Source organism: Lepus europaeus, chromosome 10 (genome assembly GCF_033115175.1).
Source record: "Lepus europaeus isolate LE1 chromosome 10, mLepTim1.pri, whole genome shotgun sequence".
Classification (NCBI taxonomy): domain Eukaryota; kingdom Metazoa; phylum Chordata; class Mammalia; order Lagomorpha; family Leporidae; genus Lepus; species Lepus europaeus.
In genome coordinates, this window is record NC_084836.1 from 100,146,592 (window position 1) to 100,275,682 (window position 129,091).

At 50.8% G+C, this 129,091-nt stretch overlaps 2 protein-coding genes and 1 long non-coding RNA gene across 4 annotated transcripts; 2 read left to right on the plus strand and 1 right to left on the minus strand.

Moving 5' to 3' along the window:
* Positions 1 to 16,103: 16,103 nt before the first annotated feature.
* Positions 16,104 to 59,455, plus strand: HCK (HCK proto-oncogene, Src family tyrosine kinase). The gene is made up of 13 exons (XM_062204008.1): positions 16,104 to 16,276; positions 30,008 to 30,125; positions 32,513 to 32,555; positions 32,868 to 32,967; positions 33,718 to 33,816; positions 36,577 to 36,680; positions 39,741 to 39,890; positions 40,206 to 40,358; positions 41,525 to 41,704; positions 44,195 to 44,271; positions 51,882 to 52,035; positions 54,107 to 54,238; positions 59,183 to 59,455. The coding sequence occupies exons 2-13, from the start codon at positions 30,009 to 30,011 to the stop codon at positions 59,383 to 59,385; spliced, it is 1,512 nt and encodes a 503-aa protein (XP_062059992.1). The 5' UTR covers positions 16,104 to 16,276; position 30,008; the 3' UTR covers positions 59,386 to 59,455.
* On the minus strand, positions 54,452 to 65,377 carry LOC133768981 (uncharacterized). Its single transcript, XR_009867086.1, has 3 exons — positions 65,287 to 65,377; positions 60,042 to 60,202; positions 54,452 to 59,593 (listed from the first exon to the last, which is right to left on the minus strand). It is a non-coding gene; the product is annotated as an uncharacterized LOC133768981 (long non-coding RNA).
* Positions 65,378 to 65,466: 89 nt separating this feature from the next.
* Positions 65,467 to 117,799, plus strand: TM9SF4 (transmembrane 9 superfamily member 4). Of its 2 annotated transcripts, XM_062204006.1 has the most exons (18): positions 65,467 to 65,712; positions 82,996 to 83,109; positions 84,179 to 84,278; positions 94,633 to 94,801; positions 94,902 to 95,031; positions 96,083 to 96,206; positions 97,486 to 97,604; positions 97,686 to 97,797; positions 99,217 to 99,287; positions 102,985 to 103,117; positions 103,911 to 103,992; positions 104,082 to 104,157; positions 105,398 to 105,481; positions 108,623 to 108,798; positions 109,258 to 109,321; positions 111,596 to 111,715; positions 112,514 to 112,603; positions 115,873 to 117,799. In XM_062204006.1, exons 1-18 carry the CDS (start codon positions 65,698 to 65,700, stop codon positions 116,020 to 116,022), a joined length of 1,929 nt encoding a protein of 642 aa, XP_062059990.1. In that variant the 5' UTR covers positions 65,467 to 65,697; the 3' UTR covers positions 116,023 to 117,799. The 2 variants fall into 2 exon arrangements, with proteins under 2 accessions (XP_062059990.1, XP_062059991.1); XM_062204007.1 differs by lacking the exons at positions 65,467 to 65,712; positions 82,996 to 83,109 and having other exon boundaries at positions 84,190 to 84,278; positions 94,677 to 94,801.
* Positions 117,800 to 129,091: the final 11,292 nt, after the last annotated feature.

Sequence of the window (129,091 nt, forward strand, 5' to 3'; positions counted from 1 at the left end):
AAAGATATTTATTTTGGAGCAAAAGAATTTTGAGATTCATGAATGGCCTTTTGATAATGTGCATTTTCCCTGAACTCTTTGAAGACCTGTCATATGCACAGATTAAAAGAAAATTTTTTTTCACCAAAGTAAACTTAATCTTTTAATTCCATTTTCCAGGTACTTTTTGAAGTTACCCTCATTATAAACTGGGAAACTCAGGTTCAAGAACAGAAGAAGGGACATGAGGGAATCTCAGGATTGCCCTTAGATACTGCCCTAAACTGCCCAGCTAGATGGAGGGTCTTTATAAGGTGCTGGTAGCAGGGTCTCCCCTGGCTGCTGGCAGGAGTTGCATTGTCAGTGTGGAGTAGAGCTTTGCCTCCAGTGGGGCCTGACTCGGGGAGAGTGGGGTCCCCATCTTGGCCCTGAGACTGAGCCAGTTTCCTGTTCAGATCTTGGATATGGAGCCAGGATTTGGGGATTTCAGGTTTGGAGCCAGGCAGGTCCAGGGCTCCTGTCCTCTGGGTGCCTCCTATTTCTTCATGAGTCCAGTGAGGGCAGCCCCACCTGCCACATGGGGTGGACACATGAAGATTGAGACCACGGTGTTCAAGAAATGTTGCTCCCTTCCATGTTGAACACTTTCAGACTCAGTTTACCTGTCCTGCCTGGGAGAAATAGGATGGGAACTCAGGCATTAAGGAGACGGTCAGGGAAGAAGAAACAGTTGTCACAGCCTGGCTCTGCGTCCAGCCCTAAGTGGGAAATCCCCAAGGCCCCACAGCCAGCTGCCCTGGGCCTAGGTAACCAAAGAAATCTGATGACGGGGTTGGAGAGGATGAAGCCAGGGCCAGGACGGCAGCTGCACAGCTGGGAGGGTTAAAGGGACAAGACCCCGGAGGGGGCCAGACACACAGAGGAGACAGGATTCACCTGTAAAGCTGTAAGAGGCTTTCATGGCCAGGGCCTGGTACTGGGCCTGAGGCAGGTCCTGTTCATGTCGATTTTCAAGTAATATTGCAAGAAGAGTTCAGATCCAACGAGTCCCAGGAGTCATTCTCAGACTGTGGCAAATGATCATCCCAGCGTCATTGGTCCATGCAAGGCCCTTCTGATGTTATTTGTTTATTGTATGTCTGAAAGGCAGACAGACAGATGGAGCTCTTCCGTCCACTGGTTCACTCCCCAAATGTCCTCAACAGACAGGGCTGGGCCAGACCAAAGCCAGGAGCCAGAAATTCAGTCTGGGTCTCCCATGTGGGTGGCAGCAACTTGGCTGTCTGAGCCAGCACCCACACATTATCAGGGAGCTGGATCAGAAGTCGAGACTTGAACCCAGGCCCTCTAGTGAGGGCATTCCAAGGGGTATATTTTCTTTAAAAATCTATTAATTTGAAAGATTTACAGAGAAAAGGGGATATATATACACACACATGGGGTGGGGGGAGGGAGAGGGAGAGAGAGAATCTTCCCCAGATGGCCACAACAGCCAGTGCTGTACAGGCCAAAGCCAGGAGCCAGGAGCCTCATCCAAGTCTCCCATACAGGTAGCAGGGGCCCAAGCGCTTGGGCCATCTTCCACTGCTTTCCCAGGCCATAGCAGAGAGCTGGATCAGAAGACGCGCAATCAGGACATGAACTGGCACCTGTATGGGACACTGGTGTCTCAGGCAGTGGCTTTACCCACCACACCACAAAGCCGGCCCCAACCAAGCGGCATCTTGAGTTGAGCGCATGTTGAGTGTCCACCAAATGCCTGCTACTAGTGCTTTGTCTACTGACCCCTCCCGCTCACAGCTTCCTCACGCTCCTTCCCCCATCACCATAAGCACTCACCCCATGTGTGGGTGGCTGTCCCTGCTCATAAAATACACAATGCTGTGTAAGAACTTCATTCATTGCTTTTTCACTCCGTAGTGTTTTTAAGATCTATCCACATCGCTGTGGCAAAATCTAGCTATTGCACCCAACCTAGCAGAATGTTCTGTGTGGGCATCGTCTGCCAGCTCTCTCCATTTCTCCAGTGAAGGACGGCCAGGTTGCCTCCAACTCCCTGTTACCACCGCCAACACTGCGATGGACACCCCTGCTCATGCCCTGTGGCCTATGTGGAAACGCCACTGGGCTCTGTACCCAGGAGTGGGCATATGCATTGTACATTTCACGAAGTCCTTCCAGAATGGCACCTGCAGCCTGTGAAAGAGGCTGTTTCCCCACAGCTTCGTCAGCTTTTGCGTCACCTGACTCTGTAATGTTTGCCCGTCAGTTCTGGTATAAGGTGGCTTCGCAATATTGATTTAACTTACATTTCTCTGTTACTGCTGAGATTTGGTGCTACCTCCTGTACTTAGGCTTCTGGGGTTCCCCTGCTGTGAATTGCTTGTTCTTGTGTTTTGCTCAATTCCTATTGGGTTTCCTGATGAGTAGCTTAAAAAATCTAGATATTAATCCCTTGTGGGTGTTGATGTTCCAAGTATCTTCTCCCAACATGTTGCCCCTTCACTAGTTTACCTACAGAATAGGTTCTCACATGTCAGCCTGCAGCAGAAACTCCTGGAAGGTTTGCTAAAACACAGCTTCCTGAGCCCGCCTCTGGTTTCTGGCTCTGCAGGACAGGAGGGGGTGGGGGTGAGAATTTGCATTTCTAACATGTATCCAGTTGATGCTGATGGTCCAAGGACCACACTCAGAGAACAACCAGTCCGTGGTGGCTTCCGTGGAACAAATCCCTTAATTTTCATGTTGTCCAGCTTGTCGTCATTTTCTAGAGGAGAGAACCTGAGCTCAAGCAGGGGAAGCAGATGAGCCGAGGTCACGCAGGGAGCTGGGATTAGCACTCACACTGCCTAACTCCAGCGCATCTGCATTGTCCTCTCACCCCACCTGGGGATGTAGCGGTCCTAAGTGGAGGCTGTAGGGAGGCTCAGCAAGTTCCCCGAGAAGGGGAAATGGGTTGGGTAGAGGCAGGTGCCAAAGAGCGAGGTCTGGGGGCTGTGCAAGAGAACCAAGCTCAGAAATGGCCCGCGGGCATGGGGACACCGCTGAGAAACACTGAGACGGTTCTTGCCCCACAGCTCTAGGGATGAGGCAATTTCTCTCAGACCGCAAGGAAGTCCCCACCACCCCGGAACTACTGTCTTACCAAGGCCGTGTAACGCCTGGGCTTCTGAGGCCCGAAGTGCTCTGGCTAGGGTGGCCCAGGCACTGAGCTTAGCAATTCTGGCCGCACATCTTCCTGTAGCATCCAGAGACCCTGCCAGGGTCATTTCCCATCACAGTTTAGCTGCTGGCCTAGCAAGATGGGAAAAACCTCTGGGTGTGGGCTGGCACAAGTGTGGGACTTCCTCATCAGCTGGTTCCCCCAGGGACAGGCCTGGCCCAACGGCTGCCCTCTGGGGCTCTCCCAGCTGTCAGCAGGAGCTTCTTAGTGGTCCACTCCAGCTGTGTGCCCAGGAGAGGGGGTCCTGGGGGCCCCTGCCGTGCCATCAGCAAGCATCGCGAGAGCGCCCAGGCTGTGCCCCGTTTTGTGTGGACACTAGGGGGCAACGCAGCACAACCCCTGACTTCCCCGGAGCGGGGGGGGGGGGGGGGGGGGGGGAGGTGCAGGGGGCGGGACGGAGGGAGGGAGGGACCTGGGACAAGCGCGGCACAGCATTCCCAGTTGTAAAATCCAAGAGTCAGGAAGCAGTTCTTTTCTGGGGAATCAAACGGCTTCACAGAGGAAGGACGGGTTTGTGATTAGGCGCTCTGGCCAGGGGGTCCAGGAGTGACTCTGAATCCCAGCTCCATCATCTGCCGGCTGGGTGGGCCGCAGGCGAGCCCCTGATGGTGTGGGCCTGGGTCCTCCCGGGGGTCCTATCAGCATCACCCTCATAGACTCGTGGAATCTGGTGAGGGCTCAACAAGGGGGTCCACACAGCAGTGCATGTAGTGAGCGCGGGAGAGCTCTGAGCATCATCATCCCTGGAGGAGCACCGGTGTGTAGGGTGGGCCAAGGGGCTTGTGCGGGACTTGTAGGGGAGGAAACAGAGAAGGAGCCTGTTGAGGAGACCCTCAAAGGGGCTGCTGGGGAGGAGGCCGAGGAGGGAGCGCGGGAGTCTGGGAACGGCTGGAAGGAGAACCAGATGAGGGGGCGGGGAGCGGGCTCAGAGCGGGAAGAGGAGAGGTCAGGTGGCAAGGGAAGGGAGAGGAAGTTCTCTCCCTCTCAGCTCAGAAATAGCAGCCTCTCCCATCCTTTCATCAGACTCATTCACTCATTCACGTATGCATTCATTCATTCCGCCTAAACCCCAGCCTCTTAGAATTCACATTCTAGGCATTTTCGTTGCTGTTAAATAAGTTTCCTTGGAGCCTCCAGAGGCAGTGAGCGCTCCAGCAGATCTCAGTGGCTGGAAGCCGGAACTCCTGCCGGCTCCTCCCCTCTGGTATTTCCGAAGAGGGATAGAGAGGGGTCTTAGAGGCAGGCCGGCCCGTTTTGCCCACTTTCTATGAGGGAGGGAGTTCACTGACTTCTGTGGCAGCCCCTTCCATCTGGAGTAGGAGCCGACAAGCCCCTCCACCCCTTCCACCGGGGTGGCAGGGACATGGGGGAAGCTTCTGGGACATTAGCAGGAAGCTGGATGGGAAGTGGAGCAGCTGGGACTCGAACTCACCTTCCCACATGGGATGGCAGCATGGCAGGCGGTGGCTTAACCCACGGCACTACAACCCCAGCTCCCTCTCCACCCTCCTCATTCCAGCATCCCCTCCCAGAGTGCTGTGCAGCTCAGCCTCAGCCAACAAGTAGAAAATGGTGCAACCTGCAGAAATGTCTCATTGCTGTCTGAACGCAACCTGCTTACGTGTTAAAAATTGAGGGCCGCCCTGTGGTGTATCAGGTAAAGCTGCCGCCTGCAGTGCCAGCATCCCACATGGGCACTGGTTTGAGTCCCAGTTGCTCCATTTCTGATCCAGCTCTCTGCTATGGCCTGGAAAGGAAGTAGAAGATGGCGCAAGTCCTTGGGCCCCTGCACCCATGTGAGAGACCCAGAAGAAGCTCCTGGCTCCTGGCTTCAGATTGGCACAGCTCAAGCCATTGCAGCCATTTGGGAAGTGAATCATTGGATGGAAGACCTCTCTCTCTCTGTGCCTCTCCTTCTCTCTCTGTGTAACTCTGTCAAGTAAATAAATGATCTTTTTTTAAAAAATTGGTCTTGAAGCTTATTATGCAAAGCAATGGTGCCTTTGGGGGATACTGATGATCTAGAAATAAACAGGAAAGACCCGCAGGCTCATAGGAAAAGAGGCACATTATTTGTAGAGTTCACAGAAGGGAAAATACAAGTGACGGTGACACAGTGACAAGATGTTCAACCCCATTCCCAGCGAGAGGAATGCAAATTCACTCTACTCCTGGAAACCATTATTCAATGGCTAGATTGGCAGAGTTCAGGGAGTCTGCTATCTCACCGTGTGGGTGTAGGTGTGAGAAAACAGGCATCCTCACATATTCCGGTGGGAGAGTGAGTGAGCGTAAATGCCACCGAGCGACGTGTACCAGGATTTTAAATGCATGGACCCTTTGAGGCGACAATTCCCCTGCCAGGAATTCCGCCCACATTCAAACCCACACAAATAACGGTGAATGTACGAGGAGAATCATTGCAACTTTGTCCCTAATAGCACGAGATTAAAAGTGAACCCAAGGCAGGGTGACAGGGGACGGGTTAGCTGATCGCTGGCTTAGGCAAACAGTAGCATACCATCCGCAGCCACAAGTCAGGATGAGGTGGCTCTCTGTGGGCTGAGAGAGAATGATTTCCAGAGCTAGTAAATGAAAACAGAAAGAAAGAGAAGTGAGGTATGTGTCTTTGGATGGTGCTGTCTCTTTGCTTAAAGAGACAGGCAACATCTTTGTGTGTATGGATGGAACAGTTCTAGAAGGAGACACAAGACAAGCCAGGGGTGCCGCCTGCAGCCGAGGGGATGTGTGTCTGTAGCCCAAGGGTGGAAGGAGACTTTTTTCCTGATGTGTCCCAGGGCAGTGCCATGATGATGGATGACAGCAACGCAATCTTTTCCAAGCCGCTCCTCCACTATCATGATATTTACCAAACTCTGAAGACAACATCTGTTTCCATGTCTGTCTGACCCCCTCCACGCCCACTCCCAGCACACACATGCGCAGATCTTGTAGGGAGAGGGCTGGTTGTGACTCTTTCCTGTACTCCCTGCGACTCATCATGGCATCTAGCACCCAGCAGGTGCTGGGAAAATTGGATGAATTTTCACCATGCTCACCCTCTCCAAGAAGGCCCCCAGGTCGTCCCCTCCTGGTACTCATGCGTCTGGGCAGACCCCTCCTACATGGAAGAGGGCAACCTGTGCAGTCACTGTGACGTGTCCCCTTGCCTTCCGAGGGGAACCCAGCCACTGCGTCATAGCACACTCGCGCAGTGCCCTGGGGTTCACCAGGCGAGGAACAGAGGCCTCCTGCCAATGCCCATGCTGTGATCCACCTGGGAACAGATCCTGCAGTCCCAGCCAGGCCTGCAGAAGGCAGTGAACTTGGGAGAGTCTCCCCACCCCCACCAGCCAGAGCCACTGAGCTAAACTCCCTCCCGGTTTGTGAACCACCAAAAGTCTGTGAGCTAATAAATGTTCGCAACATTTTCCATTGCTAACTCTGGGGTAATTTTGTGCACAGCAACGTGTAATTAATATAATCAACACAATTAAGCACTTTCTGTATACCAGTTCTTCGGGGGAATGCCAGAGAAAAGGCCAGGGTCCTTCCCTCAGCGGGGTAAGCCGAGTCCACATTCATTGCCAGACCCATTCATTCCTTTAACCTGTGTTTTCTGAGCACTCGCTGCACACATACCTGGCCCTGTGCTGCGTACTTTTTTTTTTTTTTCTTTTGGACAGGCAGAGTGGACAGTGAGAGAGAGAGACAGAGAGAAAGGTCTTCCTTTTTGCCGTTGGTTCACCCTCCAATGGCCGCTGCGGCCAGCGCATCGCGCTGATCTGAAGGCAGGAGCCAGGTGCTTCTCCTGGTCTCCCATGCAGGTGCAGGGCCCAAAGACTTGGGCCATCCTCCACTGCACTGCCAGGCCATAGCAGAGGGGAAGAGGGGCAACCGGGATAGAATCCGGCGCCCCGACCGGGACTAGAACCTGGTGTGCCGGCGCCGCAAGGCAGAGGATTAGCCTGTTGAGTCACGGCGCAAGCCTCAACTGTGCTGAGTACTGACTCATGGTGTATTGGCAGCCAAACGCACAGTAGGACGAAGGAGGACTCCCTGGAGTATGTGCCCTTCTAGACACTCAGCAAACGAACCTGTGCTCTTGTGGGTTTGCTGCATGGAAATCCCACATGGAAAGAAAAGCACGGTAAACACTGGACTGCAGCTGGGAACATGAGTGCTGAGGTCGCCTGCTTGGTAACACGCGTGCTGAGGTCGCCTGCTTGGTAACACGCGTGCTGAGGTCGCCTGCTTGGAAATGCGTGTATAAAGATGAATTGACAGAGAATTGTTAACGGCAGTGTGTCAGTGGTGAGTATAGCAATTTTGCTGTCAAATTCTTTCAAATGTGCTATATGTTTGAAATTTTTCATGCTAAAATGGAGGAAAAGGACGCTGGATAACCATATACAACCAGTTCCATCTTTTATTATTATTGGAATCACACAAGCAAAAACAAATGCACTGGAGTTAAAAAAGAAAATATAGAAAAACCACCCTTTCCCTCTCTCCCTTATTCTTATGTTCCTTTCCTCTTTTGGGACAAAGTAGCTTCCAGAACTTTCTCTACCCATTTACAAGTACGTGAGTCTAGCTAAATACAAAACTATGATTTGTGTGTTTTTTAAAGGAATATACTCTCTGTACTATTCTGAAGCTCTGTCTCAGGGATCTCTGTTAGTCCCCGCCCATCACCGCAGTCTTACGGTGCTGAGTGAGGCTGTGCTTCTCCACACGTGAGGCTCAAGTGCAGGGGCTCAGCCCAGCCGGCAGGATGCTGATCAAGACTCCCACGTCCTCCACCCAAGTGCCTGGCTCCGGCTCTGGCTCCAGCTCTGGCTCCGGCTCCAGCTTCCTACTAATGCAGACCCCAGGAGGCAGAGTGGTGGTTCAAGTAGTTGGCTTCTTGCCACCCACGTGGAAGGCCTGGATTGAGCTCCCAGCTCCGAGGAGGCAGGGCCTTGTTCAGGAACTGACAGCAGGTGGGAAGCCACCCTCCCAGCCCCAGGCCCGGTGGCCACTGCTGGAGTGCATGGCATCGGGGACTGAAGAGGCCCAAGTGTGACCGCAGCACGGCCCAGGCCCCAGTGCTCCTGGGCCCAGGAGGAAGTCCACACAGCTTCCTCTTCTCTTGGCCTCTGGGGACTCCGGGGGAAGGGAGGGGTGTGTTGTGAAATGGAACAGTTCCCCGACAGCCCTAGTGGGACCATCAGCTGGAGGTGACCACACAGCTGGGGACAGAAAAACAGTTTGCTGGGTTCCCTCGGCATCCCCCAGTCCCACCCGGTCCCTGAACAAGAGGCCAGCCTCCCCCAGGGCTGCCTGGGGTAGGGAGCGTGTGGCCCCATCACCCACAATAGGAAGCCCCAGCTCCCTGTCAGCTGCTGCCAGCCACCTCCTCTGGCTCCAACCCCCCATGCTGTCCAAGCCCAGGACTTCAGGCACCAGTGGCACAGAGACATTTGGGGTTCCTGGGGCGGGCCAGGCTGTTCCCCCTCAAGCCTTTGTCCAACTGCCCCTTCTGTCTGGGATGCCCTTTTCCCTGATCTTCTATCAGCAGCACCATTTAAGCCCCAACCCATGTATCACCTCCCTCAAGAAGTCCTCCTTGATGCATCCCTGGCTGGACACTGCATTCTTCCTCCTTGGTCCTACAGCATCACGCGTCTCTCTCACTTTCTCCCTCTCACTCTATCTGCCCCCACTGCCTCCTCTGTAATTTAATTAATAGCTGAAGTGTTTGCCTCCTAAGTTTTCTTTTAAGATATATTTTGTTTGAAAGGCCAAGTTACAGAGAGAGAGAGAGAGATTGAGAGAGATCTTTCATCCACTGGTGCATTCCCCCAATGGCTGCAATAGCCAGGGCAGGGCCAGGCTGAAGCCAGGATCCAGGAGCTTCAGCCAAGTCTCCCAAGGACTTGGGCCATCTTCCACTGCTTTCCCAGGCGCAACAGCAGGGAGCTGGATTGGACGTGGAGCAGCCAGGACTTGAACCAGTGCCCATATGTGATGCCGGCATTGCAGGCAGCAGCTTTACCCACTACGCCACAGCACCAGCTCTGTTGCCTCCCTAATTGAATGGGAAGTTGTTTGAGAGCCAAGGCTATCTGTCTACTTTTGTGTTCCCAGACTGTGTCAAAAAAATGTACACAACAAACTGTTAACAAATATCAATAGAATCACTCGAAGAACAAAGGGTCTGAATCTCAACACATGCCTCACTGGCTGTCCTTAAGCCTCAAGCTTCATTTCTTCATCTATAAAATGGGCATGGGCAAGGTACTTGCGTGGCACTGGCAAAAAAGCAGAGAAAACAATCAACTGGCTAAACACGAACCCTTGAACGTGCTTGTCCTGCAGCCCCTGGTGGCAACAAGTTCTCTGTGGAGAATGAAGGCAGCACAGAGGCTGGACAAGGGAGCACCCTTCCAGGACGGGACAGCCAGGGACCAGCAGGGGCTGAGGCACAGTCCCGAGGGCTGCTCTTCTTGGGTTCTCATTGGCCTGTCTTGGACAAGGAAGGCAGCACTGGCCTGCCTGGGACCGCAGGGCTGTGATGTGAGCACTGGCTGTTTTGTACATAAAAGGGGAAATGTCTGAACCCTGAAATAATGCTGCTGTGACTCTCCCTTGTCCCCCAACCTGCTTTGAATATGGCCCCCTGGAATCTGCAATCTGATAGGCAAACACCTCCCCCCCACCCCGAAATAGGAAAATGCATTTTGGAGGGTTAGCGTCTAACTCAGTGCCAAGCCAAGCCTCTCATGTCTCCTTGCTCCCAGCCTCCCTCCAGCTCTGAGCCCCGCCCCTCTCTCCTCCTCAGTCCCCACCAGGCCCTTATTCTGTGCGGTGAGGCACTGCGACGTGGGTTTTGAATGCTGGGCGTTACTTATTGCCTCTGTGACCTTGGGCACGTGTCTTTACGACCCATTTATAATCATCTATATCTTTTAATGTTCATCTATTTTCACCTACTTGAAAGGCGAGTGACAGAGAAAGAGGTGGCTTCCATTCACTGGCTCACTCCCCATCCTATTTCATATGACGTAATGTAGGAAGGGCAATGGTAGATACTCTCTTCCACTCTGCAGAGAGGACTCAGCCAAAGTCACCTGGGTGACAGCCATCCACTTACTGAGCCAGCACCTGCTGCCTCCCAGAACTGCATGGGTGGGAAGCTGGAATCCGGAGCCAGAGGCAGGAACTGAGCACACACCCCCTGGCGTGAGAGGCAGCGTCTTAACCAGAGTCATTGTTGCCAGGCCAAACACCTGCCCCACTTGTGGGGTTTTGATAGGGATTGTGTTGGGGCGCAGCAAATAAAGCCACCACCCATGATGCCGGCATCCCATTTAGGTACGGGTTCGAGTCCCGACTGTTCCACTTCTGATCCAGGTCCCTGCTAATACACCTAGGAAAGTAACAGAAGATGGCCTAAGTCCTTGGGCCCCTGCTCCCATGTGAGAGACCCAAAAGAATCTTCTAGCTCCTGACTTTGGCCTGACCCAGCCCTGGTCACTGTGGCCATTTGGGGAGTGAACCAGCAGATGGAAAATCTCTCTCTCTCTGTCTCTGTCTCTCTCTCTCTGTAACTCTGCTTTCAATTAAGTTGATAAATCTTAATATATATATAAAAGAATGTTTCATACATTTCAGAGTATCTTGCACATTTTGTTAAATCAACTATTTTTGATGATATAAGTAGAATAGTTTTCATAACTTCACTTTCAGATCATTCATTGCTAGTATATAGAAACACAATTGATTTGCATATCTTCTTACTCTTTTAAAAATATTTATTCATTTATTCATTCATTCATTCAAGTGGCACAGAGAGAAGGAGAAACAGAGATCGGGGAGAGTCAGAGACAGACAGAGAGCGAGAGACGGGAGGGGAGAGGGAGAGAGAGAAAGAGATATCTTCCATCTGCTTACTCTCCCAAATGCCTGTAACACGCAAGCCTGGCCAAGCAGAAGCCAGGAGCCAGGAACTCCATCTGGGTTTCCCCTGCGGGTAACAGAACCCAGGCACTTGAGCCATCATCTGCTGGTCCCAGGGTGCACACCGGCAGGAGGCTGGATTGGAAGAAGAGGCAGGCTCCACCCCAGGCACTCCAGTATGCCATGTGGCATCCCAATCGTGTCCTTACTGCTGTGCCACAGGCCTGCCCCTCCTTACTCTTTCTTTCTTTTTTTAAATTTATTTTATTTATTTGAAAGACAGAGTTACAGAGAGAGGTAGAGACAGAGAGAGGTCTTCCATCTGCTGGTTCACTCCCCAGATGGCTGCAACGGCCAGAGCTACACCAATCTGAAGCCAGGAGCTTCTTCTGGATCTCCCACGTGGGTGCAGCGACCCAAGCACTTGGCCCATCTTCTACTGCTTTCCCAGGCCACAGCAGAGAGCTGGATCAGCAGAGGAGCAGCCGGGACTAGAACCGGTGCCCATATGGGATGCCGGCACTCCAGGCCAGGGCTTTAACCTGCTGCGTCACAGCACCGGCCTCCCTCCTTACTCTTTCTAACTCTGCTTAATATTCCATTATTGTCTTAATATTTACACTCCCATTCCTTCATTCTTGGGCATTTGGGTTGGTTCCATCTTTCCCTGGTAGATGGTAAACAGCAGTGCCAGAGTGTGAGCTCCGGTTTGACCCCAAAGATGCAGCGTGCAGCACCCCTTCTGTGGTCAGCTCTGTTTCCCATGACAAAAGGCCTGCGACCTCAAGGCCTGGTAAAGCACTTTTTTAGAATAGAATGTGCAGTTGTAGATGTTCTCTCTGATGCACATATAAAAGTTGTTAAATAAAACATGGTAATACCAGGCATGGGCGAGGAAATCAGCCAGCACTGGGGACGTGCAAAGGAGCAAAACCACTCTGAAAGCCAGTGTGGCAGTTCACCGCACAGCTAACCATACACGGACTCCAGTCCCAAGTCTGCACCCAGGAGAAATAAAAACACGTCCACACAGACACCTGTGCATGAATGCCCATAGCAGCTTTACTTACATGGCTGACAACTGAAAGTAACCCACATGGCCATCAACAAGTAGGTGGATGAACAAATACGGGACACGTGTGCAATGGATTAGTACTCAGCAGTGAGAAGGGATGGACCAATGGAACATGTCATAAAAAAAAAAAAATGTAAGAAGACAGCAAAAAAAAAAAAATACTGTATGATTGCACTTACGTGAAATTCCGGAAAATACAAGGCTAATCTGCAATGACAAAAGGACAGCCAGTGGTTACCAAGACCACCTAAGGGCAAAAAGATGAAATGCAAAACACAGAACATAAGGGAATTGGGGGGTGGGGTGATAGAAATATTCTTTGTCTTGATGGGGGTGGCAGCCACACAAGTGTAGGCTCTATTTGCCCAAACTCATCAAGCTGACAATTGTAATGGCGCATTTTGTTTATCAAAGCATTCCACAATGATGTTTGATGCGGCTTTGGGTACACAAGGACTTTATCACAGTGTTACTTCAATAGCAGAAACATTGGTAGAGTAGAGGAGTGCTTCAGCTCTCCAGGTTATCAGAATGGTAAAGTTTTGCAAGGAGAGGGATTGCTACTGCTAATGGCCCTTTTAGGTGCCCTAGGCCTTTACCAAGACATGCATTTCCCTCCTTGGAGGCTCCTGGGTGGCTGGAACAAGTAGAGGGCAGGCCAGAGGTGCAGGAGGATTCACAGCCTCCAGGGCATCCCTCTTCTAACTGGAGGACTTGGCGCACAGACGCCCAGGGGTATGGTGCAGCTGCCTCCATAACCCCGTGGCAGACCTGAACTCCTGTTGCACACCATGGTCACTTGATTGACAATGCTCCCCTCGCCGGCTTCCTTCCCTCCCCCGTGTCATTCACCGGCTTCCCTACCAATGTTGTCTGCATCTCCTAAATGAGCTACTTTCACTGGAATCCATGTCCGTGGGCTGCTTCTGGGGAACTCAAATAACACTGGCAATGATACTGAGTGACAGTAAAGATACAACAAGTGACAGAAGAGAGAGCAGGGTGATGACCATTCTGGAAACACCTGTCATTCTTGGCAAATGAAGTTTTTTTTAAGATTTTATTTATTTATAAGGCAGAGTTACAGACAAGGTTGTCCATCTGCTGGTTCACCCCCCAAATGGCCACAATGGCTGGGGCTGAGTTGATCCAAAGCCAGGAGCCAGGAGCTTCTTCCAGGTCTCCCACGCAGGTGCAGGGGCCCAAGCACTTGGGCCATCTTCTACTGCTTTCCCAGACCAAAGCAGAGAGCTGGATCAGAAGAGGAGCAGCCAGGACTTAAACTGGCACCCATATGGAATGCTGGCGCTGCAGGCAGAGGCTTAGTCCACTACACCACAGAGCCAGCCTCAAGATTTATTTATTTATTTGAAAGTCAGAGTTACGGGGGGGTGAGGGGGCGTCTTCCATACCCTGGTTCACTCCCAAGTGGCTGCACCGGTGATGGCTGAGCTATGCCAAATCAGAGTCAGGAGCTCCATCCAGGTCTCCCGTGTGGGCGGCAGGGGCCCAAGTACTTGGCCATCCTCCACTGCTCTTGTCCCAGGCCATTAGCAGAAAGCTGGATCAGATGTGGAGAAGCCAGGACTCAACCCAGCACCCATGTGGGGTGCCAGGGCCACAGGCAGCAGCCTCACCTGCTACACCACAGCGTCAGGCCTGAAGTCTTTATAACAGCCTCACACAGTCCCTAGGGAAGGTGTGTGAGGATGTCCATTATGGCACTGTCGACAGTGGTGGGAAACTGCAGTCTACATGTCCATGAGCAAGAGAGTGAGAAATTAGATGTGGGGGACACGAAAGATGACCGCACGGCAGTTACCTTCTGCAATCTGGCTACGGTGTCAGATTTCTATACTATAATGAAATACCTGAGGCAGGCTAGCTTTACAAGCAAAAGAGGTTTATCTTCACTCATGGTTCTGGAGGGTCAAGGTCTAGAGTAGACAGGTCCACTGGTTCGCCCTCTGATGATGGTGTCCTTGCTGGTAGGGTCCTGGAGTAGCACATAGTGAGAGACAGGGAGCTCACTTGTCTCCGCATCTCCCCTCCTTGCAAAGCTACCGGCACCCTAATGACCTAATCCAGTCTAATCAGGTCCCTGAGACCTCCAGCTCTGAACGCAATTGGATGAAGTCTCGAACCTCTTGGTGCTGTGCCATTAGTGTGAGACTTTGGCGAGTACACGCCTGAAGCTTCCTTTGTCTCGGTTGGTGGGCGATATTCAAACTATATATGTATTTTTTTTTAAAGATTGATTTATTTAAAAGGCAGAGAGAGAGAGAGACTCTTCCATCCTCTGCTTCACTCCCCAAATGACCACAAAGCCAGGAAGGAGCCTAGAACTCCTTCAGGTCTGCCATGTGGGTAGCAGGGGCCCAAGCACTTGGGCCATCTTCTGCTGCTTTCCCAGGTGCATGAGCAGGGAGCTGGATCAGAAGCAGAGCAGCCAGGACTTGAACTGATGCTGGTTATGGGATGCCGGCATTGCAGCACCACAACACCGCCCCCAGCAGCCAGATTTTTAACAATAGCCATGGAATAAGAAAAAGAAAGTACAACACTGAAATGGTGCCTTTCAAGCTCGTTAAACCCACAGCACACATAGTTGGAACACACCAACTATGGAAGACCAGGTTCATTGTCTTTTTCATTCTTGGTTGCACGTCCCCTCTCATGCCCCGGGGGGCATGGGGCTGTGTCGGGACACAGCTGCAGGTGTCTAGAGGACAGAGCACAGCGATGCTGTCAGACATCCCAAACAGGACAGCCCAGGGCAAGGAACTATGCGGCCGACAGTCCCAGCACAGTGCTCGCTGGGCAAGGGCGAGCGTGGGGTGATGGCGTGAATGAGTGATGGCTGTGCTGAGCCTCAGGATGGGGTGCGGTAGGGGTTTCGCAGAATTTCAGGACAGCCCCTGTGGGTCCCAGGAGCTGGCGTGCCTCGCCCTCACCTGTGCCGTGCTGGCCTCGGTCGCCTCCAGCTCAACTTCTCGCTGCTGCCAGGAAGCCGACCCAGGGCGAGCCAGGGAGATCCCCGTGGGCTAGTGGATTTGCATGGTCAGTCCAGGGGAAACTGCTGACCACGACAGGGCCGAGGAGGTTCAGGACATGGCATGGGGGGATGGGCGGGGCATGGAAGCGGCGTGGGCCAGAAAAGGATCAGACTGGGAGAGAGGGGAGAGAGCCAGGGGACCCTTCCCAGCCTGTTTGGTTACCTGAAGGCGGCATGGATGCCCTGGGGGCCGGGAGTTGGCATTTTTGGCGGCTGCGATTGAAGTCCTCTGGGTTAAAGCGCTTGGAGTGGGGGGATAACCTAGGGGCAATGTGGGAACCCCGGGTTGGGGTTATAAATCTAGGAGTGGGCTCAGGGATAGAACCCTTTGAAGAGGGGTTAAGTTAGGACCCAGCAGGCTAAGCACTGCTGGCAGTTCCAATATCCCATATGGACACCTGTTTGAGCCCTGGCTGCTCCACTTCAGATCCACCTCTCTGCTTGGGCCCCTGCACCCGTCCGGGAGACCTAGAAGAAGCTCCTGGCTCCAGGCTTCGGATCGGCCCAGCTCTTGCCGTTGTGGCCATCTGGGGAGTGAACCAGCAAATGAAACATACCCCCCCCCCCTTTCCAATTCCACCTTTCAAATAAATCAATCTTTTAAAAAAAAGAACGCATGGGGAAGGTGTTGGGGCAGGGGCAGGAGGCACGGCCCCCAGGGACGGTGGATCCTGGGGAGAGCTGGAAGCCTCTGCTGGATGGTGACCGCGTTCAGGATGACTGGGACGGCGTTCGGCCCCTTGGGGGCGGGGTTAGCCTCTCCCGAGCGCGGCCGGGGCGCCCAGGCCGGAGAGCGCCACTGCGCCCCCGGTGCCAGCAGGGGAGCTTGGCAGTGCTTTGCGCCGGAGGAGTCCTCGAAGACCGGCACGCCACCCAGAGGTCCCCCAAGTCCGCCTTCCTCTCTGCGGGCGGGCCCCTGAGGCCCGGGGGCTGCTGAGCTGGGGGGGCGCTCGAGCTGCGAGGATCCGGGCTGCCCGCAAGGCGAGGAGCGGGCGCCTAGGTGAGTGCCGCGGGCGCGTCCTGGGGTCACCTGGCCAGGGAGGTGGAGGAGCTCCGGCTCGTGGGCAGGGCCGGCCGCAGATGGCAGCGAGGGGAGCAGGGGTGGGCAGTAGGTCCCCAGGGGGCGAGCGGGAGTAGGGGGGCCGGAGAAGAACTCGGGCGGCGGAGGGAAGGGAGCGGCGCCCACGGAGACGCTGCTGGGGCTGCGCTTCTCTGCGCCGTCCGGGTTCCCCTTCTGCGGGGGGGAAAAGTTATCACCCCGAGAAGGAAGGGACGCGGCCTCACGGAGCGCGGGAGGGAAAGGCCCTTCGGGTTCCCGGTGCGGGTGTGTGACGGGTCACGCCGGCGGGCAGGGGTCGGCTGGGCGGAGCGTGACGCGCCACACCCAGGCCGGCTGGGCTGGAGCCCGACCTGAGGAGGTCTGGGTCACCACCCGAAGCTCCTGGACAGCGACCAGGGGACGCGTGCCCAGTCCCGCGTGGCAGTCCTGGGGCAAGTCAGCCTCTCCAAAGCAGGGCCACTGAGTCTTCCTTCCCAGGCCGCGCCGCGCCGCTCTGTGAGACGTGACAGGGCAGGGCAGTGCAATGGTTAGGGCCGGTGAGGCTGACTGCCTGCTGGGCCTTGGGGAAGGGTCTGGCCTTCCTGTGCCTGGGTTTCCAGAACCCAGGATGGGGGCACACAGGGGGAATCCTGGAGGAGCAACTTTCACCGAAACACTCAGGATCAGACGGGATTTGGATTTCAGATTTTTTTGTTTAGGAATATTTGTGTTTACATATATGGGACGGAAGGCTGAGCACCAAGTTCATTTATGTTTCATAAATTCATTAAGACAGCCGCCCACTTGGGGCAGGCGTTGGGCACAGTGGTTTCGTCGTCCCTTGGGACACCGTGTCCCACATTCAAGTGTGTGGCTGAGTCTGGGTGCTGCTTCCAATCCAGCTTCCTGATAATGTGGACCCTGGCAGGCAACAGCGATGGCACAAGTCCTTAAGTCCCTGTCACCTCTGCGGGAGACCCGGATGAAGTTCCTGGCTCCCAGCTTTGGCCTGATGCAGGCATTTGAGGGGTGAACCAGCAGATGAAAGATCTCTCTCTCTCTCTCTGCTTCTCAAATAACAACAACAACAAAAAGACTAAACATAACAAATAAAACTGTAGCAACCCCCTTTGTCCTCTCTCTCTCCCTGCCCAGAAGGAACTGCTGTCATGGATTAATCCTTCCAGTCTGTGCCTTTATTTATTTTTTAAAAGATTTATTTATTTATTTGAAAGAGTAACGGACAGAAAAAGAGAGGTCTTCCATCTGTTGGTTCACTCCACAAATGGCCACAACAGCTGGAGCTGGGCCAGTCCAAAGCCAGGAGCCAGGAGCTTCTTCTGGGTCTCCCACATGGGTGGCAGGGGCCCAAGCATTTGGGCCATCTTCCGCTGCTTTCCCAGGAGCATTAGCAGAGAGCTGGAGCAGAAGTTGGGCAGCAAGGACTCAAACCAGCACCCATATGGGATCCCGGCACTGCAGGGGACAGCGTAACACGCTTCACCACAGCGCTGGCCCCCAGTCTGTGCCTTGATACATTTGGTGTACATACATCTATGCATAAGCAATCCAGAGTGATTTCCTGTGTCTTTGAGCTATAGTAGCTCCGCTTTACCCCCGGGAGTGTGTTCTGAGGCCATAGGGGCTGCCTGAGCCTGGTTTTCTCATACCCAGCACTGTACGGCATCTCTCTGGCGTCTCTAGATTGCCAGCGCCATGCACCTGTGCTTGGAGGCCAGTGTTAAATGTGAACATAAGCACTGTGATATCGTAGCAGTGTACCTGATAGCCAAGACAGCTACCGAGTGGCAGGTCCGGTGCACAGCCTGGACACGCTGCACAGGGGTGATTCATATCCCGGGCAAGCTGGTGTGGAACAAGGTAGGATTTCAACACGCTGCTCAGAACAGCTGGCAGCTTGAACCGTAAGACTTTCTTATTTCTAGAATTTTCCCATTTAGTACTTTCAGACCACGACTGACCATGGGTAACTGAAACCAGGCACAGTGAGATCGTGGATAAGGGAGACTGCTGTACGCGCCTTCCCGGTGAGCGCCTCCCACCCACACGCACTTCTCACGGCTACGCTGTCAATGTCTTTCCAGGATGAGCCCCAGAGGTGTCACTCTTCCCCTCAAACCACTGTGGCGCATCCAGCAGGCGGCCAGCCTACACGCTCCGGTCCCTGCAGATGGGCGTTCAGCTCGCTCCCAGGTGTTCCCCACGACAAACAGCATCGCCAGGACTCCCCTGGACAGGGGACTGGCACCCACGTGCAGCTGTTTCCGAGGAAAACACCAGGGCTCGAGGGCTTTCCACCCTTCCCATCATGTGGGAAGACCGAAGGCTCTGACCCAGAGAGCGGAGAGAACCCGGCTCTGCTGGCCTCCCGCTGCCTCTAGACCCGTGGCCATGTGCCTGGCGTTTGGTAGGGACTCAAAAAATGGAAGCATGAGTTTTTTGGTGACAAACGTGTTAGTATGTTTTATGTAGTGTTCTTTCCTATGCACCTTTTATTTAACATATTTAGTATAGTGCTGAATATACCATTTTTATCATCTGCATTTGCTTAGCGTTATATTGGAAGCATTTTTCCCCATCATGAAATATTATTACATTTTAATGACTCTATAATATTCCATTGTTTGAAAGCACCATAATTTGTTTAACCTTTCTAGCAGAGCACTCTTACGTAGTTTGCGATTTTAAAATATCCTAATTGAGCTGAAGTGCACATATCTCTATTAAAATCAACCATTTAGGTGCAGCATGTTAGGCCTCGCTGTGACACTGGCATCTCGTACTGGAGTACTTCCTATTAATGCACCTGGAAAAGCAGCAGAAGGTGGTCCAAGCACTTGGGCCCCTGCACCCACGCGGGAGACCAGGGATGCATTCCTGCCTCCTGGCCTCGGTCAGCTATGCCAGCTATAAGCTGTGAAAAGAGCAGTGTGTGGGTATTGTGGCTTCAAGGACTCCATTTGTAGAGGACAGTTTGGGGGCCGTTGAGCTTGGAGCACCCAGCAGGTTGGCATGGATGTTGCCTCAGCTGGCAACTGGCCCCGTCTCCTGTTCCCATATGAAGGGGGCTACCTCTGCCCAGAGAAGCTTTGTGCCTGCAAGCACGAGCTACTCTGACGGCATCCCTCCCTTAATTTTTTTATTTTTAAAATTTTTTTAAAGATTTACTTTATTTATTTGAAAGAGTTACAGAGAGAGGTAGAGCCAGAGAGAGAGAGAGGTCTTCCATCCTCTGGTTCACTCCCCAATTGGCTGCAACAGCCAGAGCCGAGCTGATCTAAAGCCAGGAGCCAGGAGCTTCTTCCAGGTCTCCCATGCAGGTGCAGGGGCCCAAGGACTTGGGCCATCCTCCACTGCTTTCCTAGGCAACATCAGAGAGCTGGATTGGAAGTGGAGCAGCAGGGACCAGAACTGGTGCCCATACGGCATCCCTCCCTTTAAACACACGCTCTGGGATGTCCAGGAGGCCAAAGGGGACGTCACTGAATTATTCAGCAGAATTTATTGAGCAATTACTGTGTCCTAGTTTTACCCCCACGGACGAATCCGTGAGCAGAACAGAGTCCGTGCCGTCCTGCGTCTTACACCGCAGTGGGGGAGATGAGCCATCAGTCGATGGGGTGACATTCGGTGTGTTAGCTCAGGGCCTTTGAGAAGCAGACTCCCACAGATTAACTGCGCTAGAAATATATCACAGGAAGCCCCTGAGAGAATACGGGGAGAAACCAGGAGAGGCTCGGAGAGCCGTCAGGTGGCAGGGCACAGCTGATGCCTGAAGAAGAAGAGGAAACAGAGAAAACAGGGAAGGAGGGGGAGAAGGAAGAAAGGAGGTGCGGGGAGGGGAGGGGGAGGCACAAGTGTCCCAGGCCACGAGGGAGGTCTAAGGAGAGCCGGCCAGACCCCTCACGCGGGCCCGCCCCAGTGCCCCTGCTGTGCTCAGCCCATGGGACAGTGCTGAGAGAGTCAGAGCGCAGCTGCGGCCTCCATGGGACAGTGCTGAGAGAGTCAGAGCGCAGCTGCGGCCTCGGGTCGGTTATGCTCCCTGCAGTTGACCGTCTGAGCGGTACGGCCCCAGGCAGCCACAGTAAGATGTGGGCAAGAATGCGGGGAGTGAGGGGACAGAAAGTAAGCTGAGGAAAGGCCTCTCTAGGAAACTGAGATCTGCACAGAGATCTGCCGTGAACAAGCGCTTCTGGGTGAAGAACATTCCAGAAGGCAGCACATGCACTGGCCCTGCAGTAGAAGCGTGGTTCGTGCGTTGGGAAAAAGCAAGGAGAGAGGTGTGCGTATGGAGAGGAATGATCTGGAGCGAGCTGGTGGGGACAGGTCTGCGAGGGTCAGCGTTAGTCTGAGCATGGAGGCCTGCCCCACTGGAGAGGGGTCGTGCTCAGGGGCCCAGTGAGGGGTGTGGCCTGGCTGACATCTTTGAAGGTTCACTTATTTGTAGGCAAAGTGTGGCTTCAAACCCAACTCCTTCAGACTTCAAAGTCACATCTCCCCTGTTCCCCAAACTGCCCTGGCCCCCATCTACCCTAGAGAGAAAATTCTCCCCAGGAGGCTCACAGCTGCCCTGGAATTCTGGACTTGACTGGGTGGCCCCAGGGTGACAGTGAGCAGGCTAAGAATTCAATATGTGGTTGCAATCCTGCAGCTCAGGGCCCACCTCCAGCTGAGCCAGGCAAATGGCCAGAGGCCTTGAGTTCATCCTCGGTGTGTTCTCTGTCACTCAGCGCCGTGTGAGCCCGGGCACACCCCTCCCCCTCCCTGGGGCTGTTCCTCTGTGTGTATAATGAAGGCAGTGATCGCCCGACTCTCCTGTTGTAAAATCAAAGTTCTGAGCCCTATCAGAAAGAACGAAGGCCCTGAGAAGGGGAGGGGTGGAGTGGGAGTTCGGCATGAGAGCTAAGATGTTGCTTGGGATATTTGTGTCCCAAATCGGAGTTCCTGGGATTGAGTCCCAGCTCCGCTTCCAATCCAGCCTCCTGCTAACGCACACCCTGGGAGGCAGCAGATGATGGTTCAGGTACTTGGGTTCCTGCCACCCACATGGGAGACCCAGATTCAGTTCTTTTTTTTTTTTAAGATTTATTTATTTATTTGAAAGTCAGAGTTACACAGAGAAGGAAAGAGAGGCAGAGAGAGAGAGAGGTCTTCCATCTGCTGGTTCACTCCCCAGATGGCCGCAACAGCTGGAGCAGCGCCGACCCAAAGCCATGAGCCAAGAGCCAGGAGCTTCTTCTAGGTCTCCCACACAGTACGGGGGCCCAAGGACTTGGCCATCTTCCACTGCTTTCCCAGGCCACAGCAGAGAGTTGGATTGGAAGTGGAGCAGTCAGGTCTCGAATCGGCGCCCATATGGGATGCCGGCACTGCAGGCGGCGGCCTTACCTGCTATGCCACAGCACCAGCCCCCCAGATTTCAGTTCTAACCTCCTGGCTTTGGCCTGGTCCAGGCCTGGCTGTTGTGGGCCTGTGGGGAGTGAACCAGTGGGTATTAGGGACGACAGTCACTGGAGGAGGAGATGTTCCACTCAGAAGAAAGGGGAGCCGAGAAGAGAGCTGCAGGGCTCTGTACCCCAAAAGTGGTCTTCTTGGGGAAGACTTCCCCCCGCACGCCGTGGCTGAGCTGTTCTGAGAAGGGAAATTTCCTGTAACCCGACGGTCGTGAGCTGCAACAGTCTGCCTTCCTGAGCTTCCTGTTCCAGTTCCTCATTCCCCTTCCCCTTCATCACCTGCAGCCTCTGGGGCTGACCCCAGGGCCTGCTGAGAGGCAGGAGAGCCGGGGCCCACTCTGTGCCATGGACCTCCATGTTCCCCTCTGAAAAATGGGATCATAACTCTGGTCTGCTCATTTCAGCCAAGCACGCTGAGGATTCTGGAAGGCAGAACCCAGTGTATTCCCTGCACAGATGTCTGTGGAGGGCCTGTGACGTGCTGGGCACCGTGTAGGCACAGCCACAGGGCCACCGGCTTAACAGAATCCACCCATCCCTGCCTACTAGAATGGCTCCAGTAGCATTTTTTTTTTAAAGACCTGTGCTATTTATTTGAAAGGCAGAGTTACAGAGAAAGAAGGAGAGACAGAGAAAGAGATGCTCCATCTGCTGGTCCACTGCCCAAATGGCCACAACAGCCAGGACTGGGACGATCTGATGCCAGGAGCCAGGTGCTTCTTCCAGGTCTCCCACGTCAGTGCAGGGGCCCAAGCACTTAGGCCATCTTCTGCTGCTGTCCCAGGTGTATTAGTAGGGAATTGGATCAGAAGCAGAACAGCCAGGACTCAAACCAGCACTACAGTATGGGATGCCTGTAGGTATCTCACAACACCACTCCTACACCCATCACCATCTTTTTTTTTTTTTTTTTTGACAGGCAGAGTTAGACAGTGAGAGAGAGAGAGAGAGAGAAAGGTCTTCCTTCCGCTGGTTCACCCCCCAAATGGCTGCCATGGCCGGTGCACTGCGCTGATCCGAAGCCAGGAGCCTGGTGCTTCCTCCTGGTCTCCCATGTGGGTGCAGGGCCCAAACACTTGGGCCATCCTCCACTGCCTTCCCAGGCCACAGCAGAGAGCTGGACTGGAAGAGGAGCAACCGGGACAGAACCGGCACCCCAACCAGGACTAGAACCCAGGGAGCTGGCGCTGCAGGCAGAGGATTAGCCAAGTGAGCCACGGCACTGTCTACCCATCACCATCTTAATCTCTTCTAACAATCGCTGTCGTGGGGTGAGTGTTGCGGTGCAGCAGGTTAAGCCACATCCCTTATCAGAGTGCCTGGTTTGAGTTCTGACTGCTCCACTTCTGATTCACCTTCCTGCTAATGCATCCTGGGAGACAGTGGACGATGGCTCAACTGCTTGGGCCCCTGCCATCCACGTGGGAAACCCAGATAGAGTTCTTGTCTCCTGGCTTCAGCTTGACACAGTCCCAGCCATTGCATGCACTTGGGGAGTGAAACAGCAGATGGAAGAACTCTCTCCCTCTCTCTCCATTCTGCTTTTCAAGTAGATGAAAATAAATAAATAGACATTGTGTTAAACATCTGCCATGAAGGAGGTCTTTGTTATCAGCCGTTTATGCTCAGGTGTGAATTGCAGTCTCTCAGAGGAATCTCCTCTGCATGGGACAGGACTCCTTGATGTTTAAGGGGAAAGAAATCCAACTCAGACTGGCTCCAGCAGAGAGCAAGGTTGTTGGAGAGTCCACGAGAAATCAGTGTCAGCCAGGCTGAGGTCTGGGTCTCTGATTCCCCGGTTCCTGGCTCTGCCTGGCTGCTGCAAGCCTCTTTGCTAGCCAGAGGCCAAGGGCGGAGCCTCATTGGCCAGGACTGAGTCACGTGCTCATCCCTGGTTCCATCACTGCAACCCTGGCTCACCCTACAGCCGGGGGTGCAATCGGCGCTACCCCGACCCGAGAATTGAGCCTGGGGAGGGGGCGTTCCCAAAGGACGACGGCGGCACCGCATCGAGGCAGGAAGAACGGCAGCTGTCCCTTTCAGAGAGCATCTCATCGCACATCCAGCTTCACGTGTGGAGACCCCGGGGCCCCACAGAGCCTGGGACTCGGCTGAGCTCACACAGTGAACTTGTGGCAGAGCGGAGCCCTGGATCCTCTCCCTCGCAGGCCTCGTGGAAGCTCCCAGTGGGCCCACTCCACAGCTGCTCAGGCAGGCCCTGGCCTCTTCCCCTTGGACTTGACTGTGACAGTGCAGGAGGAACCCTGGAGGCCTCCGCGGCCCGCATGGTGACCGTGGGAAGCAGCCAGAGCAGGCAAGCTGACCTTTCTCGTTTCCCTCCCACGCCGTGCCTGCAGAAGCCGGGGAGGCCAAGAAGAAGGTTTCGGGTTCTCAGAATCGCAGTGGCCTGAGGAAGTGTCTTTACCCGCGGTCAGTAGTTCTGAACCCAGCAGCTAGAAGGGCTACTTCTGCCTTGGAGCCTGGTTTTGAACCACACAGGACAAACACGTGTGTGCAGATGATTCAAAAAGTCTTTCACATCCCTTGTTACACAGACCTCGGGCCAGGCCTGAGAAGCGAGCGTCTCCTATCTTACAGGAAAGAAAAGGAGACCCCGAGAGGGGAGGTGACTTGCCCAAGGTCACGTTGCCAGGAGGTGGCAGGACCAGGATCCAAACGAGAGTGTCTGGCTGCCACGTTCAGCCTTCATGCCATTAGTGTGGTGGGTCTCAAATTTTGTGGTGCATAAGAATTTCCTGCCAGACTGTAAGAGGTGAGGATTCCAGGTCCTCACTCGCAGAGCCACTGGTTCATTCAGTCCAGGGTGTGGCTCGGGAATACATAAGAGTCAGTGAAGATGCTTTGGGTGCGAGTGGCAGAAACCCCGTTCAGATTGGCTGGGGCCGAAGTGAGAATGTATTTGCTCGGGAACTGGAAGCAGTCCAGGGGTTTATAAGCTTCAGGCATAGCTGGATCCAGGTGCTCACACATATCTTCGGGAACTGCTTGGTAGGCATGCCGCAGCTCCGGTGTCTTCTCTGGTGGCCTCACTCTACCGCAGCCTCCTGCCTTCAAGATGTCAAGGTGGTGCCCAACAGCTCCAGGTTCCTGAACCTCAATAACGGTTCTAGAAAGAAGCTTTTTCCTAATGTTTCCAGAAAATTCTGAGGGCACAGACTCTGTGTGCCTCAGTGAGGCTCACACCCAGTGCTTCCCTGTAGCTGAAACAATCCTCTGCGACCGGGGGTCGGGGGCCAGGACCCTCAGGTCAGCCAGGCCTGGATCCGGCTGCCAATCCTGCCCAGAAGGCTGGTTCCCCAGAGCTGGCACCAGAGGAGGGAAGGATGCTGAGCAGGCGAGAGCAAGAGGTGTCCGCCAGGCCGTGCCTGAGGCACCTGGAGACCTGGACGTCCCTGCCACCTGTTCCGGATTATTCCTCAGTGCGCTGTACACGGCTGCCAGATCCAGCAGGAGAAACTGTCACCCTGCCCTTCGGCCACCTTTGTATGAGAGCGTCCATGTAATAAACCTCTTCTGAATTTAGTGTTCAAAAATATTTGTTTCTGTCAACAAACTGCCATGTTTCCTGGGATCTTAAGGGGGCCGGTGTTCACGTTTCCATTTTTAACTTTGCTACTGGGAGGCTCAGGGAGATATCTGGTAGCAGTCCCACCCTGGGCTTGTGTTCGGGAATGGCTCCTTTCTTTTTTTTTTTTTATTTTTTTTTATTTTTTTTTTATTTTTGACAGGCAGAGTGGACAGTGAGAGAGAGAGACAGAGAGAAAGGTCTTCCTTTTGCCGTTGGTTCACCCTCCAATGGCCGCCGCGGTAGCGCGCTGCGGCCGGCGCACCGCGCTGTTCCAATGGCAGGAGCCAGGTGCTTCTCCTGGTCTCCCATGGGGTGCAGGGCCCAAGCACTTGGGCCATCCTCCACTGCACTCCCTGGCCACAGCAGAGAGCTGGCCTGGAAGAGGGGCAACCGGGACAGGATCGGTGCCCTGACCGGGACTAGAACCCGGTGTGCCGGCGCCGCAAGGCGGAGGATTAGCCTGTTGAGCCACGGCGCCGGCCGGCTCCTTTCTGATTGGTAGAGTAACCCCTTCTGAGACTTGAAGGGCTCTGTCTGTGGTTGAAGGTTTTAGCTGCTTCAAATCCTTTGTGGAAATCAGATCTTGGAATGTTCTCGGGTCTCCCCCAAATATTTATCTTTATTGGAAGCTCCCTCGTCTTCAAAAACCAACTTCTTATTCTTCTGCTGAATTGTTATAATCAGCAAGTTGCTTTGTCTATGAACATATCAACAAGGATTTCAAGATGTTTTGCACTGAAATTAATCTTTTCATTCCATTTTCCATGAACTTTGCAAGCACCCTCAGAGACACTCATGTGACAAAAATGAGTCGGTAGTCTTCGTGTTTGGCAGTTTGCTTTCTTTTTCACCCACTAAGAATCTCCACAACTGCTGCATGGCCCAACTATCTTTACCGTTCCCTTAGAACTTTCTTTTCAATCTTTTATGGAGCGAAAATCCATAGGACATAAAACTCACTACTGTGGCCACTGCTGAGGCACAGCTCGGGGGAGTAAGTGCACTTATAACGCTGTGTGGCTGTCACCACCACCATCTGTCTCCACAGCTCTCATCTTGTAAAACTGAAGCTCCACCCATTAGACAGTAGCTCCCCATGGCCCCTGCCCCCAGCTCCTGGTGACCGCCATTCTACTTTCTTTTCTTTTTTTAATCTGCTTATTTTATTGAAGGATATATATATATATATATACACACACATATATATATATATATAGAGAGAGAGAGAGAGAGAGAGAGAGATCACTCATCCATTGGTTCACTTCCCAAATGACTGCAATGGCGAGGGCTGATCCAGGCAGAAACCGGGTGCCTGGAACTCCACCCTGGTCCCCCACATGGGTGGCAGGGACTCAAGCACTTGGGCCATCTTCTGATGTTTTCCCCGCATGTTAGCAGGGAGCTGGATCAGAAGTGGAGCAGCTAGGACTCGAACTGGCACTCTGATATTGGGTGCTGGCGTCACAGGTGATCGCTTAGCTCACTGTGCCACAGCTCCGGCCTCTCACCATTCTACTTCCTGCACCTCCTAAGGGCCTCTTTGATTGTGGCTTTGGGAAGTAATTTCGTATGTCCAACCTTCCCTTCTCAACTTGGTCCCTGGAGCACAAACCACATGCTGACATTTTTACTTCCCAGCACGGTGGGAGTGGGCTGGGGGGCATTCACCACCTCTCTGTGCGTGTGCTCCCACTGTGCCCTGGGCCGGCACCAGGGGACATGGCCATGAGCAAAGTAGCCTTTCCTGTGCAGCGATGAGGGAGCCGTCCTGTGTCTGCACTGCCTAATCAGGAGCTTTGAGCCACACACTGCTACCGAGCCTGCTTGGCAAAGCATAACAGCCATGGGCTGTATGTGTAAAATATGCAGTGGGGTTTGAAGACCTGGGACCAAAAAAAAAAAATGCATTGAGACAGGCTTTGGCCTAGCAGTTAGGATGGTTAAGGCTCCTGTGCCCATTTCAGAGTACCTGAGTTCAATTCCCAGCTCCAACTCCTGGCTCCAGATTCCTGCTAATACAGCAGTGATGGCTCAAGTAATGGGATTCCTGCCATCCAGGTGGGACACCCGAATTGAGTTCCCAGCTTCTGGTTCCAGCCTGGCCCAGCTCCAGCCATCGTGGGCATTTTGGGAATAAACCAGTGGATGGGTACGTGCTCTCTCTCTCTTACACTCTGCTTCTCAAATAAACAAATTAATTAATAAGGTAAACAGAAATGGTTGTGGTCAACATTTATGTAGAGTTTTCTGTGTGCTGGGCACTTGGACATTCTGCAGCCCACTTGGTGCCCACCACCCCCTGGGATAGAACCACCGCCACAGGGAACATGTGGCGTGTTCCATATGTGTGGATTGGGAATCCTGTAGCTCACAGCTACAGATCAGTGGCTGCTCAGGGAGTCAGGTGAAGCTGCCCTATATCACACAGCAATGCTCTTCCCAGAACACATTTCCATTGATAATTAGAGAGAGAGAGAGAGATTTATTTTATTTGAAAGGCAGAGTGGGGGCGGGATATGAGAATCTTACATCCATTGGTTTGTTTTCCAAATGGCTGCAATGGTTGGGCCAGGCCAGAACCAGGAGCCAGGAACCCCATCTGGGTCTCCCTTTTGGGTGGCAGGGGTCCAAGCACTTAGGTCATCTCCCACTGCCTTCCCAGCGCATTAGTGAGGATCTGGCTCAGAAACGAGGCAGCCAGGACTTGAGCTGGTGCTCCTACTCATGCCAGCGTCACAGGCTGTGGTTCAACCCTCCGTGCCACAGTGCTGGGGCCTGAGCAAATATATGAAGTGTGATATAATCGTATGTCGTGTAAAACTACACCAGATGGTATTTAATTTTCCCAGAACTGTGATACATATTTCTCACAAATCAAAGAGAGATGTTGGTTTCAGATTCAAACGTACATTATGAAACAGTGGCTCATGGTGATAATGCCCCAGACTAAGGGACAGCACCCAGAAGCCTGAACGTGCTCCTTACTTTATTCACTAAGTGCAAGCGAAGCAAAAGCCACTCAAGTCTTCAGATGGGAAATCATTCCCACTTCCTGCCAGGAAACACAAATCCTGGCAAAGGAAAGGCATCCATTTGCTTTTTCCAAGTAACTCTCCTAAGCCTAGGAACTGGGGATTTTTTTTCTTAAACCATAAACACATGCTTTTTTTAATTTTTAAAACATTTTTAAAACTTTACTTATTTGAAAGGCAGAGCGATAGTGTGCTCACACATGTATGAGAGAGAGATTGATCAATCTTCCATCTACTGGTTCACTCCCCAGATACCCATCGCAGCCAGGGCTTGGCCAGGCCAAAGCCAGGAGCCAGGAACTCCACTGAGGTTTCCCACGTGGGTGTCGGGGGCTCAAATACTTGAATCATCATCCTCTGTCTTCCCAGGTTCGCGTTAGCAGGAAGCTGGATCAGAAGCAGAGGAGCCAGAACCTGAACCAGGCACTCCTACTAGGGACGTGGGCTTCTCAGGCAGTGTAACGCACCGTGCCCTCCTCGGCTTTTCAGAAACAGGATAAGTATAGCTGAGTTGTAGCTGCTTTAGGAGAACATGGCCGTCGTGCCGAGATGAGGGAAGCGGCCACTTCCTTACCTGGGTGCTCAGAACCTGCCTCCCCCGCCGATCCCTGCGCCTATCTGGAGGACAGACATGAAACAGTTCTGCCGCTTTGGCAATGAGCTTTGACTCTCATCGGGCAAATGTGTTTTCCTTACGCATCTGAAGTTAGTGCGACCGCAGTGTCTGAGTTCCACCTGCACAACGTCCCCCAACCCGCCCTCTTCCTGCCTCCTCTCACCGCCTGCACCAGGCCACCATCATCTGATTCCTGGACAGCTGAGACACACACACACACACACACACTGCCGCCACCGCCACTGCTAGGTTCTCTGCCCTGTTCCCTACAGTCTGTCCTTCCCCTGGCTACCAGCGGGATTACTTAAAGTGCAAACTGAACCCTGTCCTTCTCCGGCCAAAACCTCCCCATGCTTTTCCACTATCCTTAGGATAAAATCTACAGGCCAGCATTGTGGTGTAGCAGGTAAAGTCACCACCTGCAACACCGGCATCCCATATGGGTGCAGGTTCGAGTCCCAGCTGCCCCAGTTCCGATCCATCACACTGCTAATACAGGAAGGCAGTGGAGAATAGCCCAAGTGCTTGGGTTCCTGCACCCACTTGGGAGACCCCAAAGAAGCTCCTGACTCCTGGCTTTGGTCTGGCCTAGCCCTGGCCCTTGCAGCCATTTGAGGAGTGAACCAGCGGATGGAAGCCCTCTCTCTCTGTCTCTCCCTCTCTCTGCCCCTGGCTCTTTCCTGGTGTTTCCATCATCCTCATGACTTCTCTGAATAAACTCCCCTTCCCACAGGTCCTCGTACCCATGGCTAGGACGATTTATCAGCTCTGGGCCAGCCCTGGGGCAGGTGTGGACATGGGGAAGCCTGGAGGGAGCCAGGGTACATGGGCTCTGGGTGGGCAGAGTGTGTGTGTGTGTGTGTGTGCGTGCAGGGGGCTGGCAGGGGCAGTCAAGCCAGGGACCTCCAGTGCCAGCCTCACAAGATTCCCGTGCGTGGGGCTCTGGGCAGCCAGGGCTCACTTCCCTTCTGTCTGCCACAGGATGGGGTGCATGAAGTCCAAGTTCCTCCAGGGTGGACGCAAAATCTCAAAAACTGAGCCCAGCACGAACCCGCACAGCACAGTGTATGTGCCGGATCCCACATCCTCCATCAAGCCGGTGAGTAGAGGAGGAGTCTGGCGTCCTCCCCGGCCCTGACACTGCCTCAGCATTGCTCTTACAGCCTCCTGCCCGCCCACGCTGGGCAGGATGAAATGGAGCCAAGTAGCCACCGGCAGAGCCCTCACTCTCCAGGCAACATCTCCAGGATGCTTCCAGGGCCAGGAAGCCACTTCCCCTTGTCCTGCCTGCAGCCCAGGCCTTGGTCCATCTGCCTGGGCTCCACCAACTGGGTCTCAGGGAGCATCGCAGGCCTCCAGCCGGGGCGGTAGCAAAAGCGGTGCTTAGCGTAGGGAGTGGCCAGACAGGCGGAACCCACAGCTGAAATAAGGGCTGTAATGGTAGCATCAGCATCACAGTGAGAACAGCAGCAGCTGCAGTGAGAGCAGTAACGACAGTAAGGAGACGCCATCAGCGGACTACCACACCGTGCACTCTACATCACCTTAGCAGCAGGTGCATGGCAAGAGCAGGAAATGAGACGTAGTGATGTTCGTAGACTCTCTTTGTGTTTTATTTTTTTAAAAGATTTACTGGGGCCAGCTTTGTAGAGTAGTAAATGGGTAAAGCTGCCACCTGCTATGCTCCACTGCCCATCTGGCCCTCTCCTGATGTGCCTGGGGGGCAGCGGAAGATGGCCCAAGTACTTGGGCCCCTGCCACCCATGTAGGAGACCCAGATGGGATTCCTGGCTCTTGGCTTTGGCCTGGCCCAGCCTCAGCCACTGAGGACACTTGGGGAGTGAACCAATGGGTAGAACACCTCTCTCGCTTTCTCTCCTTTTCTTTCTCTCTCCTCTCTCTCTCTCTCTCCTCTCTATCTCTCTGTCACTCTGATTTTTAAATAACTAAAATAATGCCCCCCGCTCCCGTGTCCCCTGTGACCTGGGCTTCTGGCCTCTGTCCTTCCTGCTCTCTCCTAGGTCTGATGGCTAGAACAGGACTAATTCTGGAGGACAAAGGAAAGGGCACCTCCTCCGTCTAACACTGGGCCTCTGGGAAGACAGCCTGAGATTCCTGACCATCCCAGCGGGTGGTGTCCCGAGCGGGCTGCAGACTGGGGACCTGCAGTCACTCTCTCTGCTCCACTACTCACCTCTGCGGCCCTGGGCCCTTTCTGTGGTGGGGACCCCCAGGTTCTCAGAGGTCCCCTGGTTAGTCACCCAGTGGAAGACACAGGGTTTCTTCCCTGTTTCTGGTTGTTTTTTCTGAACATCCGATTGAAGTGATGCAGTTATGTGCTCCTCAGAGAAAGGGATTCCAGACCAAATCCGTTTGAGAGGGGTGAGCTTTTAGCCCAGTGGTTACGACACTAGCTAAGATGCCTGCATCCCACATCAGAGGGCCTGGATTCCACTCCCGCCTCCAGCTCCTGACTCCAGCTCGCTGCTAATCCGGACCCTGGGAGGCAGCGGCTGATGGCTCAATTATTTGGGTCCCTGGCAGTCACATGGGAGATGCAACCTTTCTCCGTAAATTTACACGTGGAAAATACTTAGGGCTGGTGTATGCGTGTTTTATGTAAATGTTCTGAATGTATCATTCTGCATAAGGTGCTTTCTTCACCCAACAGCGAGCCACTGGGGACGGCTGTGACGGCAATGAGCCTCGGCCTCCCCCTTACAGCAGCTGCTTGGAACGCCACCATTGACACGGCCACTCTCATTTGGATGACACTTTGGTTCACGTACATGATGGAGTCTTTAGTCATGGCTCATGTGCATGGACCTACAATTTCTCCAAACACACCTTAAAAACACTGGTCTGGCCCAACCCTCTCAATGTGTGTCGACAGAAAGGGTCCAGCCAGCATCTCCCAGGATGTCCAAGGCCAAAGGCAGAGGCCACTCCTCGAGAAAGCCAGATTCTGGTGGTGGTGGGGTGTTTGGCTTGGGGGTCCAGACACCAGCTAAGAAGCTCACGTTCTGCCTCCAAGTCCTCAGCGCTGGCTCCTGACTCCAGCTTCCTGCTAGTGGGGATCCTGGCAGGCGGTGGTGATGGTCAAGTATCAGAGCTCCTGCCACCCACGTGGGAGCCCTGGCCTGAGTTCCTGGCTCCCAGCTGTTGCAGGCACTTGGGGAGTGAACCCCTGAGTGGGAGTTCTCCTTGTCTCTCTGCCAGGAAGGAAGGGAAGAAGGGGAGAAGGGGGGAGGAGGGAGGAGGGAGAGGGGGAGGGAGGAACGACCACAGTCAGAGCTGCTGTGGGTCTTTGGGCTGGCTCTTTCCTTAACGTGCCAGGCAGCCTCGGGCATGTCCTGGCCCTCTGCGGACCTCCCACCGAGGTGTGCAGGACTGGTGTAAGATGCCCCTGGGCTTCCTAGTCAACAGAGACCTTCCACGGCCTCTTACGTGGCCACGTTCATTCCCTGCCCCCTCTCTTCCCCACAGGGGTCCAGCAGCAGCCATGGCAAACCCCCAGGACTTGCAGAGGGTGAGTATCCAGGCCCCAGGAGCCATGCGGCTGCAGGGCGTTCACTCAAGTTCTTGGTCTGAGACGGAAGCAAACTCCCAGTCACAACCACCCCTGAAGACCCCCTAATTTATCCCTAACATGCTTTGCACAGGCTACTGTGTGCCTATAACACGGTTTAGTCACATGAACAAAACACAGTTAACTCTCAACTCCACCCTCACGCCGAGCACGGGGAAGCCTTCTGTGTCCGTGTACCAGTGGGTCCCGAGCTGGGTGCCAGGGGCTGGGACGCTGTGGGCTCACCATCCTATGTGTGTCCCTTGCCACCAGGTTCTGAGGACATCATCGTGGTTGCCTTGTTTGGCTACGAGGCCATTCACCGTGAAGACCTCAGCTTCCAGAAGGGAGACCAGCTCATGGTCCTGGAGGAGTGAGTCCCACCCCCCACCCCCCATCACCAGGACACAGCCACCTCCAGGGCTCCACTACACTCCCTCTTGCACTTCAGTGGGGAACCTGGTGGACCGGCTGTCTTACTCTGGGTGTTGATGACCAACAAGAACCCAGTGAGACTGCAGGAGGAAAGGTCTGCTGGGTGTGCGTACCAGGGGTGCGTCCAGGCAGGGAGGAAGAGTGAACGCGCATCCCCGGGATGCCTTCCCAAGGGCTCCATGGTCATGCTGCAGGTGTGCCTGCGAGCCGGGCGATATCAAAGTGGCTGTGCAGTCAGACACCCTGGGATCTCTGAGTGTGCCACCTCCAGTCTCCCACAGCCCTCACCATCCTTGGGTTTCGTGTCCAAGAGCACTGGGGCCCAAGAACGGGAGTGGCCATGCCTGGTGAGCCCCCTCACCCCGCTCCTACTCTGGGCCTGAGCTGAACCACAGGTCTCCCACGGGCACAGGGTCCTGCCTTGGTTTGGCTGGTAGGGCCAGAGCTGCAAGTACAGAGGATGGGACTGGGAGATCAGGGCCAGGGCTTGAGCGCAGACCCTCTGGTGTGCAGAGGGGGCTGCTGCTGAGACCCTGCCCCCGGTCGTGGGGCACACTGGGGCTGGGAAAGTCTTGGCCCTGCCCCTCACCTAATGGCTTCCTGGGCATAGGTGGTTTTCTGGGCCCAGGCTATGGAACTGGAGAGGGCCCTTTGGTCCCTGACCCCGTCTCTTCTTCCCATCCCTCAGGTCTGGGGAGTGGTGGAAGGCTCGATCCCTCGCCACCCAGAAAGAGGGCTACATCCCGAGCAACTACGTGGCCCGCATTAACTCTCTGGAGACGGAGGAGTAAGTAGTGCACTTCCTGCCTTCCAGAAGCGTGAGCAAAGCCAGCCTTGTTCCCGCCTCAGGACCTTTGCACACACTGTCTGGGACACTCTTCCTAACCCAACGGGTGGTTCTCACACTGGAGCAGGCGTCAGCATCACTGGAGAGCTGGTCAAGGCGCTGGTTTCCGGTGCTGCTGCCTGCTTGAGAACGTGTGTTTCTAATGAGTCCTCGGGAGAGGCCGCTGGCCCAGGCCCTCATCCTGGCAGTGGCTGACCTAAACACACACGTCAGTCCTCGCGATGCACACACAGCTCCTTGGGTCTGCATCAAGAAGCAGCTAGCAGGCTGGCTTCTGGGGCGGGCAGCTGGGGCCTCGGGGATCAGGGTGGGATGGAATCGCCCTGCCTCCCACCCTAAGAAATAGAAAATACTTCCAAGTGTTCCTAAATAGGAGTGGCATAGAAGGACGTAGGCTGAGGAGCAGAAGTCTTCCTCCCAGCCTGTCCCCAACTGGCCACTTCCCCTCCCCAGAAGCGACCAGTTTCTAGAGCCCCCAAGTGCTGTATACTTGTACAAGAAGTTCAAGTTTGTACACGTGGTGAGCACTGTCCACACTGCCTCGCACCTCTGTGCAGCTCTCCCACGCTGCACCTGTGCTGGTCCTCGCGTCAGCCACTCCTGGTCTTGTGCTCCTTGTGTGCACGTTGTCTCTTCCCTGTGCTAGGCGCATGGGATGATCTATTTCCTAGGGGTGGGATTTCCAGGGGCACAGTTGTTCCTAGCTGAGGGGTCTTCAAAAAGTTTATGGAAAAGGTGTATTCCAGGAAAACTATGCATGGATTTCAAATTTTTTGCACCAAAATAAGTTTATATTTTAATTCCATCTTTCCACAAATTTTTAAATTCAGTTTTTAAATTGTGATTGATTGATTTGAGGGAAATAGAGAGAGAGTGGGCGAGAGTGGGACAGAGAGCAAGCTCCCATCCTCTGGTTAACAGGGCCAGACCAAAGCCAGGTGCGGAGAACTGAACCCAGGTTTCCCACATGGGTGACAGGTACCTGGCTACATACATGAGCCTTCGCCGCTGCCTCCCAGAATCCAATCAGCAGAAAGCTGGAGTCAGGAGCCAGTGCCAGAAGTCAAACCCAGGCACTCGGGTCTGACGTGAACATGGGAGTCTACTGTGCATCTCCACTAGGCCAGAGCAGGCCCATCCACAAACTTCCCGAAGTACTATTGTGTGCCTTTCACACGCGGACTTTACCAGAGCAGGGATCACCTGACAACACGAAACCGAGGGCGGCAGGTGTGCACCACAGCCCCGTGGTTGAGCTTGGGCTCCGAAGTTAGCCTACCTAAACTTGAATCCTCCGACTTCCCAGCTGTGTGGCTCCAAGCAGGTTACTTGTCCTCTCTGTTCTCAGCTCCCTCATCTATACAATGGGAATAACAATGGTGACAATTCCCTATTGTTGAATGGATTAACGAGATCTTGATGGGTAGTAGCTGTGTTTGTCTCCGTTTGATCACAGAGGAAATCAGGCCTCTGGAGAGCAAGCGACTTGCTCAGTCACACAGCAGGCTGACATACATCCAGAAAGAACAAACTAAAGTTTCCAGGAGGGGCTGGCACTATGGTGTAGCAAGTAAAGCCACGATCTACAGCGCTGGCATCCCATATGGGTGCCAGTTCGAGTCCCAGCTGCTCCACTTCCGATCTGGCTCTCTGCCACGGCCTGGGAAAGCAGTGGAGGATGGCCCAAGCCCTTGGGCCCCTGTACCTGCATGGGAGACCTGGAAGAAGCTCCTGGCTCCTGGCTTCAGATCAGCACAGCTCCAGCCATTGCAGCCAATTGGGGAGTGAACCAGCAGATGAAAGGCTTTCTCTCTCTCTCTCTCTCTGCCTCTCTGTAGCTCTGCTTTTTAGATACATAAATAAATCTTTTTTTAAAAAAGGTGTCCAAGCATTAAATTCTTTTTAATTTTTTATTAATTTATTTTAGTTTTATTTGAAGACAGAGAGGCAGGCAGAGAGAGAGAGAGAGAGAGAGAGAGAGAGAGAGAGAGAGACCTTCCATCTGCTGACTCACTCCCCAGATACCTGCAGCAGCCAGGAGCTGAAGAAACCTGGAACTCAGTCCTGGTCTCCCCCATGGGGGGCAGAGACCCAGCTGCTTGAGCCGTCACCTTCTGCCTCCTCCCAGGGCGCACACTGGCCAGAAGCCAGATCGGAAGCGGAGCTGAGATGTGAACCAGGCACTCTGATGCGAGCAACCTAGGCAGTGACCTCACAGCTGCACCAAATGCCCACCACCCTCACTCCCAAGTTTAAATTTCTTTGCAATCTTGCATTTTAGCTGAAATTCATGCCGGCTTTTTCTTTGAGTCTGTGTGTGCAGAAAATCGATTGTGAGGCTAACGGAGCCCAGGCCTGCACTCCCAGGGAACTCCAAGGCCCTGAGATGGAGCCTTCTGGCAGCAAGTTTATGGCCATGTGTTGAGACCTCCATCTCTTCCTGCCTGTCTCCCTACTGCTCAACCTGAGTGGCACCTTGCTGTGCTGTTCGTCTCAAGGAGAGCCCTGCCCCTCAATCTGTGTAGGTTTCAGTCTCAGCCGACTGGATGTGCCTCTGCTACATCTGTTTCGATAGGTAAAGAGTGGCTGTCTTCCCCAGTCACTCGGAGTCAAGTGATGCCTCGGGAAGCCGGGCCCCCAGTGCCCCGTGCAGCTGCCCAGCCCTCGGCACCCCAAGTTAATGCCTGTGCTTGCCCCCAGGTGGTTCTTCAAGGGCATCAGCCGCAAGGATGCAGAGCGCCACCTCCTGGCTGCCGGCAACATGCTGGGCTCCTTCATGATCCGGGACAGCGAGACCACCAAAGGTGACAGCACCCGCCCGCCCCCTCTGCCCCCTCCCACCCCCTCCCACCCGGAGAAGGCTAACAACTCCAGCAGGCTCCTGCCCTCGCCGCCCTGACATTCTGTGCCTGGCATGGTCCTTCCCAGCTCCTGTAGCTGTTCTGGTTAACGGAAGCAGTCCCTGGACTGCTTGTGTTTTTAAAAAAGACCCATCGCCATAGCTCTTTATTTTATTGTATTTATTTATTTTTTTGACAGGCAGAGTGGACAGTGAGAGAGAGAGAGACAGAGAGAAAGGTCTTCCTTTGCCGTTGGTTCACCCTCCAATGGCCGCCGCGGCCGGTGCACCGCGCTGATCCAAAGGCAGGAGCCAGGTGCTTCTCCTGGTCTCCCATGCGGGTGCAGGGCCCAAGCACTTGGGCCATCCTCCACTGCACTCCCTGGCCACAGCAGAGAGCTGGCCTGGAAGAGTAGCAACCGGGACAGAATCCAGCACCCTGACCAGGACTAGAACCTGGTGTGCCGGCGCCATAGGCGGAGGATTAGCCTATTGAGCCACAGCGCCGGCTCATCACCATAGCTCTTGTCCAGCCTCCTGCTTCCTCCCTCCCTCCCTGAGGACACGGGGCGGGGTGAGGCTGCAGGAGGAGACCCACATGGCAGCCGCCTGTGGGACTCTGCCTAAAGCGCTCCTGGGTGGGAGGCTTCTGGAGACTTGGCAGCCAGGGGACGCTTCCTGGAACTCCCAGGTGGCTTCATGCTGAGTGGTTGCACGGGAGGCAAGAGCAGGGCCTGAGAAGAGCACAGTGCACCCGGGTGTCGGCTGAGGCCTGCTGTACCGAGCGGTGGGCATCAGTGGGCTTCTGACCTCACAGGCAGAGCGCCCCTGTGCCGAGATGTTTGGATGCAGACAAAACAGGGACGTTGTACAAAGTCTGACTTCCCGACACCTTGAAGCGCACGGTCTGGGGGAGGTTGACTAAAGGCCTCTTTGGACCCCAGCCGTCCGACCTGGCAAAGCCTGCGTGTGGCCAGGATGATGCTGCTCACAGCGAGTGTCGCAGGTCGGCGAATGCTCAGCCTTTACTTCCTCCCACCCAACAAGCCCCTGGGGAAAAGAAATGCGACAAAAGGGGAAGCCACGCACAGCCCAGCACTGGGGCAGCCTGGACACTGTGATGGAGAAACCAAAGAAACCACTGCAACCCTGCAGGGCGGGAGGGGCCCTGGTCCGCCTCCGTGGCCCTCCGTGGCGGCAGGTGTGGCCGATTTCACAGCACTCGCTGTTGCGTCAGGTCCCTGCATGCCATCCTGCTGCTTCCCAGATTCTGCCTCACCCCCGACCCAGCCTCTCCTGGACCAGGGCTCAGTGGCAAAGGGGGCCCTGGAGCCAGCTGCCTGGGCTACAGGTGAACTACTCACCTCTCTGCCCCTCGGTTCCCTTGTCTAGAAAATGAGGGTAGTGGCCGGCGCCGCGGCTCACTAGGCTAATCCTCCGCCTTGCGGCGCCGGCACACCGGGTTCTAGTCCCGGTCGGGGCACCGATCCTGTCCCGGTTGCCCCCTTCCAGGCCAGCTCTCTGCTGTGGCCAGGGAGTGCAATGGAGGATAGCCCAGGTTCTTGGGTCCTGCACCCCATGGGAGACCAGAAGAAGCACCTGGCTCCTGCCATCGGATCAGCGCGGTGCGCCGGCCGCAGCGCGCCTACCGCGGCAGCCATTGGAGGGTGAACCAACAGAAAAGGAAGACCTTTCTCTCTGTCTCTCTCTCACTGTCCACTCTGCCTGTCAAAAAAAAAAAAAAATGAGAGTAGTTACATTCTAAAGCCTCTACTTCATGAGGCAAGTCATTGTATATAAGCAACCTATTTCCTACAACTATAATTCATTACGGTAAATATTAATACTATTCACTCATTGTTCATTTGTGCAGGGTGCTAGGACCGTGCCTGGCTTTAAACCTCTCCCAAAGCCAGGGACATCTGCTAGTACAGTGGCCGAAACTGAGGGACAGAGGCTAGTAACTCGCCCAAGGACACACGGCTGGCACACAGCAAGGCCGTGGTCCCAGGCGGACAGACCCACGTGCTGCTGGTCTGGGTGGTAGCAAGTGCACTGGGTTGCTGTCGCCACTGGCTCAATGGAGTCAGACGGCCTATGTTTGTGATTTCACAGCGGCAGAGCTCAGCGGCCTGACCTCACAGGCTCAAGTCGAGGAGTCGGCAGGGCTGCTTCCTACTGGAGGCTTCGGGAGAGAATCCATCCCTTGTCTTTGCAGCCCCCAGAGGCCACCTGCACACCTTGGCCTGTGCCCCCTTCCGGTTATTCCCACAACCCTTGTTTCCGGCTTCACATCTGCTATCACTGACTTTGACCTTGCTGCTTCCAATAAAGGTTAGGTTCAGGATAGGCTCCCACCTCCAGATCCTTCATCCCATCTCACAGTCCCCTTGACCATGGGAGCTAACACAGTCTCGGTTCTGTGGGTTAGGGCACGGAACAGTCTTGGAGGACTGTTACGCAGCTGGCCACAGCACGTCCACATTTCAGTAACTGGATTGGATTTGTTGTTGCTTGTGTTTCTATTTGTTTCTGAATAGTCTGACTTTTTACCTAACTTGTGTGGTATCTTGGCTGTCTCTTAGATGATGGTGATAGATGATAGACACATGATGGATCAATAGGTGGTAGATGATGATGTTCATAATAATAATGAAAAAGATGGTGATGACAGCTAACAGTTACCTTGTAGCTATGTCCCAATGACCTTCCATTCTTTTGATTACCTCTTTGATGACCAGGCAGTGTGATGGGTGTGGAGGCGTGATAATACCTACTCCCACGTTACAGCTGAGGAAACTGGGCAGAGAAGGGACGTAGTCACGTGCCCGGAATCTCATAGGTGGACCCAGATGAGAACCCAGGAGCCCAACTCCCCAGCCACTCCTACTTCCTGCGCTCTTGCCTGGGTCCCCAGATGGCGGTGGCCGTAGCCGCCTGGGATGTCGGGGGAGGGTGTTGAGCTCAGGCGAGACGGTGGGCCTCTCAGGTGCCACTATGAAGGGCTTCTCCCGGTCCGCTGCAGGGAGCTACTCCTTGTCCGTGCGAGACTACGACCCGCAGCAAGGGGACACGGTGAAGCACTACAAGATCCGCACCCTGGACAGCGGGGGCTTCTACGTCTCCCCGCGGAGCACCTTCAGCACCCTGCAGGAGCTGGTGGCCCACTACCAGAGTGAGTGCGGCCCAGCCACATCCCCACGCCGTGGGCCTGGCTCTCGGGATCCCGGCGCCCCGTGGCCACGAGGCCTGCTGAGCTCTTCCCAACCCTCCCTGAATGAATGGCTTCCCCGGGAGTGGGGAGGCAGCCAGAGGCAGAGGCCGCCTCCCGTGATGCTCTGCTCTCTTGGAACTGGCCCTGATGGTGGCAATCAGGGAACAGTGACAGATGTGGGGGACCAGACTGGGCAGCTTTGGCCAGGGGTGGTGGGCGGGGGCTCTGTCTGGCTCAGAGCTCGCTGCCCTCAGCTGACCGGGGACTCTGTTGCAGAGGGGAGAGACGGGCTCTGCCAGCAGCTGTCAGTGCCCTGCGTGGCCGCAAAGCCGCAGAAGCCATGGGAGAAAGACGCCTGGGAAATCCCGCGGGACTCCCTCAAGCTGGAGAAGAAGCTTGGAGCTGGGCAGTTTGGGGAGGTCTGGATGGGTAAGGACCCAGGGCCAGAGCGGGAGGGGAGGGAGGGGCTGTGGTGCTGTGGAAGGCTGCGCAGGGCAGAAGGGGCCATCTGAGACTAGCCACGGAGGCATCCGGTAGCAAACCACCTGGTGTAGACTCTGATTGGCCTTTGAGGTCAGCCCGGCTGGCGTCAGAACCTCCTCTGGGAAGCTGGAGTCTCAGATGAGGAATCCTGTCCCGCACACGGCGTTGGAACCGTCCACCTGCTGGGGGTGCAGCTAACCAGAGGCCTCTGGGAATGATGCAAATACAGAGTGGGCAACAGCGGCTTGGAGGCCTCCAGGTGAACTCAATGCTGGCAGCTGGTGGACAAGCTCCTCTGAGCCCCTACCACGGGCCAGCACTGTGCTAGGACATTGTGGGCACCAGGAAGGCACTGTCCACACCCACTCTCTGTCCCCTAATCTCTTAGGAACAGTGGTATCTGCTTCCCAGGGTTGTGGGACAGATACAGTGGCTGGTTTGGGCCTGGGGCTCCCCTCTGGGTTAATACTCCACTGGGCCCATATGGGAATGAAGACATTGCTTCTGGGGACACACAGTTTGGCCTCATAAAGTAAGCTTGAAACTCATGCGTTAACATTTTATCTAATTGAGAGAGAGAGAGTGAGCGAGCTCTCCCATGCATTGGCTCGCTCCTCGAGTGCCTGCAGCAGGTGGGGCTGAGCCAAGCTGCAGCCACCTTGATCTTCATGCTGCTCTTGACATAACGCAAACTCACTGTGCCCCGTAAGGTCCGACAAGACCTGGCTTTGCCCGCTTTTTCACCTCTTCATCTACCTACCTCGCCCTTAAAAAATCAAAGTGAGTGGAGGGCTGACTTAAGCGGTGTTTTGAGGTCATTTTTAGATCTGGCAACAGCCCCTCTCAGGGAGTGCTCATCATCTCCACTACGTAGATAAAGAGCGCAGGGCTCAGAAAGGTGAACTTGCCCAAGTGCACGCAGCTAGGAAGCTGTGAACCAGCCTCTCAACCACATCTGTCCAAGCCAAAGCCCATCCCGCCCTTCCCTCTCTAAGACTGAGGTGGGCAAGGAAGGCTTCCTGGAGGAGGTGGGTCTGCAGCAGGACCTTCCAGGGCTGTGGGAGGAGACCATTGGGCTCTGACCCCCTTTACCTGCTCCCTGCCCCCTCCAGCCACCTACAACAAGCACACCAAGGTGGCAGTGAAGACCATGAAGCCGGGGAGCATGTCGGTGGAGGCCTTCCTGGCAGAGGCCAACCTGATGAAAACTCTGCAGCACGACAAGCTGGTGAAGCTGCACGCGGTGGTCACCCAGGAGCCCATCTACATCATCACGGAGTTCATGGCCAAAGGTGCTGCGGCTGGGGGCTGGGGCTGGGGGCTGGCCCGCTGCAGGCTCAGCGGTGCCTTCGAGATGCCCCCAGCGTGGCCGGAGGCTTTTCTGATGAGGACCCAGTGAGCATTTGACTCTGCTGCATGGAGTGAAACCAGGCCATCGGCCCTGAGGGGCAGGGAGTACTGGGGCCCCCAGGGGAAGGGGCCCCTCTGGACGATGAGGGGAGAGGCCTCCAGGCTCCTCCCGGGGCACGGGCACTTTTGTGGCCAGGGGTGACTCTCTTCCTCCGCAGCCACCATCCCTGGGTGCACCAGTGCTCTGGGAAAGTCGCCAAGGCAGCAGGTCCAGGTCCCCCCTCCCCCATCGCCACAATTCAGCCCAGCCCAGGGATGGTTTTAGGCGCCCCCTCCACGTTCACCACTGTTTTAAACTCCTGCCCATTTTCAGATAAACAGAAATATCTCACACAGCCTCATTCAGTGTGATTTGAAATCTCAAAGCTTTTCTGCACCTTCCAAATGCAGCTGCCCTGTGTTTGAACACCAGGGACACCCCTGTGGGGACCAAAACCCTCAGGGGCTCACATCCCGCACACACAAGGATGTGGGATCCACCTGCTCATGACTCACACACGTCCCTCTGCACACTTGAGCCATCTCTGGATGACCTGTAATACCTAACACAATGGACATGCCATCTAGGTGAGGAGTTGCTACCCCGGGTTGGTTAGGGAATTATGACCGGGAGAAAAGTCTTCACGTGTTCAGTACAGATGCAGCTTTTAAAACAACTTTCTTTTTAAAGATTTATTTTATTTATGTGAAAGTCAGAGTTACAGAGAGAGAGAGAGAGAGAGAGAGAGAGAAGAGAGAAGAGAGAGAGAGAGAGAGTCTTGCATCTGCTGGTTCACTCCCCAGATGACCGCAATGGCCAGATCGGAAGCCAGGAGCCAGGAGCTTCCTCCAGGTCTCCCATGTGGGTGCAGGGGCCCAAGGACTTGAGTCATCTTCTACTGCTTTCCCAGGCCACAGCAGAGAGCTGGATTGAAAATGGAGCAGCTTGGACTAGAACCGGTGCCCATATGGGGTACTGGCACTGCAGGCAGCTTCAAGGGCCACAGCACTGGCCCCTTAAAACTATTTTCCATCTGTGGCTTAGGAGAGCCAACAGTATACAATTTTTTTAAAAGATTTATTTCAAAGTCAGAGTTACACAGAGAGAGAAGGAGAGGCAGAAAGAGAGAGAGAGAGGCCTTCTATCCTCTGGTTCACTCCCCAATTGGCCACCACGGCCAGAGCTGTGCTGATCAGAAGCCAGGAGCCAGGAGCTTCTCCTGGGTCTCCTATGTGAGTGCAGCCATCTTCTACTGCTTTCCTAGGTCACAGCAACCAGGACTCGAACCGGCACCCATATGTGATGCCAGCATTGCAGGCGGTGGCTTTACCCCAACAGTATACAATTTTGTCAGCCTTTTAAGCTATGGCCCCGGTCCTCAGGCTCACAGGCTGTCCAATCAAAGAACCCCTCTGGTGATCAAAAACTCATTTTAAATAAAGACCCTCAAGGGGCTGGGGCTATGGCTCAGCAGGTTAAAGCCCCGGCCTGCAGCACAGGCATCGCATATGGGTGCCAGTTTGTGTCCTGGCTGCTTCACTTCTGGTTCAGCTCCCTGCTAATGCTAATGCACCTGGGAAAGCGGTGGAAGATGGCCCAACTACCTGCACCCACACGGGAGACCTGGAATAAGCTCCTGGCTCCTGGTTTCAAATCGGCCCAGCTCTGGTTGTTGCAGCCATCTGGGAAGTGAACCAGCAGATGGAATCTCTCTCTCTCTCTCTCTCTCTTTCTCTCTCTCAGTTCGGGTCTCCCATGTGGGCAGCCAGGACCCAAGTATTTGAGCCATCACCTTCTGCCTCCCAGCTTGCATGTTAGCAGGAAGCTGGAATGAGGAGCAGAGCTGGGACTCGAACCCACACTCCGATGTAGAATGCAGAAGTCCCAGTCAGGGTTTTAACTGCTGTGCCAAAGGCCAGTCCTAACAGACACTTTCATTAAACCTGTTGCTACGAAAAACTTTAACCACAGACGGAAGCAGTAAGAGCAGGAGTGTGCGCCTGGTGTTGTGATGCAGTGGGCTGAGCTGCTGCTTGTAACATCCCGTATCAGAGGCCTGGATCGAGTCCCAGCTACTCCGTTGCCAGCCCAGCCTCCCGCTGACAGACCCCGGGAGGCAGCAGGTGATGGGGCAAGGAGCTGAGACCCTGTCACCCACAGGGGAAACCCAAGTGGAGTTCCCAGCTCCTGGCTTCAGTGGCTCAGCCCTGGCTGCTGCAGCCATTTGGGGAGTGAACCAACGGGTGAAAGATATTCTCTCTCTCTCTCTCTCTCTCTCTCTCTCTCTCTCTCTCTCTCTCTCCCCTCTCTGTCACTCTACATTTCAAATAAATAAAATCTTTCTTCTTCCTCTTCAAGAAAAAAGTAGTAATCCTCCCCCCTCCCCCTGCAGGAAGCCTGCTGGACTTCCTGAAGAGTGGAGATGGCAGCCAGCAGCCCCTGCCGAAGCTCATTGACTTTGCAGCCCAGGTGAGAGCCGATGAGGAAGTGGGGGGAGGGGCACAGGCCTTCAGCCCCGAAGCCCAGAGGCAGGGCCTGGCCTCGTACTGTAACACTAGCAGTGCTCACGGGGAGCCCAGTGTGAACGCACACCTTTGCACAAACCCTGTAGGCACCAACTTGTTCAATCCTCACTGGAGTGTCCCGGATGACCTGTCACCCTCTGGGTGTCTGTCCACGTAGCCTCTCATCACACAGGTGTCCAACCAAGGGCGGGCAGTCGGCCCAGCAGTTAAGGTGGCCGCATCCGTATCACATGCCGGGGTTCAAGTCCTGGCTCCTTTCCCAATTCCAGCTTCCTGTTGTACGCTCTGGGGGGCAGCACATGATGCCCAAGTAACTGGGTTCCTGACACCCACAGGGGAGGCCCAGGCTGAATTCTGGGCTCCTGGCTTCCATCTAGCCCAGCCTAGGCTGTTGGAGGCACTTGGGAAGTGAACCAGTGAGTGGAAGCGTACAAATAAAATGGGGGAAAGTAGCCTGACCAAACAGACTTTAGAGCAGAGTGATGAGGCTCCAGGAAGAGCGGGCCGAAGTCTCAGCCTGCATCACGCTAGCTGGCGTCCTTTTGGGCAAATCAAGTCACGCGGCCATGCCCAGTCAGATGGCTCATTGCACCCAATATTACAGCCTGGCCATAGCCGGGTAATCATGACCCCATTTTACAGACTAGGAAATTGAGGTATAGAGCTAAGTACAGGTGGGGACACAGGGCTAGTGAGCCTCTAAATTGCTGCACTAATGACGGGGAATACAGCCATGTATGAAGTGGGAAACATTGCTGTCATGGAAGTGACTGTCCTGGTGGACAGACGGGTGTTCAACACCTGAGTCTCTTAGACAGCCAGGACCCAGGCGGCCTGGGCTCAGAGTCAGAAGAGGGGTGGGCATTCTGTGAGGCAGGCCAAGCCGTCACATGGGATTAGCAGGTCAAGTCCCAGTTGCTCTGCTTCCAATCCAAGTTCCTGCTAATGCATCATGGGCGGCAGCAGATGACGGCAGTGCCTGGGCCCCTGCCACCCAAGTGGGAGACCCAGATGGAGTTCTGGGCTTCCGGCTTTGCTCGGGCCCGGGCCCAGCTGTTGCAGGCATGTGGGGAGTAAATCAGTGGACAGAAGACCTCTCTCTCTTTCTCTCTATTTCTCTCTCTCCCTCTGGCTTGCTCACTCTTTCTCTCTCTTTCAAGTAGATGAAAATTTTGTTTTTAAAAGAGCACAGAAACCTCTGAAGAACATAGTACAGAAGTCACAGAAATGCTTCTTTAAAACCCATTTTCTTCCCATTTTCCACTCACTGCCTGCAGCTCCTCTCAGCCTGTTTTCCACTTTTGTCTTCCTCAGTATCTCTCCTATTTGGATGAAAACAGGGAGGACAGGGGTGTTTCTGGGAGTACACAGCTGGAACTTTTTTTTTTTTTTTTTTGACAGGCAGAGTTAGACAGTGAGAGAGAGAGAGAGAGAGAGAGAGAGAGAGAAAGGTCTTCCCTCCGTTGGTTCACCCCACAAATGGCCGCCGCTGCTGGCACACCGTGCCAATCCAAAGCCAGGAGCCAGGGGCTTCTTCCTGGTCTCCCATGCGGGTGCAGGGCCCAAGGACCTGGGCCATCCTCCATTGCCTTCCTGGGCCACAGCAGAGAGCTGGACTGGAAGAGGAGCAACCAGGACAGAACCGACGCCCCAACCGAGACTAGAACCCCGGGTGCTGGTGCTGCAGGAGGATTAGCCTAGTGAGCCGTGTGCCGGCCAACAGCTGGAACTTTTATCCTGGTCCAGGAGCAATCAGAGAAGGCTTCCCAGAAGAGGTAGCCCCTGGGCTGAGCCCTGAAGGCTGAGTAGAATTCGGCAGATGAGGAGGAATGAGAAGGGTGTTCCACGCAGGAGGCACAGCCTGTGCACGCATCCAACAGTCCTGGTCAGCTGGGCCTAGAGGGGGACATGGGTGAAGGGATAACGGTTTGCAGCCTGATGAGAGCAAGGGACACCTGCGGCTGGGGGGGCCTGAGGCTGGGCCTCCAGAGCTGTGGTGGGCAGAGTTCCCTTCAATATGCAAATCCCAGAGGCCCAGAGACTGCTCACAGTGGGTAACGAAAGCTGCTACTTTCAGAGCCTGGCATGCCAGGGACAAGCGGAAACCAAGGCCTGGCATCTCCACTCCAGGGGACCCTGACGTCTGGCCTGGTGCTCTGGCTTGCTTCTGAATTCCAGCCGCTGGTCTAGCAGCAGCCTTGCTGGGCAGGGCTGTGCTCTGGGGCAAGAACCACGCTCCCCATCTCACATATGGGGAGACAAACCTGAGTGGGGAAAGAGGTTCTGGGCCTCGGTACAGCCAGAAGCAGAGGTTGACTGAGCCCAGGGACAGCAAGGAGCTCCCTGGGGACCTGAGTCCCACCTCCAGTCCTAGAGAGGCAGACGAGTGCAGTGGGGGGTGGAAGTGCCCCAGCCCTGTCGCTATTAGACCTGGGACCTATTCTGAGTCTGTCTCCCCATTCATCAAAGGAGGGGACTGGACCACGCCTCAGGTTTCCAAAGTTGAAAACTTTGTTTAGCAACAACTTTGTTGGTCAAAGGAAATTGTATATCGTAGCTAAATGTATAAAAATATAGATCACGGCCGGCGCCGTGGCTCAACAGGCTAATCCTCCGCCTTGCGGCGCCGGCACACTGGGTTCTAGTCCCGGTCGGGGCACCGATCCTGTCCCGGTTGCCCCTCTTCCAGGCCAGCTCTCTGCTGTGGCCAGGGAGTGCAGTGGAGGATGGCCCAAGTGCTTGGGCCCTGCACCCCATGGGAGACCAGGATAAGCACCTGGCTCCTGCCATCGGAACAGCGCGGTGCGCCGGCCGCAGCGCGCTACCGCGGCGGCCATTGGAGGGTGAACCAACGGCAAAAGGAAGACCTTTCTCTCTGTCTCTCTCTCTCACTGTCCACTCTGCCTGTCAAAAATTAAAAAAAAATATATATATATATATATAGATCACAACAGCTGCTCTGATTGAAGAGGACACAGCAGCCTCGTTTGTGGCCTTTCTTTGTCCCTCTACCCCCAAATTTTAAAGATTTATATATTTATCTGAAAGGTATTTACAAAAGAGAAGGAGACACACACACGCACACACACACAGAATCTTCCATCTGCTGGTTCACTCTCCAAATGGCTGCAACAGTCAGGGCTGGGCCAGGCCAGCTGCTTTCCCAGGCGCATTAGCAGCAGGGAGCTGGATGGGAAGTGGAGCAGCCGGGACTTGAACTGGCAGTCCTGTGGGGTGTGGGCATCACTGGCAGTGGGTTGACCCACTGCGCCACAGCGCTGCCCCACCTTGAGGCATCAGTAGTATTCAGTTAGAAAAGCCCTGGCCTGGAATGTCCCTACAAGTCCTTCCAGCTCGGATTCTGCGATGTTCTGACGCTCTTGGAAACAAATCCAAGCTCCAGTGCTTGACCTCCTGGCACCCACGTGGTGGACACCTTATCAACCCCCCATTCGTAGGCCAGTCCTGAGCTCAGTAAACCCGTCCATTATTCATTCACAAACCAAGTCCTTGAGAAGGACTCTCTGCAAGCACATGGACTTAGCAGTCACACAGAGTTTTGGGTTTGATCCCAGCTCTGCCTGTGTAGCATCAAGCAGTAGCTTAGCCTCTCTGTGTGCCACTTTCTCGAACCGGGAGCAGAGAGGCACCACTGACGTGTATGCCATGTCCTTGGTGCAGAGGATTCCTCTTTGCAGGAGCCCAGGGAGGCAGGTGCTACAGTTGTCCCACTTTACAGAGAAGACAAGAGAGGGACAGAGGGGTGCAGTAGCTTGCTTGAGGTCCCAGAGCTATGGGGTTCAAGCTGAGTCAGTCCAACTCCAGAGCCATTTAACCATCACCCTCTACAGCCTCTCAGTCGCACCTCTCCCATGGAGCGCCAGTGGGTGCTAAAAATGAAACCACCTGCATGCCCACACCATAAAAAATGCAAGCCCGGAAGGTCTGATGGAGTAGAAGATAGGTGTGTGGACCCTGAGTAGGGCTGTTGGAGTTCCAGACCCGACCCTGCAACCTACAAGCTGTGCACTCAGGGGTCAACTGTTTGTTTCTTTGATTTCAGTTTTCTCATGTGTGAAATAGGGCTGAGAACTAAGTTACTTCCCCTTAGTGTCACCTCACGATAAGCTGCTGTACCTGCCGTGCACTTAATAACTTTTGATAACTGTTCATCTAAGGACTCCTTGTAATCTTCCCACACTCCTCAGACCAAGACACTGTCTCACCTTCCTCCGCTCCCCCCAGTAGGCTCTCCATTCCCTCTAACCCCCCCAAATAAAATCAGTCTTTGAAGTTTATGTTCAAAAGTCTGGATCTCAGTTCCAATGGCCTTGGGTGCCCCCTGCTGTCCACTCCCTGCAAATGCACCATGCCGCACACCTAGCACCAGCTGCTAAGGTCTGGTCTGATCAGAACCCCGACCCCTCCTAAATCATCCTCAGCTTGAGCCCAGCTACCGTCCTCCGCCGCGAGGGATTCTAGAGGCAGGCATCTAGAGACGGTTCAAGTGTGACATTCAGCATCTTCTTGGTGGTGTGGTCAGAACCAGCGTCCCCTCCTGTGTGAGACCGAGATCTGACAATTTCTGCCTCAGAGGGCCCAGAGGAGTTTGCAGACTCTAAGAAGCGCCTTCTGGGAATCGGAGGGTTCATCTTGAACCTCCTTAGCTCAGACTCATGTAAGTAAAACTGTCTCTAAGACACAAACCCGACTGTTGCCATCAGAGGCCCCCAGGCCCTCGCAGTGGGAACCCACCACGGCAGCAGACGGCTACTCAGTCATCTAACGTGAGGGTGCTCCAAAACCTTAGTGCACAACGGAGTTAAAAAGTAAGTGGCCTTTGGTGCAAGCATTTTGAAATCCACGCATAGTGGTTCATGATACGTATTTTCCACGTACTCGCTGAAGATCCCACATATCTTCTCATTATACTCAAAATAAAATCCAGCTTCCTGTCCCTGCCTACGAGGTTGCTTGTAACTCATGGCCTCCCTCAACCAGCTCTCCCCATCTTCCGCTCAGCCACCCTGGCCTCTGGGCTGTCTCGCGAGCTCCTGGGCTCATTCCTACCCCTGGGCACTGACTCCTGACATCTTCTCTGCCTTTTTATTTTAATATACTTGCTATAATCATCATTCCAAACTTTGCTGAAATTTCATCTTCTTTTTTAAGATTTATTTATTTATTTTTTGCATACATTTCACAAATACAACTTTAAGAACACAGTAATTCTTCCCACTGTACCCACCCTCCCACCCTTCTTCCTCTTCCCTTGCCTATTCCCAGTCTTATTTTTTACTAACATCTATTTTCAAATAACTTTAAAGACTTATTTATTGGCCGGTGCCATGGCTCAATAGGCTAATCCTCCGCCTGTGGCACCGGCACACCGGGTTCTAGTCCCGGTTGGGGCACTGGATTCTGTCCCAGTTGCCCCTCTTCCAGGCCAGCTCTCTGCTGTGGCCCGGGAGTGCAGTGGAGGATGGCCCAAGTGCTTGGGCCCTGCACCCCATGGGAGACCAGGAGAAGCACCTGGCTCCTGGCTTCGGATCAGCGCGGTGCACCAGCCGTAGCAGCCATTGGAGGGTGAACCAACAGTAAAGGAAGACCTTTCTCTCTCTCTCTTTCTCTCTCTCTCTCTGTCCACTCTGCCTGTCAAAAACAAACAAAAAAAAGATTAAAAAAAGACTTATTTATTTATTGGAAAGGCAGAGTTAGAGAGAGAGAGGTCTTCCATCCACTGGTTCACTCCCCAGATGGCTGCAAGGGCAGGCGCTGGGCCTATCCGAAGCCAGGAGCCAGGAGCTTCTTCCAGGTCTCCCACACGGCTGCAGGGGCCCAAGGACTTAGGCCATCTTCAACTGCTTTCCCAGGCCATAGCAGATAGCTGGATCAAAAGTGGAACAGCCGGGTCTCAAACTGGCATCTATATGAGGTGCAGGCAATACAGGCAGCAGCTTTACTCACTATGCCACGGCACCAGCCCCTCAGCTAACTTTATACACAGAAGGTTAACTCTATTCTACATACAAAGTTCAATACTTTGTATGAGAAAGAAAAAGAGAGAAACAAAACTGTTCCTCAACAGTCCAGACAAGGACTGCTCAATGTCATTGCATCTTGAAGTTAATTTTGCTTTTTTTTTTAACAGCATTTTTTTGAGAAATTTAATTATCTTCAAAGAAGAACCCAAGAATGATATATTTTTTGTGAGAATTTAGACATGGCTGGCACCGTGGCTCACAAGGCTAATCCTCTGCCTGCAGCACTGGCACCCCGGGTTCTAGTCCCAGTCGGGGCACCGGATTCTGTCCCGGTTGCTCCTCTTCCAGTCCAGCTCTCTGCTATGGCCCAGGAAGGCAGTGGAGGATGGCCCAAGTGCTTGGGCCCTGCACCCGCATGGGAGACCAGGAGAAGCACCTGGCTCCTGGCTTTGGATTGGCTCAGTGCGCCGCCAATGTCGGCCATTTGTGGGGTGAACCAACAGAGGGAAGACCTTTCTCTCTCTCTCTCTCTCTCACTGTCTAACTCTGTCAAAAAAAAAATAATAATAAGAGTGAGAATACGAGAGGGAGAAGGAAGAGGGGTGGGAGTGTGGGTGGGAGGGCAGGCATGGTGGGAAGAATCACCATGTTCCTAAAGTAGTAATTGTGAAATGTATGAGGTTTGCAACTGTAAAGCAGTATGGTTCTGCATTTATTCCTACGGGCTTACTTCTACAGGTACAGCTTAAAAACTTGCCATGGGACCCCAAATCTCCTTTAGTTGGGTGGTTAAAAATAGCATTTTAAGTGTTATAATGATCATATGGATAGGATTGTGTTAAAGTACTCATACAAATAGGACTAAGTGTCTGGTAATAATCATAGATAGAATTAAAAAGGACTGAAGGCTCTAACATGGGAAGCAGTCCATATAGCAGACTCAGAAAATTTTACCTCCTCAAAGCAGCCCTTCCCTGACCACCCAAATAGCCCTATACACTTTGTGTACTGCCATATGCTCTGTCTTCTCTTTCTGGAACTTACTGCTACCTGTGAGGGCTTTCCCTGGCTCACCACCTGCTCACGGAACACTTCTTGCTTTTGTTGAATGAGTAAACGAATTTTTCCTGCCCAGACTTAAGGATGAAGAAAATGTAAAGAGATACAGTAGAGGATGGCATCAGCCTAGGTTGTCCTGAGAAAGAGGATTGGGAATAACAGCTCTTCACAGCGTGCTGGTGTGGTGCGTGTGTGTGTGTGTGTGTGAGGTTTCTGTTGCTTTTTCCCTGTGTGTGTGTGTGTGTGTGAAGGTTTCTGTTGCTTTTTCCGTGTGTGTGTGTGTGTGAAGGTTTCTGTTGCTTTTTCCCTGTGTGTGTGTGTGTCTTTGAAGGTTTCTGTTGCTCTTTCCCTGAGAACATTTCAAAGTGCCTTCTGGAAGTTCTTGAACTCTTGAGAGGCCCCCAGAGTGATCCAGGCCTTGTGGACCCCCTGACCTAGGTGAGAGACAGAGAAATGCCAGGCTGGGGCTGGGCCAGGTCTGAGGAGGAGGGCGTCTCTGTTTCGGGTGCAGATTGCAGAAGGCATGGCCTACATCGAGCAGAGGAACTACATCCACCGAGACCTCCGAGCTGCCAACATCCTGGTGTCTGCATCACTGGTGTGTAAGATTGCTGACTTCGGCCTGGCACGGGTCATTGAGGACACGGAGTACACGGCTCGGGAAGGTAAGGAACACCACTGGAGGCCTGCACACCCACGGGGGCTGTGAGCGCAGAGAACTGACACCTGCGAGAGGGACTGGGGAAACGGGAAGGTCTGTCCCAGCACCAAGCTTGGCGGAGTCCTGCTGAATGGCACCCAAGACTTCAGAATGAGAGGGAAATCTGAGACCAGGTAGAGAAGGGTCGATTGCTGTAAGACTTAGGCAAGTACCACTGAAATGAAGGTGGAGCAACTTTGTGTGCAACAGGCAAAAACTGGGGGGACTCCAAACGTCCACAAATGGTAAGATGGAGGCAAGCTGTGGCTTGTTCACACAATATCATATCACGCAGCGGCGAGAAAGCACAGCCCAGCACAAGTCTGCACTGAATGGGTGACTCTCACAGACACGATATCCAAATGAAAGAAGCTGGACAGAAAAGCATAGATGTTGAATAGTTCCATTTATTTGGAATTCAAAAACAGACAGAAGCAAGCATCTGGCCTAGCAGTCGAGCCACCCATCAGGACATGCCTGTCCCGCACTGGAGTGCAGGTCTGGGTCCTCACTGCTCCTGTTTCCTGCTCCCTAGTGCATGCCTTGGGAGGCAGCCAGTGGTGGCTCAAGTGGCTGGGCTCCTGCCACTCACAAGAGTGATCTGGGCTGGGCATCTGGCTCCTGGCTTTGACCTGGCCCAGACTTGGGAAGGGAACCAGTGGACGGCAATGCACACACTCTCTCTCTCAAATAATAAATTTTTTAATTTAGAAGCACACAAATATATATAGAAGAAAGTTTATAACAGCATTATTCATGATAGCCTAAAAATGGAAATGACCCACATGTCCATCAACTGATGAACTGAGAAACAAAACGTGGTACAGTGGAATATTTTTCAGCCATAAAACAGAAGGAAGTACTGACCATATCTGATGTGGGTGAGCCTTGAAAATATGTTAAAAGAGAGCCAGATGCAAAGCCCCATGCTGTACAACTCCCTTTTCATGAAAAGGTGGATGGGATGTGGCAAAAAACATTCTGAAGTTCACAACTTTGTGAATACTCTAAAACTCATTGAAATGTACACTCTGTAAGTGGGTGAATTGTTTGGTCAGTGAGTCATATCTCAAAGCTGTTGGAGAAACAGACAAAATTCATTTATAACCATAGAGATGAGAATGGTGGTTGTCTACACGAGGAGGCACCGAGTGAGTGGGAGCAGGAGGGAGCCCTCTCCAGAGCCGAAAATGTCCTCTATCTTGGTCCCACAGCCAGTCCAAGGGCAACTATGTAGCCACAGGTGCATCCAGTTGTACATTAACGATTTGCACACTCTGTTTCATGTTTATGACTCAATGAAAAAATTTAAACTCAAGATTTAAACCACTGAAAGAATAAATGTACAGTGCATAAGAGGAAAAGCAGGAAATAAAGAAAACTCTCTAGAGCCAAAAGAAAGACCGGAAAGAGAAAAACACACATCCACCAAGAATACTTTTAAAACCTGACCTTACAAAGGCCTCAGCAGATGCCAATGAACATATATTCTTGTAGACCTTGTGGGCCAGCCATAATACAGTGACTATAAACACTATCCAAAGGCTAACTAGCACGTGAGGGGAGGGGAGAAGGGAAGCAGAGACCCCCACTCCTCTCAGTGGCCAGGAGCCCAAGTGCCCCCTCCCCCCCTTGCTAGAGTAAGGGGCCAAGACACAAACTGCCAACCTGGACTCCAGGCCCCTGAAGCCCTTCTGATCCAGTCTCTGTGACCTCTCAGGCCCCATTCTCCAGGGCTGGACTTCCCTGGGTATCAGCTGAGTTGGGGTGGGGGTGGTTCCCAGAATGAGCTCCCACACCACAGCCCAGGCCCCTGTGCCCACTCCCCCCCGCAACAGACACCCCAACTTCAGACATCTGTCCTAGGATGGGTGTCCCTTGCTTCTACTAGGAGGCCACAGTCCGGGAAGCTGCAGTTCTGCAGGGGCCAGATGTTGGCAGCTGTGGCCCCTGTCACATTCCCTCACCTGAGTGAGGAAGCAGGCCTGCCTGTTCTCTGACCCCTCACTCCAACTCTGCTCTGTCCAACCACACAGGGGCGAAGTTCCCTATCAAGTGGACGGCTCCCGAAGCCATCAACTTTGGCTCCTTCACCATCAAGTCTGACGTCTGGTCCTTCGGCATCCTGCTGATGGAGATCATCACCTACGGCCGGATCCCTTACCCAGGTAAGGAAGGCAGCACCAGCCTGGGGCCGCTCCCGGAAGCTGCCTGCCGAGGGGTCCAGCTTGTCAGTGTGTCCATTCAAAGGGCACTCCTTTTTTTTTTATCTTTTATTTAATGAATATAAATTTCCAAAGTACAGCTTATGGATTACAATGGCTTCCCCCCCCCATAACTTCCCTCCCACCCGCAACCCTCCCCTTTCCCGCTCTCTCTCCCCTTCCATTCACATCAAGATTCATTTTCAATTCTCTTTATATACATGAAATCAGTTTAGTATATATAAAGTAAAGATTTCAACAGTTTGCCCTCACATAGCAACACAAAGTGAAAAATACTGTTGGAGTACCAGTTATAGCATTAAATCACAGTGTACAGCACATTAAGGACAGAGATTCTACATGATATTTTTTTAAAACTGATTAATTTTCTATGTAATTTCCAATTTAATACCAAGCTTTTTTTTTCCATTTTCAATTATCTTTATATAAGGAGATCGATTCAGTATATACTAAGTAAAGATTTCATCAGTTTGCACCCACACAGAAACACAAAGTGTAAAAATACTGTTTCAGTACTAGCTATAGCATTACTTCACATTGGACAACCCATTAAGGACAGATCCCACATGGGACGTAAGTACACAGTGACTCTTGATGTTGATTTAACAATTTAACACTCTTGTTTATGGCGTCAGTAATCTCCCTAGGCTCTAGTCATGAGTTGTCGAGGCTATGGAAACCTTTAGGGTTCGCCGACTTCGATCTGATTCTGACAGGGTCATAGTCAAAGTGGAAGTTCTCTCCTCCCTTCAGAGAAAGGTACCTCCTACTTTGATGGCCCCTTTTTTTCCACTGGGATCACACTCGCTGAGGTCTTTCATTTAGGTTTCCTTTTTTTTCCCAGAGTGTCTTGGCTTTCCATGCCTAAAATACTCTCCTGGGCTCTTCAGCCAGATCCAAATGCCTCAAGGGCTGATTCTGAGACCAGAATGCTATTTAGGACATCTGCCATTCTATGAGTCTGCTGTGTCTCCCACTTCCCATGTTGGATCGTTCTCTCCAAAGGGCACTCCTGACCATCACCCCAGCCTTCTCTTGTCGCTCCCATCTCCGTTACAGTCGCTGCCACTGCCCAGCAGGCTGCAGGCTTCCCTGGCCCCTCTTCTCCCGCACCCCTTACCACATCCCAGTGGTCACGAGCTTCTAGCTACTCAACTCCACAATGTTTCCCAAGTCTGCGCACTTCCCACTGCACGGCCTCCACCCAGGTCCAGGCCGCTGCTGGTGCTCATGGGGCTGTGCACGGCCTCGGCATCAGCCTCAGTGCTGTCTGCCATCTCTCTCCTGTGGGCTGGTTTCCTAAATTGTGAATCAGGGCTCATCACTTCTCCACTCCTCTTGAGTGATCTCCCATTACAAGCAAGATAGACTCCCAAACTCCTCATCTGGCCCGATGGTGCCAGGCGATCCAGCCCCTGCCTCCAGCTGTAACTCCTGCTGCATCCCCCACCCCATAACCTAAAGCTCCAGGCTCCTGCCCCGTGGTTCTCTTCCCAACAGCCTATCCTGCTTCGTTGGTAGCACTCACCCACTTGACAACTGTGTATTTGCTACCTATTTTCTCCATCAGACTCAGGTTCCAGGGGGCCAGAAATCATGTCTGTATTCCTCACTTGTGGGTCTGCACTGCCCACCTCTGACTTGGCATGTAGTGCGTACTTAACAATTATTTGTTGAGTGGCTGGATGTATCCTTGTGTCCATGAGCAGTACCCTACACTGAGTGGGCCATGTGGATATTCAAAGATGTACCCAGCATATAGATGTACTGGTACTTAGTACATAATGTTGTTCTCTGTTCCTTTTTCCATTGGGTTGTCTCTGGGTATCTATAGTCAGAACACTGGGATATGGCCGGCGCTGTGGTTCAACAGGCTAATCCTCCACCTAGCAGCACTGGCACACCCGGTTCTAGTCCCGGTCGGGGCGCCGGATTCTGTCCCGGTTGCCCCTCTTCCAGGCCAGCTCTCTGCTGTGGCCAGGGAGTGCAGTGGAGGATGGCCCAAGTGCTTGGGCCCTGCACCCCATGGGAGACCAGGATAAGCACCTGGCTCCTGCCATCGGATCAGCACAGTGTGCTGGCCGCAGCGCGCTGGCCGTGGTGGCCATTGGAGGGTGAACCAATGGCAAAGGAAGACCTTTCTCTCTGTCTCTCTCTCTCTCACTATCCACTCTTCCTGTCAAAAATTTAAAAAAATTAAAAAATAAAATAAAAAAAGAACACTGGGATAACACTGATAGAAAGAGCCCCCGGCACCGCGACTCACTTGGCTAATCCTCCGCTGGTGGCACCGGCACACCAGGTTCTAGTCCCAGTTGGGGCACTGGATTCTGTCCCGGTTGCCCCTCTTCCAGTCCAGCTCTCTGCTGTGGCTCAGGAAGGCAGTGGAGGATGGCCCAAGTGCTTGAGCCCTGCACCCGCATGGGAGACCAGGAGGAAGCACCTGGCTCCTGGCTTCAGATCGGCGCAGCACGCCAGTTGTAGTGGCCGTTTGGGGGGTGAACCAACGGCAGGAAGACCTTTCTCTCTCTCTCTCTTTCACTGTCTAACTCTGCCTGTCAAAAAAAAAAAAAAAAAAAAGCCCCTGACTTTCTATATAAATAGTACTGAATTTGAATCCTCTCACCATCAGCTATTAAATTATGATAAATTCACTGCACTCCTCCTGCCCCAGGGTCTTCACCTATAAATACACAGGTAATGATGTCTACCTTCAGTGGTGGTTGTAGGGTTCAGCAATAAAAGAGGTAGACACTGGGTTCCTTCAGGAATATTTACTGAATTCCTACCGTGTGCCAGGCACCGCAGGTTCCATAAGAGACATGATCCCTGCTCATCCAGAGCACCTATCATCAGGAGCCCACATTCTACCCTGAGGAACACACACTGAGCAACCACTGCTGGATGGAGGGAGAGAAAGCAGGGGGTGTGAGAGGGAGCAGTGTGGGCTCCAGCAGACAGACCAACTCTCAGAGCAGGTCATAGCTGAGCCGAGAGCTGAGGACTATCTGGAGAAGGGATTCTGGGCAGATGGCACTGCTGGCTTGTAGGGCCTTTAGGTGTGACTGCATAACAGTAAGGAAGCCAAGTAACCAGAGACAAGGAACGAAAGCAGATGCAGATGATATGGTCAGCAGGGCCCACGGCCACGGTGAAGAGTGGGTGTTGGTCTAACTGTGCAGGAAACCACTGGAGAATTTGAGGCTGGGAAGTAACATCATACAGTTTCCACTTTTTAATTTATTTTGATAGAGATCTTTAAAAATTTATTTGAGGAGCTGGCACTGTGGTGTAGCAAGTAAAGCTGCCGCCTGCAGAGCCAGCATCCCATATGGGCACTGGTTCAAATCCCAGCTGCACCAATTCTGATCGAGCTCCCTGCTAATGTGCCTGGAAAAGCAGCGGAAGATGGCCCAAGTACTTGCACCCACATGGGAGACCCAGAAGAAGAGCCTGACTCCTGGCTTTGGCCTGGCTCAGCCGTGACCATTGCAGCCATTTGGAGAGTGAACCAGCAGAACCAGCAGATGAAAGATCGATCTCTCTCTCTCTCTCTCCCTCTCTCTCTCTCTCTCTGCTTCTGCCTCTCTGTTAATCTGATTTCAAATAAATAAATAAATCTTTTTAAAAATTATTTGAAAGGCAGAGTTACAGAGAGGGAGTGGGAGAGAAAGAGGGGGAGATCTTCCATCCACAATGGCCAGGGCTGGGCCAGGCTGAAGCCAGGAGCTTCTTCCAGGTCTCCCACGTGGGTGAGGGGCCCAAGCACTTGAGCCATACTACACTGCTTTTCCAGGCACATTAGCAGGGAGCTGGATTGAAAGTGGAGCAGCCAGGATACAAACTGGTGCCCGTATGGGATGCCAGCATTGCAGGTGGCGGCCTAACCCACTGCTCTACAATGCTGGCCCCTGCTTTTAAGGGGAGTGTGTGGGAGGGAAGGGGAACAGGGTGGCAGCCTGTGAGGCAGCTGCAGCAATGGCCCAGACAGAGGTGGCGATGGCCAGAACAGAGTGGCTGCACTGGCAGCACAGATGAAGTTGATGAGGTGAAATTATCTTCCAAAGGAGCAAACATATGACTTGCTGCTGCAGAGGTGAAGGAGGGAGAACCAAGGATGATTATCTTGGCTTTAACTGAGCAACAGGTGGGTAAGGGTTTGGGAGCAGAAATTCAAGGTATGTCTGAGTGATTCAGACAGCCAAGCAAGGATGTTTAATGGAGCACTGAAATATGAATTTGGCATTCAAGACCAATCATATAAAATTTGTGATCATAGACATTCAATGACTATTCTGATGGATAATTAATATAAACATATTGAACAAGGAAATGGTACCGCTCATAAGGTGGCACTGAGTACAGTCACCTGGCTGTTTTGTCTCAAGTGTACACCAGTAAAAACCAGGCAGTGGTTTGTATGATGCATTAGGCTGTCAGCAGCAAAACAACACCTGAGGACGCTGGAACAACAGACGAGTTATCCTCCCATCACAGGAAGCCTGGCACTGGGGCTGGTGAGGCAGGGCCCAGCGGCGATCAGGACCCTGGGCTAGCTTCTCTCTGGTGGTCAGATGACTGCTGCACTGCCAGTGCTCTCCTGCCGCAGAGAGTCAGGGGAAGGGAGGGAGGCAGTGCGTGAACTTCCCCAAAGTCCCTCTTCCAATCAGGGAGGAAATCTCCCAGCAGCTCCCATTAGCCAAAACTGGGGCCCATGCCCATGTCCCAGCTGCAAGGGAGGCTGGGAAATGGAATGAATGGCTTTCACAGGCAGAGGAGCGCAGCTTGCAAGAGGAGGTGGGGAGGGACGGCCGTCATGGAAACCACTGTCTACCCTGGGCCCCATTTCCCAAGCCTTCCCTTTCTACCTCCCCGGCTCCTTCTCAGGGATGTCCAACCCCGAGGTGATCCGGGCGCTGGAACACGGGTACCGGATGCCGCGACCAGAGCACTGCCCCGAGGAGCTCTACAGCATCATGATGCGCTGCTGGAAGAACCGCCCGGAGGAGCGGCCCACCTTCGAATATATCCAGAGTGTGCTGGACGACTTCTACACGGCCACAGAGAGCCAGTACCAACAGCAGCCATGACGGGTGGCACCGGGGCAGAGCCACCGCCCCCCAGGGCCCACTCACCTGCCCCGGGCCCACTCTTCCTCGCTCCAGCCAAGTTCTTCACCTGCCAAGTGCAGGGCTGGACTGCACAATGTCTTTTCACTCCAGTGATGCACAGTCTGCCATTCTCAGAGACCCCACATTGATATTTCTATTGCCAGGGGCAGGTGGAGTCCAGTTACAGCTATGGTTGGGATGGGAAAAGGTTGAAAATAAAGAAATAAATATTTAAATAAAAGATATGGGTGGCTGTCCTTGCAGTGCCTGAGTAGCTGTTTGCTTTCTTGCTGTACGAGTCAGAAGAACTCCCCAGCGAGCGACTGCATGAAGAGGCACAGAGTTCCACGCTCAGAGGTTCCTCACTGCCCTGACACAGTCACTACCTGCATTTGTGTGCGGAGGCGGCCGTAACAGACTACCACATAGTTGGCGGCACAGAACAACACACACAGACCACCTTGCGCTTCCGGGGGCCACAAGTGGGAAGCAGCCAGCAGGGTTTTTCCTCCTTCTCTGCTCACCTTTCCCAGCCCCTGCGGCCTGCCCGCCCTCTGCACATGGCTCCACACTCTCCTTGCACCATGGAATCTCTGATCCACCTGTAAGGAACCTGTCCATTACCTTGAACCCACCTGGATAATCCAGAGTCATCTTTCCACCTCGAGAGCCTTGAGCACATTGGCCAAATTCCTCTTTCCACAGCAGATGACATTTTCATGGGTCCTCGGGGTAAGGACAAGTACATCTTGGGGGACGCGTTATTCTTCCAACCATTGCTGTCCAGTTGCCGGGCCTGCCAGGGAGCAAACAAGGACTTCTCATGATCCAAGATTCTCACTCTCCTCCCAGACTATGTTGCTATGAGGGTTGGTTGGTGATTTCCCCCAGGGCTGGGGGCTGCCTGAAGCCTGGCATTTCCCACTGCTAAGCAACCATCACGGTTATTAAGGTGGTCTCCACCATTGCAAGAATGCTGGGGACTGGAGATTTGGCTGCATGGGAAGCTGTCGGTGGAGGGCAAGGGAGAGAGAAGACAAGGAGGGGATGGGCGCGTCCTACATGTTGCCTCAGCAGACAGTGTCTGGTGCTTAGCTTTCGCCACAAGCAACAGGGTAAGAGGTGCACAGTGCCAGGGGGAGCGGGGGAGGAGGATACTTTTACGTAAGAGTGTTACTGTAGCCTCTGAGGCATCTACATCACAGAGCCCACACTGAACTAATTCTGTGTCCCTGAGCAGCACAGAGGTCTCACCTAGTTGCCTACTCGGTAATTTCTCTCTGGATCGTGTCTGAGTACCTGAGAGCAAAGCCTGGCTCCTGTGACAGCAGTTGGCCCTTGTGACTCATGGCACACGGGATGGCTGCTCAGTGATCCACGGGAAAAGCACAAACCCCTGCCACCTTGATGTCGTCTGAGGATATGTGGAACAGGTCAAGACCCAACCAAGGGGCCAGTGCTATGGTGTAGTAGGTTAAGCCTCAGCCTGTGGTGCCGGCATCCCATATGGGCACCAGTTCGAGTCCCAGCTGCTTCACGTCCCATTCAGCTCCCTGTTAATGGCCTGGGGAATCAGCAGAAGATGGCCCAAGTGCTTGGGGCCCTGCACCCACGTAGGAGACCCAGAAGAAGCTCCTTGCTCCTGGCTTCGGATTGGCTCAGCTCTAGCCATTGTGACCATCTGGAGAGTGAACCAGCAGATGGAAGACCTCTCTCTCCCTCTCTCTCTCTGTCTGTAACTTTGCCTCTCAAATAAATAAATAAATCTTAAAAGGGGGGGGGGGACCCAACCTGTAGGTAGAGCTAAACCCAGCTGAGCCCAGCCTAGGTCAGCTGAGTCCCAGCTGACTTGTGAACATATGGAGTTACGTTCTATGGTTATTACACAGAACTATTATAGCAATAGCTAACTGAGACCTTACCTCAGGGGAGTCTATTACTATATGGACAAGGTCAAAAGGCCAATTCCCACTCTCCTGACCCTCTAAACCCCATTACCTAACACCCTACTTTAACCCTCTGGTCCCAGGAAACAGAGATGAAAACATGGAGAAAGAGACAACACCAAAAGCATAATCCATGAAAGAAATAGTTGATAAATTCAGGCTGGCATTGTGGCACAGTGGTCTGAGCCATAGCCTGCAATGCCAGCATCCATAAAAGTGCCAATTTGAGTCCCATCTGCTCCACTTCCAATCCAGCTCCCTGCTTATGCACTTGGGAAAGCAGCAGAAGATAGCCCAAGTGCTTGGTCCCTGTACCCACGTGGGAAACCGGGATGGAGCTCCTGGCTCCTGGCTTCAGGCTGAACCAACTCTGGTTATGTGGCCACTTGGAGAGTGAACCAGCAGATGGAAGATCTCTCTCTCTCTCTCTCTCTCTCTGCATTTCAAATGAATAAATAAATCTTTTTTTAAAGTTAATAAATTGATCTTCATTAAAAATGTACACCTCTGTTCTGCAAAGATGCTGTTAAGATGCTGAGAAGATGAGCCCCAGTTTTGGAGAAAATATTTGCAAAACATACTCAGTTCACCTTTCATATCCATGGGGTCTGCATCTGTGGATTCAACCAACCATGGGTCAAAAATATTTGGAAAAAAAAAACCCTTAGTACTAAACTCACACATTTTTTTCTTGTCATCATTGCCTAAGCAATACAGACTGACTTACTGGCATGACATTCACATTGCACTTAGTGTGGTAAGTAACAGAGATGATGTAGAGCATAGATCCTATGCAAATCTCACACCATTTTACATTAGGGACTGGAGCACCTGCAGATTTTGGTATGCTTGAGGAGGAGGTGTCCTGGAACCAATCTCCTGAGATACCGAGGAGCCATAATCAAGCTAATTCATACATCCATCACCTCACATGATTATAATTTTGTGTGTGTGCTGAGAGAATTCAAGGCCAACTCTCTTGGTAAATTTCAAGCAGAGAGGCCGGCGCCGTGGCTCAACAGGCTAATCCTCCGCCTTGCGGCGCCGGCACACCGGGTTCTAGTCCTGGTCGGGGCACCGATCCTGTCCCGGTTGCCCCTCTTCCAGGCCAGCTCTCTGCTGTGGCCAGGGAGTGCAGTGGAGGATGGCCCAAGTGCTTGGGCCCTGCACCCCATGGGAGACCAGGAGAAGCACCTGGCTCCTGCCATTGGAACAGCGCGGTGCGCCGGCCGCAGCGCACTACCGCGGCGGCCATTGGAGGGTGAACCAACGGCAAAAGGAAGACCTTTCTCTCTGTCTCTCTCTCACTGTCCACTCTGCCTGTAAAAAAAAAAAAATTTCAAGCAGAGAATACAGTGCAGCGGACGACAGTAATTCTGCTGTACAGTTTACTAAATCTCCACAGCTTCCCCATCCCACAGAATTGAACCTTTGTCCTCCTCAGCCAGCACCTTCCACCCTCTCCTCCCCTCCAGCCCCAGAGACCCCCATTCCACTCTGGGATGATGCAGTGTTTGTCTGTGTCTGACTTTACTTCCCTTAGCATAATGCCCTCCAGATCCTGCCATGTTGTGGCAAATCGTAGGATTTTCATATTTTTTAAGTTGAATAACATTCCACTGTGTATAAGAGCTAAGGAATAATGCATTAGAACCCAAACTGCTTAGCTGCAGGATTCTGACTTATGTCAGACAAGAAGACTGGAATATATCACCCAAGCAGACCAGGCAAACATACAAAGCATGAGGACAGGGAAAACAAAAATACTGAGGAATGATCTGCCATTGGTGGAGCTTGGCTCCTCTATAAACAGCAAAACTGGTGGGAAACTTCCAGGACCCAAGCTCCAGGAGAACTGATGGCAAGTCTGGAACTCAGTTCCACCACCTGTGAGAATCTAGCAAACCTTCCGGCTCTCTCAAGTGTTCTCGCCCTTGGTAATAATACCCAATCTGCTCTTGAGCGTAGGAGTGTGGTCACAAGAGCTGAAGGTTGTGTCAGTGATCCACTGACTGACAAGTCACCTGAACTACAAGTCACCCGAACTACAACACCTGGGCCGTTGTTTCCCCACGTGGTGCTGATGAGGTTACTCACAAGGCTACGTTCGGCCGGCAGTTCAGTGAGGGTTAGATTGTCCCCACACAACTGCGCTTACAAGGAAAGTGCTCAGCTGGAGTTTCCAGAACGCCCTGAGGAGTGCCTGGGCCTCCCTCTCTCGGTGTGGCTCTCCAGCAGGGTAATCAAACTTCATTACCTCCAATGGAGTGGAAACAGAAGCTGCTACATCTCTCAACCCATCATGCCCTGAGATTCTAAATAAAGGACACTGTACAAATTTAATTTGGGCAATAAATAAATGACTTATGGTAACTTCGAAATAAATATTATGTCACTGAAATATTCACAAAATTGAAAACCTGGGACTTAATGGGTTAAGGCCCAGACTTAGAACTGAAAGTCAGCTTTCCCACATTCTACTGGTCAAAGCAAGTGATGTGACCAGCCAGTTTCAACAAGAGAAACAGTCTACTTCTACAGAAAAACAACATGTTCATGCAAACACGGGAGTAGTTGTGGGCAGCTATCTTCGCAGAAGATCCACCACAAGGGTGTCCATAGTTGGAGATCAGAGCTCAACTGTCCCCAGCCAAGAGGCAGAATTAGGTAAGACTCTTATGAGGGGGTCGGTGCTGTGCCGTAGCAGGTAAAGCTGCCTTCTGCGGCGCCAGCATCTCATATGAGTGCTGGTTCAAGTCCCGGCTGCTCCACTTCTGATACAGCTCTTTGCTATGGCCTGGGAAAGCAGAAGATGGCCCTGCATCCTGTGGGAGACCCAGAAGCTCCTGTCTCCTGGCTTTGGATCAGCTAGCTTTGGCCGTTGTGGCCACCTTGGGAATGAACCAGAGAGATGGAAGCTCTCTCTCTCTCTCTCTCTCTCTCTCTCCCTCTCTGCCTCTGCATCTTTAATAAATTTTTAGCACAATGCTACATGTTGTAGCACACAGCAAACACTGATTATTAGTAGTAGTAATCATTGTTCCCTTAACAACCTTTCCAAAAAAAGATTTATTTATTTATTTGAAAGTCAGAGTTACACAGAGAAAGAAGGAGAGGCAGAGATAGAGAGGTCTTCCATCCACTGGTTCATTCCTATTTGGCTGCAATGGCCAGAGCTGTGCAGATCCAAAGCCAGGAGCCAGGAGCCAGGAGCTTCTTCCAGATCTCCCACATGGGTGAGGGGCCAAGGTCTTGGGCCATCTTCTACTGCTTTCCTAGGCCATAGCAGAGAGCTGAATAGGAAGTGGAGCAGCCGGGACTTGAACTGGCACCCATATGGGATACCACCACTGCAGGCGGTGGCCCTACCTGCTAGGCCACAGCGCCAGCCTTCCTTAACAACCTTTTGAAACATACTAAGGCAGCTTAGCCTGGTACTGAATCTAGCTTAAAGTAACATACATACAGCAAGTGAACTCTGAAGTCTTCTCATCTTAGTTCTGTGGTTCTTTGGGTCTCTTTCTATATATACTGGAAACTGAGGCTTAGGAAGTTTGAGAGACTTGTCTCCACTCACACACCCAGCTTCCTAGCACAGGATGAAGGCCACATTCAAAGATGTCTCCCTCTACCCGACAAGCAGTTTCCTTCATTGGCTTGATAAACAGTGTCCTATCGGGCACCTACCATATGCGTGGAGTACACAAAAGGATACAGTGACAGTGACTTACTGGATACATCCTATGTCGTTAGACGTACACCCTATGTTATGGGCTCCTCATGGTAAGCCTACACTCAAGTACAAAAACCCCCTTCCCATTATGTAGATAAAAGTGAGGCAGAGCAAGGTTAAATAAAAGCCTACCCTCATAAGAATTAAAGTCCATCAGCTAGTATATAAGATAGTCAAGTAAATAATTAAATACGTAATTACAAATCATTCTCGGAGCGCGGCTGCTTTTGGAGCCCAGGTGCAAACCTCATCCGTCCAAATCGAAGTCGCAGGTAACCCTGGTAACGGGTCTTCCCGCCAATAATAAAGATGGCGCCCACAGAGCCAGCGCGTTTCCACACGCCCCTATGGCCCACAATGCAGTGGGGCTAGGGCGTAGCTTCCGCCAGGAGCTAATATGGTTCCCTTACTTACACAGCCTTCTTTCTTCGCCTAATCAGCCACCTGACTACCCGCATCAGGCTGCCGAGCTGGGCCTAAGCTTACTATGCCACTCCGCTGACCGCGACCACAGAGTGGACTGAAACCTGGAGATCGCCTCACTGAGTTAAATTCCGTAACCCGGGGAGCACCACTTCCGCCGACGTCATCACGGCGACACGTGGATCCAAGATGGCGGCGGCGATGGTGAGTGAAGGAGACTCCGGGAGCCGGAGCTGGAGCAGGGCTTTCCAAAGGGTACCTCGGGACCTTCCGGCGCCCCGTGCCTGGCCCCAAGCCACGCCCGGAACCCCTGGCTCAGGTTACCCCTCCGTGGGGTTGCCTCCTAGAAAATCTCCCTCCCGCGGCTGGGCCCCGCCGTCAGGCTTGTCAAGGCCCCGAGTTTTGGGGGAGGCGCCGTTTGGGAGGGAGTCCTCGTCTACTGCCTCCGCCTGTACCCATTCCTACTTTGGTCCCCGCGCCGGCACCCTCCTGCTCCGACTCCTCCAAAGAACTCCCCATTATCTCCACACTCGCTTCTCCCCCTCTCTTGCAGACCCTGCTCTCCCCGCCTGCCCACCATCCTGACCTGTCGGCGCAAGAATCCGCGCCTCTCACCAGCCTCCCAGCCGGAGCCCTGGCCTCACCTTCGGCCTCATCTGTCCCGACTGCCACTGTCCCAGAGCAAATGCCCTCACCTGTAGCACCCCCGTCTTCCATCCCTCGTTCCTCCCCACCCCTCCTGTCTTTTCCCAGTTAGCTGTTTCTCTCCTAGGGACCTTTCATCCCACTGCTTCCCAAACTTTACTACGCCTACGAATCCCGGGGTGTTGGGGGGGAGGCATGTTATAAACGCAGGCTCCTGAGCCCCACTGCCAGTACCGGTGCTGTGGAGGTGGGTGGTGATGCCCGGGCATCTGCTCTTGCACAAGCGGTTCAGTGAACCTGCGAACGCCTCTGGCACCTGCGGGCTGCCGCTCTCATTCGCTTGTGGAGGGACCAGAACTAAAACTGCAGTTGCTTAGTGCAGAGTGGTTTACTTCCTGGGTGCTCCAGCATGTCGCTTCCACGGCAGATAATTCCATTCTGGGAGGCAATGACAGGGGAGCGTCAGAGGCCAGGAAGTGACATTTGGCTTTAGCAAAGGAAGACTCTTGGTTAAATTCTTGCGAGTTGGTTTGCTCCAAAGCTGTTTCTGGTGACAGGTTTCCCTCCTGTTAACTGACTGGGAACTGGGCTTTCTTGTTCGAGGAAGGATTTCTCATTTACAGCTTCAGAGGTCAGGCTGCTGTGGTCTTAGCTTCCATCGGAACCATGTGTGGGGCAAATCCCCAAAGTGGCGTTTGAAGCCCATTTTTTCTGTGCCACATTCGGAACAAGGATGGGGTAAGAACTTAACAGGAAGTCACACCCTCTCCTGCCGTAGGGAAAAAGTACAATACAGAGAGGTATTTACAGCATTGCACTAGGGAATTTTATGCCCGGTTCAGAGGTTTTAAAGAGGTTATAATTTAGCAATGCATGTTTCATTACACGTTTATTTAATGAACAAATATTTGAATGCCTACTCCATGCCAGGAACTCGGATATAGTGGTGAATTACAGGGTCAAGGCCTTCCCCTTTGGAGCTTTTGTGAGCAAGTGAATACACGAACAGGATGTCAGAGAGCAGTGAGTGCTGTGAGGACAGCAAGGTGAGGGCCAGGGCTCGGGGTGACTGGGTGTTTAGAGAAGTCGTCTTGGGCTGCCGTGAGCAGAGACTTCCCTGAGAGGGTTCCACACAGAGGAGGTGGCAGGTGTGAGGGATGGCGCGGGAGAGATTGGAGGGGTTTGAGGAACACACACAGGAGGCTGGGGAGGGCTGGCAGTAGGAGAAGATAATACCGGATGGAACTGGAGAGCGGCCAGAGCAACTGTTTCTAGAAGCGTGCCTGTAATTGGGGTGGATGTAGTCTGCAATGGCTAGTCTCTGGGCTGCCTTCTGAGCAGACTGCTCTGCCAGGCTGCTTGTCCTAACCACCCCCTCCAGAACAATGCATCAGGGGAGCCAGCTTGTGCTCAGTCTGCAGAGAGGCCGGCAGAGGGGTGTGGAGTTTAGTCTGAGCACAGTGAGTGAGTGAGTGTTATGCCACCTGGGCGTATCCCACTGTGCTTCCATAGTGCAAACAGTAACTGATTTCAAGAAACCATGTAATAGACACAGGGACCCACTGAGGCCAGTGTAGGTGGTGTGCATGAGAAACTTGATGTTTGGTGTAACAGTGAACAAGGGATAGGAGCAGGTTTTGTACGGGTATATATGAGTAACAGGTAAACTAGAGTCACAGGAAGGCCTAACTCATCTGTATCGGGCACTTTGACACTGAGGTTGGAACAGACCCACGTGTGGAAATAGCACGCGTGGGCTGTTTCACAAGCATTGGGCGTGGGGTTGTGTAAATGCAGTCTGGAGTGTATGGGATTCTGAGACAAGTCTTCAAGAGGAACTGAGCTCGTGGCTTCAGTGGCTGTGGGAATTGCCTGGGTTTTTAGTTTGTTTTTCGGTTTTGAAAGGGTTTTGTGTACAAGTTTCAGGTGATGTTCATGGACTCCCTTCCTTCTCTTTCGTTGGAGAATGGCTCTTCTTCCCCAGGGTTAGGCTGCCACCTCCCAGGTCTGGGGGCACAGCGGGTGTTTCTGAACCTGCAGGGCCAGGCTTCTCCCACTGTAGACAGCTGGTGTAGATAACGTTCTCTGCTTTTCCTGCCTGCCTTCCGCTTTGGAGTTAGACGACAGGGACAGGGACAGGGAGGGGCCTCTGAATGGAGAAGCAGGCTCATGGCGCACTTTTATAGAGAATGGCTCTTGGAACTGTTTCGGTGGCACTTGAGGAATGGTCATTGAGTACGTTACAGGCATCTTAACAGTCTGGACACTTCAGTTTAGAGAATAAAGCTCTGTAATTCTCTCACAGGTATCTTCATTCACATTGTTTTGATTTGGATCTGGTCCTTTTTTGTGAACATAATCCATATAGCCTAAAAAACATCCGGTGAAAGCCTATGTTTCAGTATTCGCAGGATTCTGCTGCATTCGCCACTGGCTAGCTCCGCAACATTCCCATCACCCCAGGAAGAAAGACTGGGGGGAGCTCCCCACCTCTCCCTCCCCCAGCCCCTGGCAACCACTGATTGACTTTCTGTCTCAGTCGATTTGCCTCTTTGGGTAATTTTATATAAAGGGAATTTTATAATATGTGGTCTTTTGTGTTTAGCTTTTTTTTTTTTTAAGTGTTTGTTTGCAAGTCAGAGACAGACAAACAGCTCTGTCTGCTAGTTCCCTCCTTGAAGGCCTGCAGTGGCTGGGTCTGGACCATGCTGAAGCCAGGTATTGGGAACTCAGTCCAGGTCTCCCAGGTGAGTGGCAGAGACCATCACCTACTGACTCCCAGGTGTGCATTGGGAAGAAGCTGAAATCCAGAGCAGGGCCAAGAATGCAGTCACAGTGATACGGGTGCAGGCACCCCAGCCAGTGGGTTACCCACTGGGCCACACACCTGCCTCACACTTCTTTTACTTAGCATATTGTTTTCAGAATTCATTCATGTTGCATGTATGAGTACTTCATTCCTTTGTGTTGCCAAATAATATTCCATTGTGTGGATATACCGCAGTTTATTTATCCATGTACCAGCTGATGGACGTTTGAGATTGTTTCCACTCTGGGGCTGTTAAGTACAAGACAGTGCTGATATGAACATTTGTCTTTGTGTGAACATGTTTTCACTTGTCTTGGGTATATGCCCAGGAGGGGACTTGCTGGATCGGTCCATACTGTTTTGAGGTTCCTTGGGTTTTGATCCAGTCCAGAAGCAGAGGGATTGACTGAATGTTATCAGGTCTCCTTTAGGTGATGGAGGCAGTGCTAAGCTGGGGCCCAGCCCTAGTTAGCAGCACAGGAGCTGTTTTTAGTTGGAAATTGGTGCCAGCTTTAGGATAGTTGTATGGTATGGTCCTATAACAGAAGGCAGGACTCTGCCACTTGTCTTAGACTTAGGAAGTTTCTAGCTTCTCTGGTCCTGGTGCGTGTTGAGCATCCTTTATTCAGAGGAGCACTTGGAGCAGGAGTCAACAGCTTGGGCTTGGCCCCAGCACTGGCCTGATTCACTCTAGGCTAGCTCCCATTACTTTGGCTTTGTCGGTGTATTTTCCACATGTGTCATCTGTGAATAAAATTTGGACTTGATGAACTCTAAATTCCAAGCTGAAAACTCTGTGATTTAGAATCCTTTTGCTAGGACCTGTGCTGTGGCACAGCAGGTTAAAGCCCTCGCCTGAAGCACCAGCATTCCATATGGGCACCAGTTCTAATCCCATAATGAAGTTCTTGTGTATTTTATGAACAGGGACAGCCATCAACACATAGGGGTGAGTGCTTATGGTGATGGGGGAAGGCGCATGAGGAAGCTGTGAGCAGGAGGGGTCAGTAGACAAAGCACCAGTAGCAGGCAATTGGGGGACACTCAACATGCACTCAATTCAAGATGCCGCCTGGTTGGGACCGGCTTTGTGGTGTGGTGGGTAAAGCCACTGCCTGAGACACCAGTGTCCCATACAGGTGCCAGTTCATGTCCTGATTGCGCATCTTCCGATCCAGCTCTCTGCTATGGCCTGGAATAGCAGTAGAAGATGGCTCAAGTCCTTAGGCCCCTGCACCCACATGGGAGACCCAGAAGAAGCTCCTGACTCCTGGCTTCGGATCGGCGCAGCTCTGGCTGTTGCGGCCACCTGGGGAGTGAACCAGTGGATGGAAGACCTCTCTCTGTCTCTACCTCTCTCTGTAACTCTGTATTTCAAATAAATAAAATAAATCTTTTTTAAAAAATACTTTTGCTAATATCAGATCATATTTTTTGCCTATCAAATCATATTCTATTTTTTAAAGGATTTATTTTTATTTATTTATTTATCTGAAAGGCAGAGTTACAGAGAGGCAGAGAGAGGTCTTCCATCTGCTGGTTCACTCCCCAAATGGCTGCAATTGCTGGGCCAATCCAAAGCCAAGCACCTGGAGCTTCCTCCGGGTCGCAGGTACAGGCTCAAGAATTTAGGTCGTCTTCCACTGCTCTCCCAGGCAATAGCAGAGATCTGGATCAGAAGTGGAGCAGCTAGGACTCGAACCAGCACCCATATGGGATGCCCGCACTACAGGCAGTGGCTTTACCCACTAGGCCACAGTGCCAGCCCCTAACTATTATTTCTATCATCATAGTCCCTTGTGATCTTCCTAGCTGTTACCTTGGGTTGGATGTATTATCTCTCTGGCCCCTTGAGCGGTCCCACGTGGCACATATTCTGCAGGAGCCACTGGGTCCTTGGAGCTGAGACATGGACACAGGCCTTGATTAGATGTATTTCTCTGAGTCCCACTAAAGGAATGCCCTTAATCCCCTCAGCAAGTAGAAAGTGGGCAGAGACTGCATTAAATTCCTCTTTTACAACTTGGAGAAAAGTTCCTCTTTGATCTTTGCATTAAAGGAACAGGTTGCAGGTATGTTGGAAAAGGTTGAGTGTTGGTCTCTGAATATTGCCATGGTGGTGGGAAGGACCCGGATGAGCAGGGCCATCTGGCCACAGATGAATGATAGGAGCCAAGCCTGTCCAAACTTGCTTTGACCCCTGAACTTTTTGGTTGACACTAGTGTTTCCCAAGTGAGACCTGGATGGGGGTTCCCAGGACTTCTCAGTTCCATTTCAGTTCTCTTCATTGCTTTTTTTTTTTTTTTTTTTTTTTAAGATTTATTTATTTACTTGAGAGGTAGAGTTACAGACACAGAGAGGGGTATTCCATCTGCTGATTCACTCCCCAAATAGCCACAATGGCTGGAGCTGCACCAGTCCGAAGCCAGGAGCTTCTTCTGGGTCTCCCATGAGAGTGCAGGGGCCCAAGCACTTAGGCCAAGCACCCAGGCCATAGCAGATAGTTGGATTGGAAGTAGAGCAGCGGGGACTCGAACTGGCACCCATATAGAATGCCGACACCAAAGGCAGATGCTTAACCTACTGTGCCACAGCAGTGGCTCCTGTTCATTGCTTCTTTCCTTCTTCATTGCCTTCCTAATGTGGTTTCTCACCAGTGCCTGATGCCTTAAACTGCAATTTAGGAATCAAGCCCAAACCTTAATTCACCTATGGCGCATGTGGAAAACAGACCAACAAAGCCAGAGTAACTTGAGCCAGGCCACAGATCAGGCCGCTGACTCCTGTTCCAGGGGCTTCTTCCTGGGTCCGTTGATGTTCACCCATACATGAGGTCCATTAAGCTGCCATAGTTGGACAGACTTCCCAGGCTTTGAAATCCCGTTTTAAGGTTTGGGCTATGAACCTGGGCTAGAATCCCAGTCTGACACTGATTATGTTTGTGACTTTGACCTGGTATAGTGACTTTGGGCAAACTATTTACTTCTTTAAGCCTCACTAATCTTATTTTATACGTATAATAAAATTCACCATTGTAACCATTGTTAAAGGTGCAGTTCAGTGGCACTAAGTGCATTCAGATTCTTGTGCAACCATCACCATCCATCTCCGGAACTTTTTTTATCATCTGTTAGAGAGTCGATTTCCTTACTCTTAAATTGGGGATGCTACTCTTCCTCAGAGGGCTGACGTGGTTAAGTAAATGGATGTGAGACCACAGTGCCCAGCACAGAGGTGGTGCTCTGTCACTTTACGCCAGAGTCTGGAATGTTCCTGAGGTGACCTCCCCAGGCCTGTTGCTTGGCCCAGCGGAGAGTTCTTTAGAAGTACGCAAGAGGAAGAGCGAGGGCGAGTGCGTGCCTGTGCTTGCTGGCCTCAGGATTTCACTTGCTGCAGCCCGGTTGCCTGTGGATGCTAGTTTCACCTGGACCTCACGCTGCCTGTTTTTCCTACTCTCAGATACCAGTTTCTGGGTGTTTTGTGTCTCTGCACAACAGCTCTTCCAGCATCCAGGAGCTCTGAAATTAATACTGCATTTCTCAGTCTGCAGCAAATGATTTGGTCTTGGGCTTTTTCCTCCCCGTCTTGGAGTTCATTAGCTCCACGGGGCTGCTTTAGCTGCCAGTAGCCTTCATTCTGTGCCTGTGTGGCTGAATTCTTAGGGAGCGTTAACTAGTTGGGTAATAGATTTCCGTTAATTGTTGGCAAACTCTGCCCCAAAGCCTTGGTTCTCTGTTCTTTCTCTCTATCCCTCCTTCTTAGTCTGGGGAACAGTTACCGACGGTCTTAAAATGGTGATGGTATCTTTGAGGAAGGAAAAGAAAAATCTAGCTGTCTGTTAAGGAGGTGCTGTTGCCTCAAAGGCATGAACAGGAAGCAAAAGGGCCATTCGGATTGGCCAGGCTGGATCGCCAGCAGGTGCTAGAGCTCCCGAAAATAAACGGTTAACCCTGGTCACAGAGAAATGTGAGTGAATGAAGTAATTTCAGTTGTCAGGGGAAACTTCCTCTTTTTTTAGAGGAAGTTAATTGTTCACACCTTTCAGACTGGGTGGGGCCAGCGTTCCGGGGCAAGGGGTACTTTTTAGTCCTGGCAGCCTGTCACTAGGCGGCTGTTTGGCAGAGCTGCTTTTCTGAATGCGCAGCCCTCAAGAATAAAACACATAGGGAGGGAAAGACCTTGATTCTTGGCTATCTTGAGCCCTATAACTTTCCAGGTCACCTGTCCTTTTCCAGTGATGGAGTGTCAGATGACAGCACACGGGCTTCTAGATTGCCATCAGCTTTTGCTTGACTTGATGCCTTTGCAGTCTTGTGACTTGGAAGCCAGTGGAAACAAAATGATGTCAGATGGGCTGGTACTCATCTCTTAGGACTCCCACTCCTTTTATGGCTCTGAACATGCCAAAGGTGTTTGCTGAACACTTACCTCTCTTTTCATATGGAACCTCATATGGGAGTCCTAAAGTGATCAATTAAAAATTAAAGAGAGGGGGCCGGCAATGTGACGCAGCGGGTTAAAGCCGCGGCCTGCAGCACCGGCGTCTCATATGGGCTCCATTTTGAGTCCCTGCTGCTCAGCTTCCAATCCAGCTCTCTGCTATGGCCTGGCAAAGCAGTAGAAGATGGTCCAAGTCCTTGGGCCCCTGCACCCGCATGGGAGACCCAGAAAAAGCTCCTTTCTCCTGGCTTTGGATCAGCTCAGCTCTGGCTGTTGCGGTCATTGGGGGAGTGAACCAGCGGATGGAAGATTCTCTCTCTCTCTGGCTCTGGCTCTGGCTCTGGCTCTACCTCTGTAACTCTGACTTTCAAATAAATAAAAATAAATCTTTAAAAAAAATTAAAGAGAGATAGGTAGGAATTTTCCAACAAGCAGGTACTTTGTGACTTCCTAGCTTCCTTACAGAAATGAACTCTTTGACAAACATCCTCTGTCATGCTGGCAGGGCTATTGAGGGGGTAATGAAGTCACAAAAGGTTGGATCAGGCATCTGATCAGGGACCCAAGCCCTTTCGGTCTTTGATCCTCCTGGAATCATGTCGCACTCTGTGTACTGGAACTTGTTCCTGGTGTCAGGAAATTCTCAGGGGTTCTGACGGTCTCTCTGACATTAAGAATTGCTGATCTGGGGCCGGTGCTGTAGTGTAGGTTGAGCCTCCATCTGCAGTGCTGGCATCCCATATGGGCGCCAGTTTGAGTCCTGGCTGTTCCGTTTCCAATCCAGCTCCCTGCTAATATGCCTGGGAAGGCAGTGGAAGATGGCCCAAGTACTTAGGCCTCTGTTACCCATGTGGGAAACCCAGAAGAACATCCTGGCTTTGGCCTGACCCAGCCCCAGCTATTGTGGCCATTTTGGGAGTGAACCAGCAGATGGAAGGTATCTCTCCCCCTCCCTTTCTCTCTCTCCCCTCTTTTTCTCCCCTTCCCCTTCTCTCTATCTCTGCCTTTCAAATGAATCTTAAAAAAAAAAGTCATTTCTGATCTGTCTGGTTACCTACAAAACTGGAGCCAGAATCCCTCTGCATCACTCTTGCCTCTCTCTCCCACTTTGTGTATACCTTCAGTGGAAACCATCCACATATTTTCAGAGGCAACTCATTTCTTTCCTGTCTTAAAATATAAATTATTTCATTTGAATAAGTATGATTCATGTACATGGAAAAAAGTATGAACAGCATGTTGTATATATACAGCTTTTGTCCATTTTATTTTATTTATTTTTTAAAGATTCTTTTAAAGATTTATTTTATTATTTGATAGAGTTACAGAGAGAGAGAGAGAGAGGCTTTCCATCTGCTGGTTCACTCTCCAGATGGCTGCAACGGCCAGAGCTGTGCCGATCTGAAGCCAGGAGCTTCTTCTGGGTCTCCCACATGGGTGCAAGGCCCAAGGACTTGGGCCATCTTGTACTGCTGTCTTAAAGATGTATTTATTTATTTATTTATTTGAAAGTCGGAGTTACACAGAGAGAGAAGGAGAGCCAGAGGCAGAGAGAGAGAGGTCTTCCATCCTCTGGTTCACTCCCCAATTGGCTGCAACGGCTGGAGCTGCATCGATCCGAAGCCAGGAGCCAACAGCTTCTTCCGGGTCTCCCACGTGGGTGCAAGGGCCCAAGGGCTTGGGCCATCTTCTACTGCTTTCCCAGGCCACAGCAGAGAACTGGGTTGGAAGTGGAACAACCAGGACAAGAACCGGCGCCCATATGGGATGCCGGCACTGCAGGCGCTGGCTTTACCCACTATGCCATAGTGCTGGCCTTTGTCCATTTAAAAAAGTTACAGAATGATAATGCATTTATCAGAGGTATATAGTCTGTTTTAATATCTCTAACAAATGTTTTATTTATATAAAAAGTCTTTAAAAACTTTTATAAACATTTTCATTGTATACAAAGTAGCAGAAATAGTATAATCCCTATTACCCTCACCCAGCTTCAACAATTACCATTATATTTGCCAAGCTCGTCTCATCTGCACCTTCCCCTAGCTAGTTATTTTTTTCTTCAAACTTGTTAAGGTATAATTTAATACTGTAAAGTCACCCATTGTGATTATACAGTTCAGTGAGTTTGGGGTATGTGTGTACTTACGCAGCCATCCCCACAGTGGCATGAGGTTTTAGAGCATTTGTATTACCCCAACAATTTCCCTTGCAGGCAGAGGATTGATACACTGTTGGTCCCTGTTCCCACAAGCAGCCAACTGCTGAGCTGCTTTCTGTCTCTTTGGAGTTGCCTTTTCTGGATATTTCCTGTAGCTTGAGTCATGCAGTGTATAGACCTTTGCATCTGCCTTCTTTTTCTTATCACAATATGTTTTATTTTACTGAGATTTTCTGTCTTCATTTTCTAAAAACCCCCCAAATGCCTGCAGCAGCCAATGGTAGGCCAGGCTGAAGCCAGGAGCCTAGAATTCCATCTGGTCTGCTACAGCCAATGCTGGGCCAGGTTGAAGCCAGGAGCCTAGAACTCCATCCCGTCTTCCCACGTAGGGGGCGGGGACCCAGTTACTTCAGCTGTCATGACTGCCTCCCAGGGTGCACATTAGCTGGAAGATGGGATGAGGACTCAAACCCAGGTACCCTAATGTGGACCAAGAGCATCCCCACCTGTGTCTTAACCATTCCTGGTGCATAATCAGCATTCAGTAAATGTTTCCTGCTATTTTTATCAGTATCATCATTACATTCTCATCATCCTACAGTGCAGCTCACCTGCCTCAGAAAAGTGTACCTGTTCCTCCACATTCTGGCTGGATGACCATGGACAAGTTGTTCACACCCCTGGCTCTCAGTTTTACTATAGTGGTCATCCGCAAAATGGTGGCAGAAATTTCAAAGTAGCTGTCATTGTGAGGATGGCACAGTCAGTTTGTGTAAGGTGTTCAGCACAAAGCAAGGGACTCTGTAAATAGTAACTGGAAGGAAGGGACTGTGCCCACCAGATCACCTTGTGCTAAGGAGGTGCGAGATAACTCTCTGGCTTATCGCTTTTCTGGAGTTGTTTTCCTGCTAGGATGGGCATTGCCCTATTTCTGTGTCTTGTTTTGGTGTATGAGTCTACCTGCTCCATTGGTTTGAGACTTTGAAACAAAAGTGTTTTGAAGTCTTTCAAGATTTGCTTTTCATTTCCCTGCAACCTGAGCTCGCAGGGAGCCATGAGATCCCCAGGGTGGTGTATCAGCTAAATGTGGAGGATTCTGTTTCAGAAGAAGGTACGACAGAAGTTAACTTCTTAGATTTAATTGGCTTGATAATCAGAGGAGATTGTAATCCTCTGCCCTGGCTTCAAATCTCGTGTCAAGTAGGGCTGGGAGGTCTGGTGCAGGCTTCCTAGAGGAACACGAGTTTTTGATTAGCAAGAAATAATGGTAAATTTACACAGAAGGGTAGTGGCTTACTGATTATTGTTTTCCAGTCTGTGTTTTCTGAAGCCCCCCCTTCTGCCACATGAAGCTGTCCTTATAAATAAGGACACAGGGCCCAGCAAAGTTGATTGCCCAAAGCATACAGCCAAGGAGGGCAGCGCAACCCCCATCCTTACCTTGGGATCCAAGCTCAGTGTTTTCCCCTCTATATGACAGCTGCCTCTCTATTGTCATTGTGTAGGTTTAAACCTGGTCAGAATGAAATACAGACCCAGCACGTTCCTGCTGAGAGGTGTGTTCCACCTAGGGCAGCCTTTTATACCTTGACCCTGACTGCACTTTAGGATCACCTGCAGTGGTGCTTCCTAAACTTTAACGTGTGGAATCTGTAGAAAGATAGGTTCTGATTCACTGCTTCTCATCAAGGCCTGGAATTCTGTAGGGTTTTAGTTTTTTATTATTGTTGGTTTGTTTTCCAGATTTGTTTATTTTCTTTATTTGGTAAGGTTGAGTGGCAAAGCGACCTCTCCCGTCCACTGGCTCATTCTCCCAGTTGGCCATAACAGGCAGAGCTGGGCCAGGCTGAAGCCAGGCGTCCAGAAGGCCGTCTGCTGCTTCCCAGCTGCGTTAGCAGACAGCTGGATGGAAGCTGTGTAGCTGGGATTTGAACTGAAAACTCTGCTGTGGGATGCAGGTGTTCCAAGTGGCTTTGCCTGCTATGCCTAGCGCCTGCTTGGAGAGATTCCGTGTCTCTAACAAGCTTCCAGATAACAGTGACGCTGCTTTCCACAGATCTCACTTTGAGTAGCAAGAATCTAGAAACTTCAAAAATGCTGATTCCCCGGACCGGTCTCTCAGAGATTCTGTCTTTTAGTTGGTCAGGATGACCAGCAATCTGGGACGAAACCTTAGCATTGGTATTTTTTAAAGCTCCTAGGCTGTTATATGTGCATTCATTTAGAGGGTACAGGGTGACAGATGTTCTCAAGGATTCTCAGCCTAGGTCCTTTGTCAGACGGAAAGGTGGGAGGTATCAAGAACTCCTTAAATGTGAGACTTTTTAAAAAAATCAGATTCTTGCCTGGCACCGTGGCTAACTAGGCTAATCCTCCGCCTGTGATGCTGGCACCCCGGGTTCTAGTCCCGGTTGGGGCGCCGGATTCTGTCCTGGTTGTTCCTCTTCCAGTCCAGCTCTCTGCTGTGGCCCAACTGCTTGGCCCTGCACCCACATTGGAGACCAGGAGGAAGCGCCTGGCTTTTGGCTTTGGATCGGCGCAGCGCCCCGCTGTAGCAGCCATCTGGGGGCTGAACCAACAGAAGGAAGACCTGTCTCTCTCTTTCACTGTCTATAACTCTCTCTCTCTCTCTTACTGTCTAACTCTGCCTGGCAAAAAAAAAAAAAAAAAATCAGATTCTTGGGGCCTGCACTGCAGCATAGTGGGTAAAGCCATCATCTACAGTGCCAGCATCCCATATGGGCACATGTTTGTGTCCCGGCAACTCCACTTCCAGTCTGGCTCTCTGCTATGGCCTGGGAAAGCAGTAGAAGATGGCCCAAGAAGATACAGCAAAGTTTAAAAATCATAGTATTGGGGCTGGCATTGTGGTATAGTGTATAAAGCTGCCACCTGCAATGCTGGCATCCCATGTGGGCACCATTTCGAGTCCCAGTTGCTCCACTTCCAATCCAGCTCTCTGCTAATTTGTCTGGGAAAGCAGGAGAGGATGGCCCAAGTACTTGGGCCCCTGCACCCACATGGGAGACCCGGAAGAAATTCTTGGTTATTGGCTTTGGACCAGCCCAGATCCGGCCGTTGCAGCCATTTTGGGGGTGAACCAGAGGATGGAAGGTCTCTCTCTCCTCTTTCCTCTCTCCTCTCTCCTTCTCCCCCACTCTCTCCCTCCCTCTCTCTCTCCCCCTCTCCCTCCCTCCCTCCCTCTCTCTGTAACTCTGCCTTTCAAATAAATAAATAAGTAATTTTTTTTTTTTGACAGGCAGAGTGGACAGTGAGAGAGAGAGAGAGAGACAGAGAGAAAGGTCTTCCTTTGCCGTTTGGTTCACCCTCCAATGGCCGCCGTGGTTGGCGTGCTGCGGCCAGTGCACCGCGCTGATCCGATGGCAGGAGCCAGGTACTTATCCTGGTCTCCCATGGGGTGCAGGGCCCAAGCACTTGGGCCATCCTCCACTGCACTCCCTGGCCACAGCAGAGAGCTGGCCTGGAAGAGGGGCAACCGGGATAGAATCCGGTGCCCCGACCGGGACTAGAACCTGGTGTGCCGGCGCCACAAGGCGGAGGATTAGCCTAGTGAGCCGCAGCACCGGCCAATAAATATATTTTTTAAATAGTTTAAAGGAGTCATAGTGTTACACTCGTGTGTGAAAGTTTTGGATTTTTATTCATCAGAGGTTTGTTGTTTAGTAAGGATTTATTGAGTACCTCTATCAACAAAGCTAAGCGAGTGATTAGTACAGGTGGGAAATAACATAGCAGGTATGTAAACAGCCATAACTCATTATGAAAAGTGCTGTAGTGGGGCCTTAAACAAGTACAGACTAAAGTATTTGTCAGACAATTCAAGCAACAATTTTCAAACATGACAGGTATGAAAGTTCACTTGCGTACTAGATAATGTTTTCATTCACTTGCTTCCAGTATTGTCACTCACTTAGTACCTTGAAAAGGCAGGAGGGAAGAGAATACTTCCCCCTGTGAGCATCCAAGGGCTTCTTGAAGGAAGAAGCGTTGCACCTGGGCCTGGAAAATGTAGGTAGGACTTGCACATGGCAAGGTCAGGTGTCAGAAAACCACCTGAACAAGTCTGCTCACAGGGACCACCTCTGTGTCTCCTCTGAGCTCCTGTTTTTCCTACTTAAATCTAAACTTGAAAACATTCCCACTCAAGAAATATATCATCATTTTTAATGACTAATTAATGAATAAATAAATATGACCTATGCCACTAAAGCTGAGCAGCTTACTGTTAAACAGTGAACTATTTCAGGACTTTAAATAATGCCATTGTGAACACAGTTTCGTGTATATTTTGATATGCTTGCCGTATTTTTCTTAACATGACTACAAGTAGAATGACAGGGTCAAAGACTGCACTTGTAGGAAGGGTCTTATTTTTTTCTTTTAAAAATTTATAAGGGACTTGCCTGGCATAGCAGGAATGCCTGTGACGCCAGCATTCTATATGGGCAGTGGTTTATGTTCTAGCTGTTCTACTTCCAATCTACCTCCCTGCTTAAGTGCCTGGGAAAGCAGCTAAAGACGCAGGTACTTGGACCCCTGCCACTCACGTGGGAGACCCAGACAAAGCTCCTGGCTCTCCTGGTTTTGGCCCAGCTCATCCCTGGCCATTGTAGCCATTTGGGGAGGGAATCAGCGAATGGAAGATCTCCCTTTCTTTCTCCCTCCCGCCTCCCCCCACCCCCCTCCCTCTCTCTCTGTAACTCTGCCTTTCAAATAAATATTTTTTTTTTAAATGTAATTTATTTGAGAGAAGAGAGCTCTCAACCACTGGTTCACTTACCATACCCACAGTGGTCAGGACTAGGGCTAGGCCAGAGGCAGGAACTCAATCCAGATCACACATGTAGGTGGCAGGGACCTAATACTTGAACTATCACTGGCTGCCTCCCAGGCTGTACATTAGCAGGAAGCTGGAATTGGGAGCAGAGCTGGGACTTAAACCCAGGCACTTTGATATCCAACCAGTGTCTGAACCACTCAGCCAAACACTCACCCCTGGGGGGCTTTTTAATTCGCAGACCAACCTGCCTCTCTGAAGTGATTCACTTAAAAATTCTCTAGCCATATGAGAATTACCAAAACAGTGACAATTTAATATCTGAAACTGATAGTCATCTGGACATAGTTATTAATTCCAAGATGAACATCTGAATTACTTTTGGTTGCAAATTTAACTATTATATTCAAAGATTTTAGCATATCATGAATAAGTTGATTGTCATTTTTCATCCCTTGATCCTTCCTCTAAGATAAATTGGTTTGTAATGTGTTGATAGAATTTCATCTAGGTCTCCCACAAGGGTGGCAGGGTCCTAAACACTTGGGCCATCTTCCCCAGCTTTTCCCAGGCCATTAGCAGGGAGCTGGCTCAGAAGTGGAGCAGCTGGGACTCAAGCTTGTACTAATATGGTATGCTGGCATCGCCAGGTAGCAGCTTTACCCACTACACCACAATACTCGCCTCAAGGATTATCTTGTTTTCTAGATTATTTTTCAAAACTTCAGGGTTGATATTTCCCCCCCTAGACTTTTGGAATTGTCATACCAACAATGCAGGATTTGTCTCTTATTTGGAATATCTAGAACATTGGAGTGGAGGAGAATTAGAGGAAAGAAGGGGGCAGGGTTTGTTATTCTCGCGTCAAGCCCTCACAGTCTAGCAGTTGACAGATGAGTGTCAGCAGAGGGTTCCCAGAAGCAGGTCCCGACTCTTGAGATGACTGGTCAAGTGGAGGAAGTTTTCTAACGGAGAGGAAATCAGATGCTGTCACTGAGCACAGTCAAGCTTTCCATTGCTGTCCAAACGAAAGGAGGAAAATCTCCTTGGTGATAGTGTATGGAGGGCCGTCCTGTAGTGTGGAGCCTTCTCTCGGGCATACAGGAACGTCTGAGGAGGGCTTTCCAAGGAAGTGGTCAGAAGCCCTGGAGAGCTGGAGTGGGGAACACTGTTTTTCATTTGCAGTGTTTGAACTATTGACTATATACACTTCATTGTTTCAAAAAATTTTGAGCTGTTGTTTTTTTTAATATTTTATTTTATTTATTTGAAAAGGTTACAGAGAGAGGCAGGTAGAGAGAAATGTCTTCCATCCACCTGTTCACTCCTCAAATGGCTAAAATAGCCGGAGCTGAGCTGATCCGAAGCCAGGAACCAGGAGCTTTTTCCTGGTCTACCACGTGGGTGCAGGGGCCTAAGCACTTGGGCCGTCTTCTTTCCCATATGCATCAGCAGGGAGCTGGATGGGAAGTGGAGCAGCCAGGACTCAAACCGGCACCCATATGAGAAGCCAGTGCTGCAGGCCAGGGCTTTAACCCGTTGCACCACAGCGCCAGACCCAAGCTGGTTATTTTTAAAAAGCCTTACTTGTCCATGGCTATGTAACATGTTAACATTAGGAGAAACTGGGTGAAAGGTATATAGGATTTTGGTTGTATCTTTGCAAGTCTTTTGCAAATCCAGATTCACTTAAAAATACAAAGATTAAATGTAAAAGACTAAAGGAAAAAAATGTCTTCCTGTATGGAATCCTGCCCCGTGAGGCAATTTTCTACCTTCTAATCTTGTCTTCCTCCTTTCTTCCTTTCTTTCTTTCTTTCTCTCTTTCTCTCTTTCTTTCTTTTCTCTCTCTCTTTCTCGCTTTCTCTTTCTCTCTCTTCCTCCTGTCCTTCCTTCCTTTTCTCTTTCTTTCTCTCTCTCTCTCTCTCTCTCTTTTTTTTTTTTTAAGAGACAGAGTTCCCATCTGCCAGTTCACTCCTCAAATGCCCGCAACAACTTGGGCTGGGGCCAGGAGCCAAGAACTCAATTCTGATCTCCTCTCCCACAAGGGTGGCAGGAACCTAATGACTTGAGTTGCCTCCCAGCATCTGCATTAGCAGGACACTGAAGTTAAGAGCCAGAGACAGGAACTGAAGCCAGACACTCCACTGTGGGAGACAGCCCTCTTAGCCACTAGGCCAAATGGCCATTCCAAAGCCAGTATCAGTTTGGAGAAGGCTCATAGGAAAAAGTATTGGTGACACAGGAGCTTCCTGACCATGAGTGTGTTGCTATAAAGAGAAATGGGAGTTAATGCATTACTGTGGAGCTTTATTTTCTCCTAGCGATACACTGTGAAGTGGTTAAAAGAGCAGTGATCCAGAAGGGAGAGGATGTGGCTGCGTATGACAGCCTTCTGTGTTGCCCAGATGTTAATTACTTGACCCATTTTGTGACTCATTTCTGAAAGTGCAGAATTGTTGCCTTGTAGAACTCTTGAGGACACTGGGGAGGCAGCATTGAAAGGTAGCCCAGGCTTCTCAGCTGGGAGTGACACTAGGTCTGTTGAAACAGCAGGTGGTGTGACTTGCTCTACCCCCTACAGGATGTTCATTTCTTCTCCCCGGTTCCAACTGTGGCTCTCTTCTGAGCAGGATTGGTTGCCGTGGTCCCTGCTGCTTCTCTCGCTCATGTGTGAAACAAGCGCCTTCTATGTTCCTGGGGTTGCGCCAATCAACTTCCATCAGAATGATCCTGTAGAAATCAAGGTAAGTGTGCCCTAGGCAGTTGGAGTCTCTGTTAGGCAGCCTGGCTGGAGGACCGTGGTGAGCTGTTTATTCCATCCTGTGGTTGCAGGAAACAGTTGTGCCAGTTACCCTGGGACAAGGAGGGTTCGTTGCACATGTTACAAGCTGAAGTATAGCACTCTTGGGAAACCCAGAGTTCCAGGAACTTGGCCTCTGCTTCTTTATCTATCTGTGCTGCTAGCTGTCTGCACCTCTCCTGTGGGGATGTGTCCTTGCTCCCCGTTCTGGTCCTTTCTGTATATGTGTGCATGTACATCTCCATCTTCTCACTTTTGCTGTCTGCTGTTCTGGGGTGGGTGAGTGGGTGTGTGTGTGCACACGTCCATCTCTTTCTGTTTGTGTCTCTGTCTCGCTCCATTTGCCTCCCTCTTTCATGTACTCCATTCTCCTCTCTGTTACCAGCATTCTCTGCATAACTCATAGCATCTGCTCATATTGTTTGTGTTGTAAGCATCTCTCTTCCTTGGCAGTCAGACATATGAGCTGCGGGAACCATAATTAAAATAGCATTTACTGGAGTTATTTATGTGCCAGGCATTATGCATGGCTTGGCTCAGGATGCCCCCTAAGAATCCTCTAAGGCAAAATCTGCATCTGTGTGTTTTAATGAGGGCTTCTTGTGAATTTAATGGATAAGGGAACTGAGGCCCAGGGAAGTGAACCAAGTTGCCCAAGGTCCCACCCCGAGGAAGACATTGGGTTAGTTCAGAGCCCCATCTCTTTCCTGCCGCAGTGCTTTTCCCTCCATTGCCTCTGCCCAAGCGCCCTACAGAGCCACTTATGGCAGCATATGTCGAATTCGGTGTGCTTTTAAATCTGCAGTGCGTTCTAAAACTAAGGAAATGTGAAGTAACTCAGAACTGTCAGCGGTACATACAAGTGGTGTGCTACAGTTTTATCTGCCACAATTAGTTTGTCTGTTGGGTAGTATTGCCAAGTATGCTAAAACTATGGAGCAACAGCGAACATTATTGAAGTAGTCCCCTTGCTGTGTGCTGGGCTGAGGAATAACCGACTCTCTTTCCACCAGGCTGTGAAGCTTACCAGCTCTCGGACCCAACTCCCTTATGAATACTACTCATTGCCCTTCTGCCAGCCCAGCAAAATAACCTACAAGGCAGAGAATCTGGGTAAGTCCCTCTCTCAAACTGCTTCGGCCTGCCTCAAAGGGGAACCCAGCGTGGTTTTCATCATGATAGCAGTTAACCCTTATCTAGCACCTACTGTGTGCTGTACACATGATTCCCTGTAGTTACATGCCTGCTAACTTACTCAGTCCTCAAGGTCACCCTGGAGAATCATTACTGTGTTGGTTCCCATCTTGCAGTTGAAATGACTTGCCCATAGTTGTACCGTTAGTTAATGGCTGTGCTGGGCTTTGAAGGAACACATGGCTTCTACTCTGGCCTGCTCTTCCTTGATTTCTAAATACCCTCTTCTCTCTTGAGGCTTTTGTTAACCTGCCCTGCTTTTCATTGTAACAGCAGGTGGTCGCTTCTCTTCAAAGCAAGCAGAGACAGCACTGTACTGGTTAAGCTGTACAAGATTTGCCTCAGATGATGTGAGAAGCACCCAGCGTAGTGTCTGGCACAAGTGTTCTGTAAATAGGAGCCATTTTAATTTAGATTCTGCACTTGGCAGAGTTCAGGACAGAAAGGCATCTGAAGGCATCTGTTCGGAACACAGTTATTGATGCTTCTACTCTGCTTCTCTCTGTTAAGTCATGAAGATAGAAGCATGGGAAGAAACCCTCCCTGACCTCAAGAAACGATTCCTCCTCTCTCATACCTGGAGAAGAGAATTGGCTCTTCTGTGTCAGAGGAGGCTAAGATGTTTCTGGAATTCTTAGCCAACAGTTATATCTACTGCCAGATACTAGGGGCACTGGACCAGATGGAGGCAGTCCTTGGAACTGGTTTCACCAAAAGCAGGCAGGTCTGAGTCTTGTCCTGTGGTATTGCACATACAATGGCCTTCGAGCCTGGGCTGGCTCACACTGATAGTCCGGACTCCTCCTCCTGCCTACCATTACCCTTCTTTCCACCCCATGCCGAGCTCCAGCCACTTTGTCTCTGCCTGGGTACCTGACCACTTGGTCCCAGGATCCTGACACCAGGCCCCTCGCCAGCTGCTCCGCTCTTCCTGTGGGACCTGGTGTGGGTTCCTTGCAGCCCCAGGCTCTGCTGTTGGGCACACCTCAGTGTGCTACTGGATGACCTTAACCTCCCTTTACCTCTGTATTCCTGCCTCATGGAAACAGACTTCTGTGTACAGAAGTTACCCTGCCCTGTTTTCCCCTTCTGTCTTTGTGGAGTGCCTCCCTTCATGGCCAGGGGGCCCTTGGGCTGACAGGAGCATGTGAGACATCCCTCGCTCTTCTCAGCTCCTGGCCAACACCTGGCACTTAGAAAGCATCCAGTAAAGGTTAGCGTACCACCTAAGGAAGCAGACACCCAGACTAGAGGCCTTCTGGGTTGCAAGCCTTTTCTCTTCACCGTCACCCTTGCCGTCGCTGTCAATGTGTGGAGGGCTGTGCTTCAACCCTGTGAGCGGAGTCTCTTTATAGATAAGCAAGTGAACCACAGGAGGTGAAGTCGCTTGCCTGAGTCCGTCACTGAGCAGGTGCCAGTGCCCCAGGAACTTTGGCTCCAGGGTCTGTATCCTTCACGCTACATCTGTCACTCTCTTCCTTGATGTTTATAGCAACTCTGCAAGCCTAGTGATTGCCCTTGTTTCAGAGCTGAAGCAACAGCAGCTTCAAAGATTTCAAAGACCTGGTCAGGGGCACGTGACCAGTAGGTGGAGAAAGTGAGGGTTTTACCCAGGTTCTTTGATTCTAAAACCAGAGTTCTTTCTGTTGTCCCAGGCTGACATCTGCGGAAAGGCTCCTTTGGGCTGTGTGCGCATCACTGTCCCATCAGTGGCGATTCTTGAGATGGTATATGTGTCGGAGCAGCTGTGGCAGATGTCCTAGAGGGTTCACCTTCATAGCTCACAGCTTCTTGTGAAAAGGAGTAATTCTGCATTAAAAATGAGCTACTCCGGACCAGAATGTATGTGCCCTCTTCCCTGGTCTAATTTTAACTTCTCAGTATCCAGAAGTGATTGCAGCTTACTTGGTCTGCAGCCTGTTCCTCTGTCCCTGTAGTTCTTTCTGTCCTCAGGCAAGGTCCTTGTTCATCTGGAAGGAAGTGGGCAGTAGGATGTGGTGGAGATAAATGAGCCCCAGGGGTTAGCACTTCAACAGTGCCTTCATGACTGGGGGCAAGTCACTGACCCTCTCTGCTCCTTGGCTTCTAATCTTTAAAGCGCTGATTCACAGTGAGCCATGCAGATGTCCTGTTGATGGCTTTACTGTCTACTCATCAATGCATCAATGCAACCGTGGATTTTGCAGGCTCCCATGCATTTCCGGGCTTCCAAAATGAGGTAGAGTGGGGAGAGGCCTTCATGCAGGCCCCACTTCACCTTCTCCTTCCTGGTGGCCTCTCGTACACCTGAGGCATCACTTGGCAGGGCTGTTACATGGCAGGGTGCAACTCTGGAGTAGTATAGCTTGCCCTTGCCACTTGCCATTTATAAGCCAACATCTCTGTCCTCACATCTCCTCTCAACCTTAACTCTTTTTTTCTTATTAAAGATTTATTTTTATTTTTTGAGTTTTTTTTTTTTTTAAGATATATTATTTTATTTATTTGAAAGGCAGAGTTAGAGACTGAGAGAGAGAGAGATCTTCCCTCTACTAGTTTACTCCTCAGATGGCTGCAACAGCCAGGGCTGGGCCAGGCTGAAGCCAGGAGCCTAGAACTCCATCTAGCTCTTCCACATGGGTGGCAGGGACCCTGGTACTTGGCTGCTGCTTTCCCAGGTGCATTAGCAGGTAGCTGTATCAGAAATGGAGCAACTAGGACTCTAGCCAACCCTGTGCTCATATGGGATGCTGGCATCTCTAACAGCTTACTCAACAGACCCAAACTGAAAATGGCTTCTATCTAGATTTTTTCTTCTGGTTGTTTTCCCACCTAGAACCTGATTCTAGAAACCTCATAATTTTCCTAACATGCACTACTCCTCATGTATCACTAGTATCCAGTGAAGACCAGCTCCCCTAGATTCCACCTCGTCAGTAGCTCCTAGTTCAGGGTGCTGTTCACCTTCCCAAACGCTTGGTTCCAGTCACCACACCACCCACTTGTATCCCTCCGGCCAGTTGCCTGCAGCCTCTGTTTTCTACCAGAACAGCCAGAGTGATGTTTTTCTCTAACCAGAATCAGATAACATCTGCCATCTATGTTAGAAACTCCTTACTGGGTTCTGTCTTTAAAGATAAAGGTCATACAGTGTGTGGCCCACATACCCCCGAGGTCCAGGTCTGGCCCATCTCTAGTTTACCCAGGCACTCTCCTCCAGGCTTTCTGCACTGCAGCCACACAGGTCTCTCAAGTTCATGACACTTCCCCCAGCCCCAAGGGTCCTGTCATGTGTCACTTAATGATGGAATATATTCTGAGAAATGCATCACATGGAAGCTGGTGCTGTGGCGTAGTGCATTAAGTCGCCGTCTGTGGCACTGGCATCCCGTATGGGTGCCAGCCCGAGTCCCAGCTGTTCCGCTTCTGATCCAACTCCCTGCTAATGCACCTGGGAAAGCAGTAGAAGATGGTCCAAGTCCTTGAGCCCCTGCACCCACGTTGGGGACCCAGAAAAAGCTCCTGGCTTCAGATTGGCCCAGTGGCCATTTGGGGAGTGAACCAGCAGATGGAAAATATCTCTCTCTCTCTCTCTCTCTCTCTCTCTCTGTAACTCTACCTTACAAGTAAATACATCGTTTTTTTAAAGGTTTATTTTATTTATTTTTAAATAGTTACAGAGAGAGAGGTCTTCCATCCGCTGGTTAACTCCCCAGATGTACGCTACATCTTCTACTGCTTTCCCAGACCATAGCAGAGAGCTGGATGGGAAGAGGAGCAGCCGGGACCAGAACCGGTGCCAACATGGGATGCCGGCGCTTTAGGCCAGGGCTTTAACCCGCTGCGCCACAGCACCAGCCCCATAAATAAATCTTTAAAAAAAAATGTGTTATGTGGACATCATTGGGTGCCCATACACACACCAAGACGCCTGTGACATCATGAGGCAGTATAATTTTTTTTTTTTTTTTGGACAGGCAGAGTGGATAGTGAGAGAGAGAGAGACAGAGAGAAAGGTCTTCCTTTTTGCCGTTGGTTCACCCTCCAATGGCTGCTGTGGCCGGCGCATCTCGCTGATCCGAAGCCAGGAGCCAGGTGCTTCTCCTGGTCTCCCATGCGGGTGCAGGGCCCAAGCACTTGGGCCATCCTCCACTGCCTTCCTGGGCCATAGCAGAGAGCTGGCCTGGAAGAGGGGCAACCGAGACAGAAGCCGGTGCCCCAACTGGGACTAGAACCCGGTGTGCCGGCGCCGCAAGGCGGAGGATTAGCCTGTTAAGCCACGGCGCTGGCCGAGGCAGTATAATCTAATGGGACCACCATAATATAAGCAGTTCATTGTTGACTGAAATGTTATGTGGCACATTGGCTATACTTTGCTTTTGTCTAGAATCTTCTTCCCTTATCTCTTTGGTTAATTTCTCTCATCCTTTGGAGTTCACTTCAAGCACCACTTCCTCAGGAACACCTTCCTAGACTTACTCCCCCATGTCTACAGCATGTTATACAACATACTCTCCTTGTACTGAGTATTTAATCAAAGTCTTTCTTACCACTAGACCATAGGCTCTGTGAGTGTGCCTGTTCAGCATTGTATCCTCAGGGCCTGGTGTGTAAGCAGTACCTAGTCGTTGTTTATGAATGGACGGATGGCAAGGCAGAGAGAACCTTATCAAGTAGATCCACACTGGTAGGCCAGTGATCTACTAGGCACACTTGTTAGTATCAGTCCTGCCTGTTGGTTGTGTTCAGTCTCCTTCAGCTTGCCCCAGTGTCATATCATCACAGTAGAATTGTTGAATAGCTCAGAATGAAAGCACACTTGGGTTTAGTTGATAGTCCCTAATGGTTTAAACGCTTGTTAGTGTGACATCTGGCAGCAAGGACTCTGAGGAAACATGCACATGGGGTGTGCCAGTTCATTAAGTAAAAAGGTATTTTGGGGCCAGAGTTGTGGTGTAGTGGGTAAAGCCACTGCCTGCAATGCTGGCACCCCATATGGGCGCCAATTTGAGTCTTGGCTGCTCTGCTTCTGATCCAGCTCCCTGCTAATATGACTGGGAAAGCAGCAGAGGATGGCCCAAGTGCTTGGGCCACTGCATCTGTGTGGGAGACCCTGAAGAAGCTCCTGACTCCTGACTTCAGCTGGCCCAGCCTCAGCCATTGTGACCATTTGGGGAGTGAAACAGCAGATGGAAGACCTCTGTCTTCTTCCTCTCTCTATGTTAACAGACTTTCAAGTAAAACATAATTTAAAAAACAAAAACAGGTGTTTTGGTTAAAAAATCTCAGGTGCTAGATTTCGCCTTACTGTCCCCTCCCTGCCTGAATCAGGATGAGAAGAAACAGAGATAAATAGGAAACAGTGTCTGTCATTAAAGAATTCATGGTCAGGGCTAGCACAGTGGCGCAATGAGTTAAGCCATTGCCGGCAATGCTGGCATCCTACATGGGTGCTGGTTCGAGTCCCAGCTACTCCACTTCCAATCCAGCTCCCTGCTAATGTGCCTGGGAAAGCAGCAAAAGATGGCCCAAGCATCTGGGGCCCTGCACTGTGAAGACTGAAGGAAGCTCCTGGTTTCTGGCTTCAGCCTGCACTGTTGCTCTCATTTGGGGAATGAACCAGTGGAATGAAGATATCTATCTCTGTCCCTCTCTCTCTTTCTCTCCCACTCCCTCCCTCTGTCTCTGTAACTCTTTCAAATAAATAAATAAAACTTCAATGATAATTAAAAGAAACCCATTGAAGAGAGAAACTGGTATCCTGCGGTTGCCAGGATTAGAATTCTGTGGGGCAAGACTGGAATATCTGTCCCTCTCTCTGTAACTCTGCCTTTGAAATAAATAAATCTTTTTTTTTTTTTTTTTTTTTTTTTTTTTTTTTTTTTGACAGGCAGAGTGGACAGTGAGAGAGAGAAAGAGAGACAAAGGTCTTCCTTTTCCATTGGTTCACCCCACAATGGCCGCTGTGGCTAGTGCGCTGTGGCCAGCGCACCGCGCTGATCCGAAGCCAGGAGATAGGTGCTTCTCCTGATCTCCCATGTGGGTGCAGGGCCCAAGCACTTGGGCCATCCTCCACTGCCTTCCCGGGCCACAGCAGAGAGCTGGACTGGAAGAGGGGCAACCGGCACAGAATCCGGCGCCCCAACCGGGACTAGAACCCGGTGTGCCGGCACCGCAGGCAGAGGATTAGCCTAGTGAGCCACAGTGCCAGCCGATAAATCTTTTTTAAAAAATATTTTTTTAATTTATTTTTTAAGGAATACAAAGTTGATAAGTACAACTTTAGGAATATAGTTATTCTTCCCACCATGTCAGCCTTCCCACCTACACTCCCACCCCTCCTTCTCCTCCCTCTCCCTTTGCCAGTCCCATTCTCCATTAAGATTTACTTTCAGTTAACTTCGGACACAGAAGACCAACTCTATACTAAGTAAAGATTTCAACAATTTGCACACACACAAAACTGAGAACTAGTTTTGCAGTTAACTCTCAGTACAACTCATTGAGGACAGAGGTCCTGCATGGGGAGTTAGTACACAGTGACTCTTGTTAACTTATCAATTAATACTCTTATGTATGACATCAGTGACCACCTGAGGCTCTTGAAATGAGCCTTTTAAGTCCACAATCTCTGACAGTATTTGGACAAGGCCATAAGCAAAGTTCTCTCTACCCTTTAGAGAAAAGTATATTCTTCTTTAGTGGCCACTTCTTTCCACTGGGATGTCTCTCACAGAGATCCTTCATGTAGAACATTTTTTGCCACAGTGTCTTGGTTTTCCATGCCTGAAACGCTCCCATGGGTTTTTCAGCCAGACCAGGAAGCGTTAAGGGCTGATTCTGAGGTCAGAGTGTTACTTAAAGCGATTGTCATTCTATGAGTCTGCTGTGTGGATATTCTCTCCTTTTTAATTTTATTTATTATTATTACAGCACTTGATGCTATTTATATGATCTCTTTAATGCCTAATCCTATCTATATATTCACTTTAACACTTAATATGATCACTTCAACAATTAAGATGGCATTTTTACCACCAAGTTTAATGGGATTTGGAGTCCCATGACAAGTTTTTCAACTGTACCCTTAGAAGTAAGTCTGAAGGAATGTATGCAGAACTATACAACTTTACAGTTACAAACTTCCTCCTCCCTCTCTTATTCCCATTCTTATTTTTTACTGAGATCTATTTTCAATTGACTTTATACACATGATTAACTCTATGTTAAGTAAAGAATTCAACAAATAGTATGGAGGGAAAAAAAGATGAAAAAAAAAAAAAGAAAACGAAACTGTTCCTTGATAGTCAAGACAAGGGCAGCTCAAGTCATCCCTTGTCGAAGTGTCAATTTCAGTAATCCAGATTTCATTTTAGGTGCTCTATTCTCAGATCAGGGAGAACATATGGTACTTTTCCCTTTAGGACTGGCTTATTTCACTAAGCATGATGTTTTCCAGATGCATCTGTTTTGTTGGAAATGATTTTTTTTTTTACTGCTGTGTAGTATTCCATAATACATATCTCATAATTTCTCTATCCAGTCTTTGGTTGATGAGCATTTAGGTTGATTCCATGTCTTAGCTATTGTGAATTGAGCTGCAATAAACATGGAGGTGCAAATAGCTGTTTGGTTTACTGATTCAATTGCTCTTGGGTAAATTCCCAGGAGTGGGATGGCTGGGTCTTATGGTAGGTCTATATTCAGATTTTTGAGGTATCTAAGCTGTCTTCCATAGTAGCTTTACCAGTTTGCATTCCCACCAACAGTGGATTAGGGTACCTTTCTCCCCACATCCTTGCCAGCATTTGTTTGTTGATTTCTGTATGAAAGCCATTCTAACTGGGATGAGGTAAAAGTTCATTGTGATTTTGATTTGCATTTCCCTGACAGCTAGTGATCCTATACATTTTTTCATGTGTCTGTTGGCCATTTGGATTTCCTCTTTTGAAAAATGCCTGTTTTAAGTCCTTTGCCCATCTCTTAACTGGGTTGTTTGTTTTGTTGCTGTGGAGTTTCTTGATCTCTTTGTAGATTCTGGTTAATCCTTTATCAGTTGCATAGTTTGCAAATAATTTCTCCCATTCTGTTGGTTGCCTCTTCACTTTGCTGAGTGTTTCTTTTGCTGTACAGAAACTTATAAATTTGAAGTATTCCCATTTGTTAATTTTGGCTCTGACTGCCTGTGCCTCTGGGGTCTTTTCTAAGAACTCTTTGCTTATGCTAATGTCTTGTTGGATATCTCTGATGTTCTCTAATAATTTGATGATGTTGGGTCGTAGATTTAGATCTTTAATCCATGTTGAGTGGATTTTTGTGTTAGGTGTAAGGTAGGGGTCTTGCTTCATACTTCTGCACGTGAAAATCCGGTTTTCCCAGCACTATTTGTTGAAGAGACTATCCTTGCTCCAGGAATTGGTTTTAGCTCCTTGGTCAAATGTAAATTGGTTGTAGATGTTTGGATTGATTTCTGGTGTTTCTATTCTGTTCCATTGGTCTGTCCCATCTGTTTTTGTACCAGTACCAGGCTGTTTTGATTATAACTGCCTTGTGGTATGTCTTGAAGTCTGGTATTGTGATGCCTCCAGCTTTGTTTTTGTTGTGTAAGATTGCCTTAGCTATTCGGGGTCTCATGTGGCTCCATATGAATTTCAGCATCATTTTTTCTAGACCTGAGAAGAATGTCTTTGGTATTTTGATTGGTATCACATTGAATCTGTAAATTGCTTTCAGAAGAATGGATATTTTGATGATATTATTCTTCTAATCCAAGAATATGGAAGATTTTTTTCATTATTTTGTATTTTTCTTCTGTTTCTTTCTTTAATGTTTTGTAATTCTCATTGTAGAGATCTTTCACATCCTTGGTTAAATTTATTCCAAGGTAATTGATTTTTTTTTTTTTTTGTAACTATTATGAATGGGATTGATCTTAGAAGTTCTTTCTCAGCTGTGGCATTGTCTGTGTATACAAAGGCTGTTGATTTTTGTGTATCCTGCTACTTTTCCAAACTCTTCTATGAGTTCAGATAGTCTCTTAGTGGAGTCTTTTGGATCCCCTATATATAGAATCATGTCATCTGCAAATAGGGATAGTCTGACTTCCTCCTTCCCAATTTGTATCCCTTTGATGTCTTTTTCTTGCCTAATGGCTCTGGCTAAAACTTCCATGGTCAGATCGAAAGCCAAAAATAGATGAGGGTACTTCAAAAAAATTGTGGAAAATAGAATTAAAAGATAAACTTAGCACTGGGCATTTGGCATTGAGTTAGGATGCCACTGGGGATACTCACACTCCACATCAGAGTGCCCGGGGTTGAATTCTGGCTCCACTCCTATCTCTGTTCCTGTTAACGTGTGTCCCGGGAGGCAGCAGGTAATAGCTCGAGTAGCTGGGTCCCTGCCACCCATGTGGGAGACCAGATTGAGTTCCTGGCTCCTGATGTTGGCCTTGTCCAACCCCAGCTTGTTGGCATTTGGATGGGAGAGGTCTGTTTGTCTTTCAAATAAAAAAGTGGATGAAATTTTTAAAATGAAAGATAAATTTATTTTGATGCAAAAGAATTTTTGAAATGCACACATATATGTCAGCGTATTGTATAAAATAATAACACTGACATGAAAAAGTACAGAGGTGATGCTGGTGACAAAAGTATTTGTTGCCTGCATACTCTGTGCCTGATATTTCACTTGGATGAATTCCTTTATTTCTCATGTAACTCTGTAAAGTGAATACTGTCATCAGCCCATTTTATGGATGAGGAATCGAGGCTCAGTGGGGTTAAGTGATTTTACTGCTTAGTTAATGAGAGGCGGAGGCAGGATGCGATAGTAGGTGGCCTGGTGTCAGAACCCTTTCTCACTGCATGCTGCTGCTCTGTGCAGAAGGAGATCAGTAGGCAGTGGCGAGTTCTGTGCTCCATAGGTCGGGAAGGGCTTCCAGGGAGAGCCAGTGGAAGCTGAGCTTGAAGCCAGGTGTGCGGGATGGGAAGTGGCACTTCCGGTGAAGGAAGCAATGTGAGGCCCAGAGGCAGGTTAGAGTGTGCTATGTTTGGGCTCGGAGGGGTTGGAGGTGCCGGAGCGCAGAGGACGAGGGGAGAGTGACAGGGGAGGTTGGGGAGGGCAAGCCAGGCATGAGTGAACATCTGGGCAGAGTATTAACTGCCGGCCTGAGGCACTGCTGAAGTTCCTGGAAGTCCGTTCACCCTGCTGTCCTGTCCTGCATCTCTGACTCTGCTGACCTCAGCAACCTCAGGGCTGAAGCTCTGAGCTCGATCTGTCTCTCTTACGGCAGGAGAGGTGCTGAGAGGGGACCGGATTGTCAACACCCCTTTCCAGGTTCTCATGAACAGTGAGAAGAAGTGTGAAGTTCTGTGCAGCCAGTCCAACAAGCCAGTGACCCTGACAGTGGAGCAGAGCCGTCTCGTGGCCGAGCGCATCACCGAGGACTACTACGTCCACCTGTAAGTTGTCCTGTGCTCCCTACCAGCCTCCCGTTCTGGAGGGGAGGGCACTGGTGGGCGAGATGGTCCAGAGGAACTGAGCAGGGCCTTGGGTTTCCAGCATTGCTGACAACCTGCCTGTGGCCACCCGGCTGGAGCTCTACTCCAACCGTGACAACGATGACAAGAAGAAGGAAAAAGATGTGCAGTTTGAACATGGTTACCGGCTCGGCTTCACGGATGTCAACAAGGTAGAGTATCTGGCGCACTCACAGGGCAGGTGAGCCACAACTCTTAAGTCACAAGCACTTGGGGCCATGAAGAAGGGGAACCCATTCAACTCTAGGCTTACACCGTATAAAAGATAGGGAGCGTGCTTTTATAAGATTGTTATTTTAAAAAAAAAAACAAAACTGGAACATCATCATATGGGAAAGAAGGCTAAAAAATGACAAAGACCCTGCAAATTCCCGGCTTTGAATCCTGCCTCCACCACTTAGGGTTGTCTGAGTGACCTTGGGCCCGTGTCTTTCCATCAGTAAACAATGTAGAATAATCACACTCGCCTCTGGGGTGATTTGCAGAATAAGTCCAATAACAAGCACTTCACAGCATGGCCCCTGGATAGGCTCTTAGTGGTGATTGTCACTGTGACTGTCTTTTCTTATCTCTCTAATTCTCTAAACCGAACACAGGAATGAAGAAAAAAAAAAAAAAAACATTTCTTTTGAGGCACAGCCCCTGTCCTTAGAGAGCTTCCATCCTAACTGGGAAGAGAACTGGCAGTGTGTGGCCCTGAGTTGAGTCTCGGTTGCCTTCCAGTGGAATTCAGAGAGAGCTCTTTGTGCGTTCAGGTTGTCATGGGGAGGTGGGCCTTGTGAGATAGGTAGACTAGAGCTGAGTGGAGTTGGAAATGGATTCTAGGTGGAGTTGGGGGTGGATTATCAGAGTGAAGCCAAGAACAGAGAGAGATGCAGCATAGGGACTTGATGGGGCAGGGAGGAGTTGGGTGGAGCTAATGTGACTTTGAAGGTGAGGGCCAGATATTTTAGGGTCAGATGACACAAGGCCTTGAAAGCCGGGCTGAGAGAATTGGGCTTGTATCTGATTTAGGTTTTTTCTGATCTCGAAAGCCAGGGAGCCCTTGAAGATTTCTGAGTAGGAGAGTGATAGAGTGGTGCTTTGGGAAGATTGTCTTGGCCAGGCATGGGGGGAGGGAGGGGGACTGGGACCTGTTGTCTGGGGTGGTATCCCTGAGTGATGCTCAGATGATTTCTTGGTGTCTCTATTGTTCCACTTTAGATCTACCTGCACAATCACCTCTCATTCATCCTTTACTACCACCGGGAGGACATGGAAGAGGACCAGGAGCACACGTACCGTGTCGTCCGCTTCGAGGTGATTCCCCAGAGCATCAGGCTGGAGGGTGAGTGGGGAGGTATGACCAGAGGGCAGGGCTGGATGGGCCTGGGCTTCTCACCTTCTCATTCCTGAACTGGCTGATAGGCCCAGCAGCCCCAGCCCAGGTGATGCCACTGTGTTCCCCATAGAAAAGGTGGGGTGAGGGGAGACTCGACATCCTTGTTGTGGGCTGGGCACCTTAGCAGCTTACCAACCCCGGAAGGTGTCTAGTAGTGACTGAGAGGAACCCTACAGGTTCAGAGAGGTTAGTGACTTGGCAGAGACCAAACAGCAAACTGGGGCAACGTTTGGTTTGAGGAATAAGGGGCAGGAGTACAGACAGCTGTTGAGAAACAAATTTTATCTTTGTTTCTCTCTTTTTGTGTGAATAATTGGCAGACTAAAATTTGCCCAGAGCCAATGTTGGTGCAGGAGTTTGAGAGCCCAGCCCAGTCCTGATGGGCCTCCCGGCATCTGGCCCTGTTTCACCTCACCTGCCAGCCCTGCTCACCCAGTGCCCTTCATTTCAGCAGCAGGTCTTTCCTTTTTCCATTTGTGATTTTTCTGGTCTTTAAAAAAAACCCAAAAACTATAGAACCTAGTTTTCAAACAAAATCATATACAGAATTCTCATAGAAAACATAGATTCCATACTTTAAAAGCACGGTGCTGCATCTCCTTCTGTGAGTGTCAGTGTAGTTTTCTGTTGACATATGTGATCATTTGGAGGTCATCCGCTCCCTCACTGGCTTTTTCAGCTTAGAGTCTGTGTCTTCTTTTCCTGCTACCATGATTCCCAGCACCTAGCACAGTGCCTGGCAAACAGTGCTTGTTATGGGGGGGGGAGGGGGGGATAAATGAATGGACAGACAGCAGGACAAGCGAATAAATGAATGGAGAGAGCACCTGAGGATTGGATCACTGCAGTACTGGGGCTTTGGAGGGAGTAAACATGAGTAAGCCATCCTGTTCAACAAACAGAACAAGAAGGAATCGCTGTGGTTTTGTGTGCTGAACAGGCTGAATGAGAAAATAGTTGAGCTGAGTGATGGAGGTTGATTGATCAAAGAGGAACTCAGACCCAGATGCCTTCCATGCCCCCATGCCCACCATGCACATATCTCTCTGCAGCCCTGTAGAATCTAATATTTAAGGAAATCCCTGTTGCCTGCTGTGCCCCTAACCTGCACTCAGACAGACCTGGAGGCAGGGTTCAGCAGCAGGCTGCTTTGGGGGCAACCCTAGAGCAGCCTTAGGGTAGTGGCACTGGGAGCACAGGAACAGACTGAATCTGTCTCTCACAGATCTCAAAGCAGACGAGAAGAGCTCATGCACCCTGCCCGAAGGCACCAACTCTTCACCCCAAGAGATCGATCCCACCAAGGAGAATCAGCTGCACTTCACCTACTCTGTACACTGGGAGGTAAGAGGGGCAGGCAGGGGAGGAGGCTGAGCCGAGACCCCAGTAGGAGGCCTGACTCTAGTGTTCCCTCTCACCTACCAGGAAAGTAACATCAAATGGGCCTCTCGCTGGGACACTTACCTGACCATGAGTGACGTGCAGATCCACTGGTTTTCTATCATCAACTCTGTTGTGGTGGTCTTCTTCCTGTCAGGTGAGAGATCTGGGGGTTGAAAGGTAGAGGACAGGGTGGGGGTTGAGGGACCGAGGCATCATATCACTTACAGGGGGCTTCCAAGGTGTTCTTAGGGCCAAGTGTGGATCAAAGCAGACATCAGGGCTGTGTGCCAGGTTTCTGTGTGCAGGTAAACAAGCTTCAATCTCTCCCCTGAGGAGGTCGCTAGGGGAAGACATCTGTTCATGTACACAGCCATTGATTCAGTCAGCACCGCTCTGTTGTTGCTTATTCCGTGCTGGGCACTGTGCCGGAAGCTGGGGATAGCCTCTGCCCTTGCTGCCCAGTCCTGAAACTAGGGTGAGAGAGACGAAGAAGCAAGTGGTAGTGGTGCTGCAGATTGTTAGTGCCGTGAAGCGGATCCACAGCAGCCGAGCAAGGGCAGAGGAAGGCCTCTGTGAATGAGGGGAGGAGCCACCATTCCGTGACCCAAGGAGAAATTGCTGCAGCCCAGTTCACAGCCTGCTGTGAGACAAGCCTGGCAAGAAGCTGGCAGTCCAGAGGGTGCTAGGCAGAGATGGAATGGCGCGATGGGCTCAGTACCACGTGAGAAGAAAGGTAGTGTGCACTGCTGTGTATTAAACTTCTATCAAGGGACCAGCTGCTGTCCCAGCACTTTACCAACACCTCAATCCTTGAGGCCCCATGAGCTAAGCCTGAAAACATTAGTGAGCTCAGGATCATACAGCCCGTTCTCTTAACCATTGCACTGTTGCTAGAGAGGCAAACAGGCAGAAGTAGGGATGTGCGGCAGGGTCTCTGAGCTGTTTTGGGTGCTGAGAGGTGAATGTACTCAGGGTAAGGGGGTTGCTTTGTTTGTTTTTCAGATGTCTTTATTTGAAAGGCAGAGTGACAGAGAGAGAGGGAGAAACAGAGATATCTTCCATTTGCTGGTTCACTCCCCAAATGGCCATAATGGCTAGGCTAAAGCCAGGAGCCTGGAACTCCATCCTGGTCTCCCACCTGGGTAGCCAGGGCCCAAACACTGGGGCCATTCAGGGTGAGTCTTGAGGCATGAGTAGGAGACGGGACAAAGGCAGTACTGACACAGGATTAGCCTGGGTGACGGCATGGAGGCAAGAAAAAGATGAGACCGTGATCACCTAACTAAAAGCAGCAGGTAACCAGAGGTGGAGAGAGAATGCGCCTGGGAGAGGTTGGGCTGGAGAAGCTGAAGGGATCAGGCCATAGAGGAGTGGGGAGCAGTGACCTACGGCTGTTCCTGCTTACCTAGCAGCCCTTTCATTTTCCTGCCTGGGGAGTGACCCTCTGTGCACCTCTGTCCAGACAAGATCCGAGGTGGCTGCATAGCCAGTTCCTGCTGGGGGAAGGCACAGAGCACAGAAACCTCTGTTAGCACCGCTGTTGACCCCTCCTCCCCATCCCCGTCTGTTTCAGGTATCCTCAGCATGATTATCATTCGGACCCTCCGGAAGGACATCGCCAACTATAACAAGGAGGATGACATTGTACGAGGTCTTGGCTGGGGAGGGATGGACTTGAAGAGGGCAGGAGGGCCCCCACCAGATTGGGGTGGATGTGTGTGATCATAGGGTAAACCTCAAAAATATTGAAGGAGAATTTTTTTTAAAGACTTATTTATTTATTTGAAAGGCAGTTGCAGAGAGAAAGAGGTCATCTGTCTACTGGTTCACTCCTCAGATGGCCATAACAGCCAGGGCTGGGCCCAGCCAAAACCAGGAGCCCAAGTACTTAGGCCATCTTCCGCTGCCTTCCAGATACATTGGCAGGGAGCTGGATTTGAAGTGAAGCATCTGGGACTTGAACTGGTGCTCCAGCATGGGTTACTGGTGTCACAGGCTGCAGCTTGACCTGTTGTGCCCTTTGAGAAAGAATTGAAAAATTTATTATAAAGGAGGGGGTGGGGGGAAGTACTTAGTTATCCAGAATGTTAACTTGAAAAATGTGGTACAGTTGAAAAACTTTGTATAAAATCTTTTAGAAAACCAAAAACAAGGGCCTGGCTATTACAGGGCCTTGAAGCAGGAGAGTGACCAGCAAATGGAAGATCTTGCTATGTCACTCTACCTTAAAGGGAAAAACAGGTATTAGCTTAGCAGTTTAGATGCCAGTAAACAGGGAGCCGGGAGCCAGTGTTATGGCATAGCAGGTAAAGCCTGTGATGCTGGCAAACCATATGGGCACTGGTTTGTGTCCTGGCTGCTCAATTTTCAAATCCAGCTCCCTGATAACAACCTGGGAAAAGCAGTAGAAAATGGTCCAAGTGCTTGGTCCCCTAAACCTATGTGGGAGACCCAGATGAAGCTCCTGGCTTTGGTCTGGGGAATGAACCAGTAGATGAAACATTCTCTCTCTCTCTCTCTCTCTCTCTCTCTCTCTCTCTCCTTCTCTCTGTTTCTCCCTCTCTTTCTTTGTAACTCTGACTTTCAAATAAAAAATTTTACAAAAAAATCAATTAATATGGCCAACTCCAATGAGAGTACCTAATTTCAATTCCCAGTTTTAGCTTCTGACTCCAGGTCCTGGTTAATGCAGACTCTGGCAGGCAACAATGGTGACTTAAGTAACTGGGTTCCAGTCACCCATCTGGGAGACTTGGATTTAGTTCCTGGCTCCCAGCCTCAGCTCAGCCACAGCCCTAAATTTAGCCATTGCAGGCATTTGAGGAGTGAACCAGCAGGTGGGACCTCTGTGGCTTGCTATGCCTCTTGTCTCTCTACCTCTCAAATAAAAAGTCACAGGTAAACTAAAACAAATCAGAAAACATCTAAAGTCTCTAATGAAATGATGAACAGAAAAATTTACAGGCAAGGAACTACATATGGCCAATAAATACTCATTATGAAAAACTGGGGGATAATCCCCAAAAACCCAGATAGACAATCTTAAGACAGTTTGGGAACATGAAGTTTACATGGTTGTATTAACTGTTTGGCAAGATTAACATGAGACAAGTATTTTGGAGGGTTTTAAATTCATCATTTTCAGGAAAGTAATGGTTAATTCATGTCAGGCTCTGTAAAATAGGTAACTTGCTTTGACACGGTAATTCTAGAATTTTCTAAAGGAAAGGATCAAAAACAAATTCTTCAACTAGAAGTATCTATTACAACTTTGAAATTAATTTCAGAGAGGATCTATTGACACGAGGAAATGCTTCTAACAAAGAACATTGTGATCCCAATTTGATTATTTATAGCATACATATACCTAAGTGAGGGTGTTTCAGAAAGTTCATAGGGGGACTGGCATTGTGGTGCAGTGGGTTAAGTTGCCGCCTATGACACCAGTATCCTGGCTGCTCTAATTCTGATCAAGCTTACTCACTCCCTCTCTCTAACTCTGACTTTCAAATACATTAAAAAAAAAAAAAAAAAAAAAAAGTTCATTGAAAATGCACATTATCGAGAATTATCCACTGTTTTATGGCTCAGATTCCTGCAGTGGCCAGGACTGGGCTGTGCTGAAGACAGGAGCCAGGAACACAATCCAGGTCCCCCCCAGCGGTAGCAGGGTCCAGTCACCTGAGATATCGTCTGCTGCCTCCCAGGTTCTACTGTGACAAGAAGCTAGAATTGGGAGCCTGAGCCCAGAGTCAAACCCAGGGCTTAACTAGGCTCAGTGCCCACTCCTGAGTTATCTTTCAGTTCTATTTTCTACAACCTTCTTATTGAAACCCCCTTACATACATGGATGAGTACATATGTAAAAGACTAAAAGAAATAGAGGAAACCATTGGTATCACTGTTTTGTTAATGTATAGACATTATTTAAGCATATGGCTTTTTATTATGTTTTTCTGTTCTGTATTTTCAATTTTTTTCTATACTAAACATTGCTTTTAGTTCTTTTGAATTTCATACCATATGCCAAAATTTTTAAAGATTTTATTTATTTATTTGAGAGATAGAGTTACAGATAGAGAGAGGGAGAGAGGAAGGTTTTCTATCCCCTGGTTCACTCCCCAAATGGCCACAATGGCCAGAGCTGAACCGATTTGGAGCCAGGAACTTCCTCCGGGTCTCCCATGTGGGTGTAGGGGCCCAAGCATTTGACAAGAAAACATCTTCCACTGCTTTCCCAGGCCATAAGCAGAGAGCTGGATTAGAAGAGGAGCAGCCAGGACATGAACAGGCACCCAGATGGAATGCCAGGGCTGTGGGTAGAGGCTTAGGCTATTATAGCACAGTGCTAGCCCCTTTTTTTTAAAGATCTTCCTTCCGCTGGTTCACCCCCCAAATGGCCGCTACAGCCGGTGCGCTGCAGCTAGCGCACTGCGCTGATCCGAAGCCAGGAGCCAGGTGCTCCTCCTGGTCTCCCATACGGGTGCAGGGCCCAAGCACTTGGGCCATCCTCCACTGCCTTCCTGGGCCACAGCAGAGAGCTGGCCTGGAAGAGGAGGAACCGGGACAGAATCCAGCACCCCAACCGGGACTAGAACCCTGGGTGACAGCACCGCAGGCGGAGGATTAGCCTAGTGAGCCACGGCGCCAGCAATGTGCTAGCCCCTTTTTAAACTTTTTATTTCTTTTATAATCAGACTATCCAAGAACTCTTACCATTAACATATTAGTATGTCTGTGTGTTTGTTATTTTTCCACATACTGTGTTTGTGGAATTATCCTATTTTCCTCTTATGCAGCTATAAGCATCATGTTTTGTTTGTTTTTTTTTTTAAATATTTATTTTATTATTTGAAAGGCAGAGAGAGAGGGAGAGACAAAGAGAGAGAATCTTCCTTCTGTTGGTTCACTCCCCTAGGTGGCCACAATAGCCGGGGCCGTGCCAGGTGGAAGCTAGGAGCCTAGAACTCCATCCGTGTCTCCCACATGGGTGGCAGAGGCCCAAACATTTGAGCCACCTGCTACTGCTTTCCCAGGTGCACTAGCAGGGAGCTGGGTTGAAAGCAGATAAGCCTGCACTTGAACCGGTACTCCAGTATGGATTGCTGGCATCACAGGCAGCATCTTAACTTGCTGCGCCACAAGACCAGTACCCGACATCATGTTTTGTAGCCTGTTTTCCCAACATGATGGTTTTCTTATCACTTATACTTCTGTGTCAGAGCAGAGCTGGTTGACACCTGTGGGACTCTCAGCTCTGGTCAGGGAGTCTGGGGCAGTTCCCTGTGGGATTTGTCACTATCCTCAAGAAATAGCCTCACTCTCTGGCTCTTTGCTGCAGGAAGACACCATGGAGGAGTCTGGGTGGAAGCTGGTGCACGGTGATGTCTTCAGGCCTCCCCAGTACCCCATGATCCTCAGCTCCCTGTTGGGCTCAGGCATTCAGCTCTTCTGTATGATCCTCATCGTCATCTGTGAGTGAGCTGGGAGGCCTGCGTGTGGGGTCCTGTCCCCACATGAGCGTGGGCCTTGGTCAGAGGCATGGCTATCTCTTCCATGCGCCTTAAGGAGAAAAGATTGGGTTTCCCTCCTGGAGAAGGGGCCTAGCACTCAGCACTAGGGGGCATGTCAGTGTCTCTGTGCCAGACAGCCACCTGTATCTGCCACAGCCCCAGGCCCGTGGTGCGGTTAGTGTCCTCCTAGCTGCCAGCTCCATTTATGGAGCCCACCTGTCAGTGAACCTGCACAGCAGCACTGGGATGTTGTCCTGCATTCAGAGGCTCGGTGGCTTACAGAGTCAGCACCAAGATTAGGACTAGAATCAAAACTTTTTTCTTAAACAAGGAAAACACTGTTGTAGTTGCAGACAGCTCTGGAGTCAGTCTGCCTTAATTTGTATCTCAGTCTCATGCCTCCAAGCATTATTACCTTGAACAAGCCATTTAACCTTGGTGAGCATCAGTTCCTTATCTGAGAAATGGAGGAGTGGGTGTCCACCTTCCAGAGTTGACAAACGGATTCAATGAGCTGGTATTTGTAATTAGTACTTTCTAGTCTGGAAGCTACAGCTGAGATGTAGCCAGTCAAGGCCCGACAACTGCTACAGCCACCTGGATCCCAGCTAAGACCCTGGCTTCTCCTGTAGAGGGGAAGGGATTATGCTGCTGAGAGGGCCAAGAGAGAAAGGGGCCTATGAGCATGACCAGGGTGGGAGCCAGGGACCTAGCGATCAGCCATCTTGACTCTGCCTCCTGCCTCCCTCCACAGTTGTGGCCATGCTCGGGATGCTGTCACCCTCCAGCCGGGGAGCTCTCATGACCACAGCCTGCTTCCTCTTCATGTTCATGGGGTAGGTGTGTCAGAAGGGGTCCCAGGGGCTGGCACAAGCTCTTCCCTGCACTAACAGTCCCCCTGGTATGGATCTGTATTTCCCCACAGGGTGTTTGGTGGATTTTCTGCCGGCCGTCTCTACCGCACGCTTAAAGGCCATCGGTGGAAGAAGGGAGCCTTTTGTGTAAGTGTCTCTGGCCTCCTGCCAGTTTCTTGGGGATCTGAGGGTCCTCTTCCTGGGCTCCTCAGAAGTATAGCCAGGTCTGGTGAGGAATGTTGGGCTGGAGGCCAAGCAGGAACATGGGGGAGCAGAGCCTCTTGGGGCCGTAGTTGCACTATCTGTAAAATGAGGGGTTTGAATTTAGGTGGCTTTTAGCCTACATTGTCTGATGGCTCAAGCAAGAGAAGAGATAGGGGATCAGAATGACATTTGAGCCCAGCTCCTGGGGGAACAGCCAGCCTTGAGTACAACTTCCCTTCTCTCCTCCAGCCTTACCTGGGCCCTGCCCCTCTCCCTTCCCCTGGCTGGCATCGCCTCATCCCTTAGGTCTTAGCTCCACCATCATCCTGTAGAAGCCTCCTCCCACCATTCGGACCTCCGGGTCCTCCCTGGTGCTCCAGAGGAGCTGGGCAAGGCCTGTGCCTGCACATTCTGCCTTTCTGTATTGCTTTCCGTGTATGTGTCTGTCTTTTTCCCTGAAATTTTTCTTCCTGTTCATACCCCTATGTCTAAGATGGTGCCCAGCCCATAAATTTCAGCCAGGAAGGCAGGTGAGGAATTGCTTGCCATGCAGAGAATAAAGCAGGAACACGCAGGAAGGGAAAAAGTGACACCTGAGGGTCACCTTTCAGGTAGAAGGAAGCAGCCTGCAGAAGGGCCGGACTCTAGAATTGCCTGAATCCCAGTCTGTTCTTTTGGCTTGATCACCTTACACACTCTGAGCCTCAGCGTCCTCATTTCTCCGATGGGGATCGTTGTATCCAGCTTTTAGGGTTGTGTAGATGGAAGGAGACTGAGAGCATGCAGGAGCAGTGGGCGGGGAGGCAGGTGGCGGCAGGCCAGAGATGAAACTGGTAGCAGATGTTGCGCACCGGGTTTCGGAAGGCCTTGGTCATTGAAGCTGTGACTCGCCTGGATGCTTAGGCAGCCACAGCGGTCTCTGGCCTGATTGCTGCAGTGTAGCGAGGAGGAGGCTCAACTCTAGGTCTAGGGCTTGGTTCCCGGTGCCTGTACCCCAGCCCTAAGAGGTTCTGGCTGACTAGACCATTCTGTACTGGAAGAGGCCATGGCATGGGAGTCCTGCCTGTGTCTGCCGTGTGGAAGGAATGATACTTGAGCTGAGTTTTGGAGGAGATGAGTTTGTAACCTTTGGTCTCAGAGCTTCCTGGATGCAGCTCCCCAACCTGGCCTCTCTTGCTCCCAGACAGCAACACTGTACCCTGGCGTGGTGTTTGGCATCTGCTTCATATTGAATTGCTTCATCTGGGGAAAGCACTCATCGGGAGCGGTAAGTGCCCTCCCCCCCCCCCCCGGCACCTCCCACCCCACTCCGCCGAGTCACTTCCTGCTGTTCCCTTCCTACTTCTGACTTCCCAAAATTCTGTTTCCAGGCCTGAGGGCTGAGGACTGGCTGGGCTTTCCCCAGTGCTGCCCGTGCCCTGGCCCTGGCCTTTCTGTGGACTCTGAGACAACTAACCAGAGCTCACTTCTCAAAAGGGAGGTGTCAGCCGGCGCCGCGGCTCACTAGGCTAATCCTCTGCCTTGCGGCGCCGGCACCCAGGGTTCTAGTCCCGGTTGGGGCACCGGATTCTGTCTCGGTTGCCCCTCTTCCAGGCCAGCTCTCTGCTGTGGCCCGGGAGTACAGTGGAGGATGGCCCAAGTGCTTGGGCCCTGCACCCCATGGGAGACCAGGAGAAGCACCTGGCTCCTGGCTTCAGATCAGCGCGGTGCGCCGGCCGCGGCGGCCACTGGAGAGTGAACCAACGGCAAAAGGAAGACCTTTCTCTCTGTCTCTCTCTCTCTCACTGTCCACTCTGCCTGTCAAAAAATTAAAAAAAAAAAAAAAAAGGGAGGTGTCTAGTCCAGCGGCCACGTGGGGAACTTCCCTTTGTCTCGGTTAAGGAGCAGCTGCCTGATGGGAGACTGTTAGGGCAGCAAGCCAAAGCAGGTCTCTCCCAGCATCCCTGCACGCACCACCAGCCCCTGCAGGTGGAAGCAGAGGAAGGGGAGAAGGACGCTGTCTTCTCCTTACAATGGGGGTTCTGCCGGCTCCAGTCTGTTGTGTGGCTAGCAGCTGCCCAGGTTGCACTGGGTAGGATTTTGAACCCTGAGGTCTAAGTAGAGGAGGTGGGATCTTGGGGTGGCAGGGCTGTGGTAGAGGTGGGCGGGCATTGGGCGTCCCAGCCTGAGCAGTGGTGCCACCTTTAAAAAGTTCTCCAGTGAGGCGTGGAGTCCAGGCAGCCGGACGGCTGGGGTCTGCAGCAGCTTGAGACGCTGCCCCCGGGAAAGGGGCGTGCTCTGCCTCTCACTTCCCCTGTCCTGTGTCTGTGTTCCTCCTTCCTTTCAACATTTCCCTCCCATCTGCCAACAGCGCCATCAATGCTCACTGTACAAATTTTGGGAAATTCAGAGAAGTTAAATTAAAAATAACTTACAACCCAACCACCCAGAGATGAAGACTGTATGGATCTTTAATGTGTATCTCTTCAGTCGTCCATTTTATAGACACATCTGAAACAGAATTATGTAATTCTAAAATTAAAAAACCAAACATTTATATGAAGCTAACTTTGTAATAAGCACTGTTCTAAGCATTTTACATACATTAATTTCTTCCTTTTTGCATTATTCGTATGAAAAGTTAGTTCTTTTTTTTTTTTTTTTTTTTTTTTGACAGGCAGAGTGGACAGTGAGAGAGAGACAGAGAGAAAGGTCTTCCTTTGCCGTTGGTTCACCCTCCAATGGCCGCTGCGGTAGGCGTGCTGCAGCCGGCGCACCGCACTGATCCAAAGGCAGGAGCCAGGTGCTTCTCCTGGTCTCCCATGGGGTGCAGGGCCCAAGCAGTTGGGCCATCCTCCACTGCACTCCCTGGCCACAGCAGAGAGCTGGCCTGGAAGAGGGGCAACTGGGACAGAATCGGTGCCCCGACCGGGACTAGAACCCGGTGTGCCGGCACCGCAAGGCGGAGGATTAGCCTAGTGAGCCGCGGCACCGGCTAGAAAAATTAGTTCTTATCCTTATATCTCCCCCAGTGAAGTATTGCTCACTTTTTGGTGTAGGCCTTTCAAGGCACATATATATAAATGTGTTTTTTAAAAAATATTTAGTTATGGCCGGCGCCGTGGCTTAACAGGCTAATCCTCCGCCTTGCGGCGCCGGCACACCGGGTTCTAGTCCCGGTTGGGGCGCCGGATTCTATCCCGGTTGCCCCTCTTCCAGTCCAGCTCTCTGCTGTGGCCCGGGAAGGCAGTGGAGGATGGCCCAAGTCCTTGGGCCCTGCACCCGCATGAGAGACCAGGAGAAGCACCTGGCTCCTGGCTTCGGATCAGCGAGATGCGCTGGCCTCAGCGGCCATTGGAGGGTGAACCAACGGCAAAAAGGAAGACCTTTCTCTCTGTCTCTCTCTCACTATCCACTCTGCCTGTCAAAAAAAAAAAATAGTTATTTATTTGAAAGTCAGAGTTATTTATTTATATTTTTAATATTTTATATTTATATAAATAAATATATAGACTGTGTGTTCATATGTTCATATTTATATTATTTATAATATTCATATATTTATATGAATATAATTTAATATAAATATATAAATATTTGTGTTTATAATTTATGTAATTGTGTAAATTATATAACTTATATTTTATAAATATTTATGTATTTATTTATGTGTTTATTTGAAAGTCAGAGCCCCTCCCTTACCCTCAACACAGAGAGAGAAGGAGAGGCAGAGAGAGAGAGGTCTTCCATCTGCTGGTTCACTCCCCAGTTGGCCACAACGGCTGGAGCTGTGCTGATCCAAAGCCAGAAGCTTCCTCCAGGTCTTCCCATGTAGGCGCAGGGACCTAAGGACTTGGGCCATCTTCCACTGCTTTCCCAGGCCATAGCAGAGAGCTGGATCAGAAGTGGAGCAGCCAGGACTTGAACCAACACCCATATGGGATGCTGGCACTGCAGGCAGCGGCTTTACCTGCTATACCACAACACCAGCCCCAAACTAAAATGGGATCTATGTATACATAAGTTTTCTTCTTTCTTTGCTTAATTATCACATGTAATTTCCATCCTGAACATTTCCTCTCCCCTGCATGTTCTCGGTTCCTTCTTTCCCTATTCTTCCCCGCTTCCTCCCTGGATGCTGGGCTCCTCTGGGATGCTGGAGTTCCTTCTTCACTGGAAGCCCGAATGGCCCCCATCTGTACTCTTTGTCTCCATGGCTGGGATCAGTCCCAAGAGTTTCTGACCAGGAGCACAGTGGTGGCCGGGGTCAGGGCGTGTGTGGTACGTGTGCAGGACTTTCCTACCACGGTAGCCCTGCTGTGCACGTGGACTCTCCTTCCCTGGAGCCCAAAAGGTCCGTCTTGCCCTTGCAGAGCCCCCATCCTGGGCCTCAGGGCTTGTTGAGAGCCTCATGGCACTGGGTCCGCAGGTGCCCTTCCCCACTATGGTGGCTCTGCTGTGCATGTGGTTCGGGATCTCCCTGCCGCTCGTCTACTTGGGCTACTACTTCGGCTTCCGCAAGCAACCATATGACAACCCTGTGCGCACCAACCAGATCCCCCGGCAGATCCCTGAGCAGCGGTGGTACATGAACCGATTTGTGGGGTAAGTCTTCTGGCAGGGGCGAGAGTGGACGAGGCCAGTACTGCCCTGAACCATCTTGTTTGAAGGACGTGGAAGAGGGTCCCCTGTGCCAGGGTGCTGTGACCAGTGTTCAGGCAGCTCTGGTGGCTCTGTAGGCTTCATGAACACTCAGTTTTACTCCAGAGTAAAGAGGACAAGGTTGAGGCCAGACTTGGTATTGGCCAGAGAACAAGGATGGTGGGATGGGTTGAGAGGAAAGTGCTAAATCGGTTAACACTGTTTAACTTGGACCCCACCTCTCTGAACTTCTCATTTTCCCATCTGTGAAATGGGGAGAATGATGCCTACCCTGCCTACTTTTCAAGAGGCAGCAATAGTGTTAGAATGTCATGTGGCCACTCAGTCTCTGGTTCAGGAGGGAGGTGGGGCTTCCTGGGAGCCTGGCCCCAGGGCAGCAGTGACCTTCTTTTTCTGTGGCAGCATCCTCATGGCTGGAATCCTGCCCTTTGGCGCCATGTTCATCGAACTCTTCTTCATCTTCAGTGTGAGTACTGCTACCTGTGCTCTGCCCCTACATGTGCACCCCACCCATACAGGCCTGGGCTTTTCCTCCACTTAGTGCTCTGCTCTCACTGCTGTGAAATGACAGAGCCCCTCCCTCTCCCTCGACTCAGGCAACAGTGCTGCCGACCAGGAGAGCTGGGAAGTGAGGTGAGCTGCGCAGGGTCTGGTGTACGTGTGGTCCAGACCTGGTGCCCAAAAGCTATTCTGTACTACCCAATCATTCGCCATTGTGATTAGCAGTCTTGCTGCATCGGCTTTGATTGCTTTTTTTTTTTTTTAAGATTTGAGAGGCAGAGTTACAGACAGCAGAGAGAGGTCTTCCATTCACTAGTTCACTCCCCAGATGGCCAGGAGCCAGGAGCTTCTTCCAGGTCTCCCACATGGTAACAGAGGCCCAATCACTTGGGCCATCTTCCACTGCTTTCCCAGGTCATTAGCAGGGAACTGGACTGGAAAGAGGAACAACTGGGACTCCAATTGGCACCCATATGGGATGCCAGCACTGCTGGTGGAGGCTTAACTTACTGTACCACAAAGCCCCCAGCTTTGATTTCTGGGTCCTACCTCGTATCTAACAGTCCACGTACTCACAGCTCACAGGAAAGAGATGTCTGTGTGGCTGGGATAAAGTAATACCTGCCAAGGTGCTTGGCATTCAGGAAATGCTATTGCTGCAATGATGACTTCTCCTGCCCAAGAGTGCCAAGATGGGAGTTGACAGGAGGGCTCTTCAGAACCATGCAAGTTTGGCTCGCCCGGCTCAGTGCCCAACACATGTGGTCCCCTGCAGCAAGTCAGCACACAGCAAGTGTCTGCTACTCCAGAGAGCAGGGGGGCCCCTTCCTGCACACTCCCCTGCCCACCCAGGCCTGCCTGGAAGCTGGTCAGAGGGTTGTTGGCTGCCCTTTGCCTGCTGTGCACCGCCCCCCAGGGAGGACCTTCCATGTGTCCCTGTGACTCTGGGCCGGTCGCTAGCCACTCTAAGCCTTCACTTCTCAGCTAGCAAAGGCCAAGTTTTAAACTCGCATGTGGAGAGGAATAAAGTCATGTAGCACAGCGCCTGGCATGTGACAAGCTGCCCATAAGTGGTTGTGGCTCCTGTGTACGGTTAACTTTTGAACACCAGCATGGTCAAAAAATCCACGTAAAGGGACAGCGCTGTAACGTAGCAGGTGAAGCCGCCGCCTGCAGTGCCGGCATCCCACATGGATGCTGGTTCAAGTCCCAGCTGCTCCATTTCCAATCCAGCTCTCTGCTGTAGCCCAGGAAAGCAGCAGATGGCCTAAGTCCTTGGGCCCCTGCACTCGTGGGGGAGACCTGGAAGAAGCTCCTGGCTCCTGGCTTCAGATCAGTGCAGCTCCAGCCGTTGCAGCCATTTGGGGAGTGAACCAGCAGATGGAAGACTCTCTCTCTCTGTCTCTCTGCCTTTCTCTAACTCTGCCTTTCAAATAAATAAGTAAATCTTTAAAAAGAAAAAAAAATGTAAAACTTTTGCCTCCCCAAAACATTGCTAATGGTCTGCATTGACCGAAAACCTCACTGATGAAGTCAGTGAGCACATCTGGGATTTATTGGTATTATACACATGAGCAACATGCGGGAACGGTGCGAGGCCACTTTTTGCTGCAGTTCGCACTTTAGTTGCACAGCGTTTACATGACATGTGGAACCCTTGAGCCCCGCGGAGCCATGGGAAGTGGCTGCCAAGTCACTCCAGTAGCGCAGTGTGCAGTTGTGATTAATACTGTGCTTAGGATTGTTTACACTTCTTCCACCACAAATGTGCCTTGAGCAGGCTGTATGAAAGTTTTGATACACTTAAACTTTTTACAATAAATTTGCACATATTTAATGGGAGTAAATGACAACCCCATGATCTACATATATTATGCATTCATGGCATTCCGTTTTCTCAGTTTTATGATAAAATTCCTAGGCTACACAGTTCATCTGCAAGTTTTTCAAATTATCTCAGATCTTCTCAAAAATCCACATATGAGCGTACCAGTAATTCAAACCCATGTTGTTATGAGTCAGCTGTAATTTTGATTGGAATGAGTTCAGGCTGAGGTACACCCACAGTAGGCTCAGCCTTACCCCAGCCCTTTTCTGAATGTCTCTGTGGTTCATCTGCTACTCTAGGGAAGAGAACTTGTGTGCCAGGCCACAGGCCTGCCCTTGGGACAAGTGATGTGCCATGGGAGGGGCAGCTTGGGGGTGCAGGCTGGCTGATGACTATCTGATGTCTCCACAGGCAATCTGGGAGAATCAGTTCTATTACCTTTTTGGCTTCCTGTTCCTTGTTTTCATCATCCTGGTGGTGTCCTGTTCACAGATCAGCATCGTCATGGTATACTTCCAGCTGTGTGCAGAGGTGAGGATGGTGGAGCGGGGGCAGGGGTAGGGGCAGCTGGATCCAGCATTGGGTCACTGGGGCTATTCAGAGAGGCTGAGGCTCTTTGCCCTTCCCCTTTTCTGGTGACAAGTTCTTGGGCCAGTACGTAACTTCCCCCTCCAACCTCCGTGTACTCAGCCGTCCGTTGAGGTTCAGAAAGCTGCCTGAGCACACTGGGAGTACCCACCATGACCTGAGAAGACAGCAGATCTGTCAGCAGTGTGTCCACTCAGAAGGCGTTTCTTCAGTCTGCTGCAGCTGGTGACCGCCTTCACCCTGGGACCAGGTCGTGCACAGTGGGTGTGCGAGGGCCAGGAGACAAACAGCCTAGGCCGGAATCATGATCCTCTCTTAGCAACTGTGTGTCCTGAGCAAGTTGCTTAGCCTCTGTGCCTTCCCTCCTCAGTGTGACAGGGATACTGACAGGATGCAGCTCAGGTAGCTGCCCAGGAACTAAATGAGCTGATTCACAGGTGCCACCTGAAATGGTGCCTGGCATGTGCTAAGCTTTGCTGAAGAAATGTTAATTATTCACTTTTGTTGGTTTTGGTAAAAAATTAAAGTATAATTTGTGAAGTTTACACTTTGTAGTATACAACTGTATAATTGATAGAAATACATTTAGTTGTGTAACCACCATCACAGCCAAGTGATAAAACATTTCTGTCACCCAAGTATTACTGCTGTCACCCTGAGTCTTCAGCCCCTTGGGCAACTGTGAAATTTGGCAAGAAGTTCTGCCTGAGGCAGCAGTGACTCTTCCTGTTTCCCCCACAGGATTACCGCTGGTGGTGGAGGAATTTCCTGGTCTCCGGGGGATCCGCATTCTACGTTCTGGTCTATGCCATCTTTTATTTTGTAAACAAGGTACTGCCCTCCGTGAGGAAGTCCCCTTGGTCCTCTTTAGGCAGGGTGGTTGTGAGGAGAACGCTGGGAGAAAAGCTTGTGTGTCTGAATTGTACTTCCTGTCCTGAAGGGGGTGGACCAGAGTCATCCATTTCTGCTCTAGAACATGGTATTTTTTTGAGAGCTGGACACCCTTCTTGTATGCTGTCTGCAATGACTGGGTCTAGGTCAAGGCCAAAGCCAGGAAGCTGTAATTCATCTTGGGTGGCAGGAACCCCATTACTGAGCCATCCTTGCTGCCTCCCGGGGTCTACATTGGCAGAAAGCTGGAGTCAGGAACCAGGAGTCAGAACTCAGGTACTCCAGTGGGGGACATGGGCATCTTAACCACAAGGCCAGATGCCTGCCCTGGAACAGTGATCTTTTTAGAAAGGAGAGAATCAGTGTTCTGAATATTTGAGAGACAGAAGCTTTCAGGACAAATGACAATAAGAATCCTGCATGCAAAACCTATGCATGCAGCCAAAGCAGTACCTAAAGTCAGTATATCAGCTTCATTGCTTAGAATAGGAAATAAAAGAGACTGATCAAACAGTATTTACCTCAAGAAACTGGAAAAAAGAAACAGTAGCATCAAAGGATCGAGAAGATGAAAGAATTAATAAAGACGAAAACACAGGAGGCTGAGATACCATCAGAACTAAACCTAGGACCTGAGGCAGGGGTCTCTGTCCCCAGAGGCTTCATCATCTTCTTCACTCCAAGTACTGTTCAGTCCTGCAGAGTCAGAAGAGAGTGGCAAGGCCTCTGCTTGCGTCTCCCAAGTCTTGCTGCGTGAGGCCCCCGGGTCACGTGGGCTCATGACAAGCAGGAGGCTGGCTTGCTGTCCCCAGAGAGTGGCATGAGGAAGAATGCAGCCAGATCCCGTGACAAGTCTGGTAGATGCGTATATGACATGTGAACCAGGTGGGCCAGTGAGAGGAGTCTGGGGGAGCAGTGATGAGCTCCTCATCCCCAAGACTGACACTGGAGACTTGATCTCACCTGTTGTACCTTGGTCTCCAAAGCTCAAGAGCAAGCAGTCATCCTTTTGTAACCAAGGTGTATTTGTATTTGCAAACTGAGTCACAGGTCAGTGGGTTGAAACTTGGCAATGCCCTTTCTGAAACATCCAGTTGGACAGGATCTTTAAGACTGTCTTAGTGCAGTGCTCCATGCCTGCTTCCAGTCTGATCACCATGTCTCACTTCCACAGTCCCGTCCCAGTAAATGATTGGAGGTCAGCAAACTGTGTGGACCAGCAGGCCTGTTTCTGTTAATAAAGTTTTATTGGAACACAGCCATATTCGTTCTTTTCCATAATGGCTGCTTTCACACTGCCTTGGCAGAGATAAGTACTTGCCACAGAGACCATTTGGCATGCAGAACTTAAAATATTTATAATCTAGCCCTTCAAGAAGAGGTTTGCTGACCCATGCCACAGCACAGCAAGTGACAGAGAAGATACTTCTTCCTGACACTTCCATTCTCTCTAGACAGCTCCTGTCATTATCGAGGTCTTTCTTGATTTACACTGCAGTCTGCCTCCCTATAACTTCCATCTTCGGACCTTAGTCTCATTCCTGCATCACTCAGAACAAATGTCTCCCTCCCCTATAGCTCATATTCAAAATTCTTGTGAGTGGCAAGTAACAAAAACCCAGTGCAAACTGGCTTGAGGAAAAACAGTTTGTTGTCTGAATTAACTGAAAGTTTAAGAAATTGGAGTTCTGGCTCCAGACATGGTTAGATCTGGGGTCTCAGAAGATGTTAGGGCTCTGTATCCATGCCTTCATTGTGTGCGTCGTCTTTGGGCTTCATTCTGCAGACAGAATCTTTCCATGACGTAGGAGGTGGACAGTGGCAGCACTGCCACCAAGAGAGTGTCTTTCCTGTACCATTGCATAGCAGTCCCTGGAAGAGCTCACTGGTGTGCTTAGGCTGTACACTGTTGTTCAGGGCTTACCAGGCCCAGCAGGATGGAAAGGTTGGTTTTATACCAGAATTGATGGCCCCAGAAGGACCACACGGTAGCCAGTGTGTTCCTCAAACACCTGGAAGCTGAAAGACAGGAAATAGTGTTGGACAAACAAAAACTAGAGATGATATCTCAGCCTCCTGTCCTCCCTCCCTCCTGCCCAGTCTTCCTTCTCTAAAGATGTCTACACGACGGCCAAGGGCCCCCTGACCTGAGAGCCTTCCTGTCTCTGGCCTTTGCTCATCCCTTTGCTGGTTTGACCACTGCTCTGCCCCTTGTTCTCCATCCCCTCACCCTGTCTCTAGCCACAAGAATGCTCATAAAGAAAGACGAGGTGTTGAGCTTGAAAACGTGGCCTTCGTCCCTTAGGCTCAGGAGAGAGCCTCAGATGGTGACTCATATTGCTTTTTTTATTGTTCGCTTCTGGGCTCCTGGAATTTTGTGACCATGGGTCCCAGTACACTGGTGATTTGAAAGGCAGAGTTACAGAGAAAGAGAAAGGGAGAGACACAGAGACACTGGTTCACTCTGCTACATGGCCACAACAGCTGGAGCTGGGCCAGACCACAGCCAGAAGCCAGAAGCTTCTTTTGAGTCTCCCACATGGGTGAAGGGGCCCAAGCCCTTAGGCCATCTTCCGCTGCTTTCCCAGGCCATTAGCAGCGAGCTGGATTGGAAGTGAAGCAGCCGGACTCAAACCAGCACCTGTATGCAATGCCAGTATCACAGGTGGTGGCTTTACCCGCTGTGCCATAATCCGGGTCCCACACTGGTGATCTTGATTACAGGGTTCCAGATTAGCTCCACTTGTCCCACAAACACCATCACAACAGAGGTCTCTAGCCTTTCTGCCCAGACCTCTGGACCCTGCCCCATCTAGAGTAGGCCATCTAAGACCCTGCAAGATAAGAACCACTGGGAGTTGTTAACAAAGATGATACCCTCCGGGAGGAGGTAGGTTGATGGTGGCTCACTGGACCTTCAAGTAGGAGCCTTGAACGAAACCTTCCTCACCTGCCCACCCCCTTCTGCTGCTCAGGCCACCCAGGAGTGCTGCTGCATTGTTTTGGTTACTGAAAGAAAGTGGTATTCTGGCCCTGGCTCTGATGAGGTCATGAGCATGCAAGGCAACACAGGCCCTGGTCTACTTGTGGAGTAGCCATGGACCTCTACCCACCTGTGAGATCAGTGAGAGGGTGGGGTTCCCAGGTTGGCTGAAATGGACTGGCACTAAGCGTCCGCCCCTCTCTTCTCTCTCTGCTCACTGCCCCAGCTGGACATCGTTGAGTTCATCCCCTCTCTCCTGTACTTTGGATACACGGCCCTCATGGTTCTCTCCTTCTGGCTGCTCACGGGCACCATCGGCTTCTATGCAGCCTACATGTTTGTCCGCAAGATCTACGCTGCCGTGAAGATAGACTGATGGGGTGGACCGTGGCCAGGCCCGCTTCGTCCTTGGACAGGAAGCCACCCTGCGTGGGGAACTGCAGGCACGCAAAATAAAGTAACTCCTGCTCATTTGGAATGTACCTCCTGGCACGGTGTTCCTGGATCCCGGGCTGTGTGGGGGCGGGAGGGCCTGTAGATAAATCTTGCATTTTCTTCATCTTATTCCGGTTCTGTGGGGGATGAGTTTTTTTCTGGGTTGTTTTTTCATCAGTGCTAAGAAAGTTCCCTCCAACAGGAACTCTCTGACCTGTTTATTCAGGTTTATTTTTGGTTTGGGTTTTTTCCCCCTTAGTTTTTTAAACAAATGGATCCAAGATGGATAAATCCACGGAGATAGTGGGTTCTGGTCAGTGTCTCCATCTCAGTTCCTCAGAGATGTTGGCAACTCCGTGACTAACTGGAAGAGGAAACACCTGGCCCTCAGTGAGGGCTCTGAGTCTCTCGCCGCTCATCTTCACCCGTGATGCCACCACCAAGCACAGCTCTAGCCTGGACAGCGCCCCAGTGCCATCCGGCCTCTGCCAGCCCCTCTCGCTCCCGCTTCTCTCCTCCCCAGCCTCCTTCCAGGGCTACCCACGGCCAGGTTCCAGCCAGGCCTCTGGGTCATCTCACCAGGAACATGAGCACGTCTTGGCTGCTACAAGGAAACCCCCGGAAGTACAGGGGCCAGGTTCCCCGGGACAGCAGGAGTCACCTCTGTTCAGAGCAGCTGGAGTTTGCTGGACCAACAAGGACAAAGAGAAGAGACCTGCAGCGAACTGATTGTGTGCCAAGAAACCGGACCTGGGGCCGCATATTTCTAGAGCCAAGTGTCCATGTGGCTATGTCCGGGAAAGTTTGCTCCCCAACCCTTTCCAGTGTACTAGTGGTGGGCCCTCTTCTCCCCCACTTCAGGGCAGAGCATGGAGGCCCAGAGACCTCAGGTCCCCTGCTTTGGGTGGCTGGGCCGAGGCACTCTCTCCCTAACATCTCCCGGCCTCGATGTTCACACTCAGTTCTTTCAGACAGACCCATCCCCTCCACCTGATTTCCTGCCTCCTCTTTTTTGGGATACCCAGAAAACCCCTTGTGAGAAGGAAGGTGGAAGGTAAGTTCTCTCATTCCTTCCCCTGGTCCCGGGAGTGGACAAGAAGCCCAGTGTCCCCAAGTTAGAAAGAAGGGGCTCAGTGGCTGACCTGGCTCCTCCGTACATTCCCGGTCTTCCCATCGCCTGCTCACTCCCTGCACATGGCAGACATTTGTTCTTAAGTTGCAAAATACCAAATCACCCTGGGATTAGGGCCCAGGTCCAGCTGCTCACCCTCGCTCCAGGCCTTGTGGGACTTCCACCAGGAGACAAAGCTCAGAATGCTGGTTACTCTGGGAACACACTTCTGTCCTTCACCCCCCGCACTCCCAGCGGCCTCCCAGGCCTACATCAGTCAAGCCAGTGAACTTCTCATTCTTGCCTCACAGTGACTGCAGCGCCAAGTGGGGGCCCCAGAATCAGGTTGGAGAAACAGGAACCTAAGAGTAGAGAATGATATTGGAATATTTTGTTCATTAAAATTTTTTATTTTTATTTTTTCCCCCTAAGAGATTTCTGTTTTGGGGGTGGGGGCGGGGAGGAATGAACTCTTCCTAAAGGTTTCAAACATCGTCGATTTTTCTGACTTTTTAAATCATCATCATTATTATTTTTAACTAAAAAAAAAAAATGCCTGTATGCCTTTTTTTGGTCCAGTTGTAAATAAAAATGCCATTGTCCTGTTGTTGAATCTCCTGCAGGGACTGGGGTCTGAAGTGAGACCAGCTCCCCCAAATAGGCTGTTGAGTGGTTTCTGTCAAAGCTCGGTCTTCTGTCACTCTGTAGGGCTCAGGTGACACTGTTCCCTGCCAGATACACGTTCCCTTCTGCTCCGCCCCTCCACACCAGCGAGTGCGCGTTGGCCCCTGTGGAGCCACAGGCAGGCAATGGCAGTCAGGTGTGAGCTTTGGTAGCAATGAGACCTGGCTTTGGATTCCCAGCTCCAATATTTTACTGTCAGTTCGCTTCATCCTCTCATGCAGGACTCCTTCCGCTGAAGCAACAGAAACAGTCCAGCTGGCTTAAGTCTGAAAGGGAACGGGTTGATCCAGAAGTCATCAGGACAGTGTTGGCTTCACTTCAGGTCTGTCTGGATCCAGGGGTTCAGAGGATAATGTGGTTTCTAAGAGCGTTAGGTCTCTGCTCTTCCTCACCGTTGCGCTCTCGCCTCGTTCTGTCTCCTCGTCGCCTGTCCGCTTCCCTCGGGGCAGTCGAGGAAGGCCCGTGCAGATCGCTGGGCTTTGATTATCTGGTTTGGTATGCCTTAGAGGAGAAAGCTTTCCTCCTTGTTTCACTGTGTTCAGTACATGTTTATTCAATATAGGTAGACCCCAGGAAAGGCCGCTGGTTGGCCCAACGTGGATTGCTGTTTGCACATCTTGCGTGAATCGTCACGTCCAGGGCATACATGCTGCTGCAGGCCACCGTCCCCAAGGGTATGTCAGCCCCGCCAGAGTCATTTGGTATGGGTGATAAGGAAAGGACAGTTCCCTCACGTTAAGGATGTGAAGCAAACAGGAGCAGCAGTTGCCTGTGAGCCCCACCCGTCTTCCTCAACTTCAGGTCTCCCCACTGTGCAGTGAGAAGAGTGCCGCCCACATTTCCAGAGTGCTTCTGTGTCCCAAACACTGGGCCTGTGGCAGCCATTTCATCCTGGACATGATCCGAGGTGACAGCTTCTCGTCCTCCTCAGGAAACCACTGAGCTGTGTTCTGTCACTGCCTGTCAAGTGACATCTCCCAGAGCTTTGGGTGAATGGACTCAGGCAGGCACTACTTTGTCTTCACTCAACCTACTGAGGTTCATCTGTGGTGGTGGTGTTTTGTTTTGTTTTGTTTTTTTTAACATTGATTGATTGATTTGAAAGGCAGAGTTACAGAGAGGCTGAGATAGAGGTCACACTCCTACATGACCACAACAGCTGGAGCTGGGTCAGTCTGGAGCCAGGAGCCAGGAGCTTCTGGGTCTCCCACGGAGGTGCAGGAGCCCGCGCACTTGGGCCATTTTCCACTGCTTTCCCAGGCCATAGCAGAAACTGGATCTGAAGTGGAGCAGCCAGGACTCTCTTCAGCACCTGTATGGGATGCCGGCACTACAGGTGGTGGCTTTACCTGCTATACCACAGCGCCAGCCCCTCATCTGTGTTTTTTATGTGGATCAATAGTCCATTCCTTTCTTAAATTTCAAGTAGTATTCCTACCAGTATTTGTAGGAATTTTTGTATTTGTCAGCAAGCTGTTTATCTACTTATCATGAGCCCCTTTTACAGAAGAGGTAACTGAGACACTAAGCAGATGAGGTAACACTGAAGGCTCCATGACAAGTGTGTGGCTGCTCCTGTCCTTCCAAGCATGAAGCTATAGCTTCATTTTTAAAATTTATTTACTTATTTATTTGTGTATTGTTTTGTCCATTGAACTTTTATTTGTATGCGTGTGTTACATGCCTAGAAAAAGAATCTCAGGATTTTCCCTCCTTTTTTTTTTTTTTTTTTTTTTTTTAATTTATTTGACAGGTAGAGTTACAGACACTGAGAGGGAGAGACAGAGAAAAAGGTCTTCCATCTGGTTCACTCCCCAAATGGCCGCAATGGTCAGAGCTGCGCCAATCCGAAGCCAGGAGCCAGGTGCTTCTGGTCTCCCACGCAGGTGCAGGGGCCGAAGGACTTGGGCCATCTTCTACTGCTTTCCCAGGCCGCAGCAGAGAGCTGGATCGGAAGTGGAGCAGCTGGGTCTCAAACCGGTGCCCATGTGGGATGCAGGAGCTTCAGGCCAGGGCGATAACCCATTGCGCCACAGCGCTGGCCCCCAGGTACAGCTGCATTTAAAGTCATGTGTTTAACCAGGGGCCTTCAAGAAGTTCATGGAAAACGCATGTTACACCCCCCCCCCAAAAAAAAAAAAAAAAAAGGATTTCAAAATAAACTTTTCCTTTTTAAAAACTTTGAGGGGCCGGTGCTGTGGCACAATAGGTTAATCCTCTGTCTGCAGCGCCAGCATCCCATATGGGCACCGGTTCTAGTCCCGGCTGTTCCTCTTCCCATCCAGCTCTCTGCTATGGCCTGGGAAAGCAGTGAAAGATGGCCCAAGTCCTTGGGCCCCTGCACCCGCGTGGGAGACCAGGAGGAAGCGTCTGGCTCCTGGCTCGGATTGATGCAGCTCCATCCATTGCGACCATCTGGGGGGTGAACCAATGGAAGGAAGACCTTTCTCTCTGTCTCTCCCTCTCACTGTCTGTAACTCTACCTCTCAAATAAATAAAATCTTAAAAAAAAAACTTTATTTGAAAGGCAGAGAGACAGAAAAGATCTATCTACTGATTCACCCCTCAGATTTCCATAGCCGTCAGAACTGGGCCAGGAATCAGGGATTCAGTGGGTGGCAGGGACTCCAGTGCCTGGGCCTGCACCTACTGTCTCCCAGGGTGCATATTAGCAGGAAACTAGAATCGGGGGGGGGGGGGGGGGGGGCGCACACTGTGGTGCAGCGTGTTAAGCCATCATCTGTAACTTCAGCATCCTATATGGGCACCGATTCCAATCCAGCTTCTTGCTAGTGCACCTGGGAAAGCAGCGGAAGATGACCCAAGTGTTTGTGCTCCTGTACTGATGTGGGAATCCCAAAAGAAGCTCCTAGCTCCTGGCTTCAGATTGGCCCAGCTCTGGCCATTGCTGCCATTTGGAGAGTGAGCCAGTGGATGGAAGATTCTCTCTCTGACTTTGAAATAAGTAAATAAATCTTTTACAGAAAGAAAAGCAGTGGAGCCGGGACTTGCCCACGGGCACTCTTAGATGGGATGTGTGTATCCCTAGTGGTATCTTAACCACTGCGCCGAATGCTGCCCCTAAACTAATCTCAATTCCATTTTTCACCACCTGTGAGACTGTCACCAAAAGCAAAATATTGCAAACATACCAAGTTTTCCCTATGCCCCTTTCTAATTCAGGCTTCGAGCTTCTCATCCCCAAGAAACCACTGATCTCTGTGCTGTCACTGCCCCTTAACTGGCATTTCCTAGGGCTTTAGAGGAGTGGACTCATACACTACTTTGTCTTTTTTCATTCAGTGCAGAGAGAGAATATCTGACAAAAAAAATGGAAAAAAGTTACATTTCAGTATTCCTTTAAGTCACCAGTAGTTTAATATTAGTATTATATCCCAAAATCTTGCTAAAGTTCACATTTTAGTTCTAGTAGCTATTTTGTAGATTCTAGGGTTTTCTGCACAGAATATCATTTGTCTATGAATAAAGACAGCTCTACTTCCTTTCCGGTTGCTTGGTTACGCTGGGCACAGCCTCCTGTCCCGTGCTGAATGGTGAGAGTGCACATCCCTGTCTCTGTTCTCTTCTGCCGTCTGAAGGTAGTGACTGAGGTTGTTTACTTTAGGCCCTTCTTTCCCAATACAGGGATGTAGTGCTATGAACTTTTTTTAAAAGATTGATTGATTGATTTACAAGAGCATTGTGACAGAGAAAAAGGGAGGGAATTCAATCTTCCATCCCTTGGTTCATTTCCCAAATTCCCCGTGTTAGACCAGGTCAAAGCCAGGAGCCGGGAGCTCCATCAGGGTCTCCCACACGGTGGCAGAACCCAAGTGCTTGGCCTTGGCCCGTCGTCTGCTGCTCCCAGGAGCGCAGCAGGAGCTGGAAGCAGAGGTGGGTCTCAGTCCGGGCGATGGGAGGTGAACACCCGAAATGGCAGTTTAACCTGCTCTTCCACACCTGACCCTGCCACCGCTGCTTAGTAATTAATAATATTATTAATTGTTTAGATCACTTACATTAATGTAATTATGGATTTGGCTAGATTCGAATCTGCAGTCTTCAGCTTGTTTCTTATCCCATGTGTTGTTTACTTTTTCTGCCTTTTGGATATTGAGTAGACTTCATAATCCCATTTTAATCTCCTTTGTTAGTTTATTAAATTCAGTGTTTTGTCACTTCAGCAGTTGCTTTAGGGTTTATGGTATACTCGTGTATCTTCAGCTAAAAACTGTCTGCCTTCAAGTGATATCATACCACTTTGCATATAGTACATGAGCCTTATAACGGGGCCAGTCTTGTGGCACAGTAGGTAAAGCTGCCATCTGTGATGCTGGCATCCCATATGGGCACCGGTTTGTATCCTGACTGCTCCACTTCCAATCTAGCTCCTGGCTCACAGCCTGGAAAAAAGCAGTGGAAGTGTTTGGGCCCCTGCCACCCACGTGGGAGACCTGCACAAAGCTACCTGGCTTCTGGCTTCAGCCTGGCCCAGCTCTGGCTGTTGCAGCCATCTGGGGACTGAACCAGCAGATGGAAGATCTCTCTCTCTCTCTCTGACTTGCAAATAAATAAGTAAATAAATATTTTTAATAAAAAATGTCTTATAATAGTATACTCCATCTCTGCCCTCCTAGCCTTTATATTACGGTTGTCATACATTTTACTTTTTACCTGGGTGAAAGTTGTCAGATTCCAGATGCAGTCTCCTTTGTTAAACTCCTAGGAAGGAGCCCAGGGAGGCCATGAAGGGAAGTGTCTCGTGTGTGATTTGCCTGATAAGAGGGACTGTTGGAAGGACAGCTAACCACCCTCACGGACACTGCTCTAACATGCTCTCTTGTAAACTCAACCCAGCAGCAAAACCCAGCCTGCTGTGACTTGGAGACTACTTTTCCGTAGTAACAGAGCCACTCAGCAATCAGGTCCTGCCAGCTCGGGCATGAGGCCACACGGGCCAAGGAGCTCTTTGTAACAGCTTAGATAGCTTTGCTCATGCACCAGTAAAACCCAAGGCTTCCCGCTGTTCTCAGACCTTCCAGAGGACACCTGGCCTGGGTGTGTGTCCCAGATGGCAGTCCTATTGCTTTTATTCCCAAAATAAAGCCTTTCCTGCATGGAGACCCACCTTTATTTATCCAACTTCAACACAGGTTACAAACCCCACAGTACATTGTTATTATCTTTACAGTTGTCTCTAAAGAATTTTTAGTAATGAGAAAAACAGCTGTACCCAGGTAATGAGCTTTTCCAGTGGTCTCTAGGCCTTTGATCCAGACTCCCTCCAGTGTCATTTCCCATCTGCCCGAAGTGGCCTTTAACACATCTTTAGGGCCGGCGCTGTGGTGTAGCAGGTAAAGCTGCCACCTGCATTGCCGGCATCCCATGTGGGCGTCAGGTCATGTGCTGGCTGCTGCACTCCTTTCCAGCTGCCTGCTCATGGCCTGGGAAAAACTGCAGAGGATGGCCCAGAGGTTTGGGCCACTACCACCCATGTGGGAGACCCAGAAGAAGCTCCTGGCTTCAGCTTGGCCCAGTGCTGGCTGTTGTAGCCACCAGAGAATGGAAGATCAATCTCTCTCCTTCTCTTCTCTCTCTCTGTAACTGACTTTCAAATGAATAAGTACATCTTTTTGGAAAAATAATATCACATTCTCTCAGCTTTCCCATGTCTGAAACATCTCAACTTTGCCTTCGTTACTGAAAGATGCTCTTGCTGGATGTAGAATTCCAGGTGATAGTTTTGTTGCTGTTCTTCCTAGTTCATTAGGGATGCTTCTCCACTGCCTTACTCATCACATGGCTTCCAGCAGCCAGTTTGATGCTGCCCTTATCCTTGATCTGCAAATACAAGTCTTTGCTCTGTGTTGCTGGTGGTGTCATTTTCTTTTCTTTTTTTTTTTTTTTAAGATTATTTATTTGAAAGTCAGTTACACAGAGAGAGGAGAGGCAGAGAAAGGTCTTCCATCTGATGGTTCACTCCCCAATTGACCACAATGGCCGAAGCTGCACTGATCTAAAGCCAGGAGCCAGGAGCTTCTTCCGGGTCTCCCATGCGGGTGCAGGGGCCCAAGCACTTGGGGCATCCCCTACTGCTTTCTCTGCCACAGCAGAGAGCTGGACAGGAAGTGGAGCAGCTGGGTCTCAAACTGGCGCCCATATTGGATGCCAGTGCTTCAGGCCAGGGTGTTAACCCGCTGTGCCATAGCACCGGCCCCATTTTCATGTGTGTGTGTGTGTGTTTTGACAGGCAGTGAGAGACAGAGAGAAAGGTCTTCCTTTTCTGTTGGTTCACTCCCCAATGGCCGCTGCAGCCGGCGCACTGCGCTGATCCAAAGCCAGGAGCCAGGTGCTTCTCTTGGTCTCCCATGTGGGTGCAGGGCCCAAGGACCTGGGCCATCCTCCACTGCACTCCGAGGCCATAGCAGAGAGCTGGACTGGAAGAGGGGCAACCGGGACAGAATCCGGTGCCCCCATTTTCTTCTTGTGTCTTTTTTTAAGACTTATTTATTTCAAAGGCAGAGCTACAGAAGGAGAGAGAGGGAGAGTCCGAGATCTTCCATCCACTGGTTCACTTCCCAAATGGCTGCAACAGCTGGAGCTGGGCCAATCTGAATCCAGGAATCAGGAGCCTCTTCTGGGTCTCCCACATGGGTGCAGGGGCCCAAATACTTGGGCCATCTTCTACCACTTTCCCAGGTGCATTAGCAGAGAGCTGGATCAGAAGAGGAGCAGAAGGGACTTGAACCGGCACCCATACGGGATGCCAGCACTGCGGATAGTGTCTTTACCCGCTATGCCACGATGCCGGTCCCCTTCATGGGTCTTGTGCTTAGGATTCAGTGAGCTGCTTGGATCTGTGCATTTGTAGTTTTCATTAAATTGTGAAAGGTTTAGGCCATCATTTTGTCAGATGTTCTCTCTCTGCACTTCTCTCTTTTTTCCATCAGTGATTCTGATTGCCCTTATGTTAAACGGCTGCTGGAAGTTGTCCTACCACTAATGTCATACTCACTGAGGAGCTTTGCTTTTCTTCTTTCTTTTTCTTTCTTCCTCTTTTGTCCTTCCTGCTGGCTCACTTCCCAGATGGCCACAATTGCAAGAGCTACACCAGGCTAAAGACAGGAGCCTGGAACTCCGTCTAGGGTCTCCTGAATGGGTGCAGGGGCCCAAGCACTCGAGCTGTCTTGCACTGCTTTCCCAGGTGCATTGGCAGGGAACTGGAGCAGCTGGGACTCTTAACTGGTGCTCATAGAAGATGCTGGCATTGCGAGTGGTGGCTCAACCAGTGCACCACAACACAAGCACCTCTGTTTTTAACTATTTTAAAGTGTCCAATTCAGTGGCATTAAATACATTTGCAATGTTGTGAACTATCATCACTATCCTTTTCCAGAACTTTTTCCTTGTCCCAGATTAAAACTCTGTATTAAGTAATCGCTCCCCATTTCCCGTTCCCCTAATCCCTGGTGACTGCTGTTCTGCTTCCTGTCTCAGCGAACTTGACTACTCAAGGTCCCCCATCTGAGTGGACTCCAGTTTTGCCCTTTTGTGCCTGCCTGCCTTTTACTTAGCGTAATGTCTTTCAGTTTAATCCATGTTGTAGCATATATTAGAAATTTATTCCTTTTATAAGGCTGAATAATAGTACATGTGAGGGTCAGTGCCATGGCTCACTTGGTTAATCCTCCACCTGCAGCACCAGCATCCGACATGGGCATGGGTTCTAGTCCCGGTTGCTCCTCTTCCAGTCTAGCTCCCTGCTGTGGCCTGGGAAGGCAGTGGAGGATGGCCCAAGTGCTTGGGCCCTGCACCCACATGGGAGACCAGAAGGAAGCACCTGGCTCCTGGCTTCAGATCGGTGCAGCACACTGGCCGTAGCGGCCATTTGGGGAGTGAACCAACAGAAGGAAGACCTTTCTCTCTGTCTCTCTCACTAACTCTATCAAATAAAAAAATAAAATAATAAAAATAGTACATTATGTGTGTGTGTGTGTGTGTATAAAATCATATTTTGTTTAACCATCCATCAGTTGACACCTGATGGGCACTTTTTGGCTATTGTAACTAGTGCTGCTGTAAACACTGATGTACAAATATCTGAGTCCCTTTAAAAACCTTAGGTAGGGGCCAGCATTGTGTTGCAGCAGATTAAGCTGCCACCTGCAATGCCAGCATCCCATATGCATGCCATTTCTAATCCCAGCTGCTCCACTTCCAGTCCAGCTCCCTGCTAATGTGCATAGGAAAACAGTGGAAGGTGGCCCAAGTGCTTGTGCCCCTGCCACTCAAGTGGGAGACTGGATGGAGTTCTAGACTCCTGGCTTCTGCCTGGCCCAGCCCCAGCCACTGTGGCCATTTGTGGAGTGAACCAGTGGATGGAAGTCCTCTCTTTCTCTGCCTTTCAAATAAATAAATATTAAGGGGGTAAAAAAAAAAAGTAGGAACCAGTGTTGTGGCACAGCAGATTAAGCCACTGTGTGGGAAGCCTGCATCTCCTACCAGAGCACCTGAGATCAAGTCCTTCCTCCACTTCCAGTCCAGCTCCCTGCAAATGCACCTGGGAACTAGTAGATGATGGTTCAAGTACTTGGTTTCCTGCCACCCTGTGAGAGACCTGGATGGAGTTCCTGACTCCTGCCTTTGGCCTGGCCCACCCTGGCTGTGGCAGGCATTGGGGGAGTGAACCAGCGATAGATAAAAATAAAATTTTGCCATCTGTACCTAGGAGTGGAAGTGCTGAATCACATGCTGGCTCTTTAGCATGTTGGAAGAGCTGCCATTCCATTTTCCAAATGGCTGCACCATTTTACATTCCCCTCAGCAGTTTTTCTACATCCTAGCCATTACATGCTATTTTCTGTTTTATTGATAAAACCCATCCTAGTGGGTGTGTTTTTTTAAAAATTTTTATTGATTTAAGAGGCTGAAAGAGGGAAAAAGAGAAAGCTCTCATCCAGTGGTTCTACAAATGCTCACAACAGCCAGGGGCCAGGAATTCAATCCAGGTCTCCCATATGGGTGACAGGAACCCACTCAATCACTTACGCCATCACCATTGCCTCCCAGGGTCTGCCTTAGCAAGATGCTGGAGTCAGGAGCCAGAGCCGGGAGGTGAGCCCACACATTCCACTGCGGGATAAGAGCATCCTAACAGGCAGCCTCAGTGTTGTGGTTTGGACTTGCCTCTACCTAATGTTAGTGACATCGAGTATCTTCTCATGTACTGATTGGCCATTCGTATGTCATCTTTGGAGAAATGCCCATTCAAGTTCTTTGCCTATTTTATTTTTTTTACTAATAACTTCAACAAACTTTTTTATAAATGAATGAAATGAAAAGATGTCTATTTCACTTATTTACAGTAAATTTTAAAATGATTAAAGGTCATTGAAACTATTATTCTTGACAAAGATTTAAAACAAAGTTTGATAGAACACTATGTTTGCAGGAAAACTGATACATTTCTTTTTTATTTTTAATTTTAGCCCCCACATATAAGGGGAAACATGCAGTATTTGTCTTTCTATGTCTGACTTATTTCACTTAACATGTCTTCCATTTGCAACTGTTTTGATGCAAATGATAGAATTTCATTTTTATGGCTACATTATATTCCATTCCATTATCTTCCATATATATGTATATATATATATATATCACATTTATCCATTCATCTGATGATGGACATGTCCATTTTTAAATTGCTTTTTGTTGTTGAGTTATAGAAATTCTTAATATATTCTAGATATTAATCCCTTACCAGCTAGATCTGGTTGCAAATATTTTTTCTCATTCTGTGGGTCATCTTTTCATTCTGTTATTTGTAATTTGATGCACAAAAGTTTAATTCTGATAAAATCCAGTTCATTTACTTTTTTCTTTTGCTACCTCTGCTTTTGGTGTCATTTCCAAATCTGGTGTCACAAATCTTTTCCTTTTTGTTTTAAGAGTTTTCTAGTTTTAGCTATGAGGCCTTTGATTCATTTTGAGTTAACATTTGTATGTGGTAGAAAGTAATGGCCCAAATCCATTCTTTTGCATGTGGTTAACCAGTTTCCCCCACCTTTCCCCCACTGAATGCTTTTGGCACCTTTGCCAAAAATATTTTTGTAGAGATTCTTTTTTTTTTTTTTTTTAATTTGAAAGAGTGACAGAGAGAGAGAGAGAACAAGCAAGCTTCCTTCCATATACCAGTTCACTCCCCAAATGGCCACAATGTCTGTGAGTTGACCAGGCTGAATCCAAGAACCAGAAACTCCATCCAGTTCTTCTTCCATCGGTGGTAGGGGCCCTGGTACTTGGGCCGTCTTCTGCTTTTCTGGGCACATGAGCAGGAAGTTCAGTCAGGAGCAGAGCATCTGGGACTCAAACTGGCACTCCACATGGGATGCCCACGTTGCAAGCACAGCTGAACCCCCTATGCCACAGCAGCAGTAGCTGTCAATGTTTCCACCAGGGACCCGGCTGTGGCATAGCAGATTAAGCCACTGCACTGGTTCAAGTCTTGGCTGCTCCACTTGTGATCCAGCTCCCTCTTAATGGCCTGGGAAAATGGTGGAGGCGGCCCAAGTGCTTGGGCCCCTGCACCCATGTGGGAGACCTGGAAGAAGCTCCTGGTTCCTGGCTTCATCCTGGCCCAGCCATTTGGGGAATGAACTAGCAGATAGAAGATTCTTTCTCCCTCTCCCCTTCCTCTTCTCCCCCTAAGACTGATTTCCAAGTAAATAAAGAACTCTTAAAATCTTTGACCATATGTGAGAGAGTCTGTGGTGGAATGAGAAGACCATGCCAAGATGGCTGCTGGCAAGACGCGTCAGTTACTCAGGAAATGGCTTTGAAACCCGCCTGGTAATGGAGTCAGCATGGCAACATGCTGTGATTGGTTAGGGCATAAACCGCCCCTTGACTGGATTGGCTGCCTTGGCTATATAAGCTGCTGTACCAACTGAAATAAACGAGTCTACGGGCTGCTTGCCTCTGGCCTGCTTTCACCTGACTCCCGAGGTCTGTGTGGTGACTCCGCACCTCTTGCCCCCACCGCACTTCTCTCAGAATGAATCCACTGGCCGGTGCCGTGGCTTAACAGGCTAATCCTCCGCCTTGTGGCGCCGGCACACCAGGTTCTAGTCCCAGTTGGGGCGCCGGATTCTATCCCGGTTGCCCCTCTTCCAGACCAGCTCTCTGCTATGGCCCGGGAAGGCAGTGGAGGATG

What these genes read in the sequence shown, in the direction of transcription:
- HCK (XM_062204008.1), top strand. Translation starts at nt 30,009, where the DNA reads ATGGGGTGCATGAAGTCCAAGTTCCTCCAGGGTGGACGCAAAATCTCA. An exon ending in CCACATCCTCCATCAAGCCG is followed by an intron (nt 30,126 to 32,512) that starts GTGAGTAGAGGA and finishes TCTTCCCCACAG; the next exon opens with GGGTCCAGCAGCAGCCATGG. An exon ending in GTTTGGGGAGGTCTGGATGG is followed by an intron (nt 40,359 to 41,524) that starts GTAAGGACCCAG and finishes TGCCCCCTCCAG; the next exon opens with CCACCTACAACAAGCACACC.
- TM9SF4 (XM_062204006.1), top strand. An exon ending in GAGGACTACTACGTCCACCT is followed by an intron (nt 94,802 to 94,901) that starts GTAAGTTGTCCT and finishes TTGGGTTTCCAG; the next exon opens with CATTGCTGACAACCTGCCTG. An exon ending in TCTTTTATTTTGTAAACAAG is followed by an intron (nt 112,604 to 115,872) that starts GTACTGCCCTCC and finishes TCACTGCCCCAG; the next exon opens with CTGGACATCGTTGAGTTCAT.